A 114,938-nucleotide genomic window follows, 5' to 3' on the forward strand; every position below is an offset into this window, starting at 1 on the left:
GAAAAGAGTTTCAGAGTTTTTTTTTTTTTTAATTTAGTAGTATAATGCAAAACAATCACAAGTCACCAAGTAGAAGTGTATAAAAGTTAGTTTCTAGGGAGAAAATTCTAAGATCGCTTACAGATTTTTATTTTAGGATTTTTTTGATGATTTGGAAACGGTGTTTAACCGAAACACGAAATATAAATCCAATTTAACATTTTAAAGCAAAGGTGTTTTGCATTTTTTTTTTTTTTAATTTAGTGACATAGAGTAAAATAATCACAAGTATATAAGTTGTATAAATTCTGTTTTTTGGGAGAAAATTCTAAAATCTCTTTGAGACTTTTATTTTAGAATTTTTCTGATGATTTGGAGGTTATGTTTAACAGAAGCGCAAAAATAATAATTCAAATTAATACAAAACAGATAACACTTAGCGTTATTTAAAAATGTCGCTTTTATGTTGCAGTTGAAACAAATTTGCAAACTGGTTAAAAAACGTAGAAGCCTGTCATTGTTTTACAATTAACCCTTTAACCGGTGATGGCTGGGAAACGAATTCCGCATCCGGCTTGCACCGACCGCAGTGCTGACGTGAAATATCCTCAGTGGTAGACGGATCATGAGTTAGAGTCCCCTTGCCGTCAGGCTAACCGTGGGAGGTTCTCTTGATTTTTCTCTCCATGTAACGCAAATGCGGGTTAGTTCCATCAAAAAGTTCTCCACGAAAGCAAATTTCTCCCAATGCTTGATCTAGGAGTTCCCTTGTCTTCTGGATTTGGTTCTAAATTACAAGACTACGGAGTTGAATATTAATAGTTGTAAACCCAAAATTGGGTCTGCTGTTCAACGATGGTTATAAAAAAATATTAACCCTTTAGAGCCTTGATGGCGCAGAGGATAGAGCGTTCGCCTTCCAATGAGGTGTACCAGGCTCGAATCCCAGCGATGGCTGGTGGATACGAATTCCACTCCGGCTTGCACTAACCACAGTGCTGGCGTGAAATTTCCTCAGTGGTAGACGGATCATGGGTTAAAGTCCCCTTGCCGTCAGGCTAACCATGGGAGTTTCTCGTGGTCTTCCTCTTCATGTAACGCAAATGCTGGTTAGTTTCATTAAAAAGTCCTCCACGAAGGCAATTTTCTCCCAATACTTGATCCAGAAGCTTCCTTGTCTTCTGGATTGGGTTCAAAATTACAAGGCTACGAAGATGAACATTAGTAGTCGTAAACCTAAACAATTGGGTCGGATATCCAGCCACAGTTATAAAATAAAATAAAAATTAACCCTTTAATTAGTTGTTTTTACAGTAACCCCGAAAAAATAGACCAAAGTTAATAACTTTTGGTTTAATGATTGGATTTTTATATACTTAGGTGTATTATCTTTATTGTTTAAGAAATAAAACTTAAATATGCCCAGCAATTAGCGTGGCGATATTTACTAAGGTGTATTATCTTTATCGTTTGAGAAATAAGACTTAAATATGCCCAGTAATTAGCGTGGCAGTATTTATTAAGGTGCATTATCTTCATCGTTTGAGAAATAAAACTTAAATATGTCCAGTAATTAGCTTGGCGATAGTTTTACTTACAAAATCAGATACAAGAAACGTATTTCTTTGAATTCACATTTTGTTAGACGGATTCGAATATTTGATTCTCAAATATTAGAGAAAGGTAAAATTCGGGAAACTTGGTCTCAAAAGTTCAAAAAAGTGCGCAAAAAATTAAAATCTGCAGTTTTTTTAAATTTATTTATTATGATTTTTTTTTTTTTTTTTTGGAATATCTCTCGAACTATATTAGCGAATTAAAAAACATTTGCACACAATTATGGAATTCGTTTATCAAAAGATTAAATGAAAATAATTGTTTATAATTTTATTACTGTTTAATTTAATAATAATTTAATGCTTTGTGAATTGTGTGGAAGGTAAATTTCGACAACTTTTTACACTAAGCATTTTTGAATGCCTACATTGAAAAGTTTAGTCCAGCAATCAAATAGTTTTCGAAAAATAAAATATAAAAAGTAAAAATACTACTTTTTAGAAATTTTATTCCTTAACTTTTCAACCTATTTCGTTCAAATTCTACGTTTTTGAATCTAAAAGTTTATAAGGCAAAATTTTTTGATTAAATGAAATAATAAATTATAAAAAACTATTTTTAACAATTAATTAATTTATTTATCTTAGGATAAGATATCTTTGTAATTATCTTTATAATAACTATCGCGCAAATAAGGTAAGGTATATTTATTCAAAAAGAATCGTGTTTTTCAGAAAGAATTTTAAAATGCCATCTGCACTAATTAATTAATACTTTTAAAGTTCATACCCAACTATGAATATTATATTCCATTATGAGAAAATCAGATCATTAGATCGAAAGTTATTCGGGTATTTTCTTTTTTTCTAACTACTTTATTTCTTTATTATTTATCTGTTTATTTATCTGCTCAATTGTTTGCTTATTTTTTTAAATTTAATTATGTATATTTTGATATGCTGATTAGAATAAATTGTAACTAATTTTGTATAAAGTATTAATACGCGACACATAAACATTGCTGTTGTTCAAGTAATTTTCTTCTTGATTGTTGTTAAGTAATATTAGACTTCGCAGTTAATACTGCGCCTGCGCAAATTAACCAGTATTGTTAGAAATTAAAAGATGTTCCTTTCTACAACAGTTTTTTGTAGTCTGCAAATTACTTTTATAACCTAAACATTACCTTATGTTTAAACAATCTAAAAAATATCAAATGTAATTGTATCAAACATTAAAATAAGAGCATTTTATGAAATATAAATAGTCTATGCAAGTTAAATCGTTTTCAACAATTCAATCTTTATTCAATTTAAATCTTTAAATTTAAATAAAATTTCTTGCGAAATAGAGAAATTATAAATTCCTTAATTATAAAATTTTTAAACGTTATAAGTTTACTGAATACCCACTTTAAAAAAAAAAAATGTTTACTTATATTTTTGTAATTCTTGTCAAAAATGAAGTCATTTTAAGTTTAATCCATTTTTTTAAACATTCATTTTGAGCTATATTATCCATTGCCAATGAGCTATATTGTCCATTGTCAAAAATGGATTTTAAATAAATTGGAAATTTGACTTACTTGGTTCATGCACCTTGTCCGTCGAAATTAATGCTTCAAAATTACTGCCAACCATAACCTACTCGTATAAACAGCAATATATAAGGAAAATATGTGTGGTAAAAAGTGCAAGATACTATTGCTTGATTCGTGAATCAAAGCTTACAAAATTATTATTTTATACTTATAACTAATCATAGCACATTTTCAAAAATGGTAATGCATAAAATGAATATATTCACATTACATAACACAATTACTAATATATTGTGGTATATTATTTTTAATACTTTTTTTAATAAAAATTAAGTAAGATCATCCTTGACATTAGTTGAATTCATCATTTTTAATTAACAAATATTATTGACTTTAGATTTTTAAAATTACTTGTAATTCTAAATTAGATACAGATTGATCATTAATATTATGTCATTTAAACGCAATTGAAATTCTTATCACTTTGATAAGACCAGAGTGGTCTTATTAAAGTGATTATCATCCCATTACCATATCTACTTTATCAATATGAATTAAAAATTTGAAGAAAATATAATACATAGACTTTTACACAAAATAATTTAAATATGTGAATTTTGTGGATTTGAATTTTTTGATTACCAAAATACAAATTTTTATCAGAGTTTAATTTTCAAAACTCAGCATTTATATAAATTAAATTATTAATTTTATATACATAGAAACACATTTTGTTTTCTCGATTTTTCCAAATCATGCCTTTATCACAAGAAAAACGTTCGTATATTTACAAACCATTTTGATAATACTTGGTTGTGAATTGAACAATTTAAAACGTATCAATTATCACAATGAACTCGTCTTTTACATCAAAACAAGTTTCCTATAAATAAAAAGTAAATAAAAATATTTGAGCTTTTAGGAACATTTTTAATAGTCACTTCCAAGTAAGCTTCTTGTCAGTTGCCAAAACGAAAAAGAATTAGTTTCAGTTTCAAAAGAATTCATCGTTTGAAGAACACCACTGATTGTTTCATGATTTTCTAAAGCATCTAGAATGTTTTTTAGAATATTAGTTTGCGAAATTTTACTGTTTGAACTCTCCAACAATTGCTTCAATACGCTAGACAAATCGTGAATCATGTTTAGTTCCTCCGAGCACGTTCTTTTATTGTCATTTACAAGGAATATAGTTTTTTTTCTCATAAGACCATTTTCAATCACCAGTCTGTCATGAACAACAAATATATTATCTAAACCAAAACAGTTATACCGTAATCCTTGAAGCAATATGTACCTAAGAGCTTCACAAACATCTGTTGTCAACCGAATAAAAAATATGTCTGGAATCATTTGATTTCTGTTGCAAAACACATTCCACAGTTGTTCTAGAGAAGCATAAGGTTGGTCGTAAACATAAAAAACGTTTTCAGTCGTTAGATCTTTCACAGTGGCACAAATGCACATTATGTTTTTATGTTGTGCTTGCACCCATTTTTCATGGCTATATATTAGCTTTAAATCTTCCACTGGACTATAACCATAAGAAATCATGTATTCTTGTCCATCTCTTAAACACATCACACGATATGTTAAAGCTCTGTGGAAGAAATTTAAGCTGAAAATATCGCAGAAAGGAGCACATTCTATTTGTTCGAAATCCATTGTTGTTAATTCAGTGATATACTGTGCTAAACGCTTTGGTAATGGAAGTTCCATAACACATGTTGCTAACCTCCGTAGAGTTATGCATTTCAAAATAACGTTCTTACAAAGTTCTTCTAAGCTAAATGTTATATTTTTTGATTGAGATTTCAGAAATGGAGAGTAGCAATGTACTCCAGGGCCAGCACTTTCAAAAAGTACCTCCATAAGTTAATTCGTCAATGTTTCATTAATAAAACACTCTCAACCGATGCTTTGAATGAAATGTCATAGTAAGCCATTAGGTGAAGACCCTTCTACCTGCTTTGGCAGATACACAAAAGTTTGGTGATTACGTCTCAGTTGGCTTTTGTGTTGTAAGTATTAACGGTTGCGTCACTTTCATAAAGCACGTGCTCCGCTCTCCTCTTCAAGTTCTCTAAATAGAAAGATTCGGCCAAAGCCCTTGCGCAGTTGGCAAAGGATGGACAGATAATCCAAAAGATTCTTTCGTCGGCAATCCAGGCATAAACACTGTCTCGATCTTAGAAAAAGAAACATCAACAGGATTATGCAACATGTTGTGGTTTCGTCAGCATTTTTTCTTTTTTCAAGGATGGTTCGGAGTATTTTTTATTTTAAAAAAACACTTAGTTAGTTGAAGACTTTGAAAATAGAACGTTTCAGTAAATGTTTTAAATATTCAATGAAAAGCATTTTTTTTTCAGTAAAGAATTTATTTTTTAACACTTTTAACTAACTGCGTTTTAGGTTACTTAACAACACATCTTGCCTTACAAAGAGTAAGATTGTGTCATTGACATCTCTGACACGCACTCTAATGTATTATGCTTATTGCAAGTACGGTTGTCGTGGAACCTTGGTCTTAAAGGAGCCCTATTTGAGTTTATAACAAGAAGTGAAATGTTTATTAATGATTTTAAAACAAAAATGTCAGAGAATTTCTTTTTTTATTTTTAAGTATTTAGAAAAATTAAATGAAATTTAATACTATAATTTTAATTTTACTGCTACTTTCTGTACATTATATTCTTTAAGATAGGATCAATGAAAAATTTTCTAAATGGATCAATTTTTTACTTTCACAAATTTGATTATAAATTCAAGAATTTTATCCTAGAAGAATAAAAAAATAAGTCTTAAATATAAGATGGAATTCAAATAAATAAGATTTACAGCACTTTTTCATGGACGCATATATGAATGAAATAAAGGTTTCCAAATTTTAAATGGCTTTTTTTCAAAACAATATTTTTTATACTTTCAGTGAAGATAACTTATACAATTTTCATTAGATTTGCTAAAAAGTATTAAAATTTCCATGGCATGCAGATTTTTTTTCTTTCTTTTTATTTTTCTTCTATGAAGTGCTAATAGTTGTTGATTAATTATTCTTCTGAAACACTGCGTCCAATAGATCGACAACATTTGGTGCAATTTTGTTAAGGTCGGAATTTTGTATAAGCTAGATGGGCTATAGCTTAGGGCCTTGAGAACTGCAGGGGCCCCCAAAACTGAAATATCCTTTTTTTAAACATTGCTCGCATCCCTTCAAAGTTTGCAAAAGCCCCCCGAAACCCTCAATACAGTTTTTTTCATTGTTCAGAAACAGAAAAAACTTTTAAATATTATTTAAGTCATAAAATTGCACCCAATGTTCAATATATTGGTCACTGGGTTTTAAAGGGTTATACAGTTGAACTCCGCTATCGTGAACCATACGCGAGCCCAACAGTACGTCTACAATAAACAATGGTTCTCTACACTGAGAAAAAAAAGCATATGGTCAAGACTACCAGAATATGGTAAAATTCACCGTATTTTTAGCTTCATGGGAACACCAAAAAGGTTGGTACTTTAAACCGAAGCACTTTAGTGATAATTTTAGTAAAATTAACAATGAAGTATTGTTTTATAATGTGTGTTAATATTTGATAAATTTAGTTATCAGTTTTTTATTTTGTATCAGTTTTGCATTTTTCACTAAATGTGTGGTAATAAGAACTATAATTTTGAAAGCCAGAAATTTTGGTAAACCATTTACCATATGAACAGAAAAATTACCATATTAAAATTTTTTTTACTAAAAATGTCTTTACCATAGAGTACGGTAATTTTGCCAGAATTTTATATGCGTGTATCCAATTTCTTTGAGATCGTCGGGCTACCGAAGCGGGGGTGCCATCCCCTCCACAGAGGATCAAAATTGTGATGGCATGTCTTCGGATCATCCTCCGGGATGTTTTCCAGGCCGTCGCCAATAGCCCATTGTGCAGCTCTAGTGCGACGTAAATTAACAACAACCAATTTCTTTGAAAAAAATATTTTTTTAGCATAATGCTGGAAGTAATGATTGCGTTAGTACACAATTTCCTTATAAATCATTAACTAACTAGGGACAGTAAAATTTCCCAGCAACGAATTTCTTCTTAGAACAAAATTTTTATTAAAACGTTAAATAACATACAAAATATTCACCATATAATGAAGTTGAATAAGTTACAAGAAGTTATAACGAATTTTCCGACATCCTCAGATTTTTGGAATTATTCTGATGTTTATCTTCTTGGTTTTCTTTTTCTAGAAAATTACAATTTAAAACCGGAATTTCTTTGCGAGCAATTAGTTGTCTTATGTGCATTTGTTGAAATACCCGTATTATTTATTACAGCGATAATACGTAGCAATAGAACTCAATAAATAAAAGGAAATTACTAGCAGCCCCTTTATAATATCTATTAATGTATGTTATTATTCTTTTCATCAAAAGTCAAAATTATTTATTTTTGAACTTATCACATAAAACTGAAAATTTTGTATCTTTTATTTAAATAACTACTAAAATGAAATTTAAGTTCACTATAAACAAACTACCCAATCTAAACACACTTCTCTTCTACCCACTATGAGCGTTAAAAAGAAAACATTAGTAAACACTTGGTCGCAGAATTTTTATTTATCCTATTGTTAATACTTTTTTCATAATTTTTTATCAATTTGAGTCAATAGAAGTGAAAAATATTATATTTAGCATTTTTATAATTTATGGTTTTGAAATACAGTATGAAACACCGTTGTCTTTTTTTGCGTTAAAGGTAAAATCTTCCACACGCGGCTCTCTTCCAAACAATAATTTTTCAAATTTATACTTATTTCCAGTTATTCAGATATTGAAACAGTTATTCATCATTGAAGTTTCTTTAATTTACGAAATCAATTATTATTAATAAATTTATGAATACGAATGAACAAAAATTTTCAAATTACTTTTTTGGATTTCATATTTTAGTACAAATATAATCCAGATAATCTAACAGATTTTTTACTAACTTTTATACTGTTTTTTATAATTAAAAAATACCAAAATATATTTTAACTTGCAATTAGATCGTCAGAAAAAATATATAAAACGGACACCGATGTCCCATCTGCATCGAAGAGTTAAATAGCAGTTCAGACAACACCCCTAAAAAAGTTTACTATAACTGAGTTTCCGCTATATCTCGGGATCGTTATAGCAGGGTTGGGGTGTAATAACAGTTCAGACTTTAAACAGTTATATCACAAGCTCTTTTCATTTCTACATAACTGTAGTTTTTCTTTGCATAGCGTTTTCATAATAAGCACATACGACGCAGTCTAAAAGTGAGCAAAACTGTACCTAACAGTCGCGAATAACTGTTACAACAGTTATAAAAGTAGTAATTATTCGCTAAAAAACATTATTTATATAATGGCAGAGCCTTCAAAGATCAACCTCAAAGTTAAACACTTGTTTGACAGGTTCGAACATCGGAATTCTTCGTACCAAATACATTGACCTTTTGATTAACTCTAAGCCGGCATTTTTCTAATTTAAAGATGGGGGAAAGTTGGCGATTTCTTCTTTTTCGTTTAGAAATCATGAAGAGCTTAAGAAAAACTATTTATATAACAATTTTAACGTTATTGAATATTAGCAATTTCATTCATATGGCGCAAAGACCTCACATATTTTTTATAGTTGCTGATGATTTAGGTGAGTAATTTCATGGCATGAATATTTTTAGGTTTTTAGTTTTTAAATAATATTATTTAATGTTTTTAGTCATTTTACCCCATTCACATCTGCACTTTTTTTGATGAAAAAAGAAGCAATTTTTTTTATTGTTTAGAACAAAAACGGCTTAACATAAAAATGTCTTTGTATTATTATCTTTTTTGTTATTATTATTCTTTATTATATATTTAATTATTATTATTTTATTATTATTATTATATTATTATTAGTTTTATTGTTATTATTTTCCTTATTTTTATTGCTATTATTTCTATTGCTTTTTTTAATTATTATTATTATCATTATTGTTATTCATTATGATTATTATTATTATTATTTCAATTTTTACACAAGTAAATAAATTCTACTTTAAGTTGATATGATTTTCTTATGTTTTTTTCATAAATAATTAATTAGATGACGATTATTATATGTTCTTTCTTTTAACTAAATTCCATTTTCGATTTTTATACAAATTTTTCGAACGAACGAATTCTTTTTTATCGTCTCTCAGAAATTAAATATCAGAAACTTAAAGAAATTAAAGATCAAAAACATCACTACCATTTTTCATTCGTTACTACCCCTTTAACGATAATCGTTTGATAATATAGAGGTTAATGTTTTTTTTAATGAATTTAGCTGTTTTCAAAACCAAATGCCTCAAATAATAAAAGTTTAATTTACTTCATTAACACCTACTTTAGTATAATGCAAAACAAAAATTTGGATCATTCCTAATTATTTTAAATAAAAAACAGCTTTTCGCTAGATTCATGGTCTCTTAAATGACAAACGCTTAACAACACCTAGATTATTATTATTTTTTTATGAATCAAGCTCGTTTTAAAATCAAATGCCTCAAATAATAAGGCTTTATTTCAACTTACGAACATCCGAATTTTTATATCACAAAAAGGAAATTCAATTATTCCGAGTTAGAGCCGCAGTAGCTCATGGGATAGAACATTCGCTTCCAAAGAGATGACTGGTTGATGCAAATTCTGCTTCCGGCTCACACCGACCACAGTGCTGACGTAAAACATCCTGCTGTCGGGCTAACCGAGGGAGGTTTTCATAGTTTTCCTCTCTGTGTAACGCAAGTGCGGGTTAATTCCCTCAAAAAGTCCTTCATGAAATATAGTTTTTTCCAATGCTTGATTAAAGAGTTCCCTTGTTTTTTGAGTAAAGCTCAAATTACAAGGCTACGAAGTTGAGCGTTGATAGTCTTAAACTCGGAATTTGGGCTGTTCAGCGCAGATTATAAAATTAAATAAATTATTCCGAGCTGTTTTTGATCCAACGCTTTTTCTTCGTAAAAATTCGTAATTGATTTCTTATGGATAAGCGTTTGACAAAATAATACGGTATTATCTTAACCCACTTGCACCCGAATTTATCTAGCATAGTGAAAACTCTGGGTATTCCTTAGTATTTTGAATCAAAATAATTTTTTAGATGTATTGGACTGATTTTAAAACCAAAGATTCAAATAATAAGCCTAATTTAAAGCCGTGGTGGAAAGCTGAAAATTACAAGGCTACGAAGTTGAGCGTTGATAGTCTTAAACTCAGAATTTGGGCTGTTCAGCGCAGATTATAAAATTAAATAAATTATTCCGAGCTGTTTTTGATCCAACGCTTTTTCTTCGTAAAAATTCGTAATTGATTTCTTATGGATAAGCGTTTGACAAAATAATACGGTATTATCTTAACCCACTTGCACCCGAATTTATCTAGCATAGTGAAAACTCTGGGTATTCCTTAGTATTTTGAATCAAAATAATTTTTTAGATGTATTGGACTGATTTTAAAACCAAAGATTCAAATAATAAGCCTAATTTAAAGCCGTGGTGGAAAGCTGAAAATTACAAGGCTACGAAGTTGAGCGTTGATAGTCTTAAACTCAGAATTTGGGCTGTTCAGCGCAGATTATAAAATTAAATAAATTATTCCGAGCTGTTTTTGATCCAACACTTTTATTTCCGTAAAAATTCGTAATTGAGTTTTTAGGGATAAGCGTTTGACAAAATAATACGGTATTATCTTAACCCACTTGGATCCTAATTTATCTAGCATAAAGAAATCTCCGGGTAATTCTTAATATTTTGAATCAAAAAAAAGTTTTTTTAGATGTATTGGACTGATTTTAAAACTAAAGATTCAAATAATAAGCCTAATTTAGAACCGTGGTGGCTCAGGGGATAGAGTGCTTGCCTCCCAATGAGGTGAGCCGTGCTAGAATCCCAGCGATGGCTGGTCAATACGAATTCCGCACCAACCGCAGTGCTGACGTAAAATATCTTCAACTGTAGACGAATTATAGGTTACAATCCCCTTGCCATCGGGATAACCGTGGGAGGTGTGGGTTTTCCCCTCCATGTTATGCAAATGCGGATCAGTTTTATCAAAAAGTCCTCCATGAAGACAAATTTCACCCACTACTTGATCCAGGAGTTCCCTTGTCTTCAGGGTTGGGCTCAAAATTATAAGTAACTCAAATTGAGTTGGCTGTTCAACGACGGTTATAAAAAACAAAAATAAAAAATACGTCTAATTTAACACACAAAGGACGAATTTCTATACTGCAAATTGTTCTCATTTGTAAATTCGTAATACGTTTACATTTTATTCATCTACACATTTTTTTTCTGCTAGCTAAGCTTTATATATAATAAAAAATAACCTTTGCATAATTTCATATACATTATAATTTTTCTTTTTATGTATATATACATACATAAAAAGGAAAACTATAATGTATATGAAATAATGCAAATTTTATTTTTTTATTATATCTATTTTATTTTGAGTTTTGGTTTTTTAATTTGGTCATATATTTATTTTGGCGAATAGAAATGTTTTGCTAAAGTAAATGATATCTCCTCAAACAATAACGATGCGTTACTAACGAATTATTTTTCATTTATAGGTTGGAATGACGTTGGTTGGAATAATCCAGACATGAAAACGCCTCATTTGGATGAATTGGCTAGAAATGGTGTTATTATGAACCAGAGTTATGTTCAACCTATATGTACACCGTGAGTACGTACCTTATTTGTTTACTTTCTACGCATTCAGGGATTACCTATAAACATTAGGAGTGACTAATTTTCAATCTGTTGAGCTTATATTTTAATGAAAAAACACTAAAAAGTTTGCTATTAAAAACAAAAGTATTTTTGAGAAGACTTTTCATGATTTATCCAACAGTTAACTAATTTTAATATTTTTTTAAGGTCAAGAGCAGCATTTATGACTGGTTACTACCCATACCACATTGGGAGACAGGTTAGATAATTTTTTTTACATTATTTTCATGTATTTTGGCTTCTTTTTTTTTCATTTTTGCAATCTGTAATCTTTTTAAGTAAAGCAAGTTTCCTCCCTATACCCCCAAGATGTCTCTAAATTATCATAGTCATCATCTTCATTAACATCTGTATCTTTTCATATATGAATGTCCTTTACGATTTTTGCAAATTGTAGAGCATTTTGTACCTGATTTTGGACAATTTCAAGCGGTTCTACAACCTTTTGTGCTATCACTGGAAGGATATAGATTCACAATATGAAAATTTCTTTCAAAAGGAAAACTCTTGTATTTATTTTGTTTGAAAATTTAGTTCTTTGTTTTTGTGACCCCCTCATTTTTTTGGTGATTTATTAGTAAGTTGAAACCTGCGCTATTCATATATTTTTTATTGGTAGCTCTTGTTGTGCCTGCTTCTTTTTCTCTTAAACTGTTAAAAAATTTCTCGAAAAATATGGTTAAAATGCAATTTATTTATTTGTTACTTTATCATATTTGATAAAAACAGTCTAATAATTACTAAAAAAAAAAGATGATATTCGAATTGTTAACTGTAAAAAAAATTCGTTTATTGAATGACTGTTTTCACCTAATATGGTTAAGCAACCAAAATTTTATCCGGGCCAATTAGACCCCCCTTATGAAGCCACTTAGTTCCTTGCAGCTGTATACAGTGTGCCAGAACAATAACGGACCACCCTCTATAACTTTCGATCTGATTATCGATCTTCACGTTTTAGTACTAAATCTTAATGATTTTAGGGAATAACCTCAAATATGCTAATTAATTAGTACGGGCGATATTTTAAGTAACAAAATCAGACACAATAACGTACTTTCGCTGAATAAATGAACCTTTTTTCAACGGATTTGGATTTCTGACCCCCAAAACATAAGGGGTAGCCGCAATCTGAGAATTATGGTCCTCGTAATTTGGTCAGAAGAGCGATCCAAAGTTTGGTTCGCTTAATATTAATTTTACTCTTAGCGTATTTCGCCATATCTTGATCTATAAATTTCGCTATATACTTAAAAGTTGGCAGTTATTGTGTATGTTCCAATACCCTATACTCAAATTTATATTACATAAGTTTGCCACAACAGTTGACAAGCAATCAAAACAACTTATTGAAATCTTAAAATATTTTTCAATATGAGAGCTCTATTTTTTTAGAACTGTGTGGTCATAGTTTTGGAACCAACAGGAGTGTCTATTAAATACCCTTTCTTGTCTCAGAAATTAAAAAATCTTCATTATTCAACTCATATCATAGGAAAGTAAGTTTTGATATATTTTTTATTTATTTCTTATTTTAATTTTTATTTATTTATTTAATTTTTTACATAATTTGCCAATATAACTAAAATTATAATAGGTTTTATTTAATAACTTTTATTAAAAATTAGAATATTACAACTTAATAAAAACTTAATAAACTTAATTACTATAATTCTTTTTATGGAAATAATTAATGCAACTATTAACTACAATAACTTTTTTTAACTTTACTCGCCAATAACTTTTTTACATAACTAGTCGCAATGATTAATAATTGCAATAACTATTTTTTTTAAAAATTTGAGTATTTTGACTCTAACTGCAATAACTTTATTTACGTTATTCGTCAATGTAACTAATTGTCATTATAATTTTATTTACATAATTTGCCAATATCACTAAGAATTATAGTAACTTTTTCTATATAACTCGTCAATATAACTATTAATAACACTAACTATTTTTATCTAACTAGTTAATGCGACGAATAAGTACCATAATTTTTACTGAACTCTTCATTAACTTTTTGTCGTAACTAGTCGTAATGATTAATAATTCATGTTACTTCTTTTTTTTCAATATTTGGTTATTATAACTAAGAACTGCAATAACTTTTTTAACGTAATTTTAAATATAAGTAATAGTCATCATACTTTTTTTTAACAAAATTTGTCAATAAAGCTTATAATTACAATAACCTTCTTTTTTAAACTCTTCAATAAACTAATAATTACAATTCCTCTTTTGGACGTCTAACTTGGACAGTTCGATGTCTAAAAGACCAGAGAAAACTTCACGATTATGTTCCCTGCTCATAAACATACGAATAAACAGTTCATAATAAGGAAGCGCCCCCAGCTGCGTACGATGGCATTTTCGGGCATGAGTTCCCCTGCAATTTCAATTTAGATAATGTGCCACAACTCCCCTAGATCTTTAGTGTATAATTTATGCGACTACCTGTTATATGTAACGTTTTTAAAATTGTAAGTTTCGACAAAAAATAGACAAAAAAAGTCATTTAAAAAATATATGTAGCTTGGAGATTTGAAAAATGAGCGACATAAAAATAACCAAAATCCGTTTAAAAAATTTCATGCAGCAAGCAGAAAATAAAAATTGTTCCTTAGTTATTTTTGTTATTTTTATAATAAGGAACAGTGTTTACATTTTAAGCAAATAAATCTAGAAATGAGAAAATCCGGATAATTCCTATTTTTCCAAAAACTCAAAAAGACTAAAAAAAATTTATGAAACTGAAATTAAAAAAAAAAATTTTTTAAATAAATAAAGTCCAATTATTTAAATTTTAATAGAAAATTTAAGTCAAGCCCATTTGAACTGACAAGAGACACTCTTTAAAATATATACATTATCTCCTTTATTATGAAACTTCAAGGAGAAAAAAAAACTATGGGAACTTGTAATTAATTGTGGCATTCACCCTGCTCTTGTTACATCTTGATCTTGTTTAAATAAGTTGTTCCCTTATGACACCATAAATACATATTTTTACTATCATTTTCAAAAATTAAGAGAGAAAAGTATACATATTGATTGTCACAAATTAATACTGGGCTAAGAAAATAAACATAAACACTACTGAAATCTGACAAATCATTATTGAGGAGGGCGGATGTGCAAACATCAAAACCTGTTTGATTGCCAGACAAAACTTGGAGAACTTATTATCATTTTTCATTTCTTTTCAGTTTCCTATGGCAATCAAACATGCTTTGATGTTTTTTTTATCTATCCTTCTGAAAGGTAATTGAGTGGATTTCTATAGCGTTTTTTTCTTCATAAAATAAGCTTTTATTTGGTGAATCCTTCGAAGCAATAAATTTGCAAAGTATGCGAAAATCCTATCATTTGATAAACAGTTATTCAGAGTTTAACTTCTTTATGTACTGTACAAATTTTATTTAATAATTTACATTACAGATGGCATCTAGGTCACTGTAACGATTCCTACACACCTACCCATCGAGGATTTGATTCATTTTTAGGATTTTACTATGCAGAGGGGGATTATTATACCCACACTATAGAAAGTAAGGCTCACTCTATTACATTTCTTTGCTATATAGGATGTTCTTAAAGACAAACTTTTATTCTACATATTCTACTTTTATTCTATTCATCCTATATATATATATATATATATATATATATATATATATATATATATATATATATATATATATATATATATATATATATATATAGGGTATGGGCGATTCCATGAAAAAGGGGAAAAGCATCGAAAAATTCAAATAAGAATAATGTTATTATTTTGGATTTTTTCTGAATTAGAAAGGTTTGAAGTTTGATAATTTATAAAAAAATTTCTTGAGAATTCAGTATTTTAGTGTTGGTAGCCCATTGAACATTGGCATTTGCTTGTTCTGATTTGGGTGAAGAACATGGTCAGATTCTGAAAATCAGTAACTTAACATTATCTTCCTATCAAAATGTTCCAAAGAATAAATATTGTTTATTACACTTAGTTGAAATATTGTGCAGTGTTAAAATAACTTTTTGTTGCTAAATTCACTTAATTATATAAATTTCAACTAAGCATTAATGCATGTAACGTAAGTTACCAAAAACTAGGAAAAGTTTTTATGTGTAAAAAAAAACATGTGATACAAAAGTAAGAATATTATTTTTTCTTTCTTAGAGGCTAGCACTAAATAAGTAGCAATAGTTTTTTTTTTAATATTATTTATTTATTGTTTTGTGCACTATTCAATCTATGTAACGTAAGTTACTGACTTGCATGTAATGTAAGTTACCAATGTGAAATGAGTTCATTTCTTTTGAAAATTGGCATATAAACTAAATAAGATGTATCCAGCTACAATAACAAAGTTTAAATAAATAAACACTGCCTTAGGATATTAATTTTATTGAAAATCTTTGCATAAGTCATTTTATTGGGTGTTGGCATTCATATGTTTTCAAAGTTGGACGAAATCTCTCTACAAGCTAATGGTGGCAAGAAGAAAGTACAAGCACGTTATCTTCTTCATTCAGTTCGAGAAATGTACCAAATGTTTATGGGAAAAAAATCCAGAATGCAAAATTGGAAGACTAAGTCCTTTGAGCTCCGTCCAAAGCATGTCTTGCTTAGTAGCAAACCTCCTAGAAATGTTTGTCTTTGTAAGTATCACGAAAACTTCGGATAAGCTACTGAACCCTTCAGAAAATTCCATAATGTTCCATCTTACGCAATACTTCAGAAAATTATTTTTATGTTCAGAAAAAACAGATGAGTGCTGGTCTGGAGAATGTGTGCCGGTGGATATCAAAAATGTTCACATCTGGTCAGATGGGCCAAGGAGTCAGTTCAAGAATCGAACTTACCTGTTTTTGAGATTCATCATGGAAAAATATTGATGTGGAATTATTTTGCCACGTCACACGGCAAGAGTCCTGTTGATGGGACAGGTGGATCTATTAAAGGAAGTGTAAGAAATGTCGTATAGAAAAGAAAACATATTGTCATCAATGCCTCTGAGTTTGGGGTAGCAACACAAGAGCATTGAACAAAAATAAATATGGTAGAAATCGCACCAGAAGATATTAAGAAGCGTCAGAAAAAGTTAATCTGTCTAGTCTATTCTCAAAAGCTCCACAGATTAAAAACATTAAGCAGATCTACCATTTAAAAGTTCAAGAAGGTATACCAGAAGGGTTTTTTAAGTGAAAGATGTTGAAAAACAAAATGATGAATCCAAAATAAAAGCTGGAGATTGGTATATGGTTAGATACGAGGAAATGTTTTATCCTGGTGTGGTAATGTCTGTTGAAGAGCAAGAATTTAAAGTCAATGTAATGGCTGCTGTGGGAATCTATTGGAAATAACCAGGAAAAAGAGATGAAATATTCTACCAGAAAAAAGGCATGGTGAAAAGAATTGAGCCCCTATACTAGTTAATAACAGAGGACATTACATGTGTGCATAGTAATGTCTGAATCAAGTGTGTAAATCAAAAGTTTTTTGAGTTTACTTCATGTACACTTTTTCTCCCTTGCACTATACTGTTTAAATATGTTAATTTGCATTTGTACATTACTGGAGTAAAAGTTTGATGCAAAGGGAATTTCGTAACGTAAGTTACCCATTTAAAAAATTATATTTAATTTAACTTTTGAAATAAAATCCTAAATCTAGGCATAATAAATATTTAAACATGTCAGTAAAATGATACATATAATCTTAATCAATTAACATTTGTATAAGAACAGAATTTTGCCTTCAAGCATATTGCAAATTTATGCCATTCCTTTTTCAGTAACGTAAGTTACCACACTAGTTTTAGGTTTTTACACTGCTTAAATTGAAAAATATTAATTATTCTAATTAGTTTCCTTTTGGTTTTGATTGAAATTTTAAGAAATCACTTTATTTTAGATTGTGTATTAGTATTATTTGTTTGCTTCTAAGTTCTCAGTGCAATAAAGTTTCTGTGAATGTAACGTAAGTTACCATGGAATAGCCCGTATATATATATATATATATATATATATATATATATATATATATATATATATATATATATATATATATATATATATATATATATATATATATATATATATATATATATATATATATATATATATATATATATATATATATATATATATATATATATATATATATATATATATATATATATGTATATAATACAATTTAAGACATAAATACAAAAATAATGAAAATCGAACTAAAAGTATAGGATATAAAATTCCAATCTGATACAGCGCCAGGCTACTAATGTCATAGCTGGAAAAATACTTGAAGAAAATATTATAAGATGATATAAATTAAGTTTTTACCTCATAAGAGAACTAAAAGTATCAGCACAACAGAAGAAAGCCGAAATCATAAACACGAAATAACAAACTAAATAACACAGCACTACTGGAAATAGCAAAACTAACTATCAAAAAGGGAATATATTTAAAAAGAAATTATAGTGGAAGCAGTGACATACATGGTAGCATCGTGATCCCCCTTTAATTTCTTTTTAAATATACTTCCTTTTTGATAGTTAGGTTGCTATTTCCAGTAAGGCTTTGTTATTTAGTATGTTATTTCGTGTTAATGATTTTGGTTTATATTCTAAGGTTGGTTTGTTTGGTTTGGTTTATATATATATATATATATATATATATATATATATATATATATATATATATATATATATATATATATATATATATATATATATATATATATATATATATATATATATATATATATATATATATATATATATATAAACTGCTGTTTGTAGAAAATGCAACACCATGAAGGAATCATCAGAATCAAATGAAATTCGCAGCAAATGTCAATTATAGGATATTATGCAAATTAATAAAGTTTCAGAGCCATCGCGCGTGCGTGGCGCGCGCAGCGCCCTCTGAATTGATGCTGAAAGCGTATAAATAAAGTGCTGTAGCGGGACGTTGAAAATAGTCTATGATTATTTGTTAGTGGCAAACGTTTAGTGAGACCTGAGTATGCCTCCACGACGGAAGAATAAGAAATTCAAGCAACTTACGGAGTTTGAACGAGGGAGGATAATCGGCCTTCGAGAAGGAGGATTTTCCTATCGCGCAATAGCAGCTCGTATGCAGCGGAACAGTTCCACAGTGATGCGAGTTTGGAAGCAGTGGACCGACGAGCACCGAACAACTCGAAAAACAGGCACTGGACGACAGAAGGTGACGTCAGAGCGCGATGATCGACACCTGCTCCGCATGGCGGTGAATGATCGCACAGCTTCCTCCAGGCAGCTGGCAGCACATTGGTCTACTGCTACAGGTGTACAATTGTCGGCTTCGTCAATTCGTCGTCGTCTGCTGCGCCGTGGATTGCGTGCAAGGGTGCCATTATACAGGATTCCCCTCACGGCGGATCATCGACGGCTGCGTCGGCAGTGGGCTCTTGAGCACAGAGACTGGCGAGCTGATTGGCACCAAGTTGTCTTTTCAGATGAATCACGCTTCAATTTGTGGACCCATGATGGCCGTGTTCGTGTTAGACGTTATGCCGGTCAACGCTGCCTTCCTGAGTGTATTATTGAACGACATAGTGGTCGAACACCCGGAGTTATGGTCTGGGGTGCGATTTCGTATCATGGACGATCCAATTTGATACGAATTGAGGGTAATCTCAATAGCAACAGATACGTCCGTGAAGTGCTACAGCCCGAAGTCGTTCCTTTCCTTCAAGGCATCCCTGGAGCTATCTTTCAGCAGGATAATGCACGCCCACATGTTGCGCGGACTGTTAGAGACTTCTGTTCAGCACAACGCATGCAACTTCTTCCTTGGCCTGCTTATTCGCCGGATATGTCGCCTATTGAGCACGTGTGGGATATGGTTGGTCGGCGTCTCACTCGTGATCCGCGTCCTGCAGTTTCCAAAGACGAACTTTGGTTGCGCATACAAGCGATATGGAATTCTCTTCCTCAAGCAGATATTCAACATCTGTTTGACTCCATGCCACGTCGTATAGCAGCACTTATTGCAGCGCGTGGTGGCTGCACCAAATACTGATTTCGGACGCTTAATTTGTTTCTTTTGTTTTGAAAATTTCATCATTTATTTGTATCAGTACAAGTCGTTTCTGCATTAAATTTCATTTGATTCTGATGATTCTTTCATGGTGTTGCATTTTCTACAAACAGCAGTTTATATATATATATATATATATATATATATATATATATATATATATATATATTAGGGAGACCGGGAAGTAACGTAGTTTTGGTGCACTTGATATTTGTTATCAAGATTTTATTTTTAATCAATAATGTATTCACCCTCGTTAGCAACAACCTTTATACAAGAACCATGTCGGATTGAAAATTAATCGAAAAAAAATGAATTGGTTTGTAAGATTGACGAATATTGAATGCGCCGAAACGACATTACTTTCCGGTCCCCCTAATATATATATATATATATATATATTAGGGATTTGATGGTGTAGGGTGCTTTTGCATACGACACAAGATTCTTAAATTCAATAAATTTTCAATGCAGGAACATTTAAAATTTAATTCTACTATAAGCCTTCGCCTAATCCTCTAAGTAACCTACCATTTATTAATATTTATTTCTCTATGTAATTTAATAAAAGGCACTTTTAATGGTTTACAGTGTAAAATCGAATATAGTGTTAGATTTAGTACAACCTTACAATTTTTCCTAAATAGTATGATTGGGGAAATATTTTTATCTTTTATAATAATAATAATAATAATAATAATAATAATAATAATATAGAAAAATAGCTGATTCTAAATATTGATAACAATAATGTAGGGGCTAAAATTGGGATGTTTACTGTTTCATGTAACTTATTTCTCTTTTATTTACACATTTTTGAACATTGGTAACAGAGAGGAACATAATGCAGATTGAAGTTAATGTTTTATTTTTTTTTTTTTTTTTTTCATTTTATGTTTCAAATCAAAAGGTGCACTGCTGTTTTAAATTTTATGTTAGACCTGTTAATTTCAGTTGCAGCTGAAATTTTTATAAGTAAGAATTTAAAAGTTTAATTTTTAAGAAGGCTTTGAGAGTTTTTAACAAAAATAATTAAACAATTTAAAAAAACTGACGTAGGACATAGGAAAAAATAAACTTGGATAAGTTCAGTAAAAGAATAGTAGATCGAGCAAGAACATGCATTAACCCTTTGACGCAAATGGGACACTGGGGTCCCTGTTACATATTTTTTCTGACACTCTAATTACAGGCAAAAATGTATTTTGATATTTTTTAATTATAAAAAAACTGTCTAATAGTTACTGCTACATTTGTGAGATTATCGGAATCATATTTGTACTAAAATATAAAATTAAAAAAGGTAGTTTGAAAAAAAAAATTTCATTCATATTCAAAAGAATATCAATAATTGATTTTATAAATTAAGGAAATTTCAATGATGAATAACTGTTTTTCTTAGATTGAGATAACTGCAGATAGGGTCAAAAATATTAAAAAAATTATTGTTTGGAAGAGAGCCGTGATTGAAAAACTTTACCTTTAACGCAGAGAAAAATACTGGTGTTTTATGCTGTATTTCATAACCATAAATTATTAAAATGCTAAATATAATATTTTTCGCTTATTTTAATCTAAATTAATTCCAAATAATGAAAAATATGGCTAATAAAAACTCTGCGTCTAAGAGTTAAGAGAATAAACAATTTCAAAAAATACTTTAAAAATTTTTTTTTAATTTTTTTTAAATCAAAGTTATTTTCTACGTAAAGAAAGTTAGAAAAAATATTTGGGTCATATAACATTTTCTCTATGGCTCTCTTAATAATCCAGGATCAAAATTGTGATGGCATGTCTTCGGATCATCCTCAGGGATGTTTCCCAGACCGTCGCTGATACCCCATTGTGTAGCTCGAGGGCGACGTAAACAAACAACTCTTAATAATCCAATAATTAGAAGTTTATTGTAAAAATCTTGCAATCCACGTTTACTGTTATATTACAAAAATAAAACTATTTTCTCCTTTGTAGTCCACTTAAATAGCGTAAATTGTAAGAATTTTTTTTTCTTTTTACTGTTCTATTTTTATGGATTTATGTATATCAGACTGTTTTCTATTTTTAATTGGCGATAAATTCTATTTGGCGGTAAATTTTGCTGATAAGTTCGAGAAACAGTTGAAGTTTTTATAGTCATCCAGTGCAGCTTCAGTTCTGGTTGAAATGTGGTCAGTGTAGGTGCAGAAAAAATGGTTGAACAGATAAATGGTTGAATTTTTTATTAAAGATTTCTGATTTAAGAAACTAAATTTGATTTGGCAAAATAATGCCTATAAATTCTGCTTTTATTCTGATGCGATTGAAACTTGCATTGTTAACCCGAACAGAGATCTTGTAGAAATATGATTCCTTAAGCTAGTTGGAAAATGATCGAAATTTTGATTGTAAAATAGGCATTTGAGAAAGATAAAAAACAAGTGAGTTACGTAAAATTTGTATAAGATTGAATAAAATAATTGTAAAGTTCTATTATTTTAAAGTTTCGTAGTTATCTACGCAAACACAAAAATTTACATTTTCAAAAAATGCTATGATGCTTGAAAAATTCTTTAATGTAAGAAATTTTAACAAAATTATTAGCTCGATTGCAATTTATACCAGAATAGTATATATTAACAATGGTCTGATGAAATTTCTCGTTCATTTATTTATTGATTTAGATATTATATGAAGAAGTTTGAAAAATTTGAGTTTCTACAAGTTCGTTTATAAAATTTTATGAGAAACAATAACGGAGATGTTTGTCTCCTTTATTGTTTTGAAAGTTTTCCTGGTTGAACGTGTGTTTTGACGCAAAATTCGTATCATATTTTTTTATTGTGTTGTATTAATTTAGATCACAAAATCAGTGAAAAATATTATATTTAGTATTTTAATAATGTATGGTTATGAAATACAGCATGGGACACCGGTATCTCTTTCTGCATTAAAGGTAAAATCTTCTAAGCACGCCTCACTTTCAAATAATTTTTTTAATTTGCAGTTACTTAGATCTGAGAGAAACAACTATTTGTCATTGAAATTTCTTTAATTTAAGAAATCAATTGATAAATTTTTGAATATGACTGAAAAAAGTAATTTTCAAACTATTTTCGTTAGATTTTATATTTTAGTACAAACATAATTCCGATAATATAACTATTAGACTGTTTTTATAATTGAAAAATAATTTGTAAATAAAACGTCAGAAAAGATATATAAAAAGGACACCGATGTCCCATCTGCATCAAGGAATTAATAATATTGATATATTATTATCATTTAGCTGTTCTTAAGAAATTTATTTTCAAAATTTCAAGTTTTAATTTTATATGTTTCAACCTTTAGAATCTGTTCAAATTTGGAAAGAGCTATTGGACTTTCATAAAGATTTAGAGCCAACAAATGCTTACAGAGGCATATATACAACGGTGAGTGAATAAATTTTAAATTTTTATTATGTACAGCTTTATAATTGAATTTTTTTACTGAAGATTAGTTTAGTATATCCTTTTCACTTTTGAAATTTAAATGGTTTTCATATATATGATAAATTCGAGTTCAATGATAAATTCTCACAGGACAAAATCTCACATTAATTATTCGCCCCACATGGTTGCTAAGTTCTGGACTTTGCTCCGTAAAGATTATGCTTGTTTAATGTTTAAAAAAGTAAGCGAAGTCCTTGGTTTCAATTTTTACAAATTTGGGTTTAACATCGAAAAGGTGCATTTTGCGCTGTGTCTATTATCTAAAATACACCTTTTGAGTTATGTTCATTTTCTTAAATACACTTTTTGAGCTACATCCATTTTCTTAAATACGCATTTTGAGCTGTCGAATTTTGAGCTCGCATTTTACAACTATGTTTATTTTCTTCTAGCGCGCATTGTGAGCTGTGTTCATTTTCTTAAATAAGGATTTTGAGCAATGTCCTTTTTCTAAAACAGGTATTTTAATCTATGTCCAAAACAAAACACTGTCCGACAAGCTGTTGATACCTATTTGAAAGTATCTTTCAAAACATTTAAAATGCAATGTTGTTGCATAATCAGGATAAGGAAAAATGTAGAGGCTGTTATTATAAAAAGCTGAGGATTAATTTTTTTGGGGGGGTTGGGGGCAAAATTTGCCCAACGCAATTCTACAATCAGCATTTTTGGAAAATTGTTCATTATCAACTTGTTTCTAGATCAAAAACATGGTTTTTACAGAATTTATTTTTAAAAAAATTTTCAGCATCCTCCGAACCAACTTTTGTAAGTTTAAGTAAATTTTTTAAAATAAAATCGAAAGACAGACAAAAGTTACTAATCAATTCAGAATTGATTAACAATTTCAAAAAGAAAAACGAGTATTCAGATAGTAACAATATTAATAAACTGATACCTATGTACAAAAAAATTTATTTTCAACCCGACTTTGTTCGCAAGCAGGTCGTTAGGCTACCGAAGCGGGGTGCCATCCCCTCTACAGAGGATCAAAATTCTGATGCATGTCTTCGGATCATCCTCAGGGATGTTTCCCAGACCGTCGCCAATAGCCCATTGTGCAGCTCTAGGGCGACGTAAATGATTTATAACAATCAGCCGACTTGAAAAAAAAATAATAAATTTTATTTCATTTATAATGTATTTAAACATTTATATTTATAAATTTAATAATGTATTTAAATAAAATTAATCTAAGAACTTTTCTCGGGAAATCTCTTTCTTTTTTTAAAGAAATTTCACTTAGGCGTTTTGTCATAGGACAACCATTTTTTGTATCAATATTGCAAATTCAATTAATATTGTCTTATGCTCGATAAAAGTGTGTTTTAACAAAATTAATTGTGTTATTTTAGTATGAAACAAGTGCACATTTTATTTTACAGGATGTTATGAAAACAGCCGTTACGGAGTTGTTGTCGAAGTCAGATCCAAATGTACCCCTTTTTTTATATCTTCCTTTTCAAGCAGTCCACTTCCCATTGCAGGTAAAAGTACTTTCATCGCAAATGTCACCTCATTTAAGTGCATGTTGTTCGTTAGTCCCTTTATTTTGGGTACGTAGTATTGTAAGTTTTTTCTTGTACGTTGGCGCAGCATAACCGCATCCGACTCTTGTGGTATAGAACTCTGCATTGTATCCAACTTCTTCCAGTATTCAATTGTAAGTACTGCGTATGTAACATGATTGTTTTGATCACTTTTTCCCCTTTATTATTTTTAAAAACAATTATTATTCTCAAATCCCAATGTGTATTGCCTATATTCATGCTATAAAATATGTTAAATATTAATTTTTAATTTCAGGTACCAAAAATATATGAAGATCAATATATGAACGTTAAAAATAAAGAAAGAAGAATATTTAGCGGTGAGTTCGATCCTGTAATTTTTCCTGTTTTTTAAACCAATTAATCTTTAAAATTCCATTATAATAAATTTTTGTATTGGAAAAAATTTAAATAATATAAGTGAAAGGTGGGCAACATGAGATTTTTTTATGTTTATATAATGTATAAAAATATGTAAATATATGAAGATCAATATATGAACGTTAAAAATAAAGAAAGAAGAATATTTAGCAGTGAGTTCGATCCTGTAATTTTTCTGTTTTTTAAAGCAATTAATCTTTAAAATTCCCATATGATAAATTTTTGTATTGGAACAAATTTAAATAATATAAGTGAAAGGTGGGCAACATGAGATTTTTTTATGTTTATATAATATATGAAGATATGCAAATATATGAAGATCAATATATGAACGTTAAAAATAAAGAAAAAAGAATATTTAGCGGTGAGTTCGATTATGTAATTTTCCCCGTTTTTTTAATGTAATTAATCTTTAAGATTCCATTATGATAAATTTTTATATTAGAACAAATTTAAATAATATAAATGAAAGGTGGGCAACATAAAATTTTATAATATTTATATAATGCTCCCATCATTATATTAATATACTGTCACATACGCGATTGGTTATCAATTATAATCCTAGTAGCCAAGCAAAAAAGCTGGAACAGGAATTGTCAGTGTTGCCTGTGACTTTAAATTGGTTGGACTACACTTTTTTTCTTTTTTTAAATTTAAACCTGTTTTATTTTTCCTTTGTTTGTTTTATACAAATTACTCAAGGTCATCGCTAAATAATTTATAGCATGATCAATTAGTTCCCTAATTATTTGCTCTGATGCTGTTTGAGCAGTGTACGATTGCTTTTAAAATAATGTGCATTCGGGGGCTTGGTTATGTGAGATAGGATGTTAGATCACGTATTTTGAAACCATGTTATGCAGATTGGCGACGTATCTACGCAGATTTGCTATGTATTTGGAAGGTAGTGAAATACGGATCACACATTTTAAGTGTATCAATTTATATTAGAAAAATATTTTTATTTATTTATTTTTAATAATTTTCTGAAGAGTTAAAAAAAAATTCTACCTGATAGCAGTAAAAGAGCTTCTAAAACAAACCATTTTGGATTATATATAATTTACCTGGTTACACGTTGCCACAAATGGTGGCTATAGTCGTCCGATTTTTGGCGATATATAGGCAAATGGCGGCTATAACCATCCTCAGAGTGTATCGTTTCAAACAAAAATCTCTTTTAATAGATGTTCTAACTATCACTTCTTTTTTAAAACAAATTTCTATTTTTCAATATCAGTCATTTTTTATAACTGTAGTTGAACAGCAGACCCAATTTTGGGTTTACGACTACAAACTCCGTAACCTTGTAATTTTGAACCCAATCCAGAAGACAAAGGAACTCCTGGACCAAGTACCGGGAAAAATTTTTCTTTGTGGAGAACTTTTTGATGGACCTAACCAGCATTTGCGCTACATAGAAAAGAAAACCATCCATGGTTAGCCTGATGGCAAGGAGTCTCTAACCCGTGATCCGTTTATTACTGAGGATATTTTACGTCAGCACTGTGGTCGGTGCGAGCAGAGTGCAGAATTCGTATTGACCCGTCATCGCCAGGATTCAAACCAGGTTTACTTCATTGGAAGGCGAACGCTCCATCCTCTGAGCCACCACTGATCATATCAAAATCATTGGAGAAGTTGTATCTCAAATCTTTGAAAATCATCGAATTTAAAATAAATATCACGTAAATTTTTATGACCCGTTGACACCCTGGCCATTTTTAATTGATAAGAAAAGAACATCATTAGTACGAAGTGTTTATTAATTTTTCAGCAATCAAGATATCCTGTAAGTTTATCTGGAAAGAAAAATTCGAAATGAAAACTTTTTTCTGTATTAAATATGAGAATATTATGCATTATTGCAAATTTTTATTCCAATTCTGAGAATTTTATGTCATATTTAAAAGCTTTCTTAATGTTTTATTAGAATTATTTAAAAAAATTAAACTTTTTAACTGACTTTAATTGTTTGGAATAATTTATCACTGACTAAATTAATTATCATTTGTAACTTTACAGGTATGGTTACAGCTTTGGATGAAGCAGTTGGCAGTCTAGTCACTGATATGAAAAAATACGGGTTCTGGGACAATTTTCTGATAGTATTCATTTCAGATGTATGTATCCAATATACTTTTTATTTATTTTATACAATAAGTTTAACCGCTGCATCTGATTACAAGCCCACAGTAAAATAAAAGGAATTAGCACAGTAGGCAATTTTAAATTTAAAATAAGAAAAGAAACGGGAATTAAATCAATATTGATTCGACAGGATTTAAAAGGTATTAAGCATAACTAACAACGAGTGATCATAGAGTGAAAAAGGCTGAACTAGAGATAGATGTGTTTAACTGCTGATTCTAATTACAGGCCTGCAGTACAAGGAAAGGAAGAGAAATTAGCTCAGTAGACAATTTTAAATTTAAAAAAGAAAAGAAAAAGGGATTAAATCAAAATAGATTGACCAGTATTGAAAAGTTGTTAAGCTTAACTAACGATTGAAAGACTCACCATAGAGTTAAAAAAAGACTCAACTAGAAATAGATGTGGGCCGATCCATAAACCCAAATACTTTGATTTGATAAAAAAAAAATCACTCACTGTTCATAACCATATTATAGACCAATTCCACCATTATCTCATGTGAAAGAAAACAGCAAATTCCCTTAAAAAACTCGTAATTCATTTAGACAATCAGGATGGCTCGACTTAGTTTGAAATCTTAGTTTGGTTTGATCTGTCGTAAAGATAGGGCAAGCGTTTCATTTTCCCAGGTCCTATACTATTGTTGTTGTTGTTAATTTACGTCGCACTAGAGCTGCACAATGGGCTATCGGCGACGGTCTGGGAAACATCCCTGGAGGATGATCCGAAGACACGCCATCTCAAAACATCTCCTCTGCAGAGGGGATGGCACCCCCGCTTCGGTAGCCCGACGACCTGCACGCGAAGTCGAGCACTTTACGGTAGAACAGTTTAACGAGGACCAATACCACACACCCTCGGTCCCTACGCAGGCTGATCCTTGTGGCCTCGCACCCGCACACTGACCGTAGCCAGTGATGCTTGACTTCGGTGATCTGCTGGGAACCGTGTCATAACGATCAGTCCACTGCGGGACCCTATACTATTAATATATAATAAAGAACTCTTTTCAATATTTATAAAAATTAGATTTTTTTTAACGAAACACCCCGACAAAATCTTTCTATAAATATAATTTGAATTTAAAAGCCCTTTTTTCTTATTTCAAAATTGAAACTAAGAATTAATTTTTTGATAATGAAGATATTAAGATCAGTATTGCAAGGAAAGGAATGAATATGAAATTCTCAGTTTTTTTTTTTTTATTGTTTGTTACCTAGTATGTTAATAATATACTTCTGTTTAAAGGATCCTATTTATTTAGTCATTTATTTGACTGATTTCAGCACATATGTGCTTCCAAAATATCAGTACTATGTTATTTGCGTAGTAATGAAGTTGTTCTATTAAGTTTTATTTCAAAATAGGTTTTTGGGTCGTAAGCTGATCTGAGATCAGTCACTGATATAGAATAGTAGGAAAAAAAACTTTCAATAAACTGAAGGCTTATTTGTGGCAAGCTTCTGAAATTTTCAATACTAAAAATCTTTAAAAAATAAAAGTGTTTCCCTTTAGGTTGGTGCATTCGCTCTGATCACTGGGTCTAAAATAGGATACGGTTTTACTCTTTTTGTTATTTTATTTTAACAATCAATATATTTTTACATTTATAAGCAGATAGACAAAACAAAAACACTGGTTACTGCTTTTATATTCAAGAGTTAAGAACAATGACTTTATTTATTTGACCTAATTCTCTTTTTGACAGATGGCGCTTGAAGCCACAAGTTTGGTACTTCCCTGCAGTCCCCCAACTGGGTAATCGCAAAATGTTTCTTTTTTTTATTTGTCTGCTGGTTAGTTTCGGCCGGCCTCTTTTCCGTTTTCCATCCTGCGTCCATGTTAAAGTTGTTCTTGTTGGGTCGCGTGAGAGCATTCTTAGCGTGTGTCTTATCCAGGATCATCTTCGTTTTTTCGTTTCTATTGCGATGTGTTTGGTTTTTGTTTCATAGCAGAGTTCGCTGTTAGTAATTTTATTTGGCTAGTATATTTTTAAAAAGTATCGAGTTTTTGTTTTCTAGTTTCCATGATTTGCTGCCAATAAGAGCACAGATTTAACTGTAGTATTAAAAATTTGCACCTTGAGTTTAGTATTTAAGTTAAATGATTTCCAAATTCTTTGTAGTTTTCTGAAAGCATGGGCTTGATTAATACTTGCAGTGATGCCTTCATTTGAACCTACTTCGGTAGTTGAAATGTGCTTGTTTAATTTCATTTCCTTTTCTATATATATCATCATTTTTGCTTCTATTATTTTTTAGTATTATAGTCTTCTCATTAATCTGTAATCCAACCTTTTTCGCACTTTCTTCAAGTCTATTTGTTTTGGTCTTCATGTCCTCCAGTTTGGAAAACAACAATACAATATCGTCTGTGTAATCAAGGTCCGCTAGGTTTTCATTGAAATTCCATCGTATTTCAGCTTTTTTTTTTTTTTTTTTTTTTGTCTTTTAGTGTGAATGATCGCATTATCCAGTCAATGACTGTATTAAATAGCGTTTCAGACATTACACAGCCCTGTTTGATCCCAGTTCTGATGACAATAGTAAAATTTTCATTTCATATTTCACGTTAGAAAGATTTTGAGAAGCGTTATGTTTCTCCTGCAATTTCCCCTAACTTTACGTTATTTGAACTTTCCAGCTCATGTATGAAAATTTCCCTGTCAATCACATTGTCTCCATTAAGGTTAGCGTTACTGTTAACTTTTAACAAAAGATATGCAAAATCTCTATTAATCTTGATTAACCCCATATTATCAATGCAACTTCAAATGCTTTCTTTAACTCTAACACCAAGGCAAAAACAACACTTAATTTATTAATTTCAAGGGCATTTTTATAAGAAATGTACTCATTTATTCATTAAAATTTTTAATGCATTTAATTTTTTAGAACGGCGGCGAAATTTTGAGCGGTGGTAGTAACTATCCACTTCGAGGAGCAAAAATGACGTTGTGGGAAGGTGGAACAAGAGTGCCAACTTTTGTTTATGGAGATATACTACAGAAGACAGGATACATTAATAACAAGTAATTTTTTAATTAATTAATTTTTAATTAATTAGTAATTTTTTAATTAGTAATTTTTTTAATTAATTAATAATTTTTAGTTAATTAGTAATTTTTTAATTAGTAATTTTTTTATTTAATTAGTAATTTTTAGTTAATTAGTAATTTTTAATTAATTAGTAATTTTTAGTTAATTAGTAATTTTTTTTACTTAATTAGTAATTTTTAGTTAATTAGTAATTTTTTAATTAATTAGTAATTTTTAGTTAATTAGTAATTTTTTTATTAATTAGTAATTTTTTTAATTAATTAGTAATTTATTCCTGTATTTTAAATAAAAAAATTTCTTTAGAATAATAAAATAGGGAATTTTAAAGTATTAAACTAAAAAAAATAATAAAAATTAGCTCTCAAGTTTGAACCTATCTGTAAAACCTCACGTTTGGATAAACTAAAAACCATTTTTTTTAATGAAAAGAAATGAGCAAATGGTTTCAGAATAAATTTTGTAATAATTTTCTATGTTTATATTTAATACAAATTTTGCATCTGTAATGAAAAAACTTTAAATAACTTTGTGTTTCATTCAGTGTAAAACATACTTTGCGAATTGCTATTTTAATAGTGCTAATAATGCGAATTGTGTATATGAAACAGATAATTTATTCCTCCATATTGAAAATTTGTTTTTAAAAATTTAAAAGATGATTCAACCAAATGAAGCTTTGTAACTCATTTGCAGAAAACTTGATAAGTTTTTCCTTGATGTTTATCATAGCGTTTTTAAATTGCATGTCCTCATAATCCAAGTAAAATAGACAAATTTGTTTTCAAACTTTGATACCAAACTCAATATTTCTTAGTCGATAAAAATTAAACCAGATTAGCGAATGAGAATTGAGATTTAGTGCTCAGAAATAAAAAATATCACCTATCATCCTGAATAACTTATGTTCTAATTATTAGATTTTTATAAGCTGAATAAGTCAATCTTAATTATTCAAAGAGGCAACCTCAAATATGCTGACTAAATAGTGCATGCCATAATTCAAGAAACGAAATCAGACACAAAAACGTACTTTTTCTGAATAAATGTACCTTTTCTTTGATGGATTTGGAATTTTGACTTTCAAAATATGGAGGTAGCTGAAATGTGGTCCCAATTGTTTAGTTAGAGAAAATAGTTTTTTAATTATAAGAAAAATAGTATAGTTGGAGAAAATAGTTTAGTTAAGAAAAATAGTTTAGTTAGGTAAAAGGGAACGCTTTTTATATTTTATAACTATCGTTGAACAGCCAACCCAATTTTTTGGGATAACTCTAGTTCAACTCCGTAGCCTTATAATTTTGAACCCAATACAGAAGACTAGGGACTTCTGGATCAAGTATCGGGAGAAATTTGCCTTCGTGGAGGACGTTTTGATGGAAGTAACCAGCATTTGCGTTACATGGAGAGAAACCACGAAAACCTCCCACGGTTAGCCTGGCGTCAAGGGGACTCTAACCCATAATCAGTCTACCTCTGAGGATATTTTACGTCTGCACTGTGGTCGGTGCGAGCCAGGGTTGGAATTCTTTTTCATCTGCCATCGCTGGGATTCCTACCCGGTTCACCTCATTGGAAGGCAAACGCTCTTTCCCCTGAGCCACCAGGGCGTATTTCATTATAACTAGAGAAGTTTTCAAGCGAATCGAAGCAACAGTCTGGATGGCTAACACAATCGTATTTTTATACACCTACTGGAAAAGAGAAGGCCTCAATTTAGTAGTCTGATGTGACGAACATAAACTGCGCAATGGAGGAAAATAAGAAATATGTAACTATGTTCGGGCTATTAAGTTGCGCAGTGGAGGAGATACGAAAGATGTCATTACGTATGGACTACTAAAGGATCAAATTTCTTGCTTATGGTAACCCGTGCTGAGGCCTTCTCTCTTCTAGGTGGTATTGCCTTATACTGTTTGCAGCTTATACCAACGGTGACCGCTTCTCATTGGCAGCCAGATTTGAACCTGCTTCCTTCCAGAAATTCGCTATCGCTGCAGAAAATCGTGCCACTTATATTCCAGCTTTTCGGTCCAATAAACTCTTCAGAGCCGTGGTGGTTCAGGGTATAGAGCATTCGTCATTCCAATGAGGTGAACCGGGTTCGAATCCCAGCGACAGCTAGTCGATACCAATTCCGCATCCGTCTTGCACCGACCACAGTGCTGACGTAAATTATCCTTAGTGGTAGATAGATCATGAGTTAGAGTCCCCTTGCCTTCAACCTAACCGTGGGAGTTTTTCGTGATTTTCCACTCCATGTAACGCAAGTGCGGGTTTTAATTCCATCAAAAAGTCTTTTGCAAAGGCAAAATTTCTCCCAATACTTGATCCAGGAGTTCCCTTGTCTTCTGGATTGGGTTCAAAATTACAAGGCTACGAAGTTGAACATTAGTTATCGTAAACCCAAAATTGGCTCTGCTGTTCAATTACAATTGTAAAATAATATATCCTCTTCAGGGCCGGCGAAGGAAAACACTTTCCCAATTGCAAATACAAAATTAATGAACCGAAATATTATGCAAGACGTAAATTCATATGGCTTATTTAATTTTTAATGAATCTTATTTAATCCTTAATATTTCACAATATCCTTAATATTTGCACTCTTTTTGTAAAATTTAAATTAAATAATAATATACAAATTTGTTGACCCATTAATCGAGTACGTAGTTAACAGCTATGAGACATTTCACAGCAATATTTACCTTCTAAAATTAATGATTTTTAAATCTAACAATTTTAAATAATTTTTATATCTATCGAAGATTTTAAATATGTAATATTGAACTTGGTAATATCGACTTAGTTAGAACGAGGGAGGGATTATAAAAATGAACTGAACTAAATGAATGTTTGGAAGGACGGGAAATAAGAATCCGCCCCAAACGCTCTTTTCCAATCCAGCGGCCTTTAGCGACCAGCTCTCCTGTTTGGCGTTTTTTTAAACGATTCTTAACTCTTTTTTTGAAGTTCAGGTAACAAATTTAAAAGAAAAGAAAAGTTAACATCATAATTGCGGCCAACAAAAGCCAAAAGGAAAAACTCCAATAAAAAGAGAGTCGTTAAAGTCGTTGTAAGTTACCGCCCTGGTCGGAAAAATCTTTTGCTACGTCTCTGAAAAAAAAAGAACCCGTAACGCGAATTTTAAATATGTTTTCGGTATTATATCCTTCTAAGACCCACCTTCCAATATGTCGGACAACATTTGGTAAAATTTTATCACTTATTTGAAACCTTTGAATCCTTTTTTAATTATTTTGAAACCTTTTTTTAATTATTTTGAAACATTTTTTTTTCTGTGTCTGTCTTCACAAAGTGATTACTTGCCTATCTGAAAATATAATTGGATCGTTTGTCGAAGTTTGATAGTGAAAAAAAAAATTTTATGATTAGAAACGTAAAAAATAAGATTCAAGTTACCTTTTGGACAGATTTATGGCATCTAAACATCGTATTATTTGAGATTATTGCACTTAATTACTTGACCAAAATGTAAGGAAATGCGCTACTATAAAATAATCCAACATGATACGAAAACTACTAAATATTAGTTAAGTTATTTTTTGATATAATAATTAAAAATAACTAAAGAAAGTTAATTACAAATTTTTTTTTAAAGTACTTAACCGTATATATAAATTTTCGGCCATTATTTAAATCTCAGATTGCAGAAAATTATTCAATGACTGCAAACACATAGTCTTTTCAAAAAATTAATATGCTCAGTATTCTTATCGTTGTAGCGAAAGTTAATTATTTTAAGGCTCAAATATGCAATAAAAAAAATTTTACTGTTAAAGAAAGGTTCAAAATCAGTTCCAAACTTGATCTTAAAATATAGCAAATATTTAAAAAATAATTCTTCTTAAATTGCATGAGATTAAACATCTCAAAAATGTAAAGTTAGAATAAAATATATTATTTAATTTTCATTCCAGTTTAATTCACGCAGTTGATTGGTTTCCAACTTTATTAGCTGCTGCAGGAGGAGAAAATGAAGGTAACGTAGTTTTCTGATCAATTAAAAATTAAGATATTTTGTTATAATTTGCAATACCTGAAAACAGTGTTAATAACTAGATCAGACCCTGAAAACAAAAAAAGGTGAACTCTAGTTCTTTATTCTTCTAAAAATCAACATTAACTGATAAGTCTTGGACAATTTTGAGTGGTTATTCTCTTAATAAAGCCTTTTTATTTAGAATAATTAAATAATTTGTTTCGTGTCTATAATTCCCATATTTAAACATTTTTCATAATTAACTGAATCCGACTACATCTTGTGTTATACTTCATTCAAGCCCCCGATTAAGGGCACTGAAAAATCGGGTGTGGGGCAATTTTTGATCCCCCTAACGATCAGATTTTCACGCACTAGGACTCAAACTTGATGGTTTGAGAGCATAACCTTAAATATCTCATAGTATGGTAATTAAATAGTGAGTATGTTAATTAAATAGTGAAGACTATGTTTTACAGATACAAAAACTTTCTCTGTATTATCATACTTTGTTTTCGACCGATTTGGATTTTTGACAATTAAAATTGGGGAAAGCCGCAATCTAAAAAATAGGGTACCAATAGTTTAGTTGAGAGAGGTCTAAGTTTGAGTTCCTTAATGTTAATTACACTTTTTGCGTAATTCACCATATCTTAAACTTCGAATCCAAAAAATTTTTGCGCAATTATAAAATTCGATTAACCAAAGATAATTTCACGTAAAAAATAATTTTTAATAATTATTTATTAATATTTTATTTCATAAAGACTAAAAAAATTTAGAATCGTTAGGTATACAAATTTTTGCATCATTTTAAACTATACAATTTTAAATGTCAGAACGCAAAATTTAAACGAAGTTAGTGGAATTGTTTCTGAGTTATAAAAATTTATTTATAAAAGCTGTATTTTTATGGTTTCATTTCTCAAGAACTTATCAACTGACTTCTTTTGTCTTCATGAATCATATAATTTAAAATAAAGTAAAAATTTGTTTATTTCACAATTCAAAAATTTTTCGATCCTTATTATGTAAAATAATTAAAAAATAAATTATTGAAACTTATTTTTTACATGAAATTATTTTTAAGTAAACGAATACATTCATCAATTTTCGATTCATTTAAAACTTTACGAGGATGGCGAAATACGCAAGAAGTGAAATTAACATTAAAGGGCAGAAACTTTCTCCTGATCAAACTATTGGATTGGAATCATATTTCCCAGATTGTGGCTACCTCCACATTTTGGGGTTAAACAATCTAAATCGTTGAAAAACAAAAAACCATGATAATTAGGAGAAAGTACGTTTTTGTTTCTGACTTCGTAACTTAAAATATTGTCTGCAAACTAATTAGCATATTTGAGGTTCCCTTCAAACCATTAATCGTAGTACCTGAAAACCTGATCGACACAAAAATTACTTAGGTTTTTTTTCTTGCGCATTGATATTCATTCTGATATTCCCTACCTAGAAAAGTGTTGTATTGTTTCCTATGTATTTTATTAGGTCGAAAAAATTGGCAAAACTAATAGTTTAGAAGTTACAAGAATTTTGTGTACAAAGAGTAAAATTTATGACTAAAACATTTTACACATAAAATAATCATTCCCTCTAAACTATAAGTCCTATTGACTTAGTTTTTGTTTCTTTTGATTTATCAGAAATAAATACATAGAAAACACCTTACTTCTCTAAAAAAAATTATTTTCCCCCTTTCCCTCAGTAAATTCAAAATGCTGGCTAAAATTCACTTTGGACTTAGGAAGATGGAGCAATCTTCAAATATCCATACTGGGACCCTAACTTTCATAATGATTATCAGATTTCTCCGAATTATTCCAGTATTCAATGTTTAGGAAATGGTCTATAACAAAGTGATGTTCAAATAAATTACAAATTCATATTAAGAAAGATATGATTTTCCTGAACTATTTGGATAAAAGTTAAAAATTTTACTAAATTTTGGATGCTCTTGACATGGTGATTTCATCATTAATTACACGTCCAGCCTTAATTATTTATACTTCATTTTTATAATGAAGATAAAATAAGATAATCAGAATTCTATTAGATGTTGCACTATTTTTCAATTGAAGCATAATTCCGTAAGAATAATTTCCTAATATTTACTAAAATAGTTGGAAATGTATATTAGAATATTAACATAGTAGTATTACTTCTGAGTTACTTCACAGAAACTTTTCTGCAAGCATTATAAGTTGAATTTTCAAAATCGTAATACATATTTCTAAAATATACCTACTTTGTTCCAAAAGTGCCTTATGAAAACGTTATTTCAAAATAAAATTATAAATATTAGGTATTGATTTACCTAATATTTATAACAATATTATCTAACACTACTTGATGGTATCTATAATAATGGCGAAATTTAGGAAATATATCATAGTATCATGAATAAAAAACATGATTTTATATAATATGGATAACTAACATTTTTGCAGATTCTAAAAATATGGATGGATTGAATTTGTGGAATATGATAAGTAAAGATGGACCAGGAGTTAGAAGTGAATTTATTTACAACATTTTTGACTTGGAATATCAAAGAGCTGCCATACGGTAATAAATTTTCTGCCTAAAGGAATTATAAGTTTCAGACTGCCATATTATTTTACATATTACCTTATAAAGGAAATGTTTCCATATGATACTGCAACTCAGGAAATATTTCCATTTCTTAAGTTGCCGTGTCATATTTCTGAAAAAAAATGTTTTTTTTTTTCATACTATTTATTTGTTAGTCTTTAATCTCATTCTTATCAAAGAAACGAGCACTATTATCTTTGAAATGTTCTCTGTCAATTTGTTTTTGAAGGCAAATTGAACTCTAGACTAATGTCATGCAAAAATAACTGTAACATACTTTCTAATAAAATCATATTAAAAAAATTAAGTCCTGCAGTGGACTGATCGTTACCCCTTGGATCAGTTTATGAAGGGTCCAAGTGTGTGCGGTATTGGTTCTAACTAAACAGTTCTATCGTAAAGTGCTCAACTTCACACGCAGGTAGTCGGGCTACCGAAGCGGGGGTGTCATCCCCTCTGCAGAGGATCAAAATTGTGATGGCATGTCTTTGAATCATCCTAAGTGATGTTTCCCAGACCATCGCCAATAATCCATTGTGCAGCTCTAGTGCGACGTAAATAAACTACAACAACAATTAAATTATTATTTCATTAAATTTTCCTTTCAATGAATGTAAATCATTAACATATTTTTTATTCAGTAACCTTGGCATGTAGAAGGAAATGTATCTATTTTTTTTTTCCTTTTACAACTGCTTTAAACATATTTGTATAGAATTTGAAAACAGTTACCCAAAGCAGGGGATCAAAATTGTGATAACATGTTTCCCAGACCATCGCCAATAGCATCTTGTGCAATTCTAGTGTGGTATATATAAAGTACTACTACTACTCAAAAACCCTTACAAGGTAACAATTCATAGCCAATGCATGGATTCCTTAACTTTCCTTGGTGAAAAATAAACTAATGTTTCCATACACTTGCTTTTACAATTTCTTGTCCATGGAAGATGTTTTGAGAGGCTTCGGCCTGGAAGCCACACATTCTGGGCTTTTATCTAAAAGTTCAACCATTTTATTATTTAAAACTTATTTTTGCCAAAAAATATATATATATACTTTTGTGTGTACGAATGAAGAGTTATTTCTTTATATCTGGAGCTCTAGTGACAATAAATAAAAATAAGAATACTAATTTACCAACTTTTTCATCTTTAACTATTTCATATTTTATCTTCAAATCTAGATTAACATATGCAGATGTTAAGATCTGCTAATGTTAATACCAATCATAAAGGGAATGTCTAAAAATACATTAATTTTCACTCGCATACCAAGGTTAAAAAATAAAAAGATATTAATGATTTAGTTTTTAAATGACAGAAAATATGATACGCTTATTTCTGCAAGAAAACTAAAACCCTTTCAATTTTTACAGAACTTACAGCAACAACTCTTATAATATTTTGCATTGTGAATCCCTTTAGGAATATTTTATAAAACTTTCCATTTTTTTGAAAAAAATTTCAATTCATTTACTACAATCATTGATATCTATCTTAATCCCATACAATGAACTTCATTTAAATAAAAAGAAATGATTTATGATACATTGATCACGAATTTCTAATTACAAAAGAAAACACTCCATTTAAAAAACTAGATTAACAGCAAGTAATAAAAAGAATACCATTAATCATCATCATTAATTTTGTGGTTCTCTCTAGCTGTACCACAATTTTTTTAAAAGTTCTGCCATAGGAATATCAAATATAGGAAATTCGCAAAATGGAAGTTCGTTAGATAGAAATCCGACTATATTTGGAAATTTACTTTTTACAGTTGATAGTTAAAAGTTAATATTTTTGAAAATATTCAAGAATTTTTATAATTGACTATAGAATTTTATTAATACTTTTGCACAGAGTGGGAGACTATAAATTAATCATAGGCTATCCTGGATTACCTTGTGATTGGCTTGAAGTTTCTGAATTGGAAGAGGGGATTGAACTTGAAACATCGTGCAATAAGTCTCACATCACAGAAAAAGGTGTCTATCTTTTTAATTTAAAAAGTAAGTCTTTTTTATAGATCTTAAAATTTACAAATAAAAATAATGAAACAGAATTCATTTACAAAAGGGGAAGCATTGTGAAATTTAAATGCATTTCTTAAATAATTTGAAAGTATGTACTTAATTTTCTTAATAGTACTATATGCTCCCAATTATTCACGGTCTAATCTTATGACAATATCTGGTGTGTATAAAATGCCACGGTAAATACTAGCTATGTACGGAGTCCTAAAATTTTGAAAAGCCCTCTAAATAAGAAACATAACCAGAGCATTCTAAATCTTTTCTTGCTAACTTTTCCTCATCTGATCAGAAGGAATATCCTATTCCTGTTGCTTATTGAGTACATTATAAAATATTTAAATCAGAAAAGTGTGAAATTCTGGATACTAAGCATCAAAAATAAACAATTTATATTTTAACATCCTCTTTTGTATAAAATTTAAGAATATATTAACAAGGAGAGTTAAACAATGAAATGTAGATTTAAAATCTATATTTAACTATTAAAAACTATATTTTGTTACTTATTATAAAAATTCTGAATTAATAGAAAATTTATTGTACAATATATTATAAAAATTTTGCAATAATTTATGCTCATTTTTGTATTTAAAACCTTAAATGTCTCTGAAACTTTTTTTAAAATATAAAATTTAAGACATCGCTTTAAAAGTTATATTTATAGTAAATTCAGCATTCTACCCCAACACAGGACTTAGCAACGTAAGTATTGCGTTTAAATAAATTGAAATGGCACATTTTTGGCAATGTGAATTTTCTTAGATGCGCATTTTGAACTATGTCCTATTTTTTAAACACTTATTTCAAGATGTAACCAGAATAATAAGCTCACTGATAATTCAGTTTAGCCCTAGAACCATTATCTCAATTTAGTATGTGACAATCTGATCCCTAGATCAAAATTTATTAAAGGTGTACCATATTTTATTTTGCGCACTGTATATGTTTACATTTTAGGTTGACGATGTGCAGATAGTCTTTCCAAATAGTAAAACTACTCTCTAAAATTTGTTAATTCAAATCTTTGTCTTGAAATTCTGTAAAACTAGAAAATCAAATTATTAAAATTAATTTCAGACGACCCTTTAGAACAGAATAATTTAGCATCAACGGAAAAAGTTGTCTTACGTCGAATGAGACACCGTCTTGATCAAATGCGAAGATCCATGGTGCCATCTGATGATCCACTTCCAAATTTCTTTGCAATGAGGAAATTAAGCAAAATAGGTGCTTTAGTTCCAGGATGGTGTCAAGCAAAGTGAAATTCTTATGTTTATTTACTAATTTTTGATTTATGAGATTCTGAAAAAGTATGTGAAAGTATTGTTATTTATAAAAAGTTTTTTAGTTTGCATACTACTTATTTATTACACACAATTTTAACTCAATTTAAATATCATGAGATTAAAACTAAATAATTGGAACAATTAATTTGAGAAAAATATTTGATTCTATAAAAGCACTTAACAACCACAGTTAAACCAAGTTGTAAGTGCCAAAGGGATGCTGTCAGAGCACGATTTAAAGCTTAGTTATAGAGTGAATTTGATTCGAGGAAATATTTCAAGTGTTTTAACAATATTGAATGCAGACAAATAGTATGCTATTTTCAAAATTCTGTTATAATTAAATTAATTGCATTAAAATCAATTGTAAACAAACTAAACAAAGAGATTCATTTAAAATTTAGGCAACTTTAAATTTCCACTGTGCAAAATTTATTTCTGCATCTTCCAATGAGTAAGAAAATGGATCCTCAATCCACCCCAAAAAAATTCACCATTTGAAAATAGATTACATTCAACAAATTCTATAAAATCCAAAAATTTTGAAACAAATCAAAATAGATAAGATACCTCAATCACTTTTGTACTATCTGTGGGCATTCCACCAGCTCAAAAAGTCAACTTTTGCAGCATTAGAATAGATAAGTTCATAATTGAGCAAAGCAATGATAGTTAAATATGTCATCACTTAACATTTTAGATAATTAAGACTTCAAATCAAAACAAAATACTATTGACAAGCCTTCAATTCACACACTTAATATAAAATGCATCAAAATAAGCATTCTAGATGCTTGTGAACCTTTTATGAATAAAGTATTATGTATAATATTAAAAATTTGCATTGCTGAAAAAGATTTTTGCCAGATTTATTGATACATCGTCTCGAGTTGTAATAAATTTTTTTAGTCTTAAAATTATATCTTAATTCTTGCATTTCAGACATACATTTACTAAAATCATTTGAAGAAAAGTTATTTTCCTGTAGAATAAGCAGATGTTAAAAGTGAAAAACAATTTTTTTTCTTCACAGCAATCAACTTCATGTATGTTCAGAACTAGGAGAGAATAAGATTTTGAATCAATTGCTATTTTGTTCTTTCAGTTTTTGAAAAATGCTTTTAAAAAAATACAATCCAAATGCATGCTTATTTTTTTATCTACCAGTTATAGGCGATAGCAACGCTCTAGCAAGTCATCTGGGGAGAAGACCGGTATCCTGCCTTTGGCCCTTCCCTCTCCTCCTCTTTTCAGTTGTATAGAAATGTACTATGATATTTCTCCTTTTCTTAATATTTTTCGTATCCAATAGTTACAAATATATTTTTAAATATCCATGACGCTCTTTCAGAACTATGTTTAACGTAGTTTTAAGTTCCATATAGTTTCAAAACTTAAAAGATTTTAATCTATTTGAAAATCAAGACAGAAACTAACGTACATTCTTCTTCTATGACTCCCCACACACTTATGGTGAAAGTATGTGAAGTGTTGCCATAGGTAGAGAGTACTGCTCTATGCCACCTGTAGCTTATTTCGATCACCAATCGAGAGTAATGCTCCAGATTGTAACCCAGAGGTTGTCTACTACTTTTGAAACAAGAGAAACTGTTTTGGCTTTTGGCTAGGGGAGAATCGAAGAAATGACATAACCCTACCAACCTACAAGAAACCCCATACTGCCAGATCATGAATATGATGTCTGAAGAAGTTTTCACTATAACAGGACAATTCAAGTAGCAGTGTGTATATAGATCTACCACTTGCAAGCAGACAGTAAGATTGAATCCAAATATAGCAATTAACTACACACAGTAGTTTTTTTTAAATTTATTCTGATGGCAAATGTCTTGGATAGAGCCATTTAGAGTTAATTGATTTGAGTTTTCACCTAGTGGAAAAATCAATAAAACAGTAATTCCAACTCACAGAAACAATGACTCAGACTCATAAAAAGTGAAAGAAAATTTATTGACTGTAATTGCCATTAAAATAACTGTTAGAGAATACAAGTGACAAAAATATTTCCTTTTATTCAGAAGTATTTAAAAGCCTTCAGTTTCTCTAAATGAAACATCTTCAGTAAGATACTTGCATAATGAGCCTTAAGATATGTCCATTACACAAATCACAAGTAAAATCTGTGAGAAGGAAATTAAGGAACAAAATATTCAGGTAAAAATAAAACAAACATTTAATTACCATTAACAAAAAACATAATAATAACTACGTACATCTCAAATTAATTCATTGTTTACATACTATAAATATTGATTGAATAAAAAGAAACATAATTGATTAGGAGTGTATGTGAAATTAATTCTAATAAATAAAAAGAAACATGACTAAATATTTAAGCAAATGCATATAAAATATATTTATAAAATATTAACAAATGGAGCCGATGTTGCTCATAAAAATAGACTACAGTATAAAACCTCACTAACTTAGACTAATATTATTAATGGCTATCTCAGAATATGTTTATTCTATGAATAAATAAAACTTTCTTTAAGACTAAGATTCATCAACAGTTTAGAGCATTATAATTAACAAAGCTATAAATGAGCTTTTTTTAAAAAAATATTAATGCACAAATTAGTTAATGTGCACCAAACTTTTAAATATTCTTTTAAAATATCTTTATCCTATGCTTAAATAAAACTTTCATTAAGGCTAAGCATTATCAGCTTAGAACATAATTATTTATTGGGTTATGAGTGAGCTTTTTTTTAAAATTTAATGCACAACCTTGTTAACGTGCACCAAACTTTTAAATCAAAACAGCTTTGTAGCAATTCAGATTAATGAACCAAACACATTTCTTTCACAAATTCTAAACACTTAAAAAACATTTTCTAATAGAAGCTAAGAGTCTAAATTGCCATTTTTTATTACTGACTCATAATATAATTTCAAAAGCAACTATTTTAAGAAGAAAAAAAAACATATCTAAATTACCGAGGTTTCACAGAAGCCAGTCAAAAAATAAATAACAAAAAAAGTATGTAACTGAAAAACAGAATATCCTATTTTGACAAGAATGTGACCACATAACTACATAATATGGCACACTGTTCAGGCAAAATAAATTTATAAAATATTCACCACAAAACTAAAATTTAAAACACAAAGAATCAAATGGATCCTAAGAAACTTCAGCTTGCAAGATAATTTGATCATAAAAACAGAGGAAACAATATCTAATTTAAAATTTTATTTCAAGTTAAATCAATCAGTGAAAATTATTCATCATTTCATAATAATCAACTACAAATATTTTACTCAATACATTATACTTAATTTAAAAGCGCTTTGTCATTAAGTGATACATTTTTAGATTTCAAAATGCAAGCCTTATCAAGACACTAAGAACACGAAAATTTAATAATGTGCAGGTTTTAAAAGTATTCTTGAAAATTATTATTTGCGTAAGAAGTTGTAAATTTGAAAGATTTTTTTGAATGAGCAATTAGAATAAGATTAAAAAGTTTTCCGAATTAAAAAAACTTAAGCCCTTTAAATTTTGTAGTGAATGAAGCTTAAATTAGCACTTCTATATTCTCATTTTTGGCAAATACTTTGTTGAAAATATATTTTAGGATTTAACAAAAAATGCAAAAGCATGTAGAATTTAAAGACCTCAAAATCAAAGAATTCTCACAGAACAAAACAAGCACTAAGAAACTTTATAAGTTGAATGCAAATCAATATTTATGAGTTACTAATTCATGCATTAATCAAAATTTCTTAACACTGATGCTGATTCAAAATAGTTAACTGTTTACTAGATTAGACTGATTTATAATTCAAATCCCTTTTTTCCCAACTAAAATTAATATGTACCTTTAGAATTTAAAGATAATTAGCTTAAGAAAATTGGTTTTTAAAAGAAAAATCATTTTTTCAAGAGTATTAATGGTTTGTGTGTGGAAATTTGTTTTAAATACAAATAAGAAAAATTCAGATATTTTAGTACTTTTAAATGCTAAATATACAGGGTGTTCCATAAGTATTGCAATTAATATAAATATTTAAGAACCTTGGCAAAAATAAAGATGCATAGTATGAAAATGCAAAAATAGTATACATGTAGAGGTCGCAAACTAATATGGGGTAATAATGAACTAGGCGACCATGAGAGAAAAAATCAGCAAACTTCAAGAATATTACATCACCATGGATAGGAAAAAATCTAGATTTTACGAAATATAAATTTCATGATAATTGTTGCACAATGTACTAAATATTTAACATATAGGGAATTTTATGGTCCTCAAAATATAAAAACTGCAATATTTTCCAGTTATGATTGACATTAAAAGAACTTGAAAAGCCAAGTATTATGTTTACTCATAATTTTGAACTAATATGCTTTCAATTCAGATAGTTAGAAGAAATTTTAAATAATTTAAAAAGGGAGTTCTGAATATAAAAATAAGAAAAACATTTTAGAACATAAAAATGTTTTTAACTGATTTCTATAAATGAGGCTTGTTTCATTATGCGTCAGTATAACGAATTTAAATATTCAAGCAAGCAATAATCAGTGCAAAAATGCTATTTCAAAAGGGATTTTTATTAGGAAACTTACTAAATTTTACGGAATTTTCTAAAAATGTACAAACTAGGAGAATTTTTATTAGGCCAGTAGGACAAATAAATATTTTTGAGTGGCAGTTTATTCATGTGTGAATCTTGGTATAATAAATTCAATTTATTAGGCTTTAATTCACCACTATTTCTAAACAATTCAAAGGCAAACTTCGCCCCCTTTTTACATTAAAGTCATGCGACACCCCGTTAAAAGTTTAAAAAAAAAATTAGTCAAAAATGTTCAAATTTTAGTATGTAGTTGTTTACCATTTTTTTTTAATTATTATGGCGCGTCCAGAGCAGTTGGCATCTCTGGTAGTCTATTGGAAAATTCAATAGAGTTGGCAGCTATGAGTCACCATTAATGATGACAGAGGTACAAAACACAAATACCTGTTAATAGCCAGTTGAAGCTTGAATGTGTTTCAAATCTGCTTTCCACTCTAATTCATTTTATCAAACAATCAAACAGGTTTTGATGTTGTGTACCTTAAGAGTGACGCAACAATTTTCAATTCTGCTTTTACTTGATGTTAATTAGCATCTTCATTTTTGACAAAGATTCTAAATTTACATACTAAAAGCAGACAATATGGAACACTTTATATAAAGAAATAAACAAGCTAAGTTACTATTAACTGTATTGTCAGCTGATGTATGACATGAAAAGAATAATTTTAACATGTAAGATTTCACTTTTCAGATATGTTTTTAAAAATACAGAATCATTAAGAAAATACAGAATTTAATGATTCTGTATTTTAAAAATACAGAATTATTAAAAAAGTCTACTTAAAAACTTATTTACAACACACTTGTTCAGTAAACAAAGAATGATGGCATTTTTAAATTTCAAAACAATGACACATTAAGTTATAGGCCTTTCTTTAAATGTTAAAATCCAAACTTAGTTTGGGGCAAGATTACAAGTTCTTTTTCTCTACATCATTTAACAGAGTGGAAAATGTTTGCCAAGAACATTTTTGTACTATTCTGACCACAGAGCTTGATAGCTACATGATTAATAGCTAAAGTTCATCTTACAGATTGATAAATAACTTTCATTTTCAGCCAACTACACATTTAATAAATAGCCATTCGTGTATAAAAGTGTTGACAAGTCGCTTTAAGATGTTCTTATTTACTGAATAAGCATTTTCAAATACATAACAATCAAACATTTAATCTAATCACAAATTTAATCTTTGGTCTGATAACTTTGATGTGAAGAATTGTAAAAAGATGTAAATGATAGTAATAGATTTACATTAGGTGATTCTTACAAGTTGAATACATATATATATATATTTTCAAATTGGTAAAATATTACACCAGTTCCAATGCTAAAAAAAAAAAAAAAAAAAAAAAAAAAAAGCACAGTACTGAAATAATTCAGGGAAAGCAGCAGATAATTTTAGAAGTTTATGATTTGGGTTCAATAAGAACAGCTGAAATTTGCCCTCTTCCTTGAAGTGAATTTTAGCAAGCCACCTCAGTAAATTTACTCAGGGAAAAGGGGTCAAGGATGCAGACACTTAATTGCTATCTAGACTAGTTCGGTATTATTAACCATGTTTTTTTTATGCTGAATTGAATGAGACCAAAATTGAGCTAGTAGGATTATAATATTAGAAGTTACAAAGACTTAATATATAAAAAGCATAATTTTTGACTTTAGACATAAAGCCCTTTCATCATACAAGGAGAATAGAAATATCCATATTCAGTCTAAAACAAAACTTTTTAAAAAACATTTTAAGCTTTCCTCTAAGTATTTTGTATTTAGATACATAACTGGCCTAAATTACAAAAACAAATGCAATGGATTCAGATTAGTTAAGAGAAAAATTCTGGTCTTAAAGTTTTTTTTTTTTAATGGAAACTTACGCACTGGTTGACAAAGCCCTTTCAGTGATGCAAATCAAAATAAATTTGCCTATAATTTCCACAAGGACCATAAAAATAACTGATACACAGGGTGTTAAGATCCCTGTGGCAAGATTTTTTCAAGCTATCTGCGACAAAGCTCTCTAGCAATATTAGTGTTCTGCAAGATACTTTTAATAATAATGAACATATGTGTTACTAATTTAAAATATCAAAAGCACTGTATTTACATTACTTTTTTAATAGAACTTGCAATAATTTTTTATTCAAATATTATGGGTGATATTCTCACATTTTGTTGGGGGGGGGGGGAGAGAACATACAAAGTATTTCCTTCTTCGCATTTTGAAAATAATCATCACAATAAAAAATAATAATTAAAAATCATGAAATCCGTAGAATTGCCACAAAAAAAAATGATTGATGACAAAATCACGCAAAACGGATTTCTCAAATGCTTGTTTCATTTGGAGATTAGGTTGTTGTAATAAATAATATTGTATAAAAAATTATGGAGAAATCAATAGCAACAACTGTCAAAAATTCAATAATAATTATTGCCTTAAAAAGTATATACGCAAATGCATGATTCTAATTTTCCATATTGTTTGAATGTATCGGGATGTTAAAATTCATGTGAAAATCAATAATAATATAATCAATAATATACAATCGAAACATTTTATAGACTTACAATACTAAATTGAGCACACCAAAAAATGATTATCTAAATGCATGATTCAAATATTACGCGTAAATTTCTGTAGAATAGAAGTTTTTTTTTTTACTTTCCGAAAGAAAAAAAACTTTCTGCAAGAGCTCTGTAACGTTCTGCGACAATGTTGCTGCGATTCTACCAAGGGGGTTAAGAATTTTAGATGATATATATTTAGACCCCAAGAGTTCCAGATTATAGTAGATGCAGATTAATTATACCTTTATTACTTTACAATGGAATGAATAGAAAATAAGACAAATACATAATAGTAATAATAAATGATTCAACACATGACAGATTTCTATTAAAAAAAATAATAAAAAAGTGCTCAAGTTTCAATAGAAACTTGATTCAAATTTCACATTACACAAAATTTATGAACCTGCCTAAACAAATGCAAATCATAAAGGAATTTAAAATATTCAACACAAGAACCACTAATTAACACAAAAACATTCTTTGTGTATCCACGCATATATATACACATACGTTAGGCGTTTTTTTGCAGAGAGAGAAATTAGAACTTCCCCAAAATTACAAAAAAATGTAGCAGAATAGCTTACTTTTTATTCCACAACATGAAATGTGTTAAATGTAATATAACAGAAAATTCCACAATATTATATCCATCTAAAATCAATATGCAATTTAAAATCATCTGAAGATTACACGAAATAGCTGCCGAGAACAACACAAGTGAAATCAGCTACAAAGTACTTGTAGCTTTAACAAGTTAAGTAGAATGAACTCTTGTGAATAGTATTTCATCAAGTTTCAAGAGTGTAACCTTTTAAAAGTTACTGTTCTAAACAAATTTGTACGAAGTTTACCTTGCTAAACATTATGTCTTACTGAATTATGTTCATAAAAACTGGTTTTGTTACTGAAAGCAGAGAACTTAAGGCAAAACCAGAGATGCCAACTTGCTTGGGACAGCAAATCAATTGTTTAGTAGGTAATTTATCAATTGTGATTCTTGGTTTAATAAATTCAATTTAGTAGATTTTTATCCACCACTATTTCTAAATAATTCATAGGCTTATAAAATTCACCACTTTACAGTAGTTATGTCATGCTATAACCTTTTAAAAAACAAGCAAAAATAGTCAAATATTTGCAAAATTTAGTTTGTAGTTATTTACTGTTTTTTGTAAATTTATTATTATTATTTTGGCGTGTTCAAATCAGCAGGCATCGCTGCAAATCAGCTGGCAAAACAGCAGTTTTCAAAATACAGATTTTAAATTAACCTTTATAAGTTAAGGATGCAGTAATTTAAAAATAAAAATGACAGTTCCTGAATATACATTTATGCAAATACATAAAATATATGCCTAACATGTAAAAGCATACAATGTAAATGCAAAAAGGCAGCATTTTATTGCGAATTTTAGTAACACTGGCTTTAATTTTGATACTTTTTGGTTTTCTTTTAAGTTGTTGATGAGTACTTATTCATTTCTCAATAAACAAACTTAATGTTCTTTAAACGTAAAATACGAAAATTAGCAGATAAAAAAATAACTTTTCTGTAACATTTTCTTAAAGGTAAAGAAAATGCATTTTTAAGTATAGAACAAATCATTTATGATGAACATTTTGAAATTAAAGAAGCAGCTTTAGCAAATCAATGTCTCACAAATCTAAACTAATTTTGTGTGTCTAAATCAGTCAATGGAAGGATTTAAGATACTGAAAATGGTCCAGGTGTTTCGAAAAAAAGGTCCAGCACTGTATGGCTTTCAGATTATATAAAGCAACCTTAACATGCATTGACAATGAGAACAATTATGTTGAAAAAAAGCACACATAATTAAATAGTATCCAATATTTTCCCCCCCATTTTATGAATAAAAATACTTTGAATCACCACTAGCTATTTTATCTAAGCTTTTCAGATATACCTAACTTAAGAGAATATTTTTTACTTTCAAGCTCTATCAGCAATCGAGAGAAAAATGAAAACATAAAAGACATTAATAAGTCTTATATCAAACTTGATAAGAAATTAAAAAAAAAAAAATTGGAAAAAATCAATAAGAGAAAGGGGGCAACCCTTTGATACGTAATTTTTGTTAAACATATTTTTCATACTTTTTTTTCATTATTTTACAATGATTTAGGACAATATAAATAAAAAATATTATATTAAGCATTTTAATATTTTATGGTTATGAAATACAGCAGGAAACACTGGTGTGTTTCTCTAGACTGAAGGAAAAATCGTCTAAGCACGGCTCACTTCCAAACAAGTTTTCAAATGTGCACTTATTTAGATCTAAGATAAACAGTTATTCATGATTGAAATTTCTTTAATTTACAAAATCAATTATTGATAAATTTTTGAATATGAATAAGAAAGAATTTTCTTTTTGGATTTTATGTTTAGTACAAATATATTCCCGATACTCTAACAGACTTCCTTTTAGTCACTATTAGACTGTTTTTTTATAATATAAAATATCAAAGTATATCTTTACTTGTAATTAGAGATTCAGAAAAAAATACATAAAAGAGACAAGCGTTCCATCCTTGTCAAAAAATTAATTGCTCAATAACTGGTTATCCTGACGATCTTTTAAATCAATGCTTTGATATGCTATGCAGCAAAGTAATAACTGCAGGGAATGGACAAAATAATGGAATTACAATCATATTTTGAAAGGTCAGTATCAAACTTTTTCCATTAATGTGATTTTAGTCCAGACAAAACTTATCATTTCCAGAAATAGCATTGATTTTTTTTCCTTTGAATAATAGAAATATTTAAATTTTTAAAGATTTATAACAGCTAATAATATTTTTTACCTCACTTAAGTTTTTACCCTCAGAAGTTTAATTTCAAAACAGTACACAAGATTTAACTATGTAACTTACTGCATGTAAAAAATATTGCAGCGACATAGATATCATTTTAGTGACTAAGTAGGCAAACAGTTTATACAAATAAAATTTTGAAGTAAAACAGATGGGAGAAGCATTGTTATTTTTAGAGAAATATCACATTTATATAAGCTTCTGATTAAATATCCCAAAAACTGTAGCGAACTTAACTAAACTAATAGAACTTTAACAATTCATTATAAATTCAAAATAATGACATACGTATTGAGCACATAAAACGTGCTTCGCAACAGGACAATTCAATGTTTTGTGTGCTAGAAACTCATTGACTGCATTTGATTATTTATGAAGAGTTTTAGTCCAATAATATGTGCCTCTCAAACGTGATTTTCTTTAAATTTCTTATTTTTGATCAGCACTGACTTAAAAAAAAAAAAAAAGAAAAATTTGAAAAAGTATTCATCAAAGACGCAAACTTTTCCAAGCAACTATTTTCCATTTCAACAAGACCATAACCAATTCTAGGAGTCCACCTTAACATTAATTTTAGGAAAAATCTTACATTTTTAATATTATAACCACTAACTGATTATTAATTAGATCTATGCGTACACAAATGCTGAATTCTAACAACACACAAATTGATTTATAAAAATTTAAACAGAATTCTATAAAGATTATATTACTAGATCTTAAGTGCTGAATATTAATTAAATCATACTGAATTCTTATTTTTTCAGCTTTCTGCATCAAGGCTATCATACCAATAAAATGTCAAAAGAAGTCAAAGAAACTTAAAAAAAGAACATTAACTAGATATATTTTGCAGCAGAAATAAAAAAAAAAAATTTAATCTATTCAAAAAATAATAATTTATTCAGATACGTGCAAAAAGTTATTTCTACAATGCACGAAGAAAAAAATTGCTTAATTTCTTTAGAAAATGTTTATTGAATTGGTTTTTTACTTAAAAAAATTAATAAAAAAAATTTTAAAAAATCTTATTTTTAATCTAATATAAATTAATCTAACACAAACACAATTTTTAATCTAATACAATAATTAAACTAGCTACTTCAATTTTGAAAAATAAATAGTTTCTTTCAATACAAATATATAAGGTTTTTCAAAAATGAATATCCACGTATGACCTACATAGTTCCAGACCAAGTAGAGTTAACATTAAAAATTTTATTAAAGGAGCTCAATATTAAGAAAAACTATTTAATCAGAAGCAAAGAATTTCAACCAAGTTCAAAGAAAAAGCATTAGATGATTGATATAGGAAAGCTTTTTTTTTTTTTTTTACTTAATAGACTTAACAGCAATTAAAACCTTAATTAGTAGATTGGACAGACTAGTTCTCTCAAAACAGATATAAGAGCCAACAAATTAATATGTTCTTGACACCTACAACATACAAAAATTTAATGTTCTTTAAAAACATAAGGAATATGCATTTTAACTAAAGCATTATTTTAACTTGAAAATGTTCTACAATCGGAAAGGTTGATGGAAAATCAGTAGATCGAAATCTTTTAGATGTGCGTTACATTGAGTACAACTCATTTCTTAAATCAGTAGCTTTAAAAATTTAGCTATTATTATATTATTAAATAAAGAGGATTAAACTTTACACTCTTGACATTAAATCTCATGTTTACCCTCTTATAATTAAATCTCTTATTTATCCTCTTATCATTAAACTTGCTAACTTACTATGAAATCTCAAATAACTATAAATTGTAATTATATGGGTAATTCTCCAGAAACCTAAGAATGGTAAAAAAAAAAAAAAAAAAGACACAATACAAAAAAAAAACTTGAAGACCTAATTTTTCCTATCTAAGCCAATCCATACAAAGGTTATTCATTTACTCTTTCTATAAAAAAAAACAAACTTTGAAATGACTAACTACAAACTTTGTTTAAAATTTCACAAATTTATTTTTAGTAATGAATTAAATATGCTTAAAAAGAGTATTTATTATTATTTTTTTAAATTTATTTAAACATGCAACTTATCAAGGTCATAAGGTTTTAATGTCATTATCCTGATCTACAGAAGTTTTCAATAAAGTGAGGGGAAAAAAATGTTGTTTGGAGTATGGCAACACTGTTTGTTTAATTCCACTATTTTGTTGGATTTATAAAGTTTTTTTTTTTTTCTTTTTTAGATTTCTTTAAAGAATTTAAGAATATGCTGTTTGAAAATGTTAGGTTTTTGAAGAATCACCCATAAACTAAAAACTATATCTTGTAAAAGCTGAATAAAGCTCAAGATTAATGAAGGAGTTGAATAGTCCAAATATTATGCATGTTTTCAAATCATAAAATTTTACAGCATAAATATACCTCAAAAGGATCAAATATTTCTTATACTTGTAAAAATGGTCAGATGCAATGCATCAAAACAAATTAAATCCAAAATTCAATAAAAGCTTTTCATAAGTATTGAAGCATTATCCAGATGCAAATCTGACTTTCATGCTATAATAAAGACATACAACAAAATTAAGTCATTTTCAATATCTACGAAAAGTTTTCAAATTCAAAATAGTTACACCAAATCGGTATTTATCACAAGAGGATTTACTCACGACATAACAGTCAAGTACACATCATTACATGGACTAGATCTACATTTAACTTTTCATTCAATATCTTGTTAATATAATAAATATCAACACATTTTTGTTACAGCAATGCACTTACTTATATTACATACAACCCTTCAAAAAGTCAAATATTTACTATACGAGTTTCTTAATTACAATAAAAGCAATTTCCATTATTTTTCATAATTGGAATAGAAGGACAAAATCACATTCAAAAATTTAAAGAACAATAACAGTGTTTGTGTGGAATGTTCAAAAACAGACATCACCTGTCATTAAAAAGGCCACATGAGTATAATACTCAATTATTCTAGTGGTAAAATTGTATTCAGTGTTATGTATCACAATATTAAGCAAAGTTAAAGGAAAACAAGGCAAAATTAGAACAAAAAACTCTCAGCCATTTCTTGACAGGAAAACATTTTACTCAAAATTTTAGACCTGAAGTTGTTGATACCTGAAAATAGTTCTGTTTCTATTAGATCATAAAGGAATTCAAGTTTCAAAAACATTCACTTAACTAACATTCACACATAACAAATTGAGATGAGAAATAAAATCACTCTTTTCCTTCCTTCTTCAATGAAAAACAATGTATCTGGAAATGGCGGCACATCTGCTGCACCTAAATAAAGTAAATAAAATTAACTGCATTAGAAATTACATATAAAGTTTACTTTTGAAATTACTCATAAGGTTTCATTTGAATTAAAAAGTACAAAAATAATCAAAGTATTGTCATTTAAATACAAAATTTTAGTGTTATTACTTTTCATAGTCAGATTTAAGGAATTCTAGTTTGAGAATAGAATCATTTAATTATTACTGAGACTGTGTATTCAAAGCTTCAAAACCTTAGACCCATCTTTTTCAAAAATAAGCAAAATTAAAGTGCAAGTTTGTATAGAGTTGTAACACTTGGAAAGGAAAGATAGTTTGAATAGATTTATTCATTTAAAAAAAATTAGGCACCATTTAACTAACAAAAATTGAACTTCGATTTTTTAAAAATGGCACAAAGTTAAGGGAAGATGCAGTTAATATTTAGTAGATATAACTAGGCGTTATTAGAAGAGTTAAGTTCTTAATAAATTAGTCGTACATAAAATGAAGAATGCTTTTAAGTTTTACACAATATGAATTATTCAGTCAGAATTTCGTGTAACTAATTATGTTCCTTTTTAACAACATTATGAAGCTTATTATGAAGAATTAGAAAACTATAATACATAACTTAAGATATTTTTAAGAAAAATGAAAGGGTCCAAGTTTGATTAAAGAATAATATTTTTAACAAGAAAATGTGCGATGTTGCATTGAATTCTTAATAACATCTATGCTGAAATAATTTAAGACAATAGTTAAACTTTTAAATAAACACAAATGAACCATTTACGAATTAGAAATTTTTAAATTAAAATGGTAACCAATATGTCTTTAGCAACTTTAATTATAGTACATTAGGAACCTAAATCCCGAAGAAAAATATTCAATTCAAAACTTCAATTTTGCAGAATGCCATCTGAGGAAAAATGTAAAAAAAATTTTTTTTTTTCTTCCAATTTCCTTTTTATTTACTCCGCAAACTATGAACTTCACATTTTATATAAATCAAAAAAATCTCAATACTAGTTTCCTTGACTCCCAAAATTAATTCTTTACTGTTTTACTCCTTTGACATTTTCTTGATCATATTTTACCCTAGCTAAATATTATTTTAGTTTAATCATATGTTTATATACATAGCTAATGCTGAAGAAATAGAGTAGAAATAATTCAAATATTCTTTCCTACCTGGTTTTATCTTTTTACCAGACTTCAATAATGCGTTTCTTTTGAAGACAAGCGACACAGTATCGAAGTCTGGTAAAAAGATAAAACCAGGTAGGAAAGAATATTTGAATTATTTCTACTCTATTTCTTCAAACGCAATTGATATAGTTTCATATAATTTGAACAATTATCTTTTCAAACTACAAATGAAACAGTAAAATTTGATGAAACTAAATCTGTACAAAAATCTGTTTACTTTTTAGTTTCAGTTTAAGTCACTAAAAGTCAGGTAGTTCTGGGCCTGCTTTAAGTTGGGGCTGATTCTCCAAATGAGAAAAACTCTTGCCACCAACCTTATGGAAGGTTTCCATTCAAATCTGGAAAAAAAAATCCTAGTGTTTTCCCAGTACATATCGTACACAGAAGAAAATTACAATCACTGTGCTCTTTTATGAACTGTATTGGGCTAACTGCTGAACTGCAACTGCAGGAAAAACTTAAGAGAAAAAAAAAGGAATAGCTGAACATACTTTAATAATGCTATAGCAAATGAAAGTTTTATATAGCTGAAATATCCATAAATATCTTATAGATAATGCATCAAGTGGTCACCATTTTTTAAAACATGAAAATAAGATAAGAAATTTTCCTGTTTGTAATGAAAAAAAAAATAATCAAAATTCCCTGTATTTTCCCTGTTATTTTAGGTGATTTTAAAATTCCCTGTATTTTCCATATTCTCTCTATGAAATGGCAACCCTGTTATGGGAAATTCTATCAATTCCATACTTTATCAAATGGATCTTAATTCAGATTTGTTAGTTTACATTTTATCAATGACAAAAGAAAGATGCTTCCACATTAGGATGAGCATCTGTTAGACAGATCATCAATGTTAGTAGCTTTGGCACTTGTGAACTTCTATATTTTTTTTGTACAGAAGAAGCACATAACAAAATTAACACTTTTTCTTCTTGCATTTGATTACATCATTAGATGCATTGATATTTTTTACATCAATGTTTATATATAAACTACCTTTACGTTTCAATGATATTTTGTGAAGGTGAATTTCAAGAAGGAGCTGCAAAAAAGTGAGACTGGGCACAATTTCTTTCCTCAAACACAAGATCAGTGGCGTACACAGAATTTTTTCAAGGGGGGTGTTCATAATTTTCTGAAATTACTAAAAGAAATTCGAGTATGTAATAAAGCACTATTATTTCCCTAATTTAGACAGCTAACAATTTTGGATTTGATTTTTTAAGTTTAAGAACATAGTGTAATATCATCTCGCATGTAATAGCTTCTGAAAAAAGTCCAATGTCCTATGGGTGGGAAGTAACACTTTGAGGGCCACTTCACATTCATCAGATTTTGTTATGCTAGAAACGTTTTCTTCAATAACATTTCTAAGGTATAACACTTCTGTTCAATAGTAAAACTTACATTGGTACCAGATGCTGTCACCTCACTAATTTTAGGACGTGAATTTTCCTCAAAATGATTAAAAATTGTTAAATTCTTGCGTTTTGGCATCCTAAAGACCCAAGAACAGCAAATATATACATATATTTATTGGCATAGAAATGTCCGCTATGCTACGATCTCAAAGTTTCGAGCTGGAATGAATAACTCCAACTAGCACAGTATCTCCAATGCTATTGTTACTGATTTCTTCACTAGTCGAAATAGTGGCGACTACGGGTTCGGCGATTGAATTAACTTTTTGTTAAGACAAAACGAAGCAGATTTAGCTACGAGCTCCGTTCCCCCTTTTATATAATTTTTCACCACAACTCCAAAATTTTCGAATTGTCTCAAAGACAACAGAATGCCTAGGATTCCAGAATCATCGCGTAAAGACCACGCAAATGACTGACTGCCAATCTCGAAAACTATTGCGACTGGCAGGACAGAAAGGAATCAGCCCGTAACAGTATCACGCGAATTTGGTTTCAAAAGTACAACTCTACTATAGTAAACGTTTTTTCAGTGAGAAATGCCGTGAGAAAAAAAGTAGGCATAAGGCAAATAAAAATATTTAGTCTTAAAAAATAATAGCCCGCATAATTTCTACTAAAATTTTTATTTTTGCCATTTTGTCTGAGCTCAAGGGGGGTGTTTAAACCCCTAAACCCCTCCCTTTTTACGCCCCTGCACAAGATCAAGATTCTCGTGAAAAACCAATGCTTGAAAATTTTAAAATTTACTCTAAATTGACATCAAGTCACCAATTGATTTTTTTTAATGAAAAAAAAGACTGCATTGCAAATCTTTTGAAAAACATGAAAAATTAATAATTTTTTGTCTACTTTTTTGCTTTTCTTTAGAATTTTGTAACTTAGTTTTATCTTAATGTCAAAAAAGCTGAAAACAGCAAGAATTTAACAGTTTAATTCATAAGAGCATGTGACAGCAAAGAATTATAATTCATTCTAAATAGTTTTTGATAAACTGTTCCGCTATACAGGTGAAATTTATCAGCCTTGACATAATTAAAGGAAAGCTAACATAAAATAACATTTTCCTCTCAAAATTTTCTCTAAACATTTATCTAGAAATATGTGAAATTTTGTATTTTCTTAAGGAAGAGTAGCAGTATTTCTTTTTAAATTCAGAGAAAGAAGAAGATAATAAAAAGAATCTCTAAAAATGAAACTCTTAAACCTTAAATAGATTTCAAAATAACAAAAAAATATTATAATAGTGTCACTGTTTAAATTTATTGACACTGCTAAATATTTATGTTAATTGTTGCAGTTCAGAAAATGATTTCCTGTTGCAGTACAGAGAATGAAATCCATTACCAAAGTTGTAAAGTGAAGTAACCATTCTCTCTGGTTGTATAAAAACAAGAAAAATAATTGTTAAAAACTAATTTACAAAAATAAATCTAATTCTACCCTTTATTGAAGAGTATTAAAGTTATAGAAAAACTATTAGTCACTACTCCAACATTATAGCATCAGAACAGCTAAATTTTAAAAAATATTCGCTTCAAATAGTCGAATTATCGATCTACAATATTCATGTTCCAATTTATTCATTATAAGAATAAAAAATTCTTCTTTGTAGGATAGGAAACTATTAAGTTATTTTAAATATACAAAAAAAAAATTTATTCATTTGGCAAATAATAAAAAAATAAAAGTTATTTATCTTATCCTAATAAAATAATTTTGAATTTTAGAAGAGCTACACTAAATATTTTTACAATAACTTAATAAAGAGTAATAATATGTCATGCTCATAATATTTTGTTAAAAAAAACTTTATTATAATCGTTGCAATTTAAGTTAGAACTTTTTGTTTATCAACTGGTTGCAAATATATACTTTAGTGATAATGAGCAACAAATCTTCATCTTAAAATACAGTAATGATGCACATGAATTCATTCAATTAAAAATATATGCTAAAAATCCTTTGAACATAAAAAATATTAAAAGTTACTTACAACGCAAACTCCATAATGAATGTGAGCAACAACAGATAATATAAATAAAGCCCAAGCTACTTGAATCTCAGTTTTACTACTCTTATTTGGAGAATAAAAAATGAAGGTTATAGCAAAGCCAATAGGATAAAACAACCAGTTAAAAGTTTCACAACGAGTTGAACTCATCTGGCTGACAATTAATCGACACTGAAATGAAACATTGGAACAATTATTTAAAATTTATAGACATGTCAAACGTATGATTAGCATTAAGAACATACATTTTTTAATACAGTTTATTTATCTGACTTTCATGTAATCTATTGCAATCATGGAAATGCAAACATATTATTTTGAGTCAAGTTAGTGAAAAAATTTTTAAATTTCTTAAATAAACAAGGGCATAAAACTTATGTTTCTTACATGATTTATAAAAATTAGATATTTTAACTAATTAATAATTGGGTATTTTAACTAGCCCAAAAATACATAGCCTTTAAATATCTTAAAATTATAATTCATAAATTATGGACCTAACTATTTTTGAGCATATAATAATTAAAAAAAAAAAAAAAAAAACACTCTCTTAGTTCTGTAAAGTGTACCACTAGAAATTGAAATTTAGTAAAAAGGCAAAACTGTATATAGACTCTCGATAACAGGTACTTAAAAAAATATTTTATTGTTTTTACAATATCTGACAGTTTGTTGAATCGTACAACCAGATAATTTGTAAATATTCACAATAACCATCTGACATTCAGAAATTATTTCCTAAAGGTAGAAGCTGAAAATTATAATATTAGAAAGATACAACACTTTTTTTTATCAATGCATGTCATTGATGCTTTAGCACAATGTCAAAATCTGCATATCTGGCAATTTTTTTCTTCCAAAATACTGATCAATATGCCTAATTAGACGGATCTTTGCTCATAATACACTTTTTCTAATTCTTAATGACATAATTACAAAATTAAAGGTTGTGTCTCCTTCCTTTTTAAGTTACGTTTTAGCCATAGAAAAACTTTGCAACTAATCTTTTTACATACCTGTATCTTTAACGGTATGCATGGTGCTCAATAGGGTTTTATACTGGTTGATGATGACATTTTGTGTTGTATACAGGCAAGAACTACCTTGATATCATTGATTATCATTGGTGTAGTCATATAACAATACCAAGTACTTATCTTCGTAAGAAGGGTGTTGATTTTCGCTGTGGTGAGCTACGGCATGTTTGTCTGTTTAATCGTACAACCACATAATTTTTAAATATTCAAGATTAATTGTGATTAATAAATCTTTGAAGTTATGCTAAAACATCTTGCATCAACATTGGATATTTGTAGTTAACATGAGACAAATTATGTATTTATATAGTAAACATTTAAAAATTAATCTTTTGATTGAAGTGTACTTTGTAATCTTCTTAGAAAGATGTTGATTTTTGCTACAGAGTCCTATGGCAAGTTCGTGTGCTTGACCGTGCAACTACATACTTTGCAAATAATCACGATTAGCTTTGCTTAATAAATGTTTGAAGTTATGCTTGAGTCAACATTGAAAATTTGCAGTGGTAAAAATTATGTATTTATACTAACCATTTAAAAATTAATTTTTTGAATGTAAGTAAATGCAAACTATTAGAATAGTCAGATTCAAATTGGGGGTGTAACTTATCAGAAGGATACTTGAACAGCAGTCATATATTATACATGGATTATGTTCTTCTTATGTGAAAATCCGGGAAACAAAAATCTATCATTTTAAATTCTAAGGATCACTTACAAAAAGTGTGGAAGAAAAATGCGTAGCTAAGATAAGGAAGAATTATGTGCAGCTAAGGAACTGAATGCAATAAATACAGATATTCTTTAACAATTTTGTGATAATGAGTCAAAACAATTTTGTGATAGAGGTTTTTGTAAAAACCGACGGAATATGAAAACATATTGACATTAAATATCAATTTATTATACAAATGTCAAATGATGATTTTCTTTGTTATAAGACTATTAGTGAAAGAAATTCATAAAGTAGGAACAGTATCAAATCTTGCAAAAAAACCCTGTTTGACAAATAATTGTAAAGGTTATTTTGAAGAAAAAAAGAAGGCTGCGGTAATTGAAAGTGGGTTCATTCCTGTTTTCAACAAGATAAGTCTGAATAACTATGAAGCTGTTTGATGCAGAATAGTAATTAATCTATTATTGATCCCATTGTGATGTTTTTATTTAATGGCAAAGTCAGCTGTAGCATGTTTTATGCAATAAATACTGTTTTTTATCTTCAAGCTTTGTCCTGTTTACTTTGCACAAAAAGAATACAAAAATAAAACGAAAAAACAAGCATGCAAAGGAGAATGTGCATGCTTTTGATGAACAGTTTTAGCTTAGTTAATGCCTTTTTTGTTGAAATTCAAAATAAATTCTTAATATTTTCTTGAAAATTTAGAAATATTGTTAATCGCTCAATCACGAAAAGAGTGTTTTCCACTCAAATGAAAACTTTACCAGGGCAAATGTTTGTAATTTGCTTTTTTTTTCACAAGGGAGCAATGCTTATGTAAGAAAATTCTCTTTAGCAACAAAAACTCCCTGTAAACTGCAAAAATAGAAAATAAATTATTAGAAAATAGGAAAAAGTTGCATTGAGAAATATATAACGGGGCTCCTAATGTCATTTTCGTTAGAAATTAGTGAGCAGTGTCTAAAATGAACAAAATATACTAATGCCATATTTTAATAGTCCCTAAGCAGAACAATAAAGATTGTCTACTTACAGCAATATTAGAAAAAACGGTTCCAACTAGCCAATAGAATACCCTGGGATCATTACTTAAGATATTTGTAGGAGACATAATTGCCCACACAGTTGTACTTAAAAACAATAGAATTATAGGCACCAATGGACGCATAGCTTCCCACAGAGAATTCTGTTTCAGCTCTCCTTTTTTATGGGCACTAGAAAAGAAAAGCAATAAAATTAAAAATAAGGTTCACAGTTGCTATATTTAACATTATACAGGGATGTGATTGACAAAAACACAAAAAAGAGGAAGTTTATAACTGTAGCATTAAGCGTGCAAAAGAAAAAATTATATGAATTCAATAGCCAATCTGATAATGATTACATTATTATCTACTCAAATAAATATAAATAAATGGTAATTATGTTCTTAAATAAAATCTTGATTAAAATAATTTTTTTTTTAATAATTTAGATAACTTTGAGTAATTATGCATAAGCACTATTTTATGTATCACATCATTTTAAAAAACATTTCTTTAATGGTCAAAGGACCTTTATGGACTTTCTCATCAGTTCTTTGTTTTTTCGATGGTCTTTTATTAAAATGACTGATCTGTAGACTGCGTTTTGCAGACTTTTGATCATCAGTGTTGATAGGACAAGAAAGTTCATTTCTCACACAATTTTTAGAGGCCTTAGATTAAGAATCGCGATGTTGGATTTCAAAATCGCGTGAATGAGAATCGCGACGCTTGATTTTAAAATCGTGTGAAAAAGAATCGCGATGCCGGATTTTAAAATCGCGTGAATAGGGCAATATCGGATTTTAAAAACGCGATGCTGGATTTTAAAATAGGGTGAATAAGAATCGCGATGTTCGATTTTAAAATCGTTTGAATGAGAATCGCGCTGTTGGATTTTAAAATTGCGTGAATAAGAACCACAATGTTTGATTTTAAAATAGCGTGAATAAGAATCACGATATTGAATTTTAAAATCACGTGAATAAGAATCACGATATTGGATTTTAAAAGCATGAAAATGCAAATCGAGGTATTGAATTTTTAAATGGTGTAAATAAGAATCACGATGCAAAATTTTTAGAGTCTGAATACTTATCGCAACGAGTAATGTTTAAACCGCGTATAAATACGAAAATCGATGTTTGATATTACAACCGCGTGATAACGAATCGCAATATTGAAATTTAAAAATATATATGAATACGAATCGCGACATTGGATTTTAAACTAGCGGGAATATGAATCGCGATATTGGGTTTTAAAAACGTTTAAATACAAATCGCGATATTGGGTTTTAAAAACGCCTAAATACAAATCGCGATATTGAATTTTTAAATTGCGTGAATGGGAATTGCGAGTAATGATTATTAAATCGTGTAAAAACGAATCTCAACAAGTAACTTTTAAATCAGTTAAATACGAAAATCGATGATTTACATAAAAATCATCTAAATAAGAATCACAATTTCAGCAGATTCTGGCTCAGTTCCAAATATTTAAAATTCTGTATATCAGCCAATCAAATATCAGCGGCCGAAACGAAACTGCTTAGGATTTTTCTTCTTCTTGCCAATCTATAGCGGAAGTCGCGGTTGTCAAATTCGGCTGAAATTCTACCCATTTTCTTCTGAAGATTATTTTCTCAGGAGGCTACTGCAGAGGGGGAGTTCGTTGCAAGTCCGACTATATCGTTCGTTCAACTCCCCAAAAGTTTTTGGAACATGGTCGGAAATTTTAAAAAGTCTTTCATCCCTGAAAAGATAGGAGAGTAGTGGAGTAGGAGACAGCATTGTTTTACCAAGGTCAACCACTTTTACCCCAGCCAGCAGATTGACATGTAGAAAGGTTTATTGGGGACTTCAATACTTTCGCTCCGCGGAAGAAAAAAATCTTCAACAAAATAACATTTACTGCATAAAAATTTTTTCCGCGCGGAAATTTATGAAGAAAGAGCGGAAGATATGGAAAAATCTGAAAAAAGCGGAAATCAGCGGATCCGCGGAAGAATCACATCCCTGATTATAAATAAAAAATTTATTTTTAACATTTCTGAACCAGCAGTGGAAATTACAGTAATTTCCGATTGAAAAGCTACACTGTTGTACGCTTTGGACCTGTAAAAGATATCGCCAAAATTTTAAATTGGCAGTGTGAGGCCAACCGTCGTGAATGCCACACTTCCATTTTTGTTGCATCAGTTTTCAGGTACTATAAAAAAAATTTAAAAAATGAGACTTTTAAGCACAAAAAAATTAAATGCTTTTCTCTGGAAGATGGGAATCAGTAATAGGTCAATTTGCTTTTACTATTGTTATTTTTTTTAACATTTACTTATTCTCATAAATTACAAAAGCAATATTTTTACCCAAAAAATATATATTTGTTACTAGATAACAGACATTAAAAAATTTTACCTACCAGTCCATCTACTTAAATGAAATGTGGGAACAGCTAGAATTTTTATAACTGATACAAATTATTTTCGGTTGCCTCAGCTTTCAGGAAGAATATTTTAGTCTTGCGATTGGTTAGAAAATTAGTCTTTCACTTACTTATTATGTTAAGAAAATTAAAGTAAATACAATGTCTTTTTTTTCTCAGTGTATGCCTTTTGAGGAAATAGACTTCAACCCCTTCTCTTTTCTTTATAATTTTTTTAGTACAGGTAAAGAAAGTAGGCAGTTTGAAAGAACTACTTTGCATACAGTTTATTATGGTCATATATGTTTGAAAATCATTTTATTAGTGTACTTCAATGAAGTTTAATAATAAATTAAAGATAAATTTTATAACAAAGATAGCCTTTTTCAATACATTTTCATATCTTATTCATTTTATTAAAATAATAATAAAAATCATATGTACTCCAGCCATTTTTCTTTATTATGTAAAATAAAATAGAGCTCTTAAAAACATTCAATTAAATTCAGATCAAACTTGTGTTAATACTACTAGATAAGAAATATTTAATACTGTATTTTGTATAAGTTACATAATACAAAATCATAATTTTAAAATCTATATTTTCACATCTAATTTTTTTTAATTAGCTTGTGAATGTTATTTGCATGTAACTATAACTTTTACTGAAATAAAGTTCAAAATAAAATACAAAATGATAATAATTTGATTAAAGCTCTTGCAACAACCAGTTGTGAGTCAGGGGGTCATGAAGGGTAAGGAGGGGAAGTAAAGGCAGCCAGTGCGCAATACTCACCACTTAGCCAAAATTATGCCATTGGTCTCAAAATTGTACAACAAAATTTAATTACATTTATTTAATTCTAAGGTATAAAAATGACTATTTTATACAGCATATTAATGAGTTTAAAAAAATTTAACTGAACTAAGAGATAATCAACCTGTAGTAGAAACTAACTAAATTCATATTTTAAATATAAAAATTAGAAGGGGTTGCTGGAGAAACTGCACTTCAAATACATGTAGATTTTAGATACTCAATTAAGAATATTGGGGACTAATTGCAAATTAGTGAAAATATTAACAAAAAATAAATAAATACAATCCAAAAATATTAACATGCGCATAGCATAAAAACTATGAAAATTGATGTACAGTAAGTATTAGTACTCACAAAATAAGATAAATCACAAAAACATAATTACCAATATATATTGTACAGACTAACTGGTAATGACATGGCAAAAGTTCCTCCTAAAAGTTAAAAGAATAAAATACATCACAACAAATAATTTTTAACATCAAAAGAACAAAATTAATTACAAATAACTGATAAATAAAACAAATTTCAGAAACAAAGTAGCAGAGTTCTGAAAATTTCACATTTAGATTTTTTTTCTTTTCATTCTGGTAAGAATAAGAATGGAGCTGTGATGGCTCAGTGGTTAAGGTACTGAACTTGTCATTCTGGAGAACTGGGGTTCGAACTCCAGTAGCAGCTAAAAGACCACCCAGCCCAAGCAAGCTGGTGCCAAATGATGAAAATTTTTTAAAATGAAAAAAATAAAAATAAATAAGCCATTAGAACTTTTTATTGAACCAGCAGGAACTAACAAAATGCAATAGCCTACTAGAAAATCCAGTAGAGCAAGCAACTATGAAGTTTTTAATTTATTTTTTAAAATTTAAATTAAAAAAAATAACTTATTTTAAAAAATGATTCAAAACATCAATCACTTTTCTTAAGTCCATTTAAGTAAAAAAAAATATAGTTGACCAACTTTGATTAGTAAGAACAAAAAAAAAAAGCTTTTTTAAATAAATGATATATAAGAATTTTTTAAACAAGCTTCATAAGATTTTCATCATCGATACTACATTTTTATTTTTTTTAAATGTAAGTGATCTAAAAAAATGGTTTTAGATGCCATACCTAAAACTAGGATATGCTATTAAAATGTTTTTTTTTTTTTTTTGACAAATGAATCATTTTTTAAATTGCTATGAATTATATTATTTAATACATTATAAACTATAATATTATAAAACAAACTATAATTCTTTATCTGGATGTTAATAATCTTTACTTGAATTAATGCTATAAAATCAGTAAAATGGCGAATCACTGTTGTGCATAGTGCTACAACTAACAGAAGTAATAATCACATATAAACTTAAAAATACATAAATCATGCTTTAAAAATAATCCATTTTAAAATCTAAATCCTTTATAAAAATAAAAACTTTAGTTTTCAATATTAATTCGACATCTCAATTTAAAATATGATTTAATAGCAGTTTAAAATTTCTTTGTGACATTTTTTTTTACATCATACATCACCTTCTTATAAAAACTATTTTCCTATACTATAACACATGTTAGCTTATTTCTAAAGCATAGTAGAACTGTAAAAGGATTAAATCATTATAATTAATTTTATTTAATCAAATCTCAACTTTGAGATAAAATGATTTTATAAAACAAAAAGATGAAAACAAAACAGATTTCATTATGCTGTTTCAAAGAGAAAAGATTACTCGTTTGCACAGCATAGAAAGAAAAAAAAAACACCTACATTTTAATTCTTTAAATTATGGTAAGAGTCAGTTCAGGGTAGAGACAGCAAATTATCATAGGGGCAAAAGCCCAATATTAGGCTGACATCTTAAGTTATCAGAGAGTGAACGCCTTATCAAATGGCAAAATGTAGCAGAAAAACCTGCTAGCTGTCTGAATAGAGATCTATAATCCAAAAAACTGAATTTATCCTATTTATGGAAAAGAAATTTTGTAACCTGACCATCTGTCTATACTGTATGTTAACTAATGAAATAAGTAGAGTTTGTTTTAAATACTCTAATAATCATACCTTTATAAGTTGAGGGGGGGGAAACACTTTTTAGGACATTTCCTATACTGTTATGTATACAATTTTACTGAATTAGTGAAATAACACTAAAAGCTAACCAAACCGATTTGTGAGTTGACCATACTGGAAGCTATTGAAAGCTTTTTAAACAAATAGGTTTCTATGTACAACTCAATTCTAATATGTTGCAATTAATATAAAATTAATTTTTCTAATTCAACATATGTTGTTGTATTGTACGTCTTAAGAAATAATTTATTATAAATAACTGGCATGGATGACTATCAAAATATCTCATTTTTTAAACTAAGTTTAACATTTTATTTAAATAACACTCTAATGTATCTATTTATGTAGTAATCTTATGTAACGAATCTTTTACAATAATTGGGGGTTTGCCAAATAAAATTTTAAAGACCTGTTAAATAATTACACTTATCTTTACTTTAAATAGGAATATATAAAAACCGCGAATAACATAGTATATATAAGAATCGCACGATAAAAGAAACTGTAAGAGAAACTGACTTTTCTTCTGTCTTAAGTTTATCACCTCAAAATTGACCACTAAAGCAAAACACAGCAAGTTGTCAAGTTACACAGGTTTTCTTGCATATGGGCGATTCTCACAAAACATGACAATTCAGACCAAAAAATTTCTTCAAATTTAAAGTCTTCAAAATAATCTAAATTTTTTTTGTATACTTCTTTAGCTACACTTATTAATATCTTACAGACAGCAGTGCAGTTTATTGACATTTGCTATAGAAAAGAAAGAAAAAATAGAAATTCACCAAATCTTGAATGCCAGGAAAATGACATATTACCTTAGAAGTTTAAAAACAGGCATTTTAAGTTAATAGTAAGTAACTAAACTTAAGCCTTTAGGTTAGATGGACCATAAATTGCTTAAATTAATTCTTTTTATCCACTGTAGAAAGAAACAAAAAAATTTTGTTGCTGATATGTACAGAATAAAATTGTGTATAATAATCAATCATTAAATAAATAAATAACTTTGATTACATCCAAGCATATTACAATCATACATAAACTTGGTATTAGGTTAATATTTGCTTTCCCTCTTTACAGTACATTAGCAGTTAAAAAGAATTTCTGGTAAAACTTCAATGTCCTGGCATTCATAAGCCAGGAAAATGACAGCCAGGATAATGACAAATTCGCCATTTTATAGCATTGATCGAAGACGTTTATATTCTGCAGAAAACAACAGTATTTCTTAAAATAACTCAGATAAATCTATGTAGTTTTTGTTACTAATGATTTCAAGAAGCCAGGAAAATGACAGCATAAAAACCTACTAATCTTGAAATATTTTTTGAAATAGATTTTGAGCCAGAAAATTGGTTCTTTATTCATGCAACAAGACATGTTCAGATAGGAGGGTGTCTAATCAATCTATTAACATAAGATATTGATTCCTGGCGTTATCTATTTTGGTTATGAATCGCTAAATAAAAGTAGCCAGGAAAATGACAGGTTTTCATGAGACAAGCAAATCATTGACAGAAAAAATTATTTTAAACGAAGTTTTAGTAAACAATACCCTCTGCGTATATTCTAGAAATGCTTACATAGGATAAGATTAAAAAAATTAGATTTTGAAAAATGTATGGGAAGTTTTGAAGCTAGTTATTATTGGAAATATTGTTTGGGACATGCCAGGAAAATGACATTTTGATATTCAATTAAATTTTTTAAGTATACAAAACAGTCAATGCTAGTGCAAAGTCATTCTAAAATGCTAACAGCAATGCTATTTATTAATTTTTTTCAAAAAAAAGTTCTTTTAGTATTATAGTATTAGATCTTGGAGCAAGGGACAGTGAATTGTCATGTTTCGTGAGAATCACCCACATATACATTCTAGGGATAATTCTTGCATAGATCTTAGCAATCATATAAAAACTATTAATGAAAAAATCTTATTTCCCAGACACAAATACAGAGCACATAAACAAAAGGAGCCTACTTCTTTTTTATAATTTAATTAAAACATTTAAACATTATAATTAGAGTTTAAATTTTAATATACTAACTTTATTTAAAAATATATTATAAAAAGCAAAAAATTATGTTGAAAATATACATAAAGAATCAAGAATATTATTCTTTTGTTTTCCTAAAAACAAAATATTTAATTTAATACATCTTTGAAAGAATAATTAAATATTTACCAACAACCACTTAGACAATTATTGTAAAATGATCAATACTTACCATATATGAGAAGTTCGATAATCTGTCCACAACCCATATTTAGCAAAGGAACAGTAAATTTCCAATATTGGTACGATTTAAAATAAGTAATTAAAAAAGCTCCTAATAAGACCTGCAATATAAAGGTAATCATTCTTTAAAAACATAATTTTCTAAAATTATTTATAAGAAATAAATTATTTAAATAAAAGAATCAAAAATGAGCTATATATACAGTTTTGCTACATAGGCATAAATGTTTTATGAGCTGTGCCAAATATTTTTATGAAATTAAAGTTAAATAATACTCTAATTTCCCAGAGTAACATTTTTAATTAATATTCTCATCTAGATTCTTCTATACACATCTATTACTTCTTAAGAAATAAAAAAATTGGAATCACTGGGAATACAAAATTTAAAAAAAATAAATTATTTATAACTATATATGCTCATTAAAGGTGAATCACATTTTATAAAGATCAAAACAAAGATACAATTAACACCAATCTAGAAAATTTAAAATGGTACTTTTTTTAACTCTCTTTTTGCTCACATTTTCTAAATTATAACTTCAATAATTTCAAAAGTAAAAATTTCATTACTTTAATAAATGAAAAAAAAAAAATCATATTAAATGTCAATCACAACAATGTAACTAGGTTAACTTAAAGAAGTTTCAGAACTGATTGTAAATTAGTTATTAAAACTAATTAGTTGAACAGATATGAATTGATAAATATAATCAAAAAAAAGTTTACTAATTTTATGAATTTCAACCTTTATGAAAGCTTCAAAATTTATTTACAAAAATAATCTTGATTAAAATTTATGTCATAAATAAGTGCAAATACTCTTCTCTATATTTCAGCAAGTTTCCAAAATAATTTTAGTTAATAAATTTCTTCACACAATTTAGCATTTTGTAGTACATTTGTATCATTACTAAGCTTTCCCTAGCAACCATTAGACTCAAAACATATGCTGTTCATGATCACTGTAGCCTAATAAGTTTAAACAGGGATGAGATTGGTAAAAAGAGGGGGGGGGGAAAGCAGAGATTCTACATCAGTTAGACAAGAAAAACTCAGTAATCACTTCATAACACAATCGATAAGTGATCTTTCCTAATTGCTCTTATGACAGTCATTTAGCTCTTTTTTGACCATTTCCTAACTGTTTTCCATGGACAAGCTTGATTCTTGCCGATTTCTTTATAAATCCACGTCGTTTTCTAATGGTTTTTTCAGCTACTTATACGTCGTTTTTCAAATTCTGAAATTTTAAATGGGATGGGGGGGATGCAAATGTTGAGTTTAAGTAACGAATCTGCGATTCGCACAAATAGCAAAAATTCCATCATCAGTCGACAGTGTTTTTCAATAATTTGTAAAGCAGTTATTAGTTGTTTTTTTTTTGGTCATTTCCACACGCTTCTTTTTAACTTTGTTTTTTAAAATATTACGACATCAGAGTTTTCAATCGAAATAAGGACTTACACATTCTTGAATCGTGATTATTTCATTGAAAATCCATGACATTTTCCATTTGTTTTGGCTATTTTCTTGTGTTTATTTATTTACAATTTAGTTTTTAACTGAAGCAATCACAATCTTTGACATTTTCAAATAATAATGATTCTATTGCAAACTTAAAATCTTTTCTTGGTTATTTTCCTTCTGACATTGTGATATGGTTTTTCTAATTCTAATATTTTAAATATGTTGTGACACATGAGCTTCAAATTAGACTGATCACTTTTTGAGGTTCTTTATTAAAGACTGTTCTATAGTAAATCTATGCTGCTTAAGATTATTTTTTTGCCATTTCTACTATTTTTAATTTTGATACTGTTAATACTGTTATATGTATCTTTTGTTTTGAATTAGAGTAGCCACTTATTGATGCTCTTGAATTGCGATGAATCTATCGTAAATCAGCATTTGCCAATTGCTTTTCCAACCATATCGACATGATTTTTCAAACCTCATATCTTTAATTTATTATGACACATTAATTTCAAATTAAAATCACTTTTTGTGGCACTGGAATCACAACTATTCTTTAGAAAATCTAAGTTGTTTACTGTCGTTTTATGCTGGTTATAAAATGCATTTGTTTTTTCAGTCATTTTTACATGGTTTATAAAATAAAAACTTCTTTACATGAATTCAATAGCTAGATATTTCCAAGTAATACTAATTCAAACTATGACATTCAATGAAAATAGCTCTTAAGCTGTTTTTTAATGAAAATAGTAACCTTTGTTCTAATACTTAATATAAAAATCTCTTGCAAAATATAAGGAAAAATAAATTTATTAGAATCTGATTATGATAACTTTAAAAACACCTCCTAAGAGCAGTTAGTCTTATGAACAAGAATTTAGATCCCTTACTTGGACAGCTCGTCAAAATAAAATAAATTAAACACGGAATTAAAAAATATAAAAAAATAAATCTCAAACAAATTTGACATTAACAAAAGCCATAAATCTCACATATGTACCAATAGGAAAAACTGAAAAATACACTTATTTTCCAATAATATTCAAAATTTTATATTAAAATTTAGCAAAATATTAAAACATAATGCAAAATAATAAAGGTAGGTAAAAGAAATGTTTACAAAATAAAAACTTATTTGGATAAAATAAAATTGTATATAATTTTTTTAATTGAATAAATATTTTTTATTCTAATATTATGGGAAATATTCTGACAATTTGTAGGGGAAGAAAACACATGATTTATTTCCCTTTTTGCATTTTGTAAATTATCAGGACATTAAAAAAAATTTAAATATACAGAATCCACAGTAGTAACTATCGAGAGAAAGATCGATGGCGAAGTTATGTGAATCTGAATCTTCAAAAACGGGTTAATAAATGCGGGTTTTGTTTCGAAATTCGGTTGTAGTAATAAATAATATCGTATTAAAAATATCAGATTTTAAAAACTATGTGGAAATCAATAACAATAGTTGTATTCAACGCATCAAAAAATTCTTATTTAAATATGCAGTTCAAATTTCAAGTGTAGAAAAAATATGAACTGATAAATAACTGGAATTTTAAAAACCCCGTGGAGATCAGTAGCACCAGCAATAAAAAAAAAAAATCGAAAAACTATACCGAAAATTTGAAGGAAAAAAATGTCTAAATTGTCACATTAAAAATAATTAAACAAATAAGTCATTTGATTTTTGTGTTTGGCGATAAGTGACTAGAGTTTTTTTTTTTCAATTGTATAAAAAAAATATCTGGATTTGTTTTTTTTTCTAAAAAAGGGAAAATTCCTAACAATAACGGCCTAAAGAATAATTGAAACACACACGGATTAATGAGGATATTGACGCAAACCGAGCGTGTCAAAGAGAGACTTCTTGAATCCTCGATTTTAACTTTTAGCGTGCCATAATATTATTATTTTTGAAAAAAATTACAAATGAAGGATTAATTTAAAAAAATTTAATAGATTTTAAAAAAACAAGTAAAAATTAGTAGCAATAATGCCTAAAAAAATTATCAAAACACTACATATATATATACTACATCTTTATAAAAATTTATTAAAATGAGACAAAGAACATGATTTCTAGAGCAAACTATCTTTTAAACGTTTGTGATTTCAGTTTTTTTTTTTTTTTTAATATTATCTAATTGAAATTCTAGCTGAAGCCAGTTATTATCGAAATTTTTTTTTTTTCCTGAAATAAGAATAGAAAAATTAGGAGCATTTCTTTCTCCTTTGATGGGCGAGAAAAGCATCCTTTGAAAATAGTTTAACAGAGTGAAAAATATCTTTCGAAAATTTCTGCAACAAAGAAGTTTAAAATTTTATACTTCACACAGGGAAAAATCTTGCTGCAAAAACTCTCTAATGTTCTGAGACAATATCGCCGTTATTGTGGCACACGATTATTAATACCATCTAGAGTTTAACTTGGGTTTCAAGATTTTTCTGAAACATTAATCGAAATCAAAAAGGAAAAACAAGTGTATCACTATCTAATTCCTCTTTATGCTGTCCGACTTTATTTCTCCTCCACTCCAGTTAAACATGAATTGGCAAACAGACACAGAAGCTAACGTAATAAGTATTCATGTTCTACAACGCTCTGTCCCATCCGCACACCAAATTCAAAACAAATAAATTGAAAAACAGGTGCAGCTGCAATACTTGACCTAGAGTCATTATTCTGCTTCCTTGGCTGTCACTATGTTCAAAGGGGGAATATCATAAGTGGCAGATAATTTTTAAAAAAATAAGAAAAAGTAGGAAATAGGAAATAACAAAAAAAAAGGAGGGGTGCTGAAATAATAGAAAAAGTAGGGAAAATAGGAGGTCTGTGACCTGAATGTTCTAAATCACAGCAGCATCTACTGAAATAACTATAATGTAATCACAATGAACAGAAGTTATTGTAAAGCATATTTAAAAACAAATTGCTTTAACAAAATAAATAGCCAAACACAATCAAAACATATTTATTTCTTTAAAGCTTATAAGCAGCTTACCATCTGAGATATATCATAGCCCCATGGAAGATAAAGCACTCCAGTGTTGTATTTCTCCCAATGTGAAAATATGAAACATAGATGAACGCTCCACAAAATAAAGAAAACCCTAAGAGGACTACAGCTGTACTCTCCACAGCCAAATACAGAATACATGCATGTTGGCATAAACAAGGCTGCCCAGCTGTCAAGCCCATGATCCATTAACTCTCCTAATGGACCAGATGACTTTGTACGACGTGCATGCTTTCCATCTATACCATCTAAAAGAAAAAATTCTAAATAATATTGATTTCAAAAGATAGATATCAATTAAACGAAACTTATTGAAACAAAAACAAACTAAACTAAATTCTTATTGTTATACTTTGTAGATTCTCTATTATTATAAAATGCTATAAAATACTAAGAAATGAAGTAAACATTGTTAAAAATAGTATATTTGTCAGTAACGTAGATATCTTCTAACTATAACAGGTATAATACAGCTATAAAATTTATTGTTCCATTCTAAGTTTAATAAATTAAAGGTTCCACTCTAGACATAACATGGGTACCACTGAACTTATTAACGAGACTTTAACTCCTTTTTTGAACAACTTAGAGTTGTCTACCAGAAGAAAAAAAACTTTATTCATCTAAATAACTCTAACATCTTATTGTTAAAGATTTCAAACACAACTTACAAACTTTTCAAAAATAAAATTGTAAGCTTTTTTCTTTGGTGAAGGGGGGGGGTGGATCTGGAGACATTTATAAATTAAGTTGTTAAACAAATTTGGTCCAGACCTTCAGATAAGATTACTGCTACCATTCATGAGAACTCATATGAAATCAGTTACAGGAACTCACCATGTTATTTTAAGAAGAATGAATGACAGTGTAGGCTATCTGTTTGTCAATGTTTTGATAATTTTGATCAGAAAAGTTGATTTTTACATCACCGATTTTGACGTAGCTTTAATTTGCTTGGAGATTTACTTTCAGGAAGGTCAACATTTGATAACACCTTTCTTAGCAATGTTTTTAAATTATTATAATATGTTTTGAATACATGCATATATGCTCCATTTTTCGTTCAATGACATTTCTGGATAAAACTGGGACATTTAGAAGCAACCTCCAGTAAAAAGAAACTCAAGATTGAATTCAGTACCTCAACTGTAAAGAATGGGCATTAAAGCAAGTAACAGCACAAACAAGCATAATCAAAGTCATAAGATTTCAAAACTTACACTGACCAACTAACTTGATTTATTAAAATTACACAATTGATTTTGTTTCTTGATTTTTAAATCTCCATATGTTTCTCAGTGTAGAGAGGTCACTGTTTAACTCTATGAATAAATAAATATTTCTATGGGAGAAAAAAAATTCTGCTATTTCAGTATATATCCGGCTTTATCTGATGGATAAAACTGAGTACTAGCATCACTCCAAAAAAATAATTCATTTAACCTTCAAAATAGTTTTATCACATTAAAGAATATGTATTTTTGAAACTAAAGGACTACTTTATCATTTAATTAAAATTTAATCAGTTTTATTGACCTCATTGCTGGGGAAAAGTTTGGCCAGGCTTTTCCCCTATTTCATTTTTTATTCATTAATTTTTAAATGAGTGAGTATTACAATTTTTTTCCTGCTTATATGATTGTCACAATAAAAATTTTACATCATTCTTTCATGGATTATTTACACTGAAATAGATTAAAAAAATAAAAAATATGTATACAATTTAAAAATCCAGAGACATTTTTCTAATTTTGTCCCATATTAACACCATTTTTACAACCTGTCATAATTGCACTGTGTTGTCAAAAAACAACTAATAACTAACTACTAAATTTATCATTGTTTTGCAACAATTCTCTTTAATTCAAAAATATATTCATAGTGGATAGGTTTTTCCTCCTTAAGCCAAGATGAAATAATTTTTCTCTTCTTCAATATAATTTGTAGCTAAATCCATATTCTTAGAGAAATAAGTAATACTTAAATGATCAATTTTCACTCATAGTTACTGACAACTCGTGGAGAAAAAAACAATCCACTATTAATATAACAGAAGTACTTAATTGAGAAAGAAAAAAAAAAGAAATATTTTATACATACAATTGCAAAATTTCTTAAGCTAAATCAAAAATGCCAACTATCCAAGTTTGCTTGAATTTTCATATTTAAAAAAATAAATAAATAAATAAAAAATACAAATAAAAAAAATAAAAAAATTGGTAGCCCTTTAGGTATATAACTAACTATATGACAACTGCGACTATGATAAACGTAAATATACAAAATTCTATGTCATAATAAAAAGGCACTGATACAAGCAGTAGAAATTCAGGAAGGATATTCTTTTTATAATATTCCTTGAACATTGGGAAAAGCTATTAAAAAAGCAAACCGTGCATTACCTATATCTCTAAGAAACGTTCTACTGTTCTCTGCATACTCTGTAACCTTTCTACCAAAACAAAAGAAATAGCCTAGTAATCAAGCTTCTGATGATACAAAAAAAAACTTGTAAGAAATTTCTACTCATTTGATAAAATTTCGTACCCGACTTCCGGTAGAGCTGAGTGCATGATTGTCAAAGAAAATGAACAGGAAGTCCACAAAGCCAAATGTGCACCTTGATATAAGCATATCAAGTATCAAAGCAGATGCATCATGCATCCAAACAGAAAAATTGACAAATCTAAGTTTGCTGTACTATGACCTATCCATATTTTATGCGTAGGTAAAACACCATATAAAATTTATGTGCTATTCACGAATATATTAACTTACTATTAAAATCACAGTTGTTTGCCTAATAACTACATTGAATTACTAAATATAGCAACTTACAACAATCGTTCAAGTGACTTTATTTTATAATTGTCGTTGAACAGCCGACCCCAATTTGAGTTTACAGCTACTAATGTTCATCTCTGTAGCCTTGTAATTTTGAACCCAATCCAAAAGACAAGGGAACTTCTTCATCAGTAACCCCAGAGGTATTGATTTGTTTTGGGAACTTGGAGGACTTTCTGACCCAACATGTTAAATGCACACCAGTCACCATTTAAAACACTGGGATTTTTTTGATGTTGCAATAGATAGTTTTGCAAGTGTAAAAAGTTCTAGTAAAAAAATTGGGTAGTTAATTTTGTTGACAAATAACTGAAATTGAGAAAGAAACAAAGCATTTGTTTGTTTGTTTTTTAAACACGGTGTGGTAAAATAAAAACTTTCAAATATATCTACAAAGATGTAGCACAGGTTTCAATCATAGCAGTGCTGCTATTTCTAACTTTAAATAACCAAAGAGTCACTTTTAACAGTGATATTTCCCTTTAACTTTTTGCCAAATTTGTAAGATGTCCCCTCCATTAAATTCCATGTCCTCTCTGTTACGATGCATTATTTGGACTTTAAAAAAAGTGTCAGCAATTTTAAAAGTCATATAATGATTTATTTTACCTTGAAATGTGATAATGGTAAAAAAAATTAGATGTTTAGGATGGTTCAAATCACAGAATTTAGCATAAATTACAGCGTGCATGTCAAAAACGTATGATTTTATTTGTCCTTCTGTTACAAGTACTCTTAATTAACTTGAAATTTAATTATGAGGCTCTTATTATTTTATATCAATTAATTAAACATTGCATCCTTAAGTAGCATTTTCTAGAAAAATCTTTGTTTTCAAAAATATTTATAATGTATTTTTTAGAATAAAATACTTGTGTGATTTCCCCTCTGTTACGCTTGGAGTTCAACATAAATAATTATTTAAAATCAATACAAACATTTCAAAATATGGTTTAAAAATAAAGCTATTATCTATACTTTTACACACTTTTAAAAGCTTTAAGTTGATAATTTAAGATACCACACTACAGTTAGAAAAACCAATAACGCCCCTGATTTTAACACGATTTTAAATCTAATGAGACAAATTAAAACTTTGTACAATACTAAAAATGAAATTAAGTTAATATTTTTCTCTTTACTTTTTCTGGGATTAAATAAAGGAAATAATTTTGTAAACATAGTATTAAATTAAGATATAATGTAAAAGAATGTTAAAAAAAAAAGAAAGACAAGTGAATTTAATTACTCAAAACAAGAAAGGTTACTTAAAACACCATTGTGAACTAGTGCTCTAGAATCATTACAAAATATTGATTAGTTTTTTGAAGCTAAAGAAAATATGTATGACGAAACATTAAAGAAACTAAATTGAGTGTTTTACATTGAAAATTAAATCCAACTTTTTGTAAACAAATTTAGATAAACATATTTTCACTGTTCAGTATAAAGATTGACTGGAAGCAATTCACAAATGAGTTACATTTCCATATTTTAATTTTTAGTATTAACCTTATAATCAGATTTGCATGATTTAATGAGCCTTTTTTTACTTCATGAGCTCTTCCCTATATATGGGTCCTACTAAACTGGTATTTGAAAATAATACATGCACTTATTCAAAAACATGATAAATATAATTTTAAAAAAAACTTTACCTAATGTATGTGCAAGGAAATGATTTATGGCACATATTATCCAAACCCACTGTGGAATTGGTGGATACGAAGGAAATGAATCACTGGAAGCACAGAAGCGATAGTCATATATTGAAAGTAAAACAGCATTCAAAAGCGTCAAAAAAAATCCTGTGAATGTCAGTAAATTAGGTGCAAGCCATGTCGGTACTAGCTACAAAGAAAAATTACACAACATTATTTCATATTAAACTATGCATTAAATTGTTAAAATAATAATAGAAGAATTTTGAGGATAGGCTGAAAAAGTCAAGTATCTTAAATCTTTAAGTGTTAGTGAGGAAAAATTGCCCTCTATCATCATTAAGAAGCATGCAAAATATTAACCAGAAAAAATTTGTGAAAACTAAACAAAAAAAAGTACAGTCGGACCCCGATTTAACGAACTCCTATTTAACGATTTTTGCGATTTAATGAATTTTTTTCACCTCCAGCAAAAACTTCTAATTAACGAATTATTTCAGCATCCGGAATAAATATTTTTCATTAATTTTGATCAGAAAAATATTGCATTTTTTTGTAATTGGCAGATTCTAAAGGAAAAAAAATCTTTCCTGGGAGTCTTAATCTTTCGCCTCAAACAAAAGAAAAGCCAGCAACAGGGAAAAACAAAATTCGTTGTGGGTAGGTGGGCGGAGTCAATAAGACATTACACTTGCAAGGTCATGTTCCGGGGATTTGTCACGTTGGCTATGAGTCAAACAGGAAATTCCTTTCTTATCTTATCTCTAGTTGCTGAATAATGCGAAGGGGAGAATTTTAAAACTCGTTACTCCAATTTAAGAAGCGAGCTGTACTGAACATTTTCTGGACGATTAGAATTTTCAAATCATCACCCATTATGGCGGATACTAGTAGAAAACTAAAACGTTTTTCGTTAAGTGAAAAGATGTCAATTTTAAGAGAATTTGATAACGTCAGACCACAAAATGCTTTAGCAGAGCGTCTTGGGATCTCAGCGCCAACATTAGCAACAATTGTGAAACAGCACAAAGAAATTGAAATAGGATGCGTCGAAGTCAGGGAAAAGTCATTGAAAATCATTAAAAGATACCCCTCTTACTGCTCTTGAATCGGAACAGGTAGAATGGTTTAACAGGGTGCGTAGCCAAATCTTTGAATCAAAAATAAGCACTTTTTAAAAACTTTTCAAGCACTTTACAAAAATTTTCAAGCACTCAAAAAATTCATATTGAATCAATGATATTATTGAAAAACAAAAAAATTTTATGAACAGTTTTAGCATTAAAAAAAAACTCAACAAGAAACGGACGTAAATCGAAACAATCAGTACTTTCCCACATCACCGAGTGAATTCAACTTGACTCTGAACTCAGAACAAAATTCCCCTCCCCCCTACATCAAAAAAGTGTTAGAAGTAAAATAACATAAACAAGAATAAAATTATAAATTAAAAAGAAAAACATTTAATAAGGATCTGACTCTATCCGAATTGGAGTACTCGGGTTTCAGTTTCAAGTGTGCGCGCATGCGCAGGTCATATCATGGGTACGACATGAAGTCCGTGTGAATGATTATGTAGCAAACACCCCATTTTTTGTGAAATGCAGGGGATCCGTCAGATATCACTGAAGGAAGAAAAAAAATTCGTGAAAAAAAAGCACTTTATAAAAACGCCAGCTGAAAAAAGCACTTTTAAAAGCAAAACCTCCCAAAAAGCACCTTTAAGTACTTTTTACAAACGCTACGCACCCTGTTTAATATGGTTCGGTCCAAGAATATTGCTGTCAGTGGTCCTTTAATGAAAGAAAAGGCTCTTCAATTAGCAAAGAAGCATGGAGTGACAAACTTAACTGCATCTAATGGTTGGATTGACCGATTTAAGAACTGACATAATTCATGTCAGAAGAAGATATGCGGTGAAAAGGCAGATATGGACGAAAATGTTGTAAAGGAATGGAAAGAAAAGCTGCAAAAGTTGATTGAAGGATATTCACCATCAGACATCTACAATGCACACAAAACTGGACTGTTTTATGATTTACAACCAGACAAGACGCTTTGCTATAAAAATGAAAAATGCTTTGGAGGAAAGAAAAGCAAAATGAGAGTAACTGTTTTGCTTACAACCAATGCAGATGGAACTGACAAGTTAAAGCCACTAGTCATTGGCAGATCGGCAAAACTGCGTTGCTTCAAAAACGTCAAGAGTCCACCCACCACTTATGCAGCTAACAAAAAGTCGTGGATGACTTCTTCTCTATTCATGGATTATTTGAGAGCCCTTGACAAATCTATGAGAATGCAGAAGGAAAAAATTATTTTGTTTATCGATCGCTGTCCTGCTCATGCTCTAGTTTCCAACTCAACTAACGTCAAGGTGTTGCTTTCTCCAGCGAATTGCACGAGTGTTCTGCAACGACTAGACCTTAGCATTATTCGATCTGTTAAAGTTAATTACAGAATGTTACTCATGAGAAAGATAACAGAATCTTTAGATGAAAGTGAGGATAAAAAATACAGGCTCAATGTTTTGGATGCAATCTGTCTAGTGGGACAATCTTGGGATCAAGTTTCTATTGCCTCTATCACACGAGAGAAAATAAGTACAACTGTAAGTGTAACCTCAACTCTATCTGCAACTCTAAAGGCAATTTCTCCAAAAATTACTCGAAAAATCCTCGTGATATAGAAATCCCGGTTGCACGAAATATCTGCAACTGTTCAGGCAATTTCTTACATGAACCAATCAGATCGTTTGCTTTTTATGACGTTTCAATTTTATGTGATGACATATACAAATGTAAATAAAACTGGCGCCGACGTTAGTGAAGAGGATGATCGGATAAAAAAATTTTATAGATGAAACGGAACAGTTCTTTTGTTTAATAATAACATTTCCTTAAAAAATTAAGACATTAAAAATACTTTCAGACGATGAGATGACCATCTGAATGCAGTTGATGTACTATCATAACAGGAACCTGCAAATCACCAGAGTTTAGTACACTATTTTCTAGATAAATTTTCTTTTAAAATATTTATTCATTTTAAGCTAATAAAATTACAACTTATTATAATTTGTTCCGATTAAAGTTTTAATTACTTTGGATAGAAATAATTTCTATTTTTATATATGCAAAGATTTATACTGGCGAAAAGCTTCACTTTGAAATATTCGGCAAGCAACTCGCCAAACTTTGTAGCATTATTATAACACAAAATGTAACAATGATTATATTTCTTTATTTTTAAATTTTAATCTTTATTTCTGTTGATTGTAAAAACATGCGTCTGATTATTTGAAAAAAAATTTATTATTATTATTATTATTTGTGAAATAATTATTTTATTCTTCCCTAAGAATTCTTTTAATTTTTGAAAAGCTTATTTTAAAACAAGTTAGAAAACATGTGTTTCTGCATTCCTCCCCTCTATTTTTTTGGTGTATAATGATTTGTACTTTACATTTATGTTTTGATACTTTACTTTTCTACAATGATAGTAAGTATGTAAGTGTACCTTACTAATTTTTCAATATACTTACATTTTTAATAGTCTTCGTTTATAAATACAATTTATTTTTCTTAAAACAAATTTCAATCCAAATATAAAAACTACAAAACCAAACATACCTACCATCTTTCATTAGTGTATAGAATAATCTTAGAACTATAATCAAAATATCATTCAAACTAACAATAAGTTTAAAAGGGATACCTAAAGACTTAAATGATTTCAAATTAATGGTATTTAATCTCCCTTACTCTAATAATGTGTTGGTAAAATTTTATCATGATAGTGATTTCTTTCTTTTATTTCAGATATTTTGTATAATCCTGTAAGGTTTGTCTGGTGAAGAAAGAAAGGGATGTAACATAGTTTTTATGAATGAAATTAAAAAATTTGAAATGTAAATGAATAATGTTCTAAGTATTACTTGATATTAAATGTTTTAATTTTTAAATTGATTCTTGTATTATTCAAAATGCAAAACAAAACACGTAAAAGGCTATAACAAAATAATATGATACATAAAAAGTATGCTCTTAATAAAATATTGTTTTTTTCTTAGTTATTAATAAATTCGAATTTATATATTATATATTACAATAAATTTGTCCTAAAATAAATCCTGTAATTTTTAATTAAATAATCGTATACCAATAATGAATGTTTTAAATTTTACAATAGTAAATTGTAAGTATGCCATTGAAAATCCTCTTATATTTAAAAAACAATTTTACTAAGAAATTGAAAAAAATAATTTTCATAAAAGTGTAGATGAATAAAATTGATGATCCCTTAATGCAATGTAAATTAATTTTATGGCAATAAAATTCTGAAACATTGATGTATAGTTAAGTCTGACATTATTTATTATGTATTTTTTAGACAAAATTTTAAAAAAATAGAATTTCATAGATCTAATAGTTTTGATGTTATAAATAATTTATGAGTAAAAGGTAAATCAAAATTTTTATATTTCATACATTAAACTCTCATTTCTTCTAAAGAATTACTTCAAATAACTATTTTTTTAATTTAGCGTAAAAAATTAAATTTGAAGAAATGCCTTACTTGTTTAGATAGCAATGTCAGTTGCATAAAGTGGTATAAGTCATAAAATTGTACTTTCTACACATGAAACTTTATAAATTTTCGAATTGCTAAACTATTAAATCAGACAGCTTGTTTTTATTCTTATTCAATTTAGCGTACACATAGATAATGATACTGCACTTGCCTAGCTAGCATGTTAGATAGTAAATATGTATAAATAAACTATGCTTTTACAGGGTGCGTAGTCAAATCTTTCAAGAAAAAATAAGCACCTTTTAAGAACATTTTAGGCACTCAAAAAATATTTTTAAACACTATGTAAATTGACAAAATGCAAAATAATTTTCAAAGACTTTACATGATCATGATAAAATAGCCAGAATTTGATAAAGAACTCTTTTCGTGATTACATTAGCCATTAAAAAATGATCAAGAGATTTTTCGGATCGATTTCAGAGGGTTGAAAATGAAGCTTGAAATTAATAATATCTTGCAAAATGCAGCAGAGTTGCACATGAGAGTGCAAGAATCTCACCGAACCCAGTTCACTAGATGCACATACGGACTCGCAAGTATTTCACCAAACCTGTAAAATGATTGGCGCTTTCATACGCTATGGACTGACGGTACGCTGAAATTGATCGTGGTTAAATTAATTCTGAAAACGTTGAATAGAAAAATATGAAAAGCACGTTTTTACATAATATGTGCCAAAAATCGACATTCTCTGCTATCGAAAAAGGAAAATTAAGCACTTTTTAAAAACACCCATTGAGAAAAGCACCTTTAAGGGCTTTTAAAAAATCGAAAATAAGCGCCTTTAACCACTTTTCATAAACGCTACTCACCATGTTTTATACATTACTCACTCGATTCAATGTAAAAAAAAATAGTAAAAATTCTATATGGTATTTAAGTCCATCCCCCTTTGACCCCCTTATCCTTTTAGAGACGCAACATGAAATCCATTGATATCTTAATATCATCTTATAATATGAGGTAGAAATCATAATCCTTTTTATACCATGCTACTTCACTAATGGGGAAATAAAGTGTTCAGAATTTTCATTTGTAGCTGAAAAAGACTTTAAAATATACAAAATTAAATCTAAATCAATCAATATTCTACAGCGTCTGTTATTTCCTTTTCCTCCCATTACCAACATCGTTGAGAAACTATGATATAATAGAATCATATGATAAAATAAGAGACAAAAGTAAAGAAAAATAACAAAATATGGTAACTCAGTTACGAGCAACCGTTTGTGCAATTAAGCAACAATATCGGCAACTCCGATCGTAGGAATTGCCTTTAGAGTTGTAGATAGAGTTGAAGTTACACTTACTGTTGCACTTATTTTTCTCTCATGAGATAGAGGCATAAGAGTAAGATAGAAAAGTGTTTTCGTAATGCGGGATTTTTCGGCTCTCAAGTAGAAAGTGGTGAAGTCGACGTTGATGTCCCCATTTCAGAAGAAGTTGCTCCTGGGATAGACTTCAATGATTACGTTACATGTGATGACGGATTGCCTGTCTGTGCAACTGAAGTTATCGAAAGTGTTGACTCGTCGGAAACTATGAACAGTGATTCGGATGAAAACGATGATGAAGCTCCTGCTAAAATTGTCCCATTTTCTCAAGCCTTAAGTAGCTTAGAAACTGTTAAAACATACCTTATGCAGCAGGAAGTGAACAATGAAGTTTTTGATAATCTTCATAAAGTTGAAAAGGAACTTTTTCGGGTAAAAGATCAGGGAAGCCATCAAACTTCCATAACTCAGTTTTTTGTCAAAATGTAACCAATGTTTGTAATAATATTTTCATCTGATGAATAAAAGTTCATGATTTATAGATTATATTTAGATAGTCGTTTATTACTAGTAATATTTAATAATACATACGTACAAAAAAAATGTTTTTTTGAACCCCGGTTTTACGAATGACCTCAATTTAACGAATAAAATCTCGCGCACTCCGTAGCAGTGACTATCGAGAAAAAAAAGATGGTCGGCGAATTACGCAAATTAAATATACCGCATGTATGAAAGAGAATATCGGTGCAAAACGACAGTGTCAAAGAATGATTTCTTGATTCCGCTATTTGAATTTCACGTACCGTAATAATATCAGTGTATATTTCAAAAATTTACGAGAATATAAATAATAAATGAGCAGTGAAAGACATCGGGATTTCGAAAAAACAATTGCATGTAACTGCACGAACTTTCCAGACAATCCAGTTTTTTTTTAGTAGTTATTTATCATTTTATGGCCCTTTGCACAAGGCTTTTATATTTTTCTGAAACTTTTATAAAATTTTATCAGGACAAATGAGTTTTTCAATTCCATCGTATTTTTTTAAACATGTAATCATGTTATTAAACATGTGATAGTATTTTTTTTATCATATAATTTTTTTTCCTCTTAGCTGTTTGCCATAACTATTCTATTTTCTCATGATTTTTCCAATTCAAATGTAATTAATACAATGTTATGATTAGTGAATTTTGATTGATTTGCGAGTATTCCATTGTAAATCCAATTTGATTTTAGATCACAGTTATTACTATTACTTATCATTTTTTCATTCAATTTAACATTGTTTTTAAAATAGACATTTTATCTTGATACAGGTTTTTCAACAGTTATTTATATTTTATCTGCTCTTTAAACATGGTTTTAAATTCTATATTATTAATACGTTATTACAATGTTTCAAATACAAATTATTACTATTTGATGTTTTTGATTTGTGACTGTTCGAAAGTCGGCCCTTTTACATAGTTTTTCAAATTCATTATGTTTTAAACATAATTACAGCATTTGATTCGTGACGATTCTATCACAACTTCTCTTTGCTTTATGATAGGTTTTTCAGCAGTTATTTATCATTTAATCGGCGTCTTTCGTGTGGTTTTTCAAATTCCGATGTTATTACAATTTTCGATTATTGACGATTCCAATGTTTTCTTCCCCCTTTAAATTACGCCTGCCATCGTCTTCTCAGACATAAGGCACCTTGCAGTCCAATACAACACTGAAGTAGCTCCAGAAGGTGAGAGGGCACAAAAGTCATCACAGGAACGGATGTCAAGAAGAGAGAGGCAATCAAATAGATGCTCCCCAGTCATAGGCGAAGTGTTACAGAGCACACAAAGAGGTGAATTGACCAGGTTAATTTTAAAAAGATGGGCCTGCAAGTAGTCATGTCCATATTCTAAGGCAAGCAACTCTCTCAGCTCTGGGAAGGAGGAAAAGGTGAGAGCGCTGCTGGTTATCAAGAAGGCTGGCCCAGGACTTTCCATCAGGGAGCAGATGTTGTTCTGTGCCTGAATTTGCTCTTAAGAAGCAGTCTTGCATTCCAAAGGGGAACTGGATGAGAAGATGAATGCAATACTGAAGCGTCTCTAGCCAACATGTCAGCCCGTTCATTTCCATAAATGCCACAATGACCAGGGATCCATTGGAGGACCACCTCTCTTCCAGAACAAAGAAGAGAGTCGATGCGTTGTTTACACTTAAATTCAAGTTCAGACGGGTATAAATTATATTCAGAAATGGTCTAATAGCAGAATCGACAAAGATAACAATGTTTTGTTCAGATGGTTCACCAATAGCTGTAATAGGGATAAAGATTGCAAACATTTCTCCATCAAAATTATCTGCCCAAGCGTCAAGACGTTCTCTAAGGCTGAAATATTTGGAGTAAGCACCGGCTCCAGCTCTACCAGTTGAAAGAGTGGCGGATCCATCAGTAAAAACCTGCAGCCATTGCTGGCAAGAGTATCTCTCGTGTATAGTGGCCAGAGTGGGATCTCAGTCTGGTGGAAGTCCGATTTCCAAACAGGCAGTACCAAGTCGAATCTGGCAGTGGCATATTTTAGAAGGTCCGTAAAAACAGGCGGCCTATAGATGCAAAGTTTGGAGTTGGAGACCTCAAAGATCTCTGCAAGTCTCCTGTACTCAAAAAGAAAAGAATGTTGAGATTTAAGTTTAGTTTGAGGAAGATTGTAGTACGACCAAAAGTGAGTTTACATAAACAAATAAGATTCCAATGTAACAGGATCATCAAAATTACGCAGAAAAGGATTACAATAATTGCAACAAAAAGAATGGAAAAAAAACTCTCTTAAATTTAAGATGAAATCGACATGAATAAAACATCTCAGTAATTATTTAAATGAGCTTAAAATTAGCATGCTGTAATAAAAATCTTATTTTTAAAACCACTTGCAAGTGCAGAGCATTAACTGATAGCTGAAATAGTCAAAAGAATGTCAGTGCAACTAAATATTAACTTTCATTGAAACAAAACAAAGTTTTCATGGTAAACGATTTATTTAAAAACAAACACATTGCACTCTGACAAACAGAGCAATAAAACAACAATAAAAAGTAATAGTACAACATACCCATCTGCAACTAAAGCTTAAGTACTCTCGTACTACAAATAAGGGATGATGTCATGAGCTACGTGTGATCAACCAACAGCAAAATTTTTTTAAAAATTGGCCTAACACTCGTAGACCATGACATCATCAACGAAAGTTTAATGCTGTCACCATAAATCAGATTTCCCAAAACTGAAGATCTAAACATTATTATTGGGAGTACAAATTAGTTCAGTTCGTTTTCAAAAGATGGCTCTGGCTGTTCTGATTGTTTCATAGTGACAGTGACAGCTGGTTTTAGAGAGGTTAGAAATCGGACAATAATATTCAGTTCATATCGCTTTGAGTTTCATGCAAAAACCCTGTTTTTTACTTGGTTGAATATGTCAAATTTTGTGGTATCTAAGCAGCATTTGCGAGAGGTTTTATGTTTCTGCTTAAATTGGAAGAAAAGTGCAGCTGAAGTGCATCGAACGCTTGTAGAAGTTTATGGTTACAATGCTCCAACTGATAAATCATGTAGGGAAGGTTTCGAAGTTTCAAGAATGGTGATTTCAGCATTGAAGACAAGCCTCGCCCCGGACAGCCAAAAAAATTCGAAGACAAAGAATTGGAAGCATTAATCGATGAAGATCGGAGTCAAACAGAAGAGGAGCTTGCAGAATCATTGGGAGTTGAGCAACAAGCCGTTTCCGTACAATTGAAATCCATGGTATGATTCACAAGAAAGGCAATTGGGTGCCTTATGAACTGAAACCGAGAGAGGTTGAAATGCGATTTTTCACTGGCAAGCAGCTAATTCAATCTATTTGTAAAAATACAGGATTTTCAAAAGCATAAGAAAGGCATAGCAATAACTCATCAATCAAAATAACTTTTTAAAATGAAATTGGTGCAATTAAAGCCCATCAAAAAGTGATAAATTAAATGCGCAATTTATAAGTTATAAGTTGTAATATCATATTAAATGTAACGAACTTTTAAAAACTACATGGAAATCAGTATCTATAACTGAAAATATATATGAAAATAAAACGATCGAAAAAAATATTGGGTGTATCATGAAATTGGCAAAAATAAAGCAAGTCAAAAAAGTGATTACTCAAATTCGAAATTAGAGTACCGTAATAAAATATAAAAATATTTGGGTTTTTTTAAAAAATTCCAAAGTAATTACCAAATAAAAAGCGATCGAGAAACAAAACAAAAAATTAACAATAGAATTTTTGTAAATTGGTAGAATTACAATAGACTCAAATGCGCAATTAAAATTAGAATTTTTTTTTCTTAATTTTCATAAAAAACATTTTTTTTTATTGTGTTTTTTTATTGTGTGTTTTATGTTCAGAAGTGCCCTCAAGCCTGCACATCAACAGTCTTAAAACCTCATGCTGTACTGTTTTGGGATCATTTAAATATAAGAAACATATTACATTAAATCTAATAAAAGACACTTATTGAAATATTTACATTTCTATAAATTCTTTAAACTTCTAGCTTTCAATTTTAAAGGAAAAAAATTTCCCACGGCATATGAATAAATAAGCAAAATTTTTTAAACCAAAATTAAAAAAAAATATTTCATGTAAATTAACTTACTATGAAAAGAGATTACTGTTATTATATATGAATCTAGTACAGTAGAGAACCATTTATCCGGTATCCAGATAACCGGGAAAAATTTTGCTCGATTTTCCCGCCATTTTTAAACTAGAACGAAAAAAGCGGAAATTGGACTCATCCTTGAAGTTGAGTAGAGGAAAATGTAAGGAAGGGGAAATTTTTTCCCCCGTTTACCCAGAGAAACGTCATTTCCTCCGTGACCTTGAAGGCAGGGAAGGGAGGAATGTTTTATTTTTTTCTTCAGCCCGTCAATCAAACTCAAGGGTGTGGCATGCTGATTTCGTTTTCTGCTTGATTTACGAGGGGGGTGGGGAAAATGCATTGCATGCATATCAGTGAACAGAAAAAGAAAAGAGAAAAATATATTTCTTTGACATCGACTAATAAAAATAAAATCTTTTTCTTTTGAATAAATTCTCATTCTTTGGAAGTGCGGTATCAATTGCAAGTTTTTCTTGGTGTGGAATCACATCTGCTGTAATTAAGAATCTTGTTTTTATCAACAACAAAAATAAAATAAAAGGAGAATTGTTTATTAATTTAAACATGGGATTATTTTATGAAGCAGATTTGTTTTTCTGATTCCAGTACGTTTGATTTTTTTTCTTTTCGCGCTCAATAAATTAATTCCTTTTATTCATAAATTTTATCATTAGGTTTTTTTTTTTTTTTTTTGAATTCCGTTGATCTTGCCCTGTTCCGGGTTTTAATATTTATGCTAGTGCCTTTTTTAACTTTCGTTTCGGTTCGATAATTTTCAAGTGTTTTTATTTAGATTAATAAGTTTTCTTTTTATTTTATCGTTCCCCCCCCCCAGTATAATTAGGTATGAAATATATTGCGTTATTTAATCATTGGTTTTGTTTATATTATTTCATTTAGTTTCGGTTCGATAATTTTCAAGTGTTTTTATTTAGATTAATAAGTTTTCTTTTTATTTTATCGTTCCCCCCCCCAGTATAATTAGGTATGAAATATATTGCGTTATTTAATCATTGGTTTTGTTTATATTATTTAATTTAGGAATTGTAATTATTTTTAAAAAATAAATATGAGAATTTTGTATTTTTTAAACTTGATTTTCTTGTCTAAACTTGCAAATTTTTTTATTCTTTTAAATGTTATATTTCTACCATTTTTTTTTCTTTATAAAGTTAGGAGTACCTTTCTTTTTTCTCTTACTTTATGCATTACACTTTTTCCTTGTACTTTGGGTTCGATAAAACATCGATTAACGACACTTTTTGGTCGATCCAGAAAACCGGGAAATTCAGATATCCGGGATAGCGATGGTCCCGAGCATCCCGAATAATTGGTTCTCTACTGTACTTTTAAAACGAAAGAGACATATTTGCTTAGACATTTAACAAACATGGGAATCAATATTTCATAATTTCTAAAGTGTAAAATTTTTTTTTTTATTCTTGACAAACTAATCAATGGAGAAAAAAAAAAAGAAAAACACTGTCAAAAAAAAAATTTTTTTTTTAATGTAAACCAACTAACAGTTGAAAACTGATTTGTATGCAGCTCAAAATATAAAAATTAAAATAAAATAGTAAAAATTAACAATACCTTCACTACTTGATTCCAAAATGGATGCATAACATAATTGCTTAACGGGCTTGTGTCGATTGCACTATACTAAAAAATAAAACAATCATTAAACAATAGGAAGCAAGGAAGAATAATATAAAAAGATAAGTAAATCAGTGCAGACCAGTTTCTCTCTTTTTTTAAAGGCACACATGCCTCACCTAACCCCTGCTTAAACTTTTATAATCCTGTTCATAAAACAAATACATAGCTTACATAGAATAAAAATCGAAATTATTCACAAAATTAATCTAAAATTGTTTGTTTAACTTGATGAGTTGTCATTCCTTTTTTTTTAGAATCAAAATGTGACCTTGTAAGACAGACTTAGTAAAATATTGTGAGGTACCCACACACTTTAAATTAAGGTTGAAGATTTTTTTTTATTTTTCATTAATTTAAAATGTTTTATTTACTTGATATAAATCATATTCCTTATTTGAATTGAATTTTCTATTTTTCTTTAGAATATTTAAGAAATTTATTTAATAATTAGTTAAATTTTATAAATATAGTTACATAACATTAAAATATTATTAATAATAAACTCAGTGGCGCGACAGCCCTAGAGGGCCAAGGCCTACTGTGCCCATCTCAGTTTTTTTGACCTTGGGCTCTAAGGTGCAGAAGCAGATGTTCCGGTCAGGTGGTCAGCATAACGCGGAACCCCTAGTGTTTAGTTCCCAAGTATGCTTGGTACTCATTTATCAACCCACTGAAGGGATAAAAGGCTGAGTCAACCTTGCCCGGCTCAAGGATCGAACCAAGGACCAGTGGCACGACAGCACGAAGCGCTACCGCTCAGCCACCGGGCGTCTAAAATATTATTAAGAATGAAATATAAAAAAAATATTTCTAACTATATTAAAGTATTAAGTTTTATGGCAAAACATAATCCATGCAGGTGCACGATTAAAACGCATAGAAAATGTGGAACATATGCATTATCCCGTTGACCATTTTTGCTAAAAATAAACCAAAATTAGCCAAAACATAGCTTTAGCACCAATATTGGAGTAGTATGTATTACAATTTTATAAAAAAGTAAGAAAATGTGTTAATTTTGAAAATGTTTCATTATTCTGCACTTTGTCAACGATTAAAACGCATAGAATATGTGGAACATATGCATTATCCCGTTGACCATTTTTGCTAAAAATAAACCAAAATTAGCCAAAACACAGCTTTAGCACCAATATTGGAGTAGTATGTATTACAATTTTATAAAAAAGTAAGAAAATGTGTTAATTTTGAAAATGTTTCATTATTCTGCACTTAGTCAACGTGAAAATATAAGCATTAACAAGTATTGAGAATTTTAAAAAAATTCCACAAGTTTAGGCCAGGGTCAAATTTTTAAAAGTGCAGCTTTTTTTAGTAGGTACTAATTTTTAGATATCTTATTTTTGGAAGATAAATAAGACTCATTTTCATATTCATTACATCATCACTTCATTATTCATAAAAAAAGGTTTTAAAATTCATGAAATCCATAGGAATAACTGAAAAAAAGATTGATGAAAGATTGAAAAGAAAGACATCAAAACAAAGTTAATTAATAGTACATTTCAAGATTCACCTGTTGTAATACGGTATTATATTACAATATATTATATTATAGGGGAGAGTGGCTCCCTAGATTCACAGTACACCTTGGGACATTTTTAATTTTGGTATTAAATTTTAAGTTATCTTTTAATTCTTTTAGATTCAGATATGTCAGCAACACCTAACCTTGGAACGTATTTTGATTCTATTGATTAAGCAGGTAAGAATTTATTAGAATTTTTATTTTTTGAAGCATGTTTATTTACTTTTATGTAAAAGTTCAATTAGTTGTAGAAAGAAATTTTAAAGAATATATAATTTTTAATAATGGTTAATATAATGAAGTATAAAGCTTTGCCTTTAGATGTTATCAAATTTATTTGTCCTAATGTTAAGCCTAAAAGTATGATATTTTAAAATAACCTATTAAGTATATAGTGCACCTTGGAACAGATGGAGGTGGCCCACCTTGGGATACTAGATACCAGGGCCGGATTTACGTATAAGCTAAATAAGCTGTAGCTTGGGGCCCCGAGATGGCAAGGGCCCCCAGATCCAACTTTTTCCTTCTTTTTTCAAAGTTTTATTCGGAGCTGGAGCCCTCTGAAACCTAAAATACATTTTTTTTCTTTTTTACATTGGCGAACGCTTTCAAAATCTAATAGAAGTGTTTACAAGTATAAAATAATTGTTACTCTTCACTTTTTTAACCAAAAGAGCAATAAAAAGGCCTTTTGACTGATGAAAATATCCTGTAGCTTTCGTAGCTACCAGTGATGGGAGTAGTCCATGGATCCTAAAAAGCGGTACTCCATGGAGTAGTCAATTGTAATTGATTTTAATTTGTTATTTTCCAAATTAATCGTACATGAATCCGTGAACTCCTTTCTTTCTTTCTTTAAATGGTGGGCCACCATTCAATTCCCTCTTTGACAGGCCCATCTGCCAAAATTCTTGATTTGGTTTATTTTGGATGAAATTGAGATAACACATGTGGTTTTACTTTAATTTTACTTACTGCTAATGGGCAGAAGCATCATGTGATATTGCTTGATAGAGCATTGAAATCAAGTGATCATCAGCTAAACAAATGTTTAAATATATATGTAAAAAATATTGTTCAAACCTCCTGTCTGACCAAATTTTCCATGTATCCCCGAAATATGAATTATGTTTAATTTGTAAAATATGATATTTCGTACACAAAATTCATTTATATAGTTATCTTATGCTTTTATTGTTTATTGATCATACTTGTTTCTGTTTTTAACTCCCTGATTTTTGTTGTTATTATGTTTTTAAAGTTAATAAGGCATCTAAATTTTTTAATTTATAAGGATTTCAAATTTTTAAAGCAAAGTTGAAATAACTTCTTAAAATTGCAAATTAAAACTATTTATGAAATTTTGGCAGATTTGTTTTTATTTGAATCTGTGCATTTAATTTAATAAAATAAAAACAAATAAAAAATAAGTTTAAGAAATATAAATAAATGGCTAGATTAAATATAAAACTGTGTTGTCAATGAAAAGGAACATATCTTTTAAACAATTTGAGTATTAATAAATTATTTAAAAATAAACAATTTTAAAAGGTAGAAAAGTTTTTTGATTTGTTTAAAAGGCAAATTTTGTCCAATCATTTGATCAAGAGACTATTTAATATCTGTTTCTAAGAAGCAGTAGGTCGCGTGTGGGTGTGTGGATGATGTAAGTAAAAGAGGCATACAAAAAAAAAACCAATTTAACTTCAGTTAATGCCCTCGATATTATATTTTTAAACTCCTCCCAAAAATATTGTAAAAATGTTATACAAATTAATTGTCGCAAACAAATTAGTAATAAGTAAGAACGAATCAAAAATGATATCGAAATATGCTGAATCACTAATGAGACAGGCGGGATCAAAGACATCGAAACCAATTTGATTAAATATTAAAACTAGAAAGTGTTTCAAAAATCCGGACATGTATCAGGCTTCAATATTTTTCTTACTGCCACAAAATTTATCAGGGACAATTCGTTAGATTTCAATACGGGTTTTTCTTTAACTAAATATTAACTAATATTTGTCTTTCCAAGCTTTTCATTCTGTAATAACTAATGTCAAGCATTTAAAGTATCCAGTTCAAGAATGTCAAGTATCCAAATATCTTCAATTATTAAATTTTAAAAAAAAATAATAATAAATAAATATCCGCAAGGCAGGTGTGTATATTTGGGGCTGATGATTATGAAATCTAACACAAAACTGTGAGATCACGGGTTCTATTCCAGCTGATGACAGTTTTTAATTATTATTTCTTAATACTGAAAAATGTATTTCTTATTTTTTTTAAAGTATGCACGTTAAAAACTAATAATTTAACAAGTATTTAAAAAACTAGAAAGTTACACCCCCTGTTCATTTTGCACACTAACCCTCATGGTTGCTTCTGATTAATCATTGCAGATTAAGAGGAAAAACGGTTTATTTCCATCTTTTTATTCTACAAAAATTACGATTGAATTTCTATTTACATTTTGAAAATGACTAAAATTTGGCAAATCAATAAAATTGGTACCCCCTGCAGAGTTATTACCCAGTGAAGATGGACTCAAGGGCACTGAGTTCGAATCCCAGTGTTGACTGGTCGATACAAATTCTACACCCGGCTTACACCAACCACTGCGCCGAAGTAAAATATCCTCAGTGGTAGACGGATCATAGGTCCCCTTGTTGTCAGACTGACAGTGGAGAGCTTTTGTGGTTTTCATCATCATGTAACTTAAATGCTGGTCAGTTTCATCAAAACGCCCCCCTCCAAGACAAAAATTTTTTCCAATACTTGATTCTGGAGTTCCCTTGTGTTCTGAATTGAGTTTAAAATTAGAAGTCTAATAAGTTGAACATTAGTAGTCTTAAACTCGAAATTGGGTTGGCTGTTCAATGACTATTATAAAATAAACTAATAATTTGTCCGGGCTAGCCTGGTTGGCAGGGTGTTGAACTCGTGTTTGTGAGAATGGGATTTCGAATCCAGCTGGCCGAAGAATGACTGGTGCATGTTAAATCTGCCGTGGTCACAAAGTCCTCTGAGTTCTCACAACAAATCAATACCTCTGGGTACTGATCCAATTCTCTTGTCTTCTGGATTGAGTTCAAACTTATAAGGTGATTATTCAATATTATACGGAGTTAAACATTTGTAATCGTAAACTCAAATTAAGTCAGTTGTTCAAAGGCGGTTATAAAAAAATTAAAACTAATAAACAAATTGTATTTTCTTATGTTCTTTCTAACTCCTTGCTTATTTTTGACACACCTTCATAATTTCATGTTTCTAAGTCATAGAGCAGCAAAGCGAAATGTAACGTTTAAAAAAAAAACAATTTAGAAAAAAAAATTCTCAAAAAAAAAAAAAAAATATTTCAAATTCCAAATAACATAGATTCAAAATTTCAAGAAAAAAAACTCTGTTAAATATATAATGGTTCTTCTAACATGCCAAATCTTTACTCTGTGCTTATGATGTTCTTAAAATGAGTTTCTGTTTTTTTCCTCATTCAAAAAATATGTGTAATAATAGAAGGGCTCTACATTATAGTCCCATCACAATCAATATATTTAACAATCAAGCAATATTATCAAATTTTTAATAATATAATGTTAAAATTCAGCAATAAAAAATACGACAGTTTACTTTAGGTGTATAGAAATAGAATTGAACTTAAAAGGGCCCCATCATTTTCAGTAGCTTAGGGCCCCGACAAGCTTAAATCCGGCCCTGCTAGATACGCATAATTAATCCTTACTAAATATAGATTTTTAACACAAAGATATTGTGCATGCAAAAGTATTTTTTAATTTATATACTCTGTGTTTATTAATAGTTATTATTTCTTATTTTAGGAACTCATTAGATTTAACTAATCACAAGTATAAAAATAATACAGCAATTTGTGCTAACAATGTTGAAAAAGCAGCTGTAAATTTTATCAGGGGAAATGGCTTGTAAGAAAGCTGCTGAATTCTACAGTATTAGTAAGACCACTCTGAACCCCAATTTTATTACCTTTAAAAAAAAAAAAAAAGAGAGCAGCTAAATTCTAACTTTAAATATATTTTAAATATACAGAGTAGCGAAATATTCACAGATGAAGAAGAAACAAATTTGGTACACAATATGTTACAAGCCTACCATTAAGGATTAACAATATGTGATGCATGTGCACTTACATATGAGTGTGCTTTGCCAAACCAAATGAACTTTCCTCCAAACTGGGAGAATGTAAAAAAAAAAATTTGGAAAGATGTGGATTTAATGCTCTCAGAATTAGTGAGAAATATATTCAGAAGAAAACCAGTAATTAGTGATTTATGCAATGATAACAGTGGTGACGATACTTGCAGCTTAAATGAAATGAACAGTGAAAGTGATAACAAAATATTTGACGATAAGAAAAAAGTAAATCTAGAAAAAAGTAGTGAAACAAGATTACATATTGGAGATTTTGCTCATATCAAATTTGCTGGTAAAAGATCTGTTGTTGCCTTTGTAGGTTGAGTTGAATGAGTTGATGGAGATGAGTAAGAGTTATCAGTTTTTAGACGAGTGAATTAATCTGCAACATTCATTTATCCCGAAAAAGAAGACTGATCATACATAGATTCAAATGACATTTCGTTAAAACTTAAGTAGAGCAAAGCTTTGAACTTTCTTTAGGTTTGGTACTTGTTTCTGAACAATTGGATTTGCATACAAGAAGTTGAAACTAACAAACTAAAACTTTATTAACAAAATTTTAAAAAAAATTAAATTTATTTAGTTATACTATTTATAGAAAATTTCTACCTATCTTTTCACATCTTTTTAACTGTCCCAAGGTGCCCCTCTAGGAGGTACACCTTGGCACAAATAACAAGGTAACTAAACATTTTTTAAAAATTTTTCTATGACAGATACAAAATCAAAACCTAGTTAAAAATGTTTTCAAATGTTACAAGAATACCAGGTAAAATTTTGACAATAATTGATCAAAATAAAAAAATTTTAAAAAATGAAAATAAATACCAATTTTTTCCCTCCTTAACCTTATACTAATAATATAGCAAAGTTTTTATTAATCTTCAATAATGACTTAACTTATTTAGCTATAAAAAGTAATATTTATTTATGATATTTTTTAAGAAAAATGCTCCTATTCAGCAGGGTTTGTTGATTTAAATCAGCTTTATTTAAATCATGATTTAAATCAACTAATTTTATATATATATATTGATTTTAAAAGTCAAAAAACAGTGTTTTAAATTATTGATACTTTTATTATTTTCTTTTTTTAGTTTTAAAATTTATTTTAAATAAATTGCTGCATCAATTAATTTTAGTCGACGAAATTACTTTCTTCCTTGGTGCAGGGTTGCCACAGAAAAAATTAACAAAATAGTTGCCTAAATAAGAACAAAAATTCAGCAAAAATAAGACTAAAATTTTATTAAATGACTTAATTGTCATATACCATGATACATTTAGTCAAGTTGGTGACAAATATGATAATTTTTATGTAAACGTTAGTGTTCTAGCACTAAATTTTTATATAAAAAAAATTAGTATATTTGCGGAAAAGAAATTACTTTTAATTACTAGAATTCATTCAAAAAATACTTTTTCATTAAAAAAAAAAACACACTTTTTCTAAGAAATTTTCCCTTTCATTAATAATTGATTTAGCAAATATATATATATATATATATATATATATATATATTTTATATATATTTTATATATATATATATTGTGAAAAGTGATTGCTCAAATTCAAAATTCATGCATCGTATTAAAAATTGGGAGTTTTAAAAATCATGCAGAATTTCTTAGCAATAACCGTTCAAAAGGCGATCAGGAAATGAAATAGACTTAGAATCTATGCAAATTGAACGCATTAAAAAGTGATGACTCAAATTTGCAATCTATAACTTTTTATTTTTTAATGTTTTAATTATTTATTTAATTTTTTTAAATTTTATTACTTTTATTTTACATTTCCTAAGAAAAGAAATTCAGTGTCTTCAGAAGATTTCGCGGGCTTCAGGTTTTCAATCCAATTATGCTAAAAAACATTGCTAGGAGTACAGAAAAGTCTCCTAATAGTCTCCTTTTCCTGAAAATAGTTGCTTTTTTAGTCTTTTCAGGCAAAAAAAGTTGCCATAGTCGCTTCATGCTGAAAATAGTTGCATTTTAGTCGCCTGTGGCAACCCTGTTGGTGTGTGTTAAATTTCAACACATTTGAAATTACATTTTTAAAAATGTTTTGATTCTTGAGATTGAAAGTACAGACTAAAGTAAACATTTAATGCTGTCTTAATATAGACTTGCATAGTTGTCGAAAGTGATTAATAAACATGAATTTTTTCAAAAAATAATGCAACTAATGTTAATTAAAATTCTACCTTTTGAATGAAAAAGCGTGGAATTAAAATCTACATTATATTTAGTTTATTGATGGAAAATGTATATTTCTGAAGCTTGAGGTTATATTAAAAACAAATTACCCTAATATGCCTAAAATAGAAAAAGGAAAAAAAGCTGTTGAATTCAGACATTTTTTTCCTGATATAGTGTCATTCTTCCCTTTCAAAGCAATAGGGTTTTAAACTGGTATTTTTTTCTCATAATATGTTTACAGTATCTTTGACATTATCTGATTCTCTATAAAGAAAATTTGTGAAAAAAAATTTCAATGAGTACATAGACTTTTTTACATTTTTTTTTCTTTTAGCTTAACTTATTTTTTTTTTATATATAGAATTAAAAATGAAAATTTTAATATGAAGATTAAATATTTATTTATTTTTTGATGAATGACTACATTTATAAGCACAATCTGTTTAATTTATTTTGTCATTTCAAAAATCAAGAGAAAAAAAAAAAGAAATCACAATTTTAAATTATAATTATGGTGTGCTAATTGTTATAGTAATTATTTTAGTAAGTTAGAGCTTCTAAAATATTGTTATAATATAGTTTTAATATTAATTTAATTTTGATTAAACATTTATTAAGTTTTTTTAATCATAAATTAAAGTTCTTACAGTGTATTTAAATAAAAATAAAAAAAATCTGATTTAAATGAAAAAAATCTGATTTAATTTAAAAAATCTGATTTTTTTTTAAAAAATCACGAACCCTGCTATTTGGTCACTTAATATTTCAGGGGTCTGTCTAGGTTTTTCTGAGAGGTACCTATTTTGTGAAAATTTAGACACAATGTGAAAAATTAAAAATATTAAAAAATTAACACAAAAACATAGTAAAAATATAGATTTATTGTTTCTTAAGGATACAAAAATAAAATTTTAAGAAAAAGTACTTTGTGAAACTACCGTTTTTCCTAAAGTTGAATTTGTGAAACTACCGTTTTTCCTAAAATTGAATTTATGAAACTACCGTTTTTCCTAAATTGAATTTGTGAAGGTACCGCTAAATGGTAGTAAATTCAACGTGGACAGACCCTGTATTAGGTAGTTTCTTTTGGCGGTATTGACGGTTTTCTGCCAAATCACCATTTGTTACATCCCTACAACACAAATCAACTTAATTGGCACAATTATTCTTTCTTCCTGATGAGAAAGCTTTCAAGGTAAGAGCCGCAATGATTTCTTCGAAATTGTCCTCTTTTTTCTAAAATCCCCAAATTTCTCAATGTTTTGATTTTTAAAAAATTGCTTAAATTTAGAATTTTTGTTTTCATTATTTAATTTATTCTTTTTATTTAACAGAAATTTTTACTTTCCTGAAGCCTCAAATTTAACATGTAAAATTAATTAGACAGTTAGGGAAGTGAATCAATTGCAAAATGACAAGAAAATAGCATACAGATAAGAGATAACCTCAATCTTGTCAAGTAAGGTGGTCTTTCTACACTTAGGGAGGGTGATTGACTGATTAGGATTACCTTCTAAAGACAGTAAGAATACAAAAGAAAAAAAAAATGTTATAAATCAAATCTTTGACAGAAAAATTGTCATACAGGCTTTTGAACAGGGTAATGAAATTTCTACTGCCTTTGTATATATGTATACAAACAAATTTTCCTGGGTGGCTGATTGTGATTTCTTTTAGAGGAGCTTCAAGCTTTTTTAAAGCATAATTCTATCCAAAAATTGGTCAAAGTGGCAATTTGATGTTTGTGGGTGTCTACAAACAGAGTGGAACCGGAGTGGAACATAAATGTATTAAGTGATGAATGACGCAAGATAAATCAGATGAATCTGACAATGTACAATACTTTATACTAAAATTCTGTTCATTTAAATCAGCTTGATCAAATGATTTTTTTTAAAAAATCATTGATTTAAATCAACTAATTTTTTTTTTTATCTATATATATATAGATTTTAAAAGTCAAAAAACAGTGTTTTAAATTTTTGATACTTTAATTTTTTTTCTTCTTAGCATTAAAATTTAATTTAAATAAATTGCTGCATTAATTAATTTTAGTAAACGAAATTACTTTCTTGGTGTGTGTTAAATTCCAATACATCTGAAATTACATTTTTAATTCTTGAGATTGAAAGTACAGATTAAAGTAAACATTTAATGCTGTCTTAATATAGACTTGCATAGCTGCAGAAAGTAATTAATGAACATGAATTTTTTTCAAAAAATAATACAAATAATGTAAATTAAAATTCTACCTTTTGAATGAAAAAGCAGGATTTAAAATCTACATCATATTTTATTGGTGGAAAATGTATATTTCTGAAGCTTGAGGTTATATTAAAAAGAAATTAAAATAATATGCCAAAAACAGGAAAAAAAAGGGCTGATGATTTCAGATGTTTTTTTCCTAATATAGTGTCATTCTTCCCTTTCAAAGTCTATTTGATGCAGTAGGGTTATTAACTGGTATTTTTTTCTCATAATATGTTTACAGTATCTTTGGCATTATCTGATTTTCTATAAAGAAATTTTGTGAAAAAAAATTCCAATGAGCACATAGATTTTCTAATTTGTTTTTTAGCTTATCTATTTTGATAGAAAATTAAAAATGAATATTTTAATATAAAAATATATAGATTAAAAATTTATTTATTTTTTGATGAATGATTAAAAATAACACTTATAAACCAGGGTTGGCAGGTTTTTGACATGTGACAGTTTTTGACAGTTTAAACCATGGTTTAAACCGTCACGTCAAAAACCTCACTGTCAAAAATGTCGAAAATGTCAAAAACCTATATTCATAAGTGAAATTTAATTAATACATAAAATTTATATATTTTTTATAAAGGATAGTGTTTCTAAATATGTTCTAGAAAAAATAAATTTAAAATTTTAAAGAAACACTTATAGTTTGAATAGTAACCAAAATCTTGTACTTTTGAAAGCTCACATCTTTTGTAATATTATGTATTCATTTTCATGTGTTATTGAAAATCTGCAGTGATATTATTAAGAAATTTATTTATAACCAAATTTAGTGTATAGTATAGATTATACTAAAAATTAGACATTTTTAAAGATAAACATTAGCAGTTTTGTACATTAGACATCTTTAAAGAAAAATCTTTTTAATATTCTTTTAAATCTTCTTAATAATCTTTTTAACTTAAGACAATACAAATTTAAGTGCTTTCTGTTAAATACACAGAGTAGTTTGTGTTGATTTACAGTATATTCAGCCTATTCATTTACTATGCTGAAAATTTAGTTTATCCAAATACTTGCGAATTTCATTTTGCTGAATACTATATACATAGTTTTGTTGAATATCTAAATATTCAGCTGTTGAATAATTACTTTTTGCTTTCAAGATATGCATTATTTGTATTCTTAATACAAGTGGGGGAAAAAAATTAAGAGGTAAAAATTGTTTTAAAATGATAAGTGTAATAATTATAAATAAATATAATAAACAATATGAATTATATTTATCATTATTCCCAAATATAACTACTTTTAAATTCAAATTAACATACTGGATAATAAAGATATTCGGTATAACATTAAATTTTTTTTTCATACACTTGTATCAAGTTTGTATTTATACAACATAACTTGCAAGTTCCTTATAAATATTAGTTATATGTTCCTTATATGTCAAAAATGCATAGTAATAAACTTTTAATTTTCTTAAGTATCAAAAAAAGAATTTTTTTTTTCAAAATATAAATATTTAAAAAAATTTTGTGCAAAATTTTTCTGCACATGCATTTGAATATAAATTTCTGAGATTTTAAATGTGTTATTTTACCTTAATTTTAATTAAAAAATATTTTAAAACCTGCTGATTACTTATAGTATAATTAAATTTCAATGTAATGCATGGCAACTGTTGGTAGTTTTGAAGTTTATATATTTTTTTGGCAAACTTTAGTTTTTGACATTTTTGACGGGTTTTTGACGGTTTAAACCAGTATTATACCCTTGTCATGTCAAAAACCACTTTTTGACGTCAAAAACCCAACCCTGTTATAAACACAGTCTGCTACATTTATTTTGTCAGTTTAAAAATCAAGAGAAAAAAATAAGAAATCACAATTTTAAATTGAAGTTATGGTTTGCTAATTGAAACTTGGTTTTAATAGTTGGGGCCTGTCCAAGCCAAATTTACTACCTTTTAACGGTACCTTTACAAATTCAACTTTAGGAAAAACGATAGAATAATAACACAAAATACTTTTTCTTAAAATTTTATTTTTGTGTCTCGTAAGAAACGATAAATCCATATTTTTACTATATTTGTGTTGATTTTTTAATATAATTTTTAATTTTCACAAAATAGGACCTCTCAGAAAAACTCAGACAGACCACTGAAGTATGTTTTAAATTCTCTATTTCATCTAGTCTTTAAATTTTAATCATGCATTTGTTTCAAAATGGTTGCTATGCATTCAAAGCCATGTATTATAATGAAAAATTATTTTAGTTAGAGCTTCTAAAATATTGTTACGATATAGTTTTAATATTAAGTTAATTTGATTAAACATTTATAAATTTTTTTAATCATAAATTAAAGTTCTTACAGTGTATTTGAATAAAAATCAAAAAAATCTGATTTAAATCAAAAAAATCTGATACTTTTGATTTTTTTTAAAAAAATCACGAACCCTGATTTAAATAAAAATTTTAATATTGCCTGAAATTAAAAGAAAAAGCTTTTGTTGCGTATTTTTTAAGCTTTTATTTTGTTATTTGCACAATTTCTGTCATTTACATCATTCATATAGTAAATTTTTCTGTATTTATAATCTCCATAATTTTCAAAATATCAGAGAATTTCTGGACTTTTTTTCTGCAACTAACTTGCAGCCCTAGTCATAACTTATAGGTAAGTTTAAAAAGGGGGTGACTCTCAAATCAAATCTTTCTCGTCATTCAATCAGGAAACTTTTATTATGATGTGCTCAAATTTTAATCAGTCTCTTTGGCTGTCTTATATTATATTTTTTAAATATATTTTTATTTAAATTTAGTGGAATATTTCTTTTTTTCCCCATACATTATCGTATTTACCTTTCACTAACATTTTATTCAACTTTTAATAATAATTTCCATACCTACATTTAAATCATAACACTTAGTTGTAAAAATGATTCATTTATCTATTTTAAATGGAGTTTATTCATTTCAAAAACACACCCAAAGAATTTTATTTACTTGGAGGTTAGTTTATAACTTATTAAATTAAGCTGTGCATGTAAAAGCTAAAAGTGGCTTTGATTTCAAACGTCAATTTATTTCATTTGTTAGCTCTATGGATTTTATAATCATTACAGCGTTATATTTACTACAAATTAACAATTATTAAAAAACAGATACTTAAATTTTACAAAAGTAGTAACTCTAAACATATGATTACAACAAAGTAATAAATATACAACAATTAAACAAAGTTGTAGGTTGACAACTGAAAATATGCTCCGATTTAAATACTTTTACAAATGAAATTAAAAAATTTGAATTAAAAAAGTAAAAATAAAGTTAATAGATAAAATGAAATAAGTTATTTTAAAGTCAGGACAAAAGTATTTCAATAGATGGCATTTGCAATATCATAAAAATTTTCTTTTTACAATATTTTACCTTTAACAATTATTTCCTTTCCTAAAACAATAATTTAGTTCTCGACATTTGTTTTTATATCTCACACAACTATAATTTAGTAATTATAACTGCTAACAAAATTAAAAAAGCATTTTTCATACAAATTTTCATCAAAAGTGTTAGCTATAAACAAAATTTTTATTCACTTTCATACTTATTTAAAATAATACTCTTTTATTATTATTCATATATTATAGCTTTAAAATCAATATACCTTACATTACTGTAAAGTAAACAAGTTAGTTAGGAAGATTGGCGATAAGTAGAACAATTGTTTTTACCTCAAATTCTATTCCTACTTCAGTCTTTTGCACATAAGTAAAAATATCAATCATATTTTACTGTCCCTTAAAAAACCCACTTGTCATCTTATCTAGAATTGTGTTTGAACATTATTATAAAATCGAAAGTATTTATTAAAATTAAAGAAATTGTAAATAGCTCAGGACTGAAACTTTTCCATGATTCAGCAGAATGCTAAGTGATTTTAGTATTGTTAGAAATGGATTGATTTCAATTATATACTGGAGGGAGGCGAATTATTGTTAAAAACAAATCATCATAATAAGCATAAATTCATTATTTTTTTGAAGGGGGGAGGGGGAGAATGATGCATAAAGTAAAGCTTACGCTTAATTCATGTCAAAAGATTTACAAAGGTAAATTGGCAGAGAAATCTTTTAAGAAGGCACCCAAGGATTGATTAGAACACACACTGGCTTCCATTGTCAATTCAGTTTAGTAATAAAAACTAATAAAAGCCTCTTCGTTTTATTAAAACTAAAGATACTTTAAAATGTGAGGTTTTCGTTACTGATTAAATAGAAAATCGACAACAACATTCACACCATTTATTCTCTGGATTCAACATGAAATTTTTCCTGTCCTGTGTTGACTGGGACTTTAGTCAATACTTCTTACTTTCCAGAAGTCTAAAGTTTGATTACCCTTAGCCCCATATTTCATTTATGCATTTTAAGCAAACAATTGAAGCATTTTATTCAGATGTATTTTTTCACGCTAAATTGAAAGGTGAGGACCCCAAGACGATGGGTAGGACTAATAATTTAGAGATGATAAAAGTTTCATGTACGAAAAGTACGAATTAGTAAGTGTACCCAATTACTCCTGTTATTCTTAACTATATAAGTAGGACATTGTTTCCTTTATATTATTTTAAGCTAGATCGAATGAGACTATACACGAGTCAATAGGACGAATATAAAAGGAGCAAGAAATTTTATGCTTACAAAGAGCGATATTTGTGATGATTTACACTTTTTATTTTGCTATCTGACTATCCAAACATGTAAGGTATATTTTCCAATGAATTTTTTTACAGAATTGAATGAGATATAATTTGAATTCAGTCTTGAAGTTACAAGATTTTCTTTATTATAAGTGTCCTTCAAAGGTAATACATTTTGTATGTTTAAAAAAATAATTTAAACTTTTGAAATATAAGCCTTTTTATTTCGTTTTTGATCTTATTCGGTTAAACGAAAAACAATACTTGACTTGTGTGTATAGCAATGTAAGATTTGTAAAAACAAAATAGTACTTTTTGTACATTAAACACTTAAAGCTTTTAAACCATTATTCCGGACGTCTTGGGATTGGTCTCATATAATTTAGTGTGGTAAATAACACTGGAAAATTTACATTATGCATTCAGATAGTTCCTGGAAATCAATTTTAATTGAACTAATAAGTCATGTTAAAAGAAGTGCTGTTTATTCATAAAAACTTTAGCACCTTTTGAACTACTTTTTCTACTAGCTCATGCTTAGTGTAATTTCCGTAAAAGGCAAACATAGTAATTACATAGTACATGGTAATTGATTTTTCGTAAAAGACAGAGGTAACAAGTACAAATTTGAACTTTTTACAGATAAAAATCTCATAACTTCTAAACTATTATTCTGATCTTTAAAGAATTGGTCTCATTCAAATTAGCGCAAATTTAGTTTAAAATTTATTAAAACACTAGTAAGTTTTAAATATTTAAACGAGATCAATGTATGTTTATAATATATATTGAGGGCAAAGTTATTAGACTCCAAATTTAATTTTAACTTAATTTCAATTTGTCAATTTTGAACACCCTCTATAGAAAAGTCATAAACTACATGCTAAAAGGCTGGAATAGACTCATTGATAGGGCACTGGGCCTTATGTCCAAGAGTTTCTGGGTTCGATCCCAGCCGGCCGAAGACTCCCTGTGTAGTAAATGGTGACTCATGCACGTTAAATCTGTTGAGTCGCAAAGTCCTCCATGCTCCCATAACAAATCAACACATCTGGGGGTACTGATCTAAGAGTTTCCTGTCTTCTGGATCGGTTCAAAATTATAAAGCTATGGAGTTGAACATTAGTAGTCCCAAAATTGGGACGGCTGCTCAACGACGGATACAAAAAAAAACCTACAAGCTTCCTTTTAAGGGCATACTGTTAAGGGAAAAGTTTGTTTAAGAGAAAAGTTTTATGTAACTGATAATTGCCATGTTTGTTCAAAAATTTTTTAATGCATTTACCATTTTATAAATAAATGTACTGACTTTGATGTCTTGAGTAAATTTCAAAAAAACTGATTTGTTACATTTTGATAATTAGGTTTTTTACAACCTTAAATGTGAAAGACCACTAGCGTGAAAACTTCATTTTTCACTATTGTTCTTCAATTAAACCCTACATCTTGGATTAATTTTAAAATCTTTCAATAAAATATGAATTAAACCAAAGTGAAAAGTAAGATAGCTACATCTTGTTACAAAAAAGATACTAAATTTAAAGATCATAAAGATGAAAAAATAATTCAGATTATAATGAATTTAAAAAATATTCTCAGGATAGTTGCCACAGTCACATAATATTGCACAGCTACTTGACAATATTATAGGATAATTTGAACGTTTAAGGTAAGTAGCGTGTTTTTAAATTACACTAGACAATGTAAATCTAAAAAGAACGAGAGGAAAAACAGTTTATTAATGTAAATTCGCAAATTTACAAGTGCATCTCATCTCACAGCACCAACAATGATCATATTGCACTTATTGAATTCCAATATTATAAATTCACAAGAGTGAAAGAGAAACTCCATCATGGGAGCAGCATTTAAATCATCGATAAATATATTAGAACAATAACAAAACAAAAATATATTGATTAAAAACATTCAAAACAAACCTTATAATTTTCAAATCCTTTAATTCTTTCGGGGGACAAATACTGGTAAAACATGTTCACTTAAGTATTTTTTTTAATGTAAAGAAAATTAGAATAAACAATGGATAATTAAATGCTAGGTAAGCGTCGTGCCCTTATCAAATACTTTGATTTTCAAAGATTTCAGCTAAAACACGCCACCAGCTTTGAAGCGCTGAAAGAAGAATTTAAACATTGAATTAGCAGTTGCAGTTAAAAGACCACATCTAAAAGAAACACTTCTTTTAAATTAGTTTTGACATTTGTTTCTACTATTTTCAAAAATAATAGATACATAATGACATCATAAAATTGAAAAAAGAAAGAATATATCGTATTCAATAAATATTTGTGACACGAAAATTTAAGCATTAGTGACGTTTTAAAACATGTTAGTCTCTCACGCATTAAGCTAGTAATCGTTGCCTATAGCAACCACTCTTAACAACATTCTTGGGATCCTCCCTGACCGACAGTATCACTCGCTACACGCCGCTACGCTTGGAGGTAGCGTGTTTGAATCTCGCTGCTACCCTGGATTTATCTTCTTGCTGTCTATAAATCTACAAAGCCTATAAATGTATGTTGTGTTAATAAACAAGATTCTGGCTTAGCGTAGTCAAAAGTCATTAATAAAGACACTAATTTAAACATGTTATTGCATATCCACGCTTAGATATCCCACAGTTTGTCTTTCTTTAACTGCTTTTGTCTTATATTTCGCTACATCTCCAGATTAAGGGATCAAAAGAGTAAACAAGCATAAGACTCATTCGAAAATAATTTCATAAAAAATAAAAAAATTTTAATTAAATTATTGGCTAAAAAAGTAAATTCTAATTTACACAAGTTATTACAAATTATTTTTTGAACAGATTATTATTTCAAGAATTATTTTAAATAACAAAATTTGAACAAAATCAGTCGAATATCTTGAAAAAAAAAATATTTTGAAATTTTATTACTCAGAAGCTATTTCGCCAATATCGTTCAAATTTTCGTATATTATGTCAAAAAAAAAATATTAATAACGGTCGAGAGGATATTTCGGTTATTATTATTATTTATTTTTATTTATTTATTTTTTGCTGGGAACTACCTCTTGACAAACAAGTTAAACGTATGCAAATATTCTTTGATTCATTTAGTTTCAGAAGTGTAGCGAAATGAATTCTAGGTAACAACCTTTTGTCCAAAACTTGTAACATACACATCTGAAAGTCTAAATAATTGATGAATAAGGTTTAAAATCCCTTTGTCTTTTTTATGTTTTATGTAATATTTCAAGTGCATTTATTAAACAGTTAAAAAAAACATTTATACACTATAAAAGGAACTTTTATACATTTATAAAGCTTTTTAAAATTAACTGCAAATAGCATATAGTTACCACTTTTTTGCGAACTGCCCATATTCCAGTTAATACCTGTAGAATTGACAAATAAAGAAAAATAATTTAGATGATTTACAGGTAGGTAGGTACTTTATTTACATCGCACTAGAGCTGCACAATGGGCTATTGGCGACGGTCTGGGAAACATCCCTGAAGACATGCCATCACAATTTTGATCGTCTGCAGATGGGATGCTTCCCCTGCTTTGGTAGCCCGACAACCTGCGCGAAGTTGAGCACTTTACGATAGAACAATTTAACGAGGACCGATACCGCGCACCCTCGGTCCCTAAGCAGGCTGATCGAAGTGGTCACCCACTCGCTTAATGACCACAGCCAGTGATGCTTGACTTCGGTGTTCTGCTGGGAACCGTGTCTTAACGATCAGTTCACTGCTGTGACGGATGATTTACAGATTCAATAAAAATCTAATCGCACTTTATTTAATGCCCGAAAAAAAATTTCCGTACGACCGAATTAAATCCAAGATTAAATTCATGAATTAAATTCAAGAGAATTGAATCCACATCTGTGAAAGGTAAAAAGAAATGGAAAGAGATTTCACATATTAAAAAATTTTCCATCTACCCGCCAAATTTCAATACTTTCACAATATATGTCTCACAGGCGTCATTGTGGTAGGGGGATGGTAGGTATATGCAAAGCCGGATTTACGTATAAGCTAAATAAGCTGTAGCTTGGGGCCCCGAGATGACAAGGGCCCCCAGATCCTACTTTCCCCTCTCTTTTTTTAAAGATTTATTCGGAGCTGGGGCCCTCAGAAGCCCAAAATGCATTTTTTTTTCCTTTTTTACATTGTCGCTCACAATAAATAAAAATAAATGACTGAATAAAACAAAAAACTTCGTTTCCATTAGTAGGGAACATGTTTTTTTGTTGTTGTTAATTTACGTCGCACTAGAGCTGCACAATGGGCTATTGGCGACGGTCTGGGAAACACCCCTGAGGATGATCCGAAGACATGCCATCACAATTTTGATCCTCTGCAGACGGAATGGCACGCCCGCTTCGGTAGCCCGACGACCTGCACGCGAAGTTGAGCACTTCACTGTAGAACAGTTTAACGAGGACCAATACCGCACACCCTCTGTCCCTACGCAGACTGATCCAAGTGGTCACCTACCCGCACACTGACCGCAGCCAGTGATGCTTGACTTCGGTGATCTGCTGGGAACCGTGTCTTAGCGATCAGTCCACTGCGGGACTTAGTAAGAAACATATCATCTTTCAAGTAATTTGAGTATTAATAGATCATTTATAAATAAACAATTTTTTTGTTTAAAAGGTAAAAAAGTTTTTTTTCCCCATCATTCGATCATCAGACTATTTAATACCTGTTTCTAAGGATCAGAATTCCCTTTTATTTTACTTTAAAATTGTACGAATGATATATTTAATGCTTTCATGTGAGTTTCAAATAGCACTTTAAAATATCTAAAAAAGAACAGAAATTGTCAGTTCAAAAAAAAATTAACTAGTACTTTTGAATAAGAATTTAAGTAACTGCACACGTTTGTTTTGCTATCTTATTCTATATAGCATTATTTAGAGTAGACAGTTGCGTGTGGGTGTGATGATGACGTAATATAAGAGGCTTACAGAAAAAGCAAATTTCATTTCAGTTAAAATCCTCAATATTATATTTTTAAACTCCTCGAAAATGTAGTAAAAGAGGTATACAAATTAACTGTCACAACCAAATTAATATTAAGTAAGAACGAAACAAAAATGATATCGAAATATGCTAAATCACTAATGAGACCGGGATGAAAGACATCGAAACCTATTTGATTGAATAGTATAACTAGAAGGTGCTTCTAAAATTCTGAAATCTATCAGGCTTTAGTTTTTTTTTCTGTCACAAAACTTTATCAGTAATTAAAGATAATAAATTCGTTAGATTTCAATATTAGTTCTGTTTTTTCGTTGATTAAATAAACATTAACAGATATTTGTCTTTTAAAACATTTCATTCCATAATAAGATAATTATTCTACAATTGTAATTATCTAAAACTAATTGCTAATTGATATAAAGCTTTAGTGTGTTCCATTGATATGTTGAATGCTCGTTTTGGCTGGATGCCCGGGACTGTTGCGCTTTCACATCCTAGCCACTATACACCATCAAGAGCAGAGCTGATACTTTAAACCCATATGACATTTATTCTCTCTGATATTTATTAGACCCTATAATAAATCGTTAAAAATATAAGCCAAAAATTTACATAAATAATGACAATTTTTTTTCTTACACTGAAATTTAACATATGTCCTTAAAATAATTAAAAAGAAAGCAAAAATAATGAAGAAATATTTTCAATATAAACATCAATTAAATAATATCAGCTTACGAAATGATCTTTTTATTTTTACTAACAGTATTAATATAACGGCCCTCACCTGCTCCAGGGACTGCTGGATTGGGTTCAAAATTACAAGGCTACAGAGTTGAATATTAGTAGTCGTAAATTCGAAATTGGGTCGGCTGTGCAATGACTGTTATAAAATAAACTAATAAATTTGGCCGGGCTAGCCTGGTTGATAGGACGTTGGACTCGTTTTCGTGAGAATGGGAGTTTGAATCCAGCCGGCAGAAGAATACCCATGTATAAAATGGTGACTGGTGCAGGTTAAATCTGTCGGGGTCACAAAGTCCTCCAAGTTCTCATAACAAATAAATACCTCTGAGTACTAATCTAGCAGTTTCCTTGTCTTCTGGATTGGGTTCAAAATTACAAGGCCACGGAGTTGAATATTAATAGTCGTAAACTCGAAATTGGGTCGGCTGTGCAATGACTGTTATGAAATAAACTAATAAATTTGGCGGGCTAGCCCGGTTGATAGGACGTTGGACTCGATTTCGTGAGAATGGGAGTTTGAATCCAGCCGGCAGAAGAATACCCATGTATAAAATGGTGACTGGTGCAGGTTAAATCTGTCGGGGTCACAAAGTCCTCCAAGTTCTCATAACAAATAAATACCTCTGAGTACTAATCTAGCAGTTTCCTTGTCTTCTGGATTGGGTTCAAAATTACAAGGCCACGGAGTTGAATATTAATAGTCGTAAACTCGAAATTGGGTCGGCTGTGCAGTGACTGTTATAAAATAAACTAATAATTTTGGCCGGGATAGCCTGGTTGATAGGGAGTTGGACTCATGTTCGTGAGAATGGGAGTTTCAATCCAGCCGGCAGAAGAATACCCATGTATAATATGGTGACTGGTGCAGGTCAAATTGTGTCGGGGTCACAAAGTCCTCCAAGTTCTCATAACTAATGAATACCTCTGAGTACTAATCTAGCAGTTCCCTTGTCTTCTGGATTGAGTTCAAAATTACAAGGCTACGGAGTTGAATATTAGTAGTCGTAAACTCGAAATTGGGTCGGCTGTGCAATGACTGTTATGAAATAAACTAATAAATTTGGCGGGCTAGCCCGGTTGATAGGACGTTGGACTCGATTTCGTGAGAATGGGAGTTTGAATCCAGCCGGCAGAAGAATACCCATATATAAAATGGTGACTGGTGCAGGTTAAATCTGTCGGGGTCACAAAGTCCTCCAAGTTCTCATAACAAATAAATACCTCTGAGTACTAATCTAGCAGTTCCCTTGTCTTCTGGATTGAGTTCAAAATTACAAGGCTACGGAGTTGAATATTAGTAGTCATAAACTCGAAATTGGGTCGGCTGTGCAATGACTGTTATAGAATAAACTAATAATTTTGGCCGGGATAGCCTGGTTGATAGGGAGTTGGACTCGTGTTCGTGAGAATGGGAGTTTGAAACCAGCCGGCAGAAGAATACCCATGTATAAAATGGTGACTGGTGCAGGTCGAATTGTGTCGGGGTCACAAAGTCCTCCAAGTTCTCATAACAAATAAATGCCTCTGAGTACTAATCCAGCAGTTCCCTTGTCTTCTGGATTGGGTTAAAAATTACAAGGCTACGGAGTTGAATATTAGTAGTCGTAATCTCGAAATTGGGTCGGCTGGGCAATGACTGTTATAAAATAAACTAATTAATTTGGCCGGGATAGCCTGGTTGATAGGGAGTTGGACTCGCGTTAGTGAGAATGGGAGTTTGCATCCAGATGGCAGAAGAATAGCCATGAATAAAATGGCGACTGGTGCATGTTAAATCTGTCGGGGTCACAAAATCCCCCAAGTTCTCATAACAAATAAATACCTCTGGGTACTAATCTAGCAGTTCCTTTGTCTTCTGGATTGGGTTCAAAATTACAAGGCCGCGGAGGTGAATATTAGTAGTCGTAAACTCGAAATTGGGTCGGCTGTGCAATGACTGTTATAAAATAAACTAATTAATTTGGCCGGGCTATCCTGGTTGATAGGACGTTGGACTCGTGTTCGTGAGAATGGGAGTTTGAATCCAGCTGGCAGAAGAATACCCATGTATAAAATGGTGACTGGTGCATGTTAAATCTGTCGGGGTCACAAAGTCCTCCAAGTTTACATAACAAATAAATACCTCTGGGTACTGATCTAGCAGTTCCCTTGTCTTCTGGATTGGATTCAAAATTACAAGGCTACGGAGTTAAACATTGGTAGCCGTGAACTTAAAATTGAGTCGGTTGTTCAACGGCGGTTATAAAAAAAATAAAACTAATAATCAAATTCTATCTAACTTTTTGCATATTTTCTACGCACATTCAAAATTTCGTAAAGAAAAAACAATTTAGAAAAAAATTTGCGAAAAAATCATTAAAAATTGCGAATAAAATATATTCAAAATGAATCTAAAAAAAATCTGTTAAATATATAGTGACCCAGCACGCCAAATTTTTACTCTGTGCTTAAAATGTGTTTCCTTTGTAACTTTGTTCCCTCGTCGAAAAAATATGTGCAATAAAAGAAAGATTCTACATAACAGTCTCATCACAATAATATATTTAACAATAAAGTAATATTATCAAATTCTTTGATAATATGATGTTAATACTCTACAATAAAAAATAATGACAGTTTACTTTAGGTGTATAGAAATGGAATTGAGCTTATAAGGGCCCCATCATTTTCAGTAACTTAGGGCTCCACCAAGCTTAAATCCGGTCGTGGGCATATGCCCCCTCATTAATTAGAAATCTCTAAAATTCCCCTCTAATACTTCAGACAAAAGAAAAAAATCTTCATGAATCATTATCGATTTAAATTCATCTAAGTTAAAAACAAGATAGAGAGTAATTAATCACTCTGCAGATTTAAGAATTTTATTTCTTATGTGTGAAATTTAGAAAACCATTGTGACTAGGTATTTTAATTTCGTCTACCTCAAAAATTAGGCCCTTGCAAAGCCCGTGATTTTTCCCATAATAAAAATAATGGTTTCAACAGATTCGTTTCAAATTGAAAATCTAGATATAAATTAACTCAATTTGACTCGTGTAAAACTCCCCATGCCATTATTTTCAATTAAGTTTTTAAATTGTGGTTAAAGTAACATTTTAAATTGATTCTTCCATTCAATAAATTATGTCTTTACCCTCTGTTCTTAAAGTTCCAAATCTATAGATAAAACATAAATTCTATTGAAAACAAACAGTCCAAATTGCATGCTTAACATGACTTCAGGACATATCATGACTATTTAACATCACTTCAGGATAAACATGGCTGAAAAATTTTCTAAAAACCTTTTTTCTAACAATATGACAGAATGCACATTCGAAAACTTCATACTCGTACTAAAGATGTACAAGTTAAACTTCAATATAAGTAAAATGCGGCTTTCTGCATTCAATCGAGACGGCTAAAATAGACTGACTAAAATTTTAAGATACTTCTCAAAATGACGTTTTTTATTGTTTCGGCAGACACGTATACTGCCGAATAATAGAAAATCAACGCAAGTGATAAAAAAAATTCAAAATTGGGTTTTTCACATATTTGGCACTTTTCTATAAGTCCCATATTAAAAGAAGAATCAGTTTTCGGAAATTTTACATTGGCGTTAATAGCGTTAGAAAGGGAAAGAAAAAAGTTGTCAAGCTTTTTTCCTCGAAATCAATCTTAAAGCATTTGCTTTTGTTCTTTCTATAATTGCACAAATGTGCGTCGTGGTGGCTCAGGGGATAGAGCGCTCACCTCCCAATGAGAAACCCTGGGATCGAATCTTAGCGATGGCTGGTAGATAGGAATTCCGCACTCGGCTCGCACCAACCACAGTGCAGACGTAAAATATCCTCAGTTGTAGACGGATCTTGGCTTCACGCTGATGCCCATAAGAGGTTTTCAAGATAGACATATTCAAATTATGTCCGTAGGTCACCAACGTGGGGACTAAAATGCCGACGATGTCAACCGTCCATCCCACCAAAAGATTGTTTTAAGCCATATTTAAAAGCTAATTTACCGTTATTCTACTAAGCGTAGGTTCCTTTTGTTTTTTAATAGTTTTGATCCTAGATTTAGGTATTAAATATTTCATAATATCATATGTTCGATTTATGGGATATTAATAAATATCCCATAAATCGAACAGTCTGAAGAAATGATAGCACCTTTCTTTACGAAAGGTGTTTAAAACAGTAGCGTTAAGGGGTCTCACTTGAGACGAAGGTAAAAATACTATGAAGAAATCGATATATTGTTTTATTTTCTAATGTTATCTTTAACTCATTTTGTGTCTAGCGCAGCGTTTTGTTACGTAGGAAAATATTTTTTCTATCGGTATCAAAACTTTTAATTGAAGACTCTTAGTTTAATAAATTTTATTTGAAGCAATGTGGCCCACCATCACATATGCAATACCCTTTACCCAAAATAAACCTTTC

The 114,938-nt window shown here is 29.2% G+C and overlaps 3 protein-coding genes across 4 annotated transcripts; 1 reads left to right on the top strand and 2 right to left on the bottom strand.

Moving 5' to 3' along the window:
• Positions 1-2,820: 2,820 nt before the first annotated feature.
• On the bottom strand, positions 2,821-5,493 carry LOC107455080 (uncharacterized). The gene has a single exon (XM_016072502.4). It carries the CDS (start codon positions 4,946-4,948, stop codon positions 4,007-4,009), a length of 942 nt encoding a protein of 313 aa, XP_015927988.1. The 5' UTR covers positions 4,949-5,493; the 3' UTR covers positions 2,821-4,006.
• A 3,075-nt stretch (positions 5,494-8,568) lies between these two features.
• On the top strand, positions 8,569-40,590 carry LOC107455078 (arylsulfatase B). 2 transcript variants are annotated; one of them, XM_043056367.3, is made up of 14 exons: positions 8,569-8,759; positions 11,712-11,823; positions 12,022-12,073; positions 13,270-13,373; positions 15,319-15,428; positions 23,296-23,378; positions 24,824-24,925; positions 25,245-25,308; positions 27,398-27,495; positions 30,421-30,557; positions 34,524-34,585; positions 37,054-37,171; positions 39,064-39,212; positions 40,314-40,590. In XM_043056367.3, exons 1-14 carry the CDS (start codon positions 8,603-8,605, stop codon positions 40,496-40,498), a joined length of 1,533 nt encoding a protein of 510 aa, XP_042912301.2. In that variant the 5' UTR covers positions 8,569-8,602; the 3' UTR covers positions 40,499-40,590. The 2 variants fall into 2 exon arrangements, with proteins under 2 accessions (XP_042912301.2, XP_071044241.2); XM_071188140.2 differs by having other exon boundaries at positions 8,632-8,759; positions 11,712-11,827.
• An 11,377-nt stretch (positions 40,591-51,967) lies between these two features.
• LOC107455082 (ethanolaminephosphotransferase 1) lies at positions 51,968-106,973 on the bottom strand. Its single transcript, XM_016072505.4, has 9 exons — positions 106,722-106,973; positions 89,876-89,944; positions 77,724-77,916; positions 73,207-73,469; positions 68,709-68,820; positions 64,803-64,851; positions 61,185-61,365; positions 58,418-58,606; positions 51,968-53,810 (listed from the first exon to the last, which is right to left on the bottom strand). Exons 1-9 carry the CDS (start codon positions 106,773-106,775, stop codon positions 53,745-53,747), a joined length of 1,176 nt encoding a protein of 391 aa, XP_015927991.1. The 5' UTR covers positions 106,776-106,973; the 3' UTR covers positions 51,968-53,744.
• Between the last annotated feature and the right edge of the window lie 7,965 nt (positions 106,974-114,938).

Source organism: Parasteatoda tepidariorum, chromosome 12, assembly GCF_982258835.1.
Source record: "Parasteatoda tepidariorum strain Cologne lab strain chromosome 12, Ptep-v5.0, whole genome shotgun sequence".
Lineage (NCBI taxonomy): Eukaryota > Metazoa > Arthropoda > Arachnida > Araneae > Theridiidae > Parasteatoda > Parasteatoda tepidariorum.

Bases quoted from the DNA above. Each gene is read 5' to 3' on its own strand.
- LOC107455080 (XM_016072502.4), bottom strand. From the start codon at position 4,948: ATGGAGGTACTTTTTGAAAGTGCTGGCCCTGGAGTACATTGCTACTCT.
- LOC107455078 (XM_043056367.3), top strand. From the start codon at position 8,603: ATGGGGGAAAGTTGGCGATTTCTTCTTTTTCGTTTAGAAATCATGAAG. The intron at 11,824-12,021 runs GTGAGTACGTAC...TATTTTTTTAAG, and splicing joins GTTCAACCTATATGTACACC to GTCAAGAGCAGCATTTATGA. The intron at 25,309-27,397 runs GTGAGTTCGATC...GTAACTTTACAG, and splicing joins AGAAAGAAGAATATTTAGCG to GTATGGTTACAGCTTTGGAT.
- LOC107455082 (XM_016072505.4), bottom strand. From the start codon at position 106,775: ATGTTTTACCAGTATTTGTCCCCCGAAAGAATTAAAGGATTTGAAAAT. The intron at 64,852-68,708 runs GTAAGTATTGAT...TTTAACTTTTAG, and splicing joins TATCGAACTTCTCATATATG to GAGGAACTTTTGCCATGTCA. The intron at 53,811-58,417 runs GTAAGTAACTTT...TACTTTATTTAG, and splicing joins TTCATTATGGAGTTTGCGTT to GTGCAGCAGATGTGCCGCCA.